The sequence below is a fragment of the Balaenoptera borealis genome (genome assembly GCF_965194805.1).
Source record: "Balaenoptera borealis genome assembly, chromosome: 7".
In the NCBI taxonomy this organism is placed as follows: domain Eukaryota; kingdom Metazoa; phylum Chordata; class Mammalia; order Artiodactyla; family Balaenopteridae; genus Balaenoptera; species Balaenoptera borealis.
Window position 1 is genome coordinate 19,814,200 of NC_138864.1, and position 144,179 is coordinate 19,958,378.

The 144,179-nt window shown below is 39.5% G+C and overlaps 2 protein-coding genes and 1 long non-coding RNA gene across 7 annotated transcripts; 1 reads left to right on the forward strand and 2 right to left on the reverse strand.

Moving 5' to 3' along the window:
- Positions 1–43,829: 43,829 nt before the first annotated feature.
- On the reverse strand, positions 43,830–49,810 carry LOC309632405. The gene is made up of 3 exons (XR_014246893.1): positions 48,701–49,810; positions 45,836–46,429; positions 43,830–45,768 (listed from the first exon to the last, which is right to left on the reverse strand). It is a non-coding gene; the product is annotated as an uncharacterized lncRNA (long non-coding RNA).
- Positions 49,811–64,802: 14,992 nt separating this feature from the next.
- Positions 64,803–112,376, forward strand: SLC26A3 (solute carrier family 26 member 3). Its single transcript, XM_082399932.1, has 18 exons — positions 64,803–81,906; positions 82,411–82,550; positions 83,754–83,864; positions 84,117–84,289; positions 85,663–85,827; positions 87,244–87,396; positions 87,858–87,940; positions 91,954–92,101; positions 92,212–92,508; positions 96,451–96,546; positions 97,541–97,647; positions 98,951–99,020; positions 99,112–99,204; positions 100,543–100,638; positions 103,903–104,136; positions 105,579–105,633; positions 108,282–108,424; positions 108,575–112,376. Exons 1-18 carry the CDS (start codon positions 81,776–81,778, stop codon positions 108,671–108,673), a joined length of 2,394 nt encoding a protein of 797 aa, XP_082256058.1. The 5' UTR covers positions 64,803–81,775; the 3' UTR covers positions 108,674–112,376.
- Positions 112,377–118,030: 5,654 nt separating this feature from the next.
- Positions 118,031–137,028, reverse strand: CBLL1 (Cbl proto-oncogene like 1). Of its 5 annotated transcripts, none has more exons than XM_082399832.1 (6): positions 133,359–137,028; positions 127,356–127,523; positions 124,449–124,546; positions 123,957–124,040; positions 122,817–122,890; positions 118,031–120,225 (listed from the first exon to the last, which is right to left on the reverse strand). In XM_082399832.1, the coding sequence occupies exons 1-6, from the start codon at positions 133,405–133,407 to the stop codon at positions 119,190–119,192; spliced, it is 1,509 nt and encodes a 502-aa protein (XP_082255958.1). In that variant the 5' UTR covers positions 133,408–137,028; the 3' UTR covers positions 118,031–119,189. The 5 variants fall into 5 exon arrangements, with proteins under 5 accessions (XP_082255958.1, XP_082255957.1, XP_082255959.1 ...); XM_082399831.1 differs by having other exon boundaries at positions 124,449–124,549; positions 133,359–137,022; XM_082399833.1 differs by lacking the exon at positions 133,359–137,028 and adding an exon at positions 132,279–132,643 and having other exon boundaries at positions 124,449–124,549.
- Positions 137,029–144,179: the final 7,151 nt, after the last annotated feature.

A 144,179-nucleotide genomic window follows, 5' to 3' on the forward strand; every position in this document is an offset into this window, starting at 1 on the left:
AGCAGTCACATTATATCATCCATAACTATTTAAGAGGTAAGGATTTTTTAACATAAGAATTTAAAAAATAGAACATACCATCAACTATCCAGTCACTGCTCAAATTTCCAATGAAGACTTGTCATATTGAACCATAATGTATCCAAAGTACTTCCTATATGTCAGTGACTGTCCCAAACATTTTACAAACAGTATGCAATTTTATCTTCATACTGACACTGTGGAGGAGCTAATATTATCCTACATTTTACAGCTGAAGGAACTAAGGCTTAGAGATGGCAAGAAATGTGCTCTGGTCACTGCCTTCAGAAGGTGTGCAAGAAAGAATAGCAAGAGAAACAGCCTGCAGAAAGAGAAAGCAGGACTCATCACATTACTGACTTAGACAGGTAAGGGTTTAAAGGAGGGAGAAATCTATGTGTGCTGCAGCAGACAGAAAAAAAAACAGCCTGGTAAACACAAGTCTGAGAATCCATAACACTAACTATTAAGACTTTCCATGCTATGGTATGAATGGGAATTCCAAAGGAAAGTCATTTCAAGATGTAGCTGAGGAATGTTGCCAGACTTGTTTCAGCTCACAGACGACCAAAACCTGTTTGTTTATGTGGCTGAAATATGTGTTACAACCAACAGGTGGCAGCAACGTGCAAATAATATTAAGAGTCACTCAGTATCCTTGAGCTAACCAGTAACAACCCTGCCTTCAATTCTCAATTGCTCAAATACATTATTTCAGCAGGTCTCTCAGTATTTCCACCATTACAAGTATGATCTGAGGAACAGAAAGGAGCCTGTAGGACAGTTTTTTCTCAAATTATGTTTCGTAGACATCCCTTGCCATACATTATCACCACTTCGAAGCCTTGTTAAAATGTTGATTTTGAAGACAGTACAAGAAAAGAGTTTAAAGTATTTCATTAGTAGTTTTTAATATTGATTAATGTTGAAATGATAATAGTTTGGATATACTGGGTTAAATGAAATATATCATTAAATTTAATTTCTCCTGGTTTTGTTTTTTTTTTAAATTCACCCTTTAAAGTACACATTTCCATGAGTTTGTTTTTTTTTTAATTTATTTATTTTTGGCTGTGTTGGGTCTTCGTTTCTGTGCGAGGACTTTCTCTAGTTGCAGCAAGCGGGGGCCACTCTTCATTGCAGTGCGCGGGCCTTTCACTGTCGCGGCCTCTCTTGTTGCGGAGCACAGGCTCCAGACGCGCAGGCTCAGTAGTTGTGGCTCACGGGCCTAGTTGCTCCGCGGCATGTGGGATCTTCCCAGACCAGGGCTCGAACCCGTGTCCCCTGCATTGGCAGGCAGACCCTCAACCACTGCGCCACCAGGGAAGTCCCTGGTTTTGCTTTTTAAAATGTGGCTACTAGAACATTCAAAATTACATATGTGGCTTACATCTGTGTCTCACGTTTATGGCTCCCATTGTATTTCTATTGGACATCTCTATCCCAAAGGCTAGAAATCGAGCATGTGACTCAAGCCTGGCCAATCAGAGCAACATATTCCCATGGCCACACTGATTGGTTCAGAGACTTAGGATGTCACTAGAAAGTGAAACACACTCTAGTTCCCTCTAGATGTCCATCTAAGTGGATACAGGAACTGGAACCATTGCAACTGTCTTGCTCCCATGCCTGGCCCTAGATGGCGCAAACAACAAGGACTTAGGGCCAAGAAAAGGAGAGAAATGACATCTTAGTGATATCTTTTGAGTCCTGGATGAAACCATGCCTGTACTTAGTTCTACCTTTGGACTCCTCAGTTATAGAAGCTCATACATTCTCTTTTTGCCTTAAGCCAGTTTGGGTTGGAATTTCTATCACTTGCAACAGAAAGGTTCCTAATTGTTACACCTTTGTATTTGGCACTGGTAATCTTTGAAAGCAAATTTCAGTAGAAAAGAGGTAGAAATCATAATTCAAGGATTGAAAACTGGATGGTAACTCAATGGGGGCAGAAAATGTAAACATGACATTTTGTGGTAAAAAGAAAGGTCAGGTTCTACCCAAAGGAGGAATGGGTTTTCTGTCCGTTTGGGTGTTTTGGCTTGGGGAGAACAGGAATATTCTCACTGTCTGGTTTCTCTGGCTTTGGGGTGAACAGGAACTGGGAGATTCCTCCCATCACTCTCAGGAGTGCAGCCTTAACATCTGGGCTCTCCTCACCCCACAAGAAGGACCTCCTGAAGTCACCTAAGCAACAGGTGATGAACGCTTGAGGTGGAGAGAAGAAAGGAGACTGAGGAAATAGTAAGAATATAGAACTACAGAGCTAGTGGTTGATAAAAAAGAGAAAGATGACCATGACACCCAGTTTCCTGATTTGGAACACTTGATGCTTTGTGGTAACGCCTTTCACCTATAAGGAAGCACAGAAGAGGGAGCAGATACGATGGAGGGGGGTGGTTTTAGACATCATAATTAGTCCTTTTCTGTGCTCCCCAAGAAAGACAGGAAGTTGGGGTGAGGATGCCCCCGAACCTTTCCCTCCCAGTTGCACTACACTAGTCCCTTCTTGCCCTGCCCAAAGGGCTACTAAAAATCTCTCTGCCTCTGGAGATCTCGAGACAAGAATTAGACTCCAGTCTCCATGAGACAGGAAAACCTTCGCCCTCAGAGGACTCATTAAATGCTCCTAAGAAGGCTCAGCTAATTCTCCACCCATAGGAGCACCAGAGCAGACTGCATGCTTGGCTACCCAGCTAGTGTCCAGCCAGGGATCAAGAAGCGGGTCTTCCCACCTTGTGGGACCTCCAGTCTCTGTGAGTGATTCTCTTGGAGACCCACAGCACTCTGCTTGGGGGTGAGGTGGGGAAGAACCTTCCCAACAGGTAGAAGGATAAACTCTCCAAACAAGACTAAGAACTCTTTTTTTCCTTTGGCCGTGCTGTGTGGCATGTGGGATCTTACTTCCCTGACCAGGAATAGTACCCACACCCCCTGCAGTGAAGCATGGAATCTTAACCACTGGACCTCCAGGGAAGTCCCAAGGCTAAGAACTCCTGATCCTCCTCTCCCACAAATCATCTCCCCTTCCCTGGCCTTTCCTTATTCAAAGGGTGAGTAGTGTAGGGGTGGTGATCCATGGCAATAGGGCTGTTTAGGCTACCTCTGATCACATTTATATAAAATTATATACCTATATCTATAAATATATATTTATGCACTGAAAGATATCTAAAAGGTTATTTACCAAAATGCTAACAGTGATAATACTCCGAGATCACTCTTTTAAAAATATTCCAGTGGAACAAAGGTTTAGATATAATAGTGTAAAAAGTATTAGAAGATATATAGGTGTAATGTATGAAGGTATTCTTATGTCTTGCATGCTTAAAAAACTAAAATCACACAAAAATAGATAGAAAACATAAACCTTTGAAATTTCTATATGGGATAAATGCCATAGGCATCATTGAAAGGCAAATGGAAAGCTAGGAAAAATATCTGCAATGCATATGACAAACTTTTAATACTTGTAATATTCAAAGGACACTTACAAAACAAATTTTAAAAACAGAACATCCCAATAGAAAAATTGGTGAATAATAACAATAACAAAAAAGGCAATTCACAAAATTCAGGATACAAATGGTTAGAAAACACATGAACCTCCTACCAAACTGTAAACCCTATGAAACACACCACCCATTCAAAGTTATTGATTGGGACTTTTTTAGCTCATTTTAAAATTAACTCCCTTAATCCTCAAAATAAGCTAATTGCTTTATGTTATTATTTTTACTATTTATACTTATTATAATTATTTGTCTTAACTGTTATTTTTCCCATTTTATAGACAAGGAAGTAAAGATATAGAGAGGTTGGCTAACTTGCCAGAGGTCACATAGGTAGTAAGCGATGGAGCAGGGATTTGAATCCAGAGAGTCTGGTTCCAGAGTTCATCTCTTAATATCACATTATATGTAAGCATAGATCACCAAGCAACATCTAATAATACTGCCTACCTCTCCATACCTATGTCATTTCATCACTCTCCAGTTCCGTGTCCCCCAGCCACACTGGCCTCCTTTCTGATCCACAAACATGCTAAGATCTTTTCTACTGTGCAATCTCTGCATTGTTGGTCCTTCTGCCTAGAATACTCCTCTTCCCCAGCTCTACCCAGGTTGCTTGCATTATTCATTCATTCATTCTTGTATTCATACATAAAACATTCAAACTTTGTACCAGGCACTGTTCTAGGGACTAGGGTTACAACAGTAAACAAATCAGAAGAAAATCCTGGTTCTTTCTCATGCTATAGAGCTCAGTCTAAATGTTACCTTTTAGAGAAGACTTCCTTAATCACTACTCTAAAGAGGTGCTTTGGATTAAATTGTGAGGGTGGGGTCCCCCACCCATAGGATTAGTGCCCTTATAAGGAGAGATACCAGAGAGCTTTCTCTCTCTCCCCACTGTGTGAAAACACAGAGTGAAGGTGGCCATCCACAAGGCAGGAAGAGAGTTCTCACCAGAACCCAACCATGCTGGAACCTTGATCTTGGATTTTAGTCTGTCGAACTATGAGAAAACAAATTTCCATTGTTTAAGCCACCCAGTCTATGGTATTTTATTATTGGCAGGGTCTACTAAGACAGATTTTGGTACCAAGAGTGGGGTGCTACTGTAATAAATATTTAAATATACAGAAGCAGCTTTGGAACTGGGCAATGGGTAGAGGCTGGAAGAGTTTTGAGGTGTGTGCTAGAAATATAGATGTTAAAGGCAATTTTGGTGAGATCTCAGCTGGAAATGAGGAACATGTTATTGGAAACTGGAGTAAAGGTGATCCTTCTTATAAAGTGGCAAAGAACTTAGCTAAAATGTGTTCTACTGTTTTGTAGAAAGTGAAGTTTGTGAGTGATGAAATGGGATATTTAGCTGAGGAGATTTTTTTTTTCTTTTTGGCAGCACAGCATGCAGGATCTTAGTTCCCCAACCAGGCATTAAACCCTTACCCCCTGCACTGGAATCGTGGAGTCTTAACTACTGGATCACCAGGGAAGTCCCAGCTGAAGAGATTTCTAAGCAAAGTGTTCAAGGAGCAGCTTGGTTTCTCCTGATCACTTACAGTGAAATGCAAAAGGAGAGAGATGAGTTGAAGGAGGATGCTGTGACTCTGCTTAAATGACATTTGTTAAGTAGCGCCCTGGGGAGTCAGATGGTGAGCCCCAATGCAAAATACTGCAAGGGAAAGTGAAATAGAGAAGTTTATTACTCACAGGTCCTGTGGGAGGAACACAGCACACCTTGAGGGGCCTCTCGGGGAGATCAAGGCGGGATGTGTGTAGAGAGACCCTGGGGCTCTTGTCTTTATTAGGGTGGAGGGCTTTGATGTTCTTGAGCTAAGGTCAGATTGGTCAATTCAAACCAAGAGTGAAGTTTTGGTAGGCTTTTCAGGGATCTTATCTAAGGGGGGCACAGGGTAAGGCCTTGGGCTATGGGGGAGAGTGCTTATCACAAGGGCTGTTGGGGGAGCCATATCAGAAACTTACATTTACTTGTTAAGTGGGCTGTTATCTAGGGAGGAGCTAGTGCCAGTTCAAGGCCCCTTCGGGCCATACAAAATGGATGCTGAGTCAGCAATATTATGGAGTAGTTTAGCTAAACTCTGAACAATGGAGCTGTTAACCAAAAAGGAACCAGAACTTAAAGACTTAGAAAATTCTCAGCCTATCCACATGGCAGAAAATGAAAAAGCTCATTCTTAAGAGAATGCTAAGGGTGTGGCTGAACAACCATTTGATAAACTTAGCATGACCTTGAACCATGATCTCATCATCCATCTCAGCAGAAGCTTGAAAAAGAGATGAGAACTTACCAGCAGAAACTGCCAGCTGAGACTAAAGGGAACTAAGCAAAGGGGAGGAGAGAAGGAGGGCTGCAAGCTTGTGTTATCCTTCAAGAAAAGGAAAGAATGAAACCAAAGGTGAATCAGAGATCCTGAAGCTGCCACGCCCACCACAGACCAGGCGGCAAGGTTGCTTTCTCTTACCAGATGGGGAGGCCCTGACAGGAGCTTCAACATGGGAGGTAGGAGGGGCCCCGCTGGGCAGAAGGGACTGGGTGTCCTGCTGAGCCCTGAACGTGATGGTGCCACACCAGTGGGCCTGGACGGCAGAGTACTGAACCAAAGAGGATTGTTCTCAAGCCTTAAGATCTAATGGGATTTGCATAGCTAAGTTTTAGACTTGCTTGGCACCCAACACCCTTTCCTTTTTTACCTATTTCTCTTTTCCTTTTTTTAAAAAGATTTTTTGGATGTGGACCATTTTTAAAGTCTTTATAGAATTTGTTACAATATTTTTTCTGTTTTTTGTTTTGGTTTTTTGGCCGCAAGGCATGTGGGATCTTAACTTCCCGACCAGAGATCAAACCTGCACTCCCTGCATTGGAAGGCGAAGTCTTAACCACTGGACCACCAGGGAGGTCCCTTTCTCCCTTTTTAGAATGGAGTGTCTATCCCATGTCTGTCCCACCATTGTATTTTGGAAGAACATAACTTGTTTGGTTCATATATAGGATGGATCAACAACAGGGTCTTACCGTATAGCACAGGGAACTATATTCAATATCCTGTGACAAACCATAACAGAAAACAATATGAAAAAGAATATATATATGTATAACTGAGTCACTCTGCTGTACAGAATAAATTAACATGACATTGTAAATAAACTGTACTTCAATAACATTTAAAAAATTTTTTTTTAAAACTTGTTTTGGGACTTCCCTGGTGACGCATTTGTTAAGAATCTGCCTGCCAATGCAGGGGACATGGGTTCGAGCCCTGATCCGGGAAAATCCCACATGCTGCAGAGCAACTAATCCTGTGCACCACAGCTACTGAACCTGTGCTCTAGAGCCCATGAGCCACAACTACGGAGCCCACATGCCACAACTCCCGAAGCCCGCCCACCTAGAGCCCATGCTCTGCAACAAGAGAAGCCACCGCAATGAGAAGACCAACACTGCAATGAAGAGTAGGCCCCACTCGCCGCAACTAGAGAAAGCCTGTGTGCAGCAACGAAGACCCAGTGCAGCCAAAAATAAAATAAATTTTAAAAAAATAAATAAAAAGATAACTTGTTTGGTTTTCCACATTCACAGTGGAGAGGAACTTTGCCTGCAAATGAATGTACCTAGAGTCTCACCCATATCTGATTTAGATGATACAAGATGAGACTTCAGACTTCAGACTTCTGAGTTAGTTAAGACTAGGGGAGTGGTTTGGATGGAATGAATGTATTTTGCATGTGAGAAAGACATGAATTTGGGGGGACCAGAGGTGGAATACTATGTATTAAATTGCGTCTCCCCAAAATTATATGCTGAAGTTGAAACCCCAATGTGATGTTGTTTAGAGATGGGCCCTTTTTGTTTTCTGTGGTTTCAGTTACCCACAGTCAACAGTAGTCTGAAAATAGTAAATGAAAAATTCTAAAGGGGAAATCGACAGTAACACAATAATAGTAGGGGACTTTAACACCCCACTTTCACCAATAGACAGATCATCCAAAATGAAAATAAATAAGGAATCACAAGCTTTAAATGATACACTAAGGGGCTTCCCTGGTGGTGCAGTGGTTAAGAATCTGCCTGCCAATGCAGGGAACATGGGTTCAAGCCCTGGCCTGGGATGACCCCACATGCTGCGGAGCAACTAAGCCCGTGTGGCGCAACTACTGAGCCTGTGCTCTAGAGCCCATGAGCCACAACTATTGAAGCGTGCGCACCTAGAGCCCATGCTCCACAACAAGAGAAGCCACCATAATGAGAAGCCCTCACACCACAACAAAGAGTAGCCCCCCCTCACCGCAACTAGAGAAAGCCAGCGTGCAGCAATGAAGACCCAACACAGCCAAAAATAATAAAGAAAATAAATAAATTTTTAAAAAGGATACATTAAACAAGATGGACTTAATGGATATTTATAGGACATTCCATCCAAAAACAACAGAATACACTTTCTTCTCAACTGCTCATGGAACATTCTCCAGGATAGACCATATCTTGGGTCACAAATCAAGCCTTGGTAAAGTTAAGAAAATTGAAATCGTATCAAGTATCTTTTCCGACCACAACACTTTGAGACTAGATCTCAATTACAGGAAAAAACCTGTAAAAACTACAGACAAATGGAGGCTAAACAATACGCTACTCAATAATCAAGAGATCACTGAAGAAATCAAAGAGGAAATTAAAAAATACGTAAAAACATACGACAATGAAAACACGATGACCCAAAACCTATGGGATGCAGCAAAAGCAGTTCTAAAAGGGAAGTTTATAGCAATACAATCCTACCTCAAGAAACAAGAAACATCTCAAATAAACAACCTAACCTTACACCTAAAGTAATCAGAGAAAGAAGAACAAAAAACCCCCAAAGATAGCAGAAGGAAAGAAATCATAAAGATCAGATCATAAATAAATGAAAAAGAAATGAAGGAAACGATAGGAAAGATCAATAAAACTAAAAGCTAGTTCTTTGAGAAGATAAACAAAATTGATAAATCATTAGCCAGACTCATCAAGAAAAAAAGGGAGTTTGCAGGGCAGAAGTTGAGACACAGATGTAGAGAACAAACGTATGGACACCAAGGGTGAAAAACTGTGGTGGGGTGGGGATGGTGGTGTGCTGAATTGGGCGATTGGGATTGACATGTATACAGTAATGTGTATAAAACTGATGACTGATTTAAAACAAAAAGCAAAAAGAAAAAAAGGGAGAAGACTCAAATCAACAGAATTAGAAATGAAAAGGAGAAGTAACAACTGACACTGCGGAAATACAAAGGATCATGAGAGATTACTACAAGCAACTCTATGCCAATAAAATGGACAAGCTGGAAGAAATGGACAAATTCTTAGAAAAGCACAACCTTCCGAGACTGAACCAGGAAAAAATAGAAAATACAAGCAGACCAATCACAAGCACTGAAATTGAAACTGTGATTAAAAATCTTCCAACAAACAAAAGCCCAGGATCAGATGGCTTCACAGGCGAATTCTATCAAACATTTAGAGAAGAGCTAACACCTATCCTTCTCAAACTCTTCCAAAATATAGCAGAGGGAGGAACACACCCAAACTCACTCTACGAGGCCACCAACACCTTGATACCAAAACCAGACAAAGATGTCACAAAGAAAGAAAACTACAGGCCAATATCACTGATGACCATAGATGCAAAAATCCTCAACAAAATACTAGCAAACAGAATCCAACAACACTTTAAAAGGATCATACACCATGATCAAGTGGGATTTATCCCAGGGATGCAAGGATTCTTCAATATATGCAAATCAATCAATGTGATACACCATATTAACAAATTGAAGGAGAAAAACCATATGATCATCTCAATAGATGCAGAAAAAGCTTTCAACAAAATTCAACACCCATTTATGATAAAAGCCCTGCAGAAAGTAGGCATAGAGGGAACTTACCTCAACATAATAAAGGCCATATATGACAAACCCACAGCCAACATCATTCTCAATGGTGAAAAACTGAAACCATTTCCACTAAGATCAGGAACAAGACAAGGTTGCCCACTCTCACCACTATTATTCAACATAGTTTTGGAAGTGTTAGCCACAGCAATCAGAGAAGAACAAGAAATAAAAGGAATCCAAATCGGAAAAGAAGTAAAACAGTCACTGTTTGCAGATGACATGATACTATACATAGAGAAGCCTAAAGACTCTACCAGAAAACTATTAGAGCTAATCAATGCATTTGGTAAAGTAGCAGGATACAAAACTAATGCCCAGAAATCTCTTGTATTCCTATACACTAATGATAAAAAATCTGAAAGAGAAATTAAGGAAACACTCACATTTACCATTGCAACAAAAAGAATAAAATACCTAGAAATAAACCTACCTAAGGAGACAAAAGACCTGTATGCAGAAAACTATAAAACACTAATGAAAGAAATTAAAGATGATACAAACAGGTGGAGAGATATACTATGTTCTTGGATTGGAAGAATCAACATTGTGAAAATGACTAATTGTGAAAATGACTACACTACTAATTGTGAAAATGACTACACTATTGTAAAGCAATCTACAGAGTCAATGCAATCCCTATCAAACTACAAATGGCATTTTTCACAGAGCTAGAACAAAAAATTTCACAATTTGTATGGAAACACAAAAGACCCTGAATAGCCAAAGCAATCTTAAGAAGAAAAATGGAGCTGGAGAAATCAGGCTCCCTGACTTCAGACTATACTACAAAGCTACAGTAATCAAGACAGTATGGTACTGGCACAAAAACAGAAATATAGATCAATGGAACAGGATAGAAAGCCCAGAGATAAACCCATGCACATATGGTCACCTTATCTTTGATAAAGGAGGTAAGAATATACAATGGAGAAAACACAGCCTCTTCAATAAGTGGTGCTGGGAAAACTGGACAGCTACAGGTAAAAGAATGAAATTAGAACACTCCCTAACACCATACACAAAAATAAACTCAAAATGGATTAAAGACCTAAATATAAGGCCAGACACTGTAAAACTCTTAGAGAAAAACATAGGCAGAACACTCCATGATATAAATCACAGCAAGATCCTTTTTGACCCACCTCCTAAAGAAATGGAAATAAAAACAAAAATAAACAAATGGGACCTAATGAAACTTAAAAGCTTTTGCATAGCAAAGGAAACCATAGACAAGATGAAAAGACAACCCTTAGAATGGGAGAAAATATTTGCAAATGAAGCAACTGACAAAGGATTAATCTCCAAAATATACAAGCAGCTCATGCAGCTCAATATCAAAAAAAACCAAACAACCCAATCCATAAATGGGCAGAAGACCTAAATAAACATTTCTCCAAAGAAGATATACAGATTGCCAACAAACACATGAAAGGATGCTCAACATCACTGATCATTAGAGAAATGCAAATCAAAACTACAATGAGGTATCACCTCACACCAGTCAGAATGGCCATCATCAAAAAATCTACAAACAATAAATGGTGGAGAGGGTGTGGAGAAAAGGGAACCCTCTGGCTCTGTTGGTGGGAATGTAAATTGATACAGCCACTATGGAGAACAGTATGGAGGTTCCTCAAAAAACTAAAAATAGAACTACCATACGACCCAGCAATCCCACTACTGGGCATATATCCTGAGAAAACCATAATTCAAAAAGAGTCATGCACCACAATGTTCATTGCAGCTCTATTTACAATAGCCGGGACATGGAAGCAACCTAAGTGTCCATCAACAGATGAATGGATAAAGAAGGTGTGGCACATATATACAATGGAATATTACTCAGCCATAAAAAGAAACGAAACTGAGTTATATGTAGCGAGATGGATGGAGCTAGAGACTGTCATACATAGTGAAGTAAGTCAGAAAGAGAGAAACAAATACCATATGCTAAAACATATATATGGACTCTAAAAAAAAAATGGTTCTGAAAAACCTAAGGGCAGGACAGGAATAAAGACACAGACATAGAGAATGGACTTGAAGACATGGGGAGGGGGAGGGGTAAGCTGGGACGAAGTCAGAGAGTGGCATGGACATATATACATTACCAAATGTAAAATAGATAGCTAGTAACAAGCAGCCACATAGCACAGAGAGATCAGCTCGGTGCTTTGTGTCCACCTAGAGAGGTGGGATAGAGAGGGTGGGAAGGAGACGCAAGAGGGAGGAGATATGGGAATAAATGTATATGTATAGCTGATTCACTTTGTTATACAGCAGAAACTAACACACCATTGTAAAGGAATTATACTCCAAAAAAGATGTTAAATTAAATAAATAAACAAACAAACAAATGGGACCTAATCATACTTACAAGCTTTTGCACAGCAAAGGAAACCATAAAAAAAAAAAAAAAAAAAGACAACCTACGGAGTAGGAGAAAATATCTGCAAATGATAGGACTGACAAGGACTTAATTTCCAAAATATATAAGCAGCTCATACAAGTCAACAACAAAAAAGCAAACAACTCAATTGAAAAATGGGCAGAAGACCTAAATAGATATTTCTCCAAAGAAGAAATACAGATGGCTAATAGGCACATGAAAAGATGTTCAACATTGCTAATTATTAGAGAAATGGAATTTAAACTACAATGAGGTACCACCTCTCACTGGTCAGAATGGCCATCATTAAAAAGCCTACAAATAACAAGTGCTGGAGAGGGTGTAGAGAAAAGGGAACCCTCTTGCACTGTTGGTGGGAATGTGAGTTGGTGCAGCCACAGTGGAAAATAGTATGGAGGTTCCTTAGAAAACTAAAAATAGAGTTACCGTATGATCCAGCAATCCCACTCCTGGGCATATATCCAGACAAAACTATAATTCAAAAAGATACATGCACCCCTGTGTTCATAGCAGCACTATTCACAATAGCCAAGATATGGAAACAGCCTAAAAGTCCATTGACAGATGAATGGATAAAGAAGATGTGGTACATATATGCAATGGAATACTACTCAGCCATAAAAAAAGAACAAAATAATGCCATTTGCAGCAACATGGATGCAACTAGAGATTATCATACTAAGTGAAGTAAGTCACAAAGAGAAGGATAAATACCATATGAGATCACTTACATGTGGAATCTAAAATATGACACAAATGAACCTATCTATGAAACAGTAACAGAATCACAAACATAGAGAACAGACTGGTGGTTGCCAAGGGGAGGGGGTTGGGGAAGGGATGGAGTGGGAGGTTGGTGTTAGCAAATGTAAGTTTTTCTATATAGAATGGATAAATAACAAGGTCCTACTGTATAGCACAGAGAACTATATTCAATATCCTATGATAAACCATAATGAAAAAGAATATTAAAATATATATATATATATATATATGTATAACTGAATCACTTTGCTGTACAGCAGAAATTAACACAATATTGTAAATCACCTATACTTCAATAGGAATATTGATTAAGGAAAAAATAAAGTCTATTTGGTCTGATATAAATATTGCTACCCCAGCTTTCTTTTGATTTCCATTTGCATGGAATACCTCTTTTCATCCCTCACTTTTAGTCTATGTGTGTCTTTAGATCTGAAATGAGTCTCTCATAGGAGGTATATATATGGGTCTTGTTTTTGTATCCATTTAGGCACTCTATGTCTTTATGCTGTATAACTAGACTGGAGCATCTAGTTCGTTTACATTTAAAGTGATTATTGATAAGTGTGTACTTATTGCCATTTTGTTATCCATTACTTTAGATTTTATACAAATGTCACTACAATGGTAACATTTAATAATAATATGGCCTTGGGTTTCTATGGTGAGTAAATAAAAGGAATAGCCATCGAAATAGAAGCCTCAAGTAAAAGTACATTTGAAGACAGTAGCCTCTGTTTTGTTCAGTGGACGGAATAGCAACAATTTTCCTCATTTTATTCAATCAACAAACATTTGTTAAGCACCTCCTTTGAACAGATAGGTACTGGCCATTCATAGCTAAATCAGACAAGTGTCTATATTTCCAAGAATTCACAAACCAGTGTAGAGAAAGAACATAAACAAATAATTACAACACAATGAGCCGGGTGCAATAAAAAGTTTAGTGCCAGGTGCACAGAGGGGCCCCAATTCCAGCCTGGGCTGGGCAGTCAGAGAAGGAGGTCTGAAGAGATGACTGAGGTTAGGCCAGCAGGCATGGTTTCCCCAAGTAGAAAGTTTATGTTTAAATTTTAGGAAGATAATTCTGGAAGCCACAAGGAGGTAGATTTATTTAAAAACACACACATTGTATGGCACTCACCATGACCCACACACTATTCTCAGTGCTTACATGGAGTAATACATTTAATCCTCATAACAACTCTTTGAGGTAAGAACTGTTATCCCCATTTACGCATAGGGAAACAGGCACACAGAGATTATGCAACTTGATTGCGATTGTATGGCTATTAAGGAACAAAATCAAGATTTAGACCCAGACAGTTTGGCTCCAGAGTCCATGCACTTTACCATTATGCTACACTGCCTCAGGGAGAGAGAGACAGAGCAGAAGGGAGACGGGTGGACCAGTTATAAGGCTGATGTAATAGTCCTGCGGAAATGGATATCCTGTATTTCAGATGTGAAAACAACAGAAAAATAGACTGGAACTCACTCCCTGCTTTCTAGCTTGGGGAACTAGGAAAATTATTAAGCTTTTAACTGAGTTTAGGAATGCTGGAGGTATATGTTTCAGATAGGCCAAAAGGAAGAGGATAAGGGAAACAACACTTATAAAACAACATTTATGTCCTAGGCACTCTAAATATTCATTAGACTAGTTAACATGTTTATAACTTTAAGAGGTGGGTATTAAATATGAGGAGGCAGAATTTCAGAGAGGGTAAGTAAAGTCCCACAATATATTGGACATTTATTGGTTTGGGCTGCCTGGAATCCTAAAAGCACCCTGGTTTTCTCTGAGGGAATCACATCCCTCCCATTACATGTAGTCTTCATGGTGGGGGCATAATTCGAGGTACCTGTCTCCCAACAAAAGTTGAAAAACTGTGTCATTCCTCTTTCTGGCTATTGGTATAGTCGAGGGGTAAACACGCTGGCCAGAGCTGGTTTTGGTTGCTTGAAACTAAGAAATCCTAACTGAAACACACAGTAATCGTTAAAGCCAAAATTCAGACCCTGGTCCCTCTAATGCCCATGTAATGGACATCTAATATTTTTCCACTATACCATGCTGCTCCCAAGGTTTCTGCAAGCAGGATATATATACATGGTGATTGTTCACTAAAGGTTCCATATGAGAACAAACCATTAGGTGCTTATTCCAAGTAAACTGGTGAAGCCACCATGGAAAACATATGGCAGTATGGAGGTTCCTCAAAAATTGAAAAACACAACTACCATATGATTCAGCAATTCCACTTCTGGGTATTTACCTAAAGAAAACAAAAATACTAACTCAAAAGTATATGTGCACCCCCATGTTCACTGCAGCATTATTTACAATTGCCGAGATATGGAAACAAAATAAGTGTCCATCGATAGGTAAATGGATTTAAAAATGTGGTATATATACAATGGAATATTATTCAACCGTAAAAAAGAATGAAATCTTGTCATTTGCAACAATATAGATGGGCCTTGAAGGCATTATGCTAAGTGAAATAAGTCAGACAGTGAAGGACAAATACCATATGATCTCACTTATATGAGAAGTATAGTAAAATCAAGCTCATAGATACAAAGAATGATTGGTGGTTGCCAGAGGTGGGGCAGGGGATGGGAGAAATGGGTGAAGTGGGTCAAAAGTACAGAATTCCAGCTATAAAATAAATAGGGGTACTTCCCTGGTGGCACGGTGGTTAAGAATCCTCCTGCCAATACAGGGGACACGGGTTCAATGCCTGGTCCAGGAAGATCCCATATGCCGCGCATCAACTAAGCCCGTGCACCACAACTACTGAGCCTGCGCTCTAGAGCCCACGAGCCGCAACCACTGAAGCCCGTGCGCCTAGAGCCCGTGCTCCGCAACAAGGGAAGCCACCGCGAGGAGAAGCCCATGCACTGCAACGAAGAGTAGCCCCCGCTTGCCACAGCGCAGCAATGAAGACCAAACACAGCCAAAAAATAAATTAAAAAAATTAAAATAAATAGGTCATGGGGATGTAATGTACAGCATGGTGACTACAATTAATAATACTCTATTGCATAGTTGACGGTTGCTAAGAAAGTAGATCTTAAAAGTCCTCATCACAAGACAAAAAAACTTCGTGACCATGTAGGGTGACAGATGTTGACTAGACTTATTGCTGTGATCATTTTGCAATATATACAGATATTGAATCATGTCATACACCTGAAACTAATATAACATTGTATGTCAATTATACCTCAATAAAAATAATAATAATAAAATTAAAAGGTGCTTATTCCAGGGTGACTGAAGAATTTTGTCAGGGAATTAAATAAAATCAGGTTTACTGAGGTATAATTGACATACAACAAAATTCATCCTGTTTAGTGAACAGGTCTATGATTTTAACAACATATACAGTTGTGTAACTCCCATCAAAATCAAGATATAGAATCCCTTTGGCGCCTTTATAATTAATCCCTACTACTCCAACCCCACCCCCAACCCCGGGTAACCACTGATCTTTTTTTAAATCTCTATAGTTTTCCATTTTCCAGAATGCCATGGAAGTGGAATTTTACAGCATGTGGCCTTTTGAGTCTGCAAAATGCATTTGAGAGTTATCCATGCTGCTCCATGATCATTAGTTCACTTATCAGGTAGGTTTTACTGAATGTTAAATTTGTTAAGTTGTCAGACACTTAATAAGTATTTGTTAGGCTCGGCACTGTTCCAGATCCTGGGAGTACAGCAATGACTGCAAGAATCTTAAATCACTGCCTTTAATGAACTGATATCCTAGTGTTTGGTAGGGAAGCAGACAGGCAATAAACGCATAAATAAGACTTTTAAAAGAATTCAATTTCAAGGACTTGTAAGTGTTAAATAGGATATAGGATAGAGTGGCAGAGGTGAGTAGGGGGTGCTGATTTATCTAGAATGAGCTTTTAAGGTCTCTCTAAGAGATGGGACTTGAGATCCGCGTAAAGAGATGGGGGCAGCCATGCAAAGATCTGGGGAAAGAGCAAACAGCAGAAAGAATAGCAAGTGCAAAGGCCCAGAGAGGAACCAAGCTTGGTGTGTTCAAGGGACAAGAAGAAGGCTGATGGGATTGACATGCCGAGGACCAAGGGCTAGTTGGGAGACTCAGGCAGGAGCCCAATCGGGAAGGTTTGGTAGGCCAAGGTTAGAGTATGGGTTTTGTTCTAGTTGTAAGGAGAAACCCTGGGAGAGTTTTAAACCAGAGTGATGTGCCATGACTTACACTTTATAAAGACAGCTCTCACTGGTGCGTTGTGGATGGACTGTGCTGGGTGGGTATGGGTTAACAGTAGAGGAAGGGAGACATGTCTGGAAACTTTCTCAGTGTTTGAGAGACAGTTGGCAGTGACCTAAACCAGGATTGGAACAGTGCAGATGGTGAGAAGTCTTGAAAGTTTCCACTTTTGTGGCCTGGCAGGAAAAAAGAAAAAAAATCTCCAAACCTGTTACATTTTAATATTTATTTTAAAAGCTTTGACCTTAAAAACTCATTGATGCAAATCTGGAGAAATACACAAAAGTTTAAAACATTCTATATAACATAAAATAGGCTGGTGTCTAATCTGTACAGTGCAGGTAAACTAGTCTTGATGATCAAGGTCAATATATGCTAAACAGGGGAAGTTCATTTGATTCACTATGGGCACTGAACAAATTAAGCAGGAGCTCACCTTCTCCATTCCATTTGGTGTTGTGAGCACAGCAGGCAGTGAGCTCACAAGGGCCATAGTTTATAGGCACTCAGATGAACCCCAAATTCAAAGAGCTATATACATGGGTTGGATTTCAAAGTAAAAAAGAGTAGGAAGAGACTCATTGCTGAGGCTGTACCTGGTCAAAGTCCCACCACAGCCACACCTCTGAACCTTCTGGCTGAGAGATGAGAAACATTGTAAAGTTGAGTCAGAAATATGGTGAGCCTCTAACCACCGTAAACTGTAAAAAAAAAAAAAAAAAAAATCATGTTCTCCTATGGCTTTCAGTTTTTATTTCTCTACACCCTCCTTTCCATCAGAACATGCAGGCCCACGAAAAAGGCACTTGGTGCTGTGGTCTGAGATCATCATTTGGGGTCATCATGTTGATCTACAGCTGATCACCACTTTTCCAGCCAAGACCAGCCTCCCTTGTAAACAAAGATCTCAGTTCAGAGGGAATGAAGGAATTTATCTTAATAGAGTGTTCTGTTCCTTTCGCTCTTCAAAGGCTTTGAGGACCTTGTTTGTTTTGAAACAAGTAACTGGCCTCCTCCACCTGCATATTCCTAACTTCCCCAGGGCAGCATGCAGGGTGTCAGACCTGAAGAACAGTGGCAGGCTGGGGTGACCCTCTGTTGTCATTCTGTCCCATCCTTGCCTTGCTTTCTGTGTGCTTGTTTGGTTTTGTTTTTAAACTGAGTTTATATCTGACATGATGGTCCTCTGTTCACCCTCAGACTTTTAGTTAGGGTACAATATACTGCATGTGTTGGACAGGGAGGAGATCCAGAACAGGGTCTGCAGCCTTTCAGAGATGGTGTGTGGGTTATTCATCAGAGAAATGCAAATTAAAGCCACAATGAGATTAACACCTCACACCCATCAGAATGGCTATCAACAAAAAGACCACATATAACAAATGATGGTGATAAATGGAGAAAAGGAAACCCTATGTACTATGTTGTACTATGTTGGTGGGAATGTAAATTGGTACAGCCACTGTGGAAAACAGTATGGAGGTTTCTCAAAAAACTACAAATAGAACTACAATAGGACCCAGCAATTCCACTCCTGGGTATGTATCTGAAGAAAACGAAAACACTAATTTGAAAAGATACACACACCCCAATGTTCATAGCAGTATTATTCACAATTGCCAAGATATGGAAGGAAGCAACCTAAGGGTCCATCAACAGGTGAGTGGATAAGATGATAAATGGATAAATACTATTCAGCCATAAAAAAAAAAAGAATGAAATTTTGCCATTTGCAACAACATGGATGGACTTGAAGGGTATGATGCTAAGTGAAATAAGTCAGACAGAGAAAGACAAACACTGTATGATACCACTTATATGTGGAATCTAAAAAATAAAACAAACTAGTGAATATAACAAAAAAGAAGCAGACTCACCGATATAGAGAACAACCTAGTGGTTACCAGCAGGGAGAGGGAAGGGGGAGGGGCAAGATAGGGGGAGGGGATTAAGAGGTGCAAACTACCATGTAGCTACAAGGATATATTGTATGACACAGGGAATAAAGCCAATATTTTATAATAACTTTAAATGGAGTATAACCTTTAAAGATTGTGACTTACTATGTTATACACCTGAAACATATATAATACTGTACATCAACATACCTCAATAAAAAAACATTTTTATTTAAAAAAAAAAAAAAAGATGGTGTGTCAATGGTGTTACTCAGCCAGGAGGCAGGAAAGAGGAGGACAGAAGTAGAAAATTAAACAGGATTGTCTACACATTCCTCTCCTCCTTCTCCTCATAAGCCTGCTCCAGGGTAGGTGGCTTGGAAAAATCTCTGTGGGGCTTAGGAAACCCCAGAAGAAGATTTTCCAGAGAAGAGAGCACATGTAGGGGAGCATGGGAGCAGCTTCCCTTGCTCTTTCACACAGTTACACGAGTATTCTCTCTCTATCCCCAGCTCCTGTGTCCATGCCATTAAAAACAAGTGACCATGTCTCCTATAGACATGGTCAAACGTGTCCACAGTAAAGACTCCATCCTTCTGAAACATTTTCACACTTTAAGAAGCTTCTTTTGAAAGGCAAACACACTTGCAACTAACACCATAACCATTGCTAATCATCCTTCTAGGTATTAAGCAACATCTAGTTGAGGACAAGAGTGAAATGCAAGAGGTATGTCCAGAGGAAGAAAGCAGAGAGAGAAGAAGAGGTATTATTGATGAAGTGGGATGGTACCAGGGTTTCTGCTGGGTTGCCTGAGTCACATTATTCAAAAACATCTTGTGAGCAACTCTTGATATACATTCATTTGCTCATTAAATAAACATCTTTTTGGCACCTGACAAGATAATGTAGCCTTTTGGCACATAGTAGGTGCTCGATAAATGTTAGTTATAAATGTTATTATTACTATCACTACTAGTAGTAGTACTACTGCTACTATTACTGTTTGTCATGTTAGACAATATACTGGGTTCTAGGGACAGAGGGGAGCAAAGCCTAATCTCCGTCCTCAGGGAACGTACAGTCTAGAAGAAGGGACAAGTGAGTGAGTGCAGGTTGTGACACAGTGTCACTAGTGCTGAGCTGGGGAGGACCACACATCTATGGGAGTCCAGCAGAGAAGCACTGGTGAGGGATGGGACAGGGATGGGTACTGCTTCTGGTGAAAGTTGTAACTGAGAGGGGTCTGGAAGGACAAATAGAAGCTAGCCAGGTATAACAGTCAGAGTCTTAATTGCAAGTAACAGAAAGGGGCTCTGGCCAGAATCTATGGAAATGACATCAATTAGCCACACAGTTTCTGGGAAGGCGATGGAACAAGTTGGAAAAGTGGTACCAATGTGATGTGGATGCTGTTGGTAGTGTGGCATTGCAGATGGCCCCAGGAAACTTCATGCTACTGTCCCCACCCCTGCCATGGCCAAGAAGGCGTCTTCCCTGCTCTGCTTCTTAGTGGCTTTACTTCCAGGGTCCCACATTCCAGATCAGTGCAGCTGATGGGCCAAGGCTGGCTACCTGCCCACTCCTTAGGTACTAGGGTAGCTGGCAAATTGAGTATTGGGTCTTTTCCACTTCTGTAAAGGAAAAAAGGTACTGTTTACCAACAAGACTCATAAGGTGAGGATTGTCCCCACACGGGAAGAGGGTTTACAGGATGTGAGTCAAAACGTGTCAAATGTTTTTTGTACCAGGTGAAGCAGGAAGGAAAGGTCATTGTGGCAGAAGGGTCAACATATGCAAAGGCCTGACCTGGGGGTGAGAGACGGCACAATGAATTTGCAGGGCAATGATACTCCAGTTTGACTGGAGCATGGGCTGGGGGGAGGGAGGTATCTAAAGATAGAACTAAAAGGTAGACAGAGTCTAGATCAAGGGAAAGTCTGTTGTGTTTTGTGTCCTCTAAGGAGTTGGTCTTCACTTTGTGAATGAAGGTATGTTAAGGTTTTAAGTTTGAGGGTGAGGGATAGGGTAGTAGAGGTGGGACGGACACTGGCAGGGAAGATCAGATTTTTGAAGTTTGAGCTGTGTACTCAGGAGGCTTATCAGCGAACATCTTCTTTACAGTGTTAGATCAGGGGTGTTCATTTCCCTTTTGGGTCATCTGGTCAACCACAGCTCTCCATTCTGCCTTTCTGTATCATAAGTTAGATCCACCTATCCCAGATTACAACTGCCACAGAGGTCACTTCTGGGTTATAAATTCTTACATTTAAGCACAGTGTAGACACAAGCAGGTAGAAATTGGCCAGGATTGCAAGAATTGTGTTTAGATCCAGTACAAACTCTCAACTATAGCTAATTTTCCCAATGGTGTAAACAATGTGCTAGACAATGGAGGCAAATCACCAAGATCAGACATCCTTTTGGTCTCCTAACCCATCTGTGATGTCTGCAGATGATATCACAGAGTAAATTGGAGGTGTGGTGACAATCTAATTAATTCAGGGCTGAAGTTCTGATGGAATTTGTAGGCTAGTGTGGAAATTTAGGAGAAGGAAAGAAATTTCCAGGCATCTAGACTGTCTCAGCTCACTGGCTCTCCAACCAGGAGAAACCATGAGAATGTATAATGTCCAGGGGAGGTGATGCTCTGGGTGAGATGCTGGGAGTTGCCGCAGCCACAAATATTGCTGTCTTTGGCAGCAAAGGACAGAAAACCCATTTCTGTCCTTATCGCTGTGGGGGTGGGGAATAAGAAACAGAAATTCAGACTTGGTTCAACTTGCTTTTCCAGTTCACCACCTCTCCCCCGCATTCCCCACAACACCTGCCCATAGAACAAACCATGGCAGCAATCTCTGCAAAATCATCGCCAGGCCCTAGCTCAGGAGAAATTAGAGTTCTGGGCTATGTGATTGATGAACACAGGGCTAAGAACCCAATCCAATGACACCTTTTCACCGAGCCCCCACCCTCGACTAGCAGGTCCTTCACCAATGAGAATGGCTGCATTAGTTAGTATCTGGAATTCATTGTAAGTGTAGATGATAGGATTGTGGTAAGTGAGAATGATTCTTACGTAGTCCTTGACAGCAAAGAATGCCAGAGCTATAGTGAATTTGAACTTAGAAAACCCTGTGATTTGTTTGTGAAGTCTCACAAAAGCTTACAGTGCTACATAGCTACATCTTTTCTGCATGATCTAGAGTTTATGAGTTTTAAAGGAATTTTGAAAACCTAAACCAGGATTTTAAAATAGTGAGGACAGTCTTCCCTGGATGAATGTCATCAGCTCTGACTGAATTATCTGGTTAACTAATGAATCTAGCTAAGATTTCAAACGTATTTGGGGGCATGTAGGGAGTGAATCACTTGGTTTCTTATTAAACCACATTCACTAGATAAATGTTAGGTGTGCATTTAAATGTATCTGTTGAGAAGCACCTTGAAAAAACATACACGCAGGGTGAAAAAGGACATCATAATCACTGTTACTTATTGGCATGGGAAAAGCGGGGCTTATTGAAATTTCAGACCCATTGTCAAACACATTACAGTGACCTTGAGGGAACATGGTTATGGCATATTCACTCAGGCACAGTTTTGTAGACACAGGCACAGCTATGTGAACAAAGCTGTTTCTTTGTTTGTTCCATCAGAGTAAGAGGCATCCTCTCCTCTGGAACATTCTGGCTGAGCTTTGGGGCAATTTAGAAACCAAATCATCTCTGGGTGCTTTTTCTTATTATGCAATTTTTAAAAAATATGTTTATTTTTTATCTTGTACTTTACACTAAGCACTCTAAGTAAGAAGATAATTATAATGATTTCAACATGCAATCCTTAGACTCAACAGATACTCTTTATAATTATACCCAATCAATATCTAGAAATGTAGAAGACAATGTCTAGGAATGACACTAAGCCAATTAATGAATAAAAATAAGCAAAATAACTATATCAACCATAAACCTTGGGGATGGGAACATACACTATCAGTTAAGTCAATTTGCCATTTCCCACCATGTTTTGTTTGGGGTTTTTTTGGAAACACAATTCATGTTGTGGGTATGTGTTTCAATCACATATACATCCACTGCAAGAGTTAAATTAGACCACTGATGCCAACAACTAAAAACTGAGTCTCAACACCAATGTTCATAGCAGCATTATTCACGATAGCCAACCAAATGGTGGAAACAACCCAGTGTCCATCCACGGATGAGTAGACAAACAAAATATGGTCTATTTATACACTGGAATATTATCCAGCCTTAAAAAGGAAATTCTGACACATGGTACAACACGGATGAGCCTTGAAAACCTTATGCTAAATGAAATAAGCCAGTCACAAAAAGACAGATATTATAAGATTCCACTTATATGAGGCATTAGAGAAGGCAAATCCATAGAGACAGAAAGTAGAATGGTGGTTGCCTGGAGCTGGGGGGACAGCAGAATAGGGAGTTATTTTTAATGGGTAGTTTCTGTTTGGGATGATAAAAGAGTTCTGGAGATGGATTGTGATGGCCACACAACAATGTGGATGTATTTAATGCCATTGAATTGCACACTTAAAAATGGTTAAAATGGTAAATCATGTTATGTATATTTTACCACAATTTAAAAAACAAAACAAAACAAAACTGAATATTAGGAGAAGATTCCCAACCCACTGGCCCTTTTTCTGCTGCTCAAGACCACCTGACTTTTTCTTAGTCCAAGGTCTTTATATTTACTCTTCTGTCTTCCTGAAATACTCTTCACCAGCACTTCACATAATTGGTTCCACCTTGACATTTAGATGTCACTCAAGTTTCTCCTTCTCCAGAATCAGGCTCCCTGACTTAGACTATACTACAAAGCTACAGTCATCAAAACAGTATGGTACTGGAACAAAAACAGAAATATAGATCAATGGAACAGGATAGAAAGCCCAGAAATAAACCCATGCTACTATGGTCAGTTAATCTAAGACAAAGGAGGCAACACTATACATTGGAGAAAAGATAGTCTTCTTCAATAAATGGTGCTGTAAAACTGGACAGCTATATGTAAACAAATGAAACTAGAACATTCTTTAACACCATACACAAAAATAAACTCAAAATGTCTTAAAGACCTAAAAGTAAAACCGGATATTATAAAGCTCTTAGAGGAAAACATAGGCATTACACTCTTTGACATAAATCACAGCAATATCTTTTTCGATCTTTCTCCCAGACTAATGAAAAATAAAAAAATAAATAAACAAATGGGACTTAATTAAACTCAAAAGCTTTTGCACAGCAAAGGAAACCACAAACAAAATGAAAAGACAACCCACAGAATGGGAGAAAATATTCGCAAACAATGCAACCAACAAGGGATTAGTCTCCAAAATTTACAAACAGCTCATGCAGCTCAATATCCAAAAAACAAACTACCCAATCCAAAAATGGGCAGAAGACCTAAATAGACATTTCTCCAAAGAAGATATACAGATGGTTAAAAAGCACATGAAAAGATGCTCAACATCACTAATTATTAGAGAAATGCAAATCAAAACTACAATGAGATATCACCTCACACCAGTCAGAATGGCCATCATCAAAAAATCTACAAACAATAAATGCTAGACAGGGTGTGGAGAAAAGGGAACCCTCCTACACTGTTGGTGGGAATGTAAATTGGCACAGCCACTATGGAGAACAGTATGGAGGTTCCTTAAAAAACTAAAAATAGAGCTACCATGTGATCCTGCATTCCCACTCCTGGGCATGTATCTGGAGAAAAACTTGGTTTGAAAGGATACATGCACCCCAGTGTTCATTGCAGCACTGTTTACAATAGCCAAGTCATGGAAACAACCTAAATGTCCATTAACAGATGAATGGATAAAGAAGATGTGGTACATATATACAATGGAACATTACTCAGCCATTAACAAAAATGAAATAATGGCATTTGCAGCACCATGGATGGACCTGGAAATGATCATACTAAGTGAAGTCAGAAAGAGAAAGACAAATATCATATGATATCGTTTATATGCAGAATCTAAAAAAAAATGATACAAATGAACTTATTTACAAAACAGAAACAGACTCACAGACTTAGAGAATGAACTTATGGTTACCAGGGGGGAAGGGTAGGGGGGAGGGATAGATTGGGAGGTTGGGATTGACATATACACACTGCTATATTTAAAACAGATAACCAACAAGGACCTACTGTAAAAAATAATAATAATAATAAAATAAATAATTACATGGGGCTTTTGCAGACTGGTACCTAAGAACTTTATGGGGAATTTTCGTTCATATTAAATAAGAACACTGAGCCTGTAGACTCCAGGAACAAAGAGAGTGTGATGAAGTAAACCCCTTGAGTCACGAAAAAAAAAAAAAAAGCTTCTCCTTCTCCAGTCTGCATCACTTTATCCTGTCATTTGTCTACTTATCTTTCTGTCTCTCCTCCATACAATGTAAACTTCCAAGAAAACTCCATCTGTTTTGTTCCTTAGTACTTAGAGTCTGACCCTAAGTTGGTGCTCCATAAATATTTGTTGAATGACTGAATGACTGAATCAATGACAAAGCATCAGTGTATGTTCTCTGTAAACAGACCTTATTTCAAGTCAAGGGCAAAGACTCAGGGCTGTGCCTCTGTTTTCTAGAGTCTGCATCTTTATACTATCTTTTCTTCCCATCCTCTCCTCCCAATTTTCCAAACTCTAATTGCAGTTTAATATAGTTTGAGTGAGTAATACCAAGGCTCTGGGCACTGACCTCACCCATGTTAAAGTCCATTTGTTCCACACCCACCATACTGCCCTGCCCACGCTGGAGAGGCTAGGTCTTTGGAGGGGCGTAAGTGATTTGAAACATGACAAAGTTAAACATTCCAGTACATGGGGCCTTGTGGGATGATTCTGGAGTGAAATGAAGAAACAGCAAATCTTCCTCCCCTGGTCACATTTTATTACAGTCATTAGCTGGTGCAAGGCTCATTTCTAGCTGTGATGGGCCAAGGAAGCTATCAAGTAGGGAAAACTAGGAGCCATCTGAATTGGTCTCCATTCTAGCCTTTGTTCTCACATGATGATGCCTTTGACAGTGACATGCTTGCATCTCCAGAGCAGTGCATTACCAGCCACTGGGCTTCACTGCCAGAGATGCACCAGAGAGCTGGGGGCTGGCTCTGGACGACCTGGGGGACTCAAAGAGCTCTGAGTTACTGGGAAATATTTTTGTCAAGTGAGCTTAACCCTTCAAGTTTTACTGGCAGAAAGTTCTAATTATCTACAGCAGCTATTAATCTAAATAATCACAATCCCCAAGTACCCTACGTACGATCAAAGACATAGGTCTCATCTGCCATTAGTGAGTGATAAGTGGTAGGTAAAGTGAGTGAGAAATAACATTTCTTATAGTATACCCTTCTCTGACCTAGGGGTTTTACTTGACCTCATTTAATTTACCTGTGATCTTCAGTTAGTTCTTTAACCCAGACTACAAATCATCTCTAGCCAGCCATGATGCAAATACAGGTTCTTTGTCACATGAAGTATTGGGAGAAATATGAAATCAAATGCAATACTCTTTTTTTGAGGCAGTGTTGGGGGGCCCACGCCACGCGGCTTGTGGGATCTTAGTTCCCTGACCAGGGATGAACTCAGGCCCTCGGCAGTGACAGCTTGGAGTCATAACCACTGGACTGCCAGGGAATTCCCTCAAATGCACTACTCTTGAAAAAGCTATCCAGGGAACAGGTTGGAGGAAGGAATAGACAATAACATTCATATATATTTTTTTATTAGAGTAGTAAAAGAATGGTATGTGATGAAAATATGTGTTTTTGGATGATTTTGCCCTGAGGTGTGGGATCACTTAATGAAGTTGCTCACATACACCCCTTCCAATAACTGCCACCTCATCTTTCCTCCTCTTTTTGTTTTCTCCATGAAGCAGGTTGCTGTGACTATTGAAAAAAGTAGGAACTGCCTTGAAGTTTTGCTAAAACAGTTGAAGAGAGAAAAAATGATCTAGTCCACGGAAAATAAAAGCAAGCATTGCCTATACCTCTTCAACTTCTCCAACTGAGACTTCTCTACTTGTCAGCTGCTCTCAGTTTGGGATCTATTTATAATTCCTTCCACTGTTATTCACAAAACATACAACATTCTCTACCCATATCCAAACAACATAGAATCCTATCTAGAGATGAATGCTGCAAACTTAATAAGAGAGACGGAAAATAAAGTGAATCTTAATTACCTTTAAAACAAAACAAAACAAAAAAGATTTGTGCTCACTGGATTTGTTGCTGTGCTGACTGGAACTTTCATAAGTTCAAGGTGGGAATGCAGTATGATACAGCCACTGTTTGGAAAACAGTGTGGTACTTTCTTATAAAGTTAAACAACTACTACCATATGACCCAGCAATCTCACTCCTAAGTAGTTAGCCTAAAGAAAGAACATATGTCCACACACAAAAAATAAAATAGACTGAAATATTGATAGTTGCTTTATTCATCATTGCCAAAAACCAGAAACCACCCAATGACCTGTGTCAACCTTTAAAACAGAAAGGTAAATGGTTTAGCCAACAAAACCCAATTTATTGGGGAGTAGCAGAAGAACTGCAATTCGGGACATGCAAACTAAGGTGAATCATAGGCAAGTCCAGAGAACAAAGGAGAGAAGCATTTCTTTTATAGAGGAAAGGAAGAAGTTGGGAAGAGCTGTTTGAACAAAAGGTCACTGGAGAAGAGCAAGGGTTTGGGGTTGTGGTGGCTTCTCATTGGCTGAGTTGTCACTGGGCAAGAAGAAAATCTTCCTGCTGGGGTATGTAAAGTAAGCTGCCACAATGGTACATGTGTGACAGCTTTCCTTTCAGGGCTTCCTGACTCCATTTTGAATGATATTTTTCTTTATTCGTCTTTACACCTTCAATTGGGGAATGGTACAAAGTACATCCACACTAAGGAATATTACTCAGCAGTAAAAAAGGAGCAATTTACTTATACACACAAACGTGAATAAATCTCAAATGTGTTATGCTAAGTGAAGAAGCCAGATTCAAAAAAGCATTATGCGATGTATGATTTCACTGAAGCAAGAAATATAGGGACAGAGAACAGCCCAGTGGTTGCCAGGAGCTGAGGGTAGAGGAGGGAATAACTACAAAGGGAATTCTTCTGTATGATGAAACCATTCTTAAACTTGACTGTGGTGGTAGCTACACGACTTATGTGTTTATCAAAACTTATAAGAATGTACACTAAAAAATTTATTGTATGTAAATGACATCCCAATTAACCTGACTTAAAAAATAAGTGATACCCCCACCCCGCATCTATGTAAGATAAAGGCAAACCCCATTCTTAGCTCCTGCAGGTAATTTTGGATCTGTGTGATCCATATGACCAAAGGAATACTACGGTTTTCGGTGTTTTTATGAAACAGTGGCTTGGTGGCCAGTCATGTCATTCTGTACAGGCTCATTGCACTCTGCTCACGCTGGCCTCAAGCGATCCTGGACACCACTGCAGCCTCCCCACCACCGCCCCTCTGCACAGGCACTTCACTCAGTTAGGGCTGCTCGCCCCCAACTGCTCCCCCAACTAGCTCCATCTGATGCTGTAGGTCTCTGCTTAAGCATCATCTCCTTAGAGTACCTCTCCTTGATTCCTCAAGCTAGATTGAGTACCCATTGAAAGTCATGATCTTTCACTTTTTTGTTTGTTTGTTTACTGATAAATTTCTTTATCGCCTATACAGATCTCACTCGACTTATGATGAGGTTATGTCCCAATAAACCCATCGTAAGTTGAAACTATCGTAAGTCGAAAATGCATTTAATACACCTCACCTACTACACATAACTTAGCCTAGCCTACCTTAAATGTGCTCGGAACACTTACATTAGCCCACAGTTGGGCGAAATCATCTAACACAAAGCCTATTTTATAATAAAGTGTTGAATCTTTCATGTCATTTATTGAATACTGTACTGAAAGTGAAAAACAGAATGGTTGTCTGGGTACAGAGTGGTTGTATGTATATTGGTTGTTCACCCTCGTGATCACGTGACTGGCTGGGAGCTGCCATTGCCCAGAATCACAAGAGTATCATGTGGCATACCGCTAGCCCAGGAAAAGATCAAAATTCAAAATTCGAAGTATGGTTTCTACTGAATGCACATGACTTTTGCACCATCGTAAAGCCAAAAATTGTCAGTCTAACCATCATAATTCAGGGACCATCTGTTTTCCCTGGAGGTGGAAGCCCTGTGAAAGCAGGCACCATTTTTTGCCTTGTTCACTGTTGTGTTTCCAACACCTCACACAGTTTCTAGCGCAAAGCAGGTGCTATAGACTGAATGTTTATGTCCCCCTAAAATTCATATGTTGAGCCTGATCCCCAATGTGATGGTATTATGAAGTGGGGCCTTTGGGAGGTGTTTAGGTCATGAGTGGAGCCCTCATGAATGGGAATAGCGCCTTTATGAAAGAGACCTCAGAGAGCTCTCTCACCTTTCTAGCCACGTGAAGACACAGAGAGCACACAACCATCTATGAACCAGGAAGAGGGTCTCAGACACCAAATCTGCAGACACACTGATCTTGGGGTTTTCCTGGTGGCGCAGTGGTTAAGAATCCACCTGCCAATGCAGGGGACAAGGGTCAAGCCCTGGTCTGGGAGGATCCCACATGCTGCAGAGCAACTAAGCCCATGCGCCACAACTACTGAGCCTGCGCTCTAGAGCCTGTGCTCCACAACAAGCCACCACAATGAGAAGCCCGCGCACCGCAACAAAGAGTAGCCCCCGCTCACTGCAACTAGAGAAAGCCCGTGCACAGCAACGAAGACCCAACGCACCCAAAAATAAATAAATAAATAAATTTATTTATTTTTTAAAAAGTCACTTGGGTTGCAGGAAAAAAAATTTTTTTTGTTTATTAGCCACCTGGTCTGTGGTAGTTTGTTATAGCAGCCAGAATGGACTAAGTAAGACAATACATGTTCAATAAATGTTTTTTGAACCAAGGAGACCAGAGGCCCTTCCCAGAGCAAGCAAAACAATCAACAGCAGCAGAAATTGAGCCAGTATTATGATTACCTATAAAGCCAACAGCTGTTATTATCTCCTAGTCTCAGAGGCATAAGATATCTGTACCATATTGAATTGCACTGAAACCCAAGCTGTGTAAAACAGTACATTTGTTCCTGTCCACTACATATCTTCTCCATGTTGAAAGACTTCTGGGGTGAGTTCTCCGAAGTCTGGGTGGAACCAAATCATGTCTATTATGCATTGGAACATTATGTTGATGCGCATGTGCTCACAATACCTTTGCCCTGTGCAACACCGCAGCGAGAACTCAAACACCTCTACAATAGGAAAGAATCAGGCTTAATCAATATATGAGGTAAAAACCTTCCCACAGTCAGTAAGTTATTAATTAATAAGTTAAAGCTTTTCCTAACGAAAAAGTGATTTCAAAGGATAATTTCCTACTTAAACCACAGTCCAAGATTCAGATATTGATTTCTTCTCTGGTAATTAGAGGCCAAATGTTTAAATTGTAAGCTTATGTATTAAATAAGTATTTTTCCCCCTTGATCAAAACCTATGTCTGCAGAAACCACCAAACAACATAACTTACTCGGGATTTTCTTCACCATGTGTCATTAATGTTTTGTAGTGGGGTCTTTGAACCTGACATTCCCTCTGCCTGGAACTCTCCTCCCTCATATCCTCATGGTTTACTCCTTCACCTCCCTGGAGACTTGGCTTAAAATTCACCATATCAATAGGTTCATCCTGACCACTCAATATCACATCCGTCACTTTCCCCACCCAACCTCTGCATTCCCCTTTTCTCCATGGTACTTATCCCCATCTGCCATACTGTAAGTGCTACTTATTTTGTGTATTGCATGTGTCTCCTCACTAGAATACAAGCTCAATGAAAGCTCACTAGAATATAAGCTCTTTTATTAAATATTGTATCCTCCCGGGGCCTAGAACAGTGCCTAGCATATAGTAGGTATCACTAAATATATGTTGGATGAACACTAGATAGACTGATGTCATTTATAATATCAACCATTTCCCCCTAGATGATATATATTTATTTTCTCAGTTGCCAGATGGGAGTTCATAGCTCAGGAGCTGCAGAGTCCAAGGGAAAACTAATATTTCATAGGCTTTGTGGTTCCCGAGCTATTGGCACCCACGAGGGCATTTCTCTGAAATTCTCAGCACAAACCAAGCAAGATTCAGGGTGAGGCAACATGATGGAAAGACCAGTGTCCTGGGTTCCAGGACTCACTAAGGCTGTGGTGTCAGGCAAGTGACATGACTCTCTGAGCCTCAATTGTCTCCACTGTGAAGTGAAGACAGTGCTTGCCGGGACCCTTATCAGGCCAAAGTGTGGGTGAAATGAGAATCCTTCCCACTTCCCCATGCCTCCCCGTCTACCTTACCCTCTGGGCCCTGTTCCATTGCAGAAATCTGATAAACTAACCAGAGTCAATGAGTGTTTAGGTTAATGTGCCTGGATATTTTTTTTTTTTATTTTTTAATGAAGACCTTAGGAAGTCTTTGGCCTTAATCTGGAAGAACAATTTTAGATTAAACCAAGAAGAATTTCAAGGAAGAATTTCTGCTGGAGTGTGGAGGTCATTGTTAATCTTAAGGACCAATGTTCCTTTTGGCATGCCCCAAATTAGACTTCAAAATGATCCAGGAAGCAACAGCTGCAGGCCTTGAATTATCTATTCAGACTCTGCAATACAGCAAAATGTCCTGAGCACCTGCTATGTACCTGGGACTCCGTGAACAAGAGGCTTCTCCCTGTTACCCCACCTTAGCTACACACCTGCTTTCTAATAGAATATGTTCCAAGGGTTTCCAATCCAGTGTTCTTTTGCTGCAAAGAAGCAAATCACAGGCCATCGAGGGAGAGGAGCCCTTCCCTGTCCTCAAAAACCCCTCAGTGTCGTCTCTAGGCTGATAGGTGTTCTGTCTCCAATCCTGAGGAATAACGCTGCTGTCCACATACATCTGAAGATCAGTGATTAACATTTACTTACCACCTTCTACATTCCTGTCCTTTCTGTCATGTCAACATTCCCCTTTCCTTCTGGGTGTTTTCTTCCCTCTCTGTTTGAATCTAGGTGGTGGTTGATTTATGCTCGGAGGAGTGAGGTGGTGATGGTAGAAGGAGTGTTTAAAATCACTGTACACTGCTTCACTGTGTGTCTGCTAAAATCTCCTAGAGTCTTCGTGTGGTGCTGGGTTCAGGGCTGGGCTTCTTGCATTCCTGGCCAGTTCAGTCTGTGCTTCATAAGGAATGTACCTGATGTGGGTCTGTGATATGTGTCTTTGCCCTCGATTAATCCTCCAAAGAATAGTTAGAGCCAAATCTTCCAAGACTTTCCCTGAGAGAAAAGTCTAGGGGGAAAAAATGCGATATCTCCTCCCTGGGCCTCTAAGATTTTGTTTATGGGAGAAAAAAAAAATTTTTTTTTTTTTTTAAGCTGTAAACCTCACTCTCTATCCTGACTTTCTGGCTGGCACACACACACAAATGTAATCTTTATATACAGAGCCTCCAAATCCAAGTTCTTTTGTTCACTCAACAAAAATTAATCGAGGTCTTCCTGTGCACGTGCAAATGAGTGAATAAGAGAGAATGAAGGCCAGGGATGGCGGGGGAGGGAGGGGGCCGAGTGGGGAGAGCAGTGGCTGGAGAAGGCAGAGCAGTGTCCGGTGAGGTGGAGCAGGCAGGCTCTCCAGAGCGCTGCACCCCACCCGACCCCCAAGCTACCATCACAACCGACTTCCTCCCAGGGCCTTTAGATGATGGCAAGTGTGATGGGACACAGAGGTGTCCCCCGCCTCCATTTTTTTTTTTTTAAGGCAACGTTGATCTCTTCCCTGCAAATAAAGTTTCCATGCTGACTCATTCATTTGGTGAGAACAAGGAAGGAATACAGGGCATAGAAACATGGGAAATGTGCAAGAGGCATTTTAAAAATTAATTAATTGATTTATTATTTATTTATTTTGTCTGCACCGGGTCTTAGTTGCAGCACGCGGACTTCTTAGTTGCGGCATGCGGGATCTAGTTCCCCAGCCAGGGATTGAACCCGGGCCCCCTGCATAGGGAGCGCGGAGTCTTACCCACTGGACCACCAGGGAAGTCCCACAAGAGGCATTTTGATGCAGAAAGCTGAATCATCAGTTCAATTCCAATTTCACCTCGTTCAAACCCAAAATGCACTGCTGGCCTGGTGCTACAACCTATCACCTGAATTTCCGCCATTCTGCTCCCCCAGGCTCTTTCCACACCTCCAACCTCCAACAAATGTCTTTTTCTTTTATTTCCCCTCTGACTGACTATATCTTTTTTTTTTTTTTTTTGTCACACCAAGCAGCATGTGGGATCTTAACTTCCCAACCAGGGATCGAACCCATGCTCCTGCAGTGGAAGCGCAGAGTCTTAACCACTGGACCGCCAGGGAAGTCCCTATCTTCTCTAAATGTGGTGTCAGGAGTACATGTAGAAGTTGGTGTGCCTCGCTGAGGTCAAAGCCCTAAAGACATGACAATCCTTGACCACCCCCCTCACCTCACCCCCAGATGACCTTGGGATATCAACAGGAAAGAAAGAGAAGCCAATTTTAAGAGAGAGGAGATGCTCCCCCAGCTAAAGGCTTCACTAGGCTGGCTGGGTGACAGAAATGTACAAGTGACTGAGTAACACTCTACAATTTCCCACACCCTAGTTTGGACTTGGCAAGTGTTAATAATCCTCCTCTTTGGAGTTTATCTCCAGAAAATGTCAGGATTCCTCACCCACCTTTGGGCAGCTCAGGCTTCCACATGAAAGGTGGAAGAGGCAGATATTTACTAAAACGGTTAATCAGTAATTCCAAGCTAATTGACATGTGACCTTGACAGCAATTCATGAAGGATAACCTAGCACACAGTAAACACTTAAAAGAGATAGCCATATCCTGATAAAGTCCATGTGATTAACACATTGCTGCAGTTATGACCAATTCAATTTCTCCTGCACCTTGGGAAAAGTGTTCATCCATCCCAGGGTGGGCAAAAGATTTTCTGCATAATTGGCCTGATATGTGGCCTTCACCTTGAGCTAACGATAACAGCAGCAACTAGGTATTAACTGCTAACCGTGAGTCAGAGCCTGGGCTAACAACTTTGTCTCATTTAATCGTCTTGTTTAGCCTCCGCAGTAACCCTATGCGGTAGGTTCTATCACCATCTCTATTTTAGAGATGAGAAAGATGGGGCAAGAAGAAGGTTTAAAACTTGTGCATCAAACTCAGATAGTTTGATGCCAGATCCATGTATTCATCTCCCTTTAAACTACCTAGTGTCATCTACATTTGCTGGCACCAGAGGGGATCTGTCACGGTTTCTTCCAGTCCCCTGGACAGGGAAGTAGAAAGTAAATGGGGGCTTCCCTGGTGGTGCAGTAGTTAAGAATCTGCCTGCCAGTGCAGGGGACACGGGTTCGTGCCCTGGTCCAGGAAGATTCCACGTGCCACGGAGCAACTAAGCCCGTGTGCCACAATTACTGAGCCTGCGCTCTAGAGCCCGCGAGCCACAACTACTGAGCCCGTGAGCCACAACTACTGAGCCCGCGAGCCACAACTACTGAAGCCTGTGCGCCTAGAGCCTGTGCTCTGCAACGAGAAGCCACCACAATGAGAAGCCCGCGCACCGCAATGACGAGTAGCCCCCACTCGCCGCAACTAGAGAAAGCCCATGCACAGCAACAAAGACCCAACACAGTCAAAAATAAATAAAATAAAATAAAATAATTTTTAAAAAAATAAAGTAAATGGGATGCAGACACTGGGAAAACAATGTAGAGGATCCTCAAAAAACTAAAAATAGAAGTACCACGTGATCCTGCAATCCATTCCTGGGCATATATCTGGAGAAAACTATAATTTGAAAAGAGACATACACCCCAATGTTCACAGCAGCACTATTTACAATAGCCAAGACATGGAAACAACCTAAACGTCCATCAACAGATGAATGGATAAAGAAGATGTGGTATATATTATACACAGTGGAATACTACTGAGCCATAAAAAAAATGAAATAATGTCATTTGCAGCAACATGGATGGACCTAGAGGTTATTGTATTAAGTGAAATAAGTCAGAAAGAGATTTTCTCCTTTCTTGCTCATGCCTCGAGTCTGCCAGGTAACACTCAGGAAGGGCAATGAGGGCACAAGAATACTGAGCCTTGACCTCATTAATTTAAGCCCAACTTACCTAGCTTAAGAGTAATTGACAATCTGACCATAAGCCTCTTAATAACTGAAAAATTAAATGCTTATCTCAAGAAACGTCTACATGATGAGTTGGTCCAACTGTTGGGACAAAGGGGCATTTTGATTTTCACTATGGTCACCCTATTGACCAATTAGATTGGATCATTAAGTGCTCACTCGATTAATTGTTTAATGATTTGATCAAGGGTTTGGTTATTGACGTGGGTGTTCAGGTTAACCAAATTACACAGCCTTATCCTTAGGCCAGATGCTAGGAAGCCAGCAGGCACAGACGTATAGGGTGCCAACCAAGTTCCCAGTTTGTTGACCTGGGGACAACTCCAGTTTCTAAGACACCCAAAAGTCCTTCAAATAAAGCCTTTATAGAACTCGTCAATACCTCAAAGACTCCAGAATACTCATTCATGTCTATAACCTTTTTGGTGCACTACATAATTTGTATTTCTTCTCCTATTCAAGCACTAGTACTGTCCAGGGCTCTGACCTTGATCTTCTCTTCTCTACCTGCTCATGCGCTTTCATGAGAAAGCTCATGCGCCTTCTCTACCTGCTCATGCGCTTTTACCTCCAGATCAGTGTCTCTAGACTCCCAATCGATATCTCTAACCATCTCCCTGAAGTCTCTACTTGGCTATCCCTCAGGCGTCTGAAATAGATCCAGAACTAGATTCCTAGACCTTTCCCCACACAATTCCACTAATAGTATTTCTCCACCACACAAGCTAAAATCCTTGGTTCATCCTGAGTCCTCCCTCTCCTACACTCCATATTCAGTAGGTCTCCAGGTTCTCTTAGTTTAAATACCAAGGGGATGTCTTCCAAATATCTCCATTTCTCTATCCCTAATGCTACGGCCTTCATCTATCATCTCTTACAGGATTACTGCCACAGTCTTTTTTTTTTTTTTTTTTTTTGCTGCACTGGGTCTTAGTTGCGGCATGTGGGATCTTCATTGCAGGATCTCTTTAGTTGCGGCACATGGGCTCTTTAGTTGCAGCACGTGAATTCTTAGTTGTGGCATGCATGCAGGATCTATTTCCCTGACCACGGATCGAACCCTGGTCCCCTTCATTGGGAGCACGGAGTCTTATCCACTGAACCACCAGGGAAGTCCCTTGCCACAGTCTTATTATGAGTAACTGGAATAGAGTCCCTTGTGTTTCCTCTCATCATCTCCAAGCTATGTAAGGGCAAGAACTGTGTCTTATTCATCTTTAGATACAGTCACCGGCAGAACTGAGCTGGCCCCACCTCACTCTGGTCCACTATTCATGTTGCTGGAGAACTTCATTTTCCACACATCAGTCATTCCTATATTTCCATTAGTTTCCTATCACTTACAGAAAACGTGAAGCACATTGACATGGCATGCAAAGCCCTTCACAGTCTGCTCACAATTTAATTCTCTCCCTCCTTATTTCCCATCATTCTTCTCCATCTACGTGACACTCCAGCTGAACCCAGATGTTCCCTGAACATGCTGTTGGGATTCGTAGGTGGCTGCCAAATATGACTTAATGGAATATTGATTATTTTGAATTAAAGTTACTTAAGAAATGCCCGATGCAAGAGGGACACTCTGACCCTCCCTTCTGTCTCCCCAAAAGCAGGAGATCAATCTCTCATGTGAAAGGTGCCCTCCCTGCATCTGGAGGTAGACAGACACCCTTATCACCAGAAGTAGGGGGTTCAGGCTAAGGAGACTTATAAAAATGAACCTTGTTACTTCTTTAATTTATTACACCACCTGGATTCTTATCTCCATATAAGATGTTGTTTTGCAAGGATTTATTTACTGGCATCACCATCTATATTAGTTTCCTATGGCTGCTGTAATGAATTATCACAGACTGGATGGCTTAAAACAACAGAAATATACTCTGTCCTGGTTCTTGGGGCCAGAAGTCCAAAGTGAGTATCACTAGGTTAAGATAAGGTGTCAGCAGGGTCACACTCTCTCCAGAGATCCTAGGGGAGAAGTTGTTCCTTGACTCTTTCACCTTCTGGGGGCTGCTGGCACTCCTTGGCTTGTGGCCACATCACTTCAATCTCTGCCTCAACCTTCACATCACCCTCTCCTCTGCCCCCCTCTTATAGGGATACATGTGATGGCATTTAGTGCTCCCCTCACCTGGACAATCCAGACTAATCTCCCCATCACAAGATTCTTAATCATATCTGCAAAGACCCTTTTTCTAAATAATGTAACATTTACAGGTTTAGGAATTTGGGTCTAATATTTTGGGGGCCAACATTCAGGCCACTACACTGTCCCAATAGTCTGGGACTTCAGAATGGGTATGGGATGTGTTTTATTCCTTTTTTATTCCCAGCACTTAGCATTAATAGATATTTAACACACGTTTAATGGATGACTGGGGAAATAAATGGAATTAAACATTCTCATCTTGGCTGTTTATTCATTTGACAAAGCATTTATTTATTATTATGTGCCAGATACTACCATAGGCACAGGAAGTACAGTAACAACACAAAAGAAACATGTCTCTGCCCTCATAGAGCTTACACTCTAGTGGGGGAATCAGGCATTAAAAAAGGGGCAGATATTAAAAATATATATATAATTACAGAGTGTGATCAGGGTCAGGAAAGAAAAGAGCAAGGATCAACAAGAAAGAATAAAGGGATGTAGATCAGCAAGGGCTTCTTCATGGAAGTAACATTGTAAGCTGAGATCGAAGGATGAATAATTGCAAGGTGAAGGGTAGGAGGGACAATTATTCCAGGCAGAGGAAACAATATATGCACAGGTTTTTATATGGTAAAGAGCTTGGTGAGGACTTCCCTGGTGGCGCAGTGGTTAAGAATCCACCTGCCAATGCAGGGGACACGGGTTCGATCCCTGGTCCGGGAAGATCCCACATGCCGTGGAGCAACTAAGTCCGTGCACCACAACTACTGAATCCACATGCCACAACTACTGAAGCCCGCACGCCTAGAGCCCGTGCTCTGCAACAAGAGAAGCCACCACAATGAGAAGCCTACTCACCGCAATGAAGAGTAACCCCTGCTCACCACAACTAGAGAAAGCCCGCATGCAGCAATGAAGACCCAACGCAGTCAAAAATACATTAATTAATTAATTTAAAAAAAAAGAATCTCATTAAAAAAAAAAAAAAAGAGCTTGGTGAATTCAAGAAACACAAAGAAGTCCAGAGAGGTTGGAATGCAATGATCTAGAGGCAAGTGGGGGAAGGTATTGGCAGGGCAAATCATACAGGCTTTGGGACTGGGTTAAAATTTTTCAATTTTACCCTTGAAATAGTAAGAATTGGAGGCCAGTGATGACATGACCATATTTTAGTTTTAGAAGATGTCTCTGCCTGCTGATTTGAAGACTGACTGGAATAGTTGAGAAAGGAAAGGGAAGACCTGTGGAGAGGCCACTGCAGGGGTCCAGTGAGTGCTGCTGCAGGCTTGGACTAAAACGAGAGCAGCTGATATGCAGAGAAGTGCACAGACTGGAGATATATTTGGGAAATAGAATACATAAGCTTCACATGTTAAATCAGAAATGCTTTTTCATTTTTAAGGTTAAGTTCACATGTCCTGCTGGTCTTGTCTGGGCAGAGAAAGTATAAGAGTGAATGGATAATACACCTAAGATCTGTTGGTTTTTGGCAAAGGTTTCAAGACCTTCCAAAGGGGGAAGAAGAGTCTTTTCAACAAATGGTGCTGGGACAACTGGATATCTATAGGCAAGAAAACGAAGTTGGACCCCTACCTTACGTCATATAAAAAGTTTACACAAAATAATCAAAGATCTAAGTGTAACAGCTAAAACCATACACTTTTTTTTTTTTTGGCTGCACCATGAGGCATGCAGGATCTTAGTTCCCAGACCAGGGATCCAACCAACAACCCCTGCAGTAGAAGGGTGGAATCTTAACCACTGGACCTCCAGGGAAGTCCCAAAACTATAAACTCTTAAAAGAAAACTTAGAGGTAGATCTTTATAACCCTGGATTTGGCGATGGATTTTTAGATATGACATTAAAGGCATAAACAACAAAAGAAAAAATAGATAAATTGGACCTCAAAGTTAGAAACTTTAGTGCATTAAAGGATACTATCAGGGGCTTCTCTGGTGGCGCAGTGGTTAAGAATCTGCCTGCCAATGCAGGGGACACAGGTTCGAGCCCTGGTCTGGGAGGATCCCACATGCCGTGGAGCAACAAAGCCCGTGCGCCACAACTGCTGAGCCTGTGCTCTAGAGCCCGCGAGCCACAATTACTGAAGCCTGTGTGCCTACAGCCCGTGCTCTGCAACAAAAGAAGTCACCACAATGAGAAGCCCACGCACAGCAACAAAGAGTAGCCCCCGCTCGCAACTAGAGAAAGCCCACGCACAGCAATGAAGACCCAATACAAAGAAGATGTGGCACATATATACAAGGAATATTACTCAGCCATAAAAAGAAAGGAAATTGAGTTATTTGTAGTGTGGTGGATAGACCTAGAGTCTGTCATACAGAGTGAAGGAAGTCAGAAAGAGAAAAACAAATACCGTATGCTAACACATATATATGGAATCTAAAAAAAAAAAAAGGTTCTGAAAAACCTAGGGGCAGGACAGGAATAATGGTGCAAATGTAGAGAATGGACTTGAGGACACGGGGAGGGGGAAGGGTAAGCTGGGATGAAGTGAGAGAGCGGCATGGACATATATACACTACCAAACGTAAAATAGATAGCTAGTGGAAAGCAGCTGCATAGCACAGGGAGATCAGCTCGGTGCTTTGTGACCACCTAGAGGGGTGGGATAGGGAGGGTGGGACAGAGACGCAAGAGGGAGGAGATATGGGAATAAATGTATACGTATACCTGATTCACTTTGTTATACAGCAGAAACTAACACACCATTGTAAAGCAATTATACTCCAATAAAGATGTTAAAAATAAACAAATATTAAGTGACTGACCAAAAAAAAAAAAAAAGGATACTCTCAGGAGAGTTAAAAGGCAACCTGCAGAATGGGGAAAGACATATATTTGATAACCATCTAGTATCCAAGATATATAAAGAATTCTTACTACTCAACAACAAAATGACAAACAACTCAGTTAAAAATGGACAAAGGACTTAAATAGGTATTTCTCCAAAGAAAATATACAAATGGCCGACAAGAACATGAAAACAGAAGATATTGAACATCATCGGTCATTAGGGAAATGCAAGCCAAAATGACAATGAGCGCTTCATACACACTAGGATAGCTATAACAACAACAACAACAAAAGAAAATAACAAGTGTTGACAAGAATGTGGAGAAATTGCAACACTTGACATTGCTGGTGGGAATGTAAAATGGTGCATCTGCTATAAAAAATTGTTTGGCAGGTCCTCAAAAATTTAAACATAGAATTACCATATAACCCAGCAATTCCACTCCCATAAAATACTCAAAAGAATTGAAAACAGGTATTCAAACAAATACTTGTCAATGAAAATTCACAGCAGCACAATTCACAATTGCCAAAAGGTAGAAACAACCCAAATGTCCATCAACAGATGAAGGGATAAACAAACTATGGTATATCCAAACAATGGAATATTATTCAGCCATAAAAAGGGATGAAATATTGATACATGCTACAACATGGATGAACCTTAAAAACATAATTCTAACTGAAAGAAGCCATACATAAAAGGTCATATATGATTCCAATTATATGAAATATCTAGAATTGGTAAATCCATAGAGACAAAAAAGCAGATTTAGTGGCTGTCAGTGGGGAAAGGGAAGAGACTGCTTAATGGGTATGGGGCCTCATTTGGGGGTGATGAAAATGTTTTGGAACCAGACAGAAGTGATGGTTGCACAACATTGTGAATGTACTAAGTTCCATCGAATTAGTATGCTTTAAAATGATTAGTTTTATGTTATGTGAATTTTACCTCAATTTTTAAAAAGTCCACTGAATAGACTTTTGGGTAGAGTCAGAACAAAGAGATAGTCCTGCCAGTTCCTTACTTCTACATTTTATGAAGAAAATATAAGCTATATTCTCTGGGCATTTAAGATGAGGGTAGAGCCCAGGGAAACACTGTATTTTACATTAGCAAAAGGACCTTTATGAAATGTTTTGCTTTGGAATCCCCAAATTTCTAGTTATACTGAGAAACAATGATGTCATAAAATGACACATGAATAATCTTAGGAAAGAATAAAGGGATTGAATAAAGAGGCTGGTACATATAAGAATTTGTTGACCGTACAAAGGAATGAGAGCATAATATTCCAAACTGGCAAGAGGTGGGGTGGCAGGAGAGGGGTAGTAAGTCTGCTTCTGTTACCAAATATACAGAAGTTTCATTGCTTAAGGGATTGAGGGGGCCACAGGGAAGAGGGATTGCTATAGAGGAGGGTTGGGCATTGAAGATAAATGCTTGTTTGGTTTGTTTTGTTTGTTTGTTTTGGCCATGCCATGTGGCTTGCTGGATCTTAGTTCCCCAATAAGGGATTGAACCCCAGGCCCTTGGCAGTGAAAGTGCAGAGTCCTAACCACTGGACTGCCAGGGGATTCCCTGCTTGTTTATAATTCTATAATTTTCTCAACTGCTCCAAGTCAGGTCTAGTTCAGCAAAATTTTAAGAATAATACTTAGGTTAAATGCTCAGTCTGGTATTTACTGAGTACATAAAGAAAGGACCAATCTAAGACATGATTTCTAATAATCCCTTAATTCATTATTTCTGGTTCAGTCATGACAAAGGGTTAATTGTGCCTTCAGCTATTTATTCTTACTAGTGAAAACTAACATTTACCAAGCACTTACTATACACTCAGGTGCTACACTAAACATTCTCCATATGATATCTTGTTTTACCCTCTGAAGTATCCTTTTATCCTTTCATCAATCATCCTCTCAAATATTGCTTACAAGCTCATTTTATTTGTTTTGTTTGCCTGTTTGTTTTTTAAATTATTATTGAAGTATAGTTGATTTACAATGTGTTAGTTTCAGGTATACAGCAAAGTGATTCAGTTTTATATATATATATTCTTTTTAGATTCTTTTCCATTATAGGTTATTACAAGATATTGAATATAGTTCCCTGTGCTATACAGTAGGTCCTTGTTGGTTACCTATTTTATATATAGAAGTGTGCATATTTTAATCCCAAACTCCTAATTTATCCCTCCCCTGCCTTTCGCCTTTGGTAACCATAAGTTTGTTTTCTATGCAAGCTCATTTTACAGGTGAGGAAAGCGAAGCAGAGGGGATAAGGTCACAGAGCACTGTTTGGATTGGAAGCTGGGCAGTGTGATTGCAGAGCCTTGCCTTCACTAGACAATCTACTCCATACTTTTCAGCAATTTACATTTACTTGGCTACTTTAAAGAACATTAAGATATGTAATAACAATGAGAAATATGAGAAAATCAAAGTATCTTCTCAAAGATTCATTAAAATTCTCCGTTTCAAAATTACAATAGAAAATTATTTAAAATAATCAGTTTATTACCCAAAGCATAAAAGCATGTGAATCTACACTGATATAAATAAACACTTGGATAAATGAGTAAATGGAGGAGAAGGACTAGCTCTTCCTTACAGAAGATTTCAATTAATAATCGTAGGAGAAATGAGGGAAATAGAAAATCATCATTAGAACACCAGAGTAATAAATGCTGCAGGCAAGATCCACAAACTGATACTAAAATCAGTGGATGCAAGTTTAAGAAGAAACAAGATATTTACGTAGTCTCAAATTATCTCTTTCCCAATCCCCCTGCAAAAAATTATAAATTACAAAGGCAAAAATAGTAACTAAATAGTAACTATACAGTGGAGAAACCTGGCAGATACCACCTTAACCTCATGATCAAGTTTAACACCATCAGTAATAAGACATATCTGTTTCATGTACCCCAATATGATACACTAAAAGACATTACTTCTATGGTATTCTCCCCAGTAATGCATAACCTCAATCTAAGAATAATTTCAAACAATACTAGAAAATATCAGACAAACCAAACCGAGGGACATTCTGAATAACTGACTTCAAAAGTCTCAAGGTCATGAAAGACAAAGACTAACTATCACAGATTGAAACGAAGGAGACATGACAACTAACTGAATGCCATCCTGATTGGATCCTGGAACAGTAAAGGACAAGAGTAGAAAAGCTGGTGACATCCAAATAAAGTTTACTGTTCAGTTAATAGTATTGTACTAATGTCAATTTCTTCGTTTGGGTGATCGTACTGTGGTCATGGAAGATGTTAACTTTAGAGGAAGCTGGGGGAAGGTTCTACAGGAACTCCTACACTATTTTTTGCAATTCTTTATAATGCCAATATCATCTTTTTTAAAGTTTAAATCATCATCACCATCATCATCGTCATCATCAGGAGGTCAAATTGAACATTCCAGCAGAATACAAATGGTAAGCCATTGCAAGAATACACTGGATATTCCAGGCCTGGGCCAAGAAAATATTTCTAAGGAACATATTTCCAAACAACCCTCCCTGCCACAGTCACCCCTTGGTCCATTGGCCAATAAACTATAGTCCACCCCAAAATACAACCCCCCACTGCAATCATGACAAAACATCAGCCAAATTCCAGTTGAGGACCATTCTACAAAGTATCTGACCAATACTCCTCAAAACTGTTAAACATTGCCATGCTTAGTTTTTTGTGTCAATTTGGCTGGGCCAAATTAACCCAATTAATTTTAATAATATATTTTATGTAACCTGATTACATTCTCTTTTGGTATGAAGTTTTTAAAATCTAGTGCGTATTTTATACCCAGCAACACTCATCAATTCAGACAAGCCACATTTCCAGTGCTCAGTAGCCTCATGGGACGAGTAGCTCCCATACTGGACAGGACAAGCTAGTTAAATAACACATGAAGTTTGGGGGTGGGCATTCTTAAATGGAGTTTTCTTCTCCTTTTCTTTTCTTTTTTTTTTTAAACCAGGGATTGAACTTGTGCCCCCTGCAGTGGAAGCGCGGGGTCCTAACCAATGGACTGCCAGGGAATTCCCTGGAGTTTTCTTCTTGTATCAAAATACAATGTCTATGTGGTGAAGGTCAACTGGGAGTCAGCATTGGACGTTATTGACCAACATGTCTTTAGACTGGATTCCTCAATGCCCTGGTGGAAGTTGATACTTACAGCCTAGATTTTCTCTTCAAATGGTTATTACTGACACTGCCTTTGGAGCTTCCGTACTTGACCAATTCCTTTTCTAAAGTCTATCCAAGCAGCTATGATGCCAGGCCAAATTTTGAACAAGAGGAGCTTGTCTTTCATGCCATCACAAGTTTCCCACGAATCCAGCTTTCCAACTCTTAACCACATTCTACATCACCTCTTTCCTCCTGAGAAAACTTAGGGTCCTCCTATGTTCTCTCTGTCAAAATCAACTAAGAATCAGAAATTTATCAAAATGCAACTGTAAAGGCTGACAACAACTAGAAGCATTGCATCCGCAGAGAAAATTTGTATCTTCTTTAAAAAGAAGAAATTTAAAACCCTAAGCAAAAAGATTCAAATATCCACTGTGGAATTACAGGTTTTTGGCAGAATCAAGTAGAAAGATCCCTCAGTGTTTCTCTACTTCCATTGCATAGATCAGGGTTCAGTGAACTACAGTCCCAGGGGCTAAATCTGCATGCTGCCCTTTTTGTTCAGCCCACATTTTTAAACAGTTGGGGGGAAAAAATTCAGAGAAGAAGAGTATTTCGTGACAAGTGAAAATAACATGAAATTCAAATGTTAGTACTCATCAATAGTTTTATTGGCACACAGCCATGCTCGTTCATTTGCATACTGTCTATGGCTGCTTTCAGCTTCCACAGCCAAACTGAGCAAACTCTATGGTCCACAAAGCCTAAAATATTTACTATCTGTTCCTTTACAAAAAAGTGTGCTGAGCCCTGGTATAGGTGATTGCCCACATCACCTCCTTATAGGTATATAGTTGTGCGTCTAAAACACTTTTCTTAGAGCTACAAAACAGGTCTGTCACAGAATCATAATTTCATGCCTGTTTTACAGAAGCTTGGGAAATCTGTTATGTGAATAAATTATGTAAAAATCTAAACTGTCCATTAAAGACACCCACAATAACCAGACTGGCTTCACATTATATGCAGAAGGATGTTTCTACATAAGGATTACAGCAGCCTTCATACTTGTCAGCCAAGCTAGAATCAAAGATTATAATAAATGCTGCTGCCTGGGTCTCCCTCCTTTTCTCCTTCCCTCTCTCCCTCTCTTCCTCCTACCTCCTTTCCTTCCTCCATCTTCCTTTTCTTTCCAATCTAGCTTCTCCACAGCTCAAAGAGGAGAAGGAGCACCTCCACCTGATAAAGAGGTCCCCAAAGATAGAGAGATCTTATTTTGCACAGTCTGTAAGAATTGGAAGGAACTGTTAGAAAGTTAAATGCTCGACAAAATGCTTTAACAATCTCTGAGTAATATTTTCTCACAGTATTGACTTAGTTCAACCTAAGCCTGAGCAGAGACTAAATGACTAATTCAAGAACAATATGTGTAGAGTCATCACACGTATGTTCACAGGGTAAGTGTTATACCGGGTGAGTATGTAAATGGGATTGGCAGGCATATGATAAACCTATGCACTAATAATAGAATAATTAACATTTATGGAACACCTACAAAGTTCCATAAATGTGATAAACATATGCACTAATAATAATTATTACCCTCACAACAAATCTATACGGTAGATACTATTGTTTTCTCTGCATAACAAAGAAGTCAAAACTTAGAGATTTTTACCTGCCCAAGGGCACACAACTCGTAGGTAACAGAGCCACGATTCTAAGCTACGTTTGTCCATGTCCTGGGGTAACCTTATTAAGTATATGAATGTGTCCTTTTTTTCCCTCCCACATATGTATTTTCATGTTGTATACTTTTCTCTCAGATGTATACAACCTTTCTCCTAGAGCGCCTAAGGCATATCAAGGACATGAATGAGGTAGGGAGCGGGTGAGAATGTGAGTTGGGATTGTTATAACAGGAAGGCCAAAAAAGAGAGAGAGAGAGAGTTAATATTCAGCTTCCAACATCCAAAATCAGATTTTTAAGTCCTTAGCAAGACAACAGGCTTGAAAGTCAGGCTTTGTCAACACAGAACAGAATTTTTCTAAATTCTCTTACCTCTTCCTTTGCCATATCAAGAAATGCTATTTGGAAGACGTGATCATAGACTTTCACAGAGGAGAGGTGTAGGTAAAACAGAAAAGCCTCCTCTCTCTTCTCTCAATGGCCTGTGGCGAGAAGAGCAGAGTTGTAGTGGCAGGGAGAGATGTGTGTCCCAATCTTCCCTCTCTGTGCCAACGGCCTTGAGAGAAGAGTACTAGTAGATAGGGTGAAGGGAAAGCCCAAATCTGAGGGGTTTCTGCCCTGCTCTCTGCTGAGGGCTCTGGGGAAGAACCGCCTAGGAACCGCCCTGCAGCTGCCTGGAGGCCGCCATGTTGAAGCGAATTCAGGAGGCAGCGCGGTTCGGCAGGGGGAGGGCCCACTCCAGTTCCCCGAAGGGTATCAGTTCCCACGCGAAATATTGGGGTTGGGGGAACAGGGGTGTGTGTGTTACAGACATGAGTTTAGAGACTGGTTGAGGAATTTGCCAAAAGTGTTGGTGTGCAAAGACCCCTCAGGCCCAGTGAAGACCGAGGCAGGGCACAGGTGTTGGCGGTGGAAAGGGCTGCCTAACCAAGCCGAGAGAGAACACCACAGCCCCCCCTTCAGCCGCGGACACTGGTGGAGTACCCGGGGGCTGGGCTGTCACCCTTAGCAGTTGCCAATCCAGGATGTAGCTCTGAGGACCTCACCCTTCTCCACCAGACACTCCATCACACTCCTCCACGCCCAATCCCCCAAAACGCTTAGCACCAACTGGAAGAGGGGGGCCAGAAATCTGACAGACTGAGCACTGTCCCCAGAGAAACAGAATATGTTAAGTCTAAAGAGACTAGTTAGTTAGGCTAAAATAGTTTTGCTGAATGCAAAATAGAATTTTCCCACTAACAAATACCATGGGGGGTTATAAAGGATCTCAAATAGGCTATCATTGTCCACAGTCAAAATCTGAGCATAATGTGAGTAAATTTGTCCAACCTCACAGCCTGTGCTCTAAACCATCACATTTTACTGCTAGCATATGCTAATGGTAAAACTTTGGTCAAAATCTTAGGAAAGTGAAATCTTTTAACATTCTCCAAGCATATTTCTGGGCTGAAATGGGGGCAGAGGGTATATAACATGTTATAATAAATAATAACAATACCGTTCTCATTGAGCGGCTGTGAGAATTGAGGGCTTAGAACAGAGCCTGTCGGGAAGTGCTACATGTTTGCTATCATCATCGTTATTATTTTCTGTGGTAACCATGATGGATATTGCTGGCTGACTCCCTAGCCTCTGTGTGTCCCTTTCTCCCACTGGGTAGCAACCACACAGTTTAATTGGGATTAAACCCAACCCCAGGCATGGGTCCTGATTACTGCATGCATCAGGGTAATCCAATCACACGTGTCAGAGTGATTGGTGTAAGAGTGAGGAGAGATCTTAAATTGGTTCAATCAAAATAAAAGCTGGGGCTTCTATCCGATGTTTTGGGAGGAAAGCTCTCTTCTTTCCTTTGTATAGTACAGTGAGCGAACTTGTGACTTAAAATTGCAGCAGCCAATTTTGTTACTATATTATTTAGGATATATTAGTGTTTCTCAAATTTTTATGGTTTAAGGATACTTTTGCACCCTTAAAAATTATTGAGGACCACAAACAGCTTTTATTGATGTGAGTTATATTTATCAATATATGCTGTATTAGAAATTAAAACTGAGAACTTGAAAACTATTAACTCATTTGAAATCACAATAAAAAGACTTCTTCTTGGGCTTCCCTGGTGGCACAGTGGTTGGGAGTCTGCCTGCCAATGCAGGGGACACGGGTTCGAGCCCTGGTCTGGGACGATCCCACATGCCGCGGAGCAACTAGGCCCGTGAGCCACAACTACTGAGTCTGCGCATCTGGAGCTTGTGCTCCGCAACGGGAGAGGCCGCGACAGTGAGAGGCCCGCGCACCGCGATGAAGAGTGGCCCCCGCTCGCCACAACTGGAGAAAGCCCTCGCACAGAAATGAAGACCCAACACAGCCAAAAATAAATAAATTAATTAATTAATTTAAAAAAAAAAAAAAAAAAAAGACTTCTTCTTTACATTAAAGAAAGTCTTCTTTAATATAAAGAACATAGTTTTAAATGAAACAAAACACTAAAATTTCCAAAAAAGAAATTAGTGAGAAGAATGGCATTGTTTTTGTATTTTTGTTAACCTCCTTAGTATTCAGTTTAATGAAAGACAGCTGGATCCTCATAGCTGATGCATTCAGTCCGTGCTAATAACACACCATCTATCCTCTGGAAAACTCCACTGTATGCTTGGGATAAAGGCAAATAATGTCTAAGCATTTGTATTAGCTTCCTGTTGTTACTGTAACAAAATAAACTTAGCTGCTTAAAACAACACAACTTTTACCTTATATTCCTCAGTCAGAAGTCCAAAAATCAGCTTCACGGGGCTAAAAACATGGTGTCATCAGGGACGGTTCCTTCTTGAGGCTCTAGTGGACACTCCAGTTCCTTGCCCTTGCCAGCTTCTAAAGGCTGCCCACATTCCGTGACCCGTGGCTCTCTCCTCCCATCTTCAACGCCGGCAATGTTGTGTCATCATGGCTTCTCCTCTGACTCTGCTCTCTTATTTCCTTCACTGATTATATTGGTCCCACCTGGATAATGCAAAGTACTCTCCTCTCAATATCCTTAACTTAATCACATTTGCAAATTCCCTTCGCCATATAAAGTAACATATTCACTGGTTCTGAGAATTAGAATGTCAACCTCTTTGGAAGATCATTATTCAGCCTACAACAGCATTATTACAAAAATAGACTTGACCTCAGGGATCCCCTAAAAAGGTCTCAGGGACCCCAGGGGTTCAGGATGGATGCTCTAAATAATAGTGGTATAAACAAAATAGGAGTTTTTCTTTCCCATATTATAGTTAAAGCACAAGCAGTTCCAGACTGTCATGGCAGTTCCGGAATTCCCTGGCGGTCCAGTGGTTAGGACTCGGCACTTTCACTGCCGTGGCTGGGATTCGATCCCTGGTTGGGGAACTAAGATCCCACATGCTGGCGATGCAGCCAAAAAAATAAAACAAAAGAAAACTGTCATGGCATTTCCAGTGTCAGGGATCCAGAATCCTTTTTTTTCTCTTGTTCTGCCTTAATATGTAGGATTCAAGATGGTTTTGTCCTCAAAAGAGTTGCCTTCATCTTTATAATTCAGTGACTCATTACCATGCCCAAAAATCTATCCAATAGGAAGGAGGATAAGGGTGGAAGGAGCCCGCCCCCCAGCCCCCAATTTCTAAAAGCAAGACTCAGAAATCATATACATCCCTTCTGCTCATATCCTGTTGGCCAGACCTGGTCATGTGGTCACACCCAGCTGCAAGGGGGCCTGGAAAGTTAGCCGTAGCTGAGCCATCATGGATCCAGCCAAAAATTCTACTGGAATCGAGTAGTCTCTACCTCAGTTCTCGTGAGGAAAAGCTAACCTGATGATGGAGGACAGCAGAGCCAAGAAATTGCCTTACGTGAAACCTACCTTTGAACTTTTCAATTGCATGGGCTATTACTTTTTTTCTTTATGTCAAAAGCTCTTTGACTTGGGGTTTCTGTTATTTGCAGCCAAGAGCTGTCTGCTTCAGTAACTACATAGTATTTCCCCAACCAAAAAGTGGGAATACAGGATTTTACAAGTTCACGTGTGCTGCAGGGACAATGAGACAGGTGATTTAAAATTGGAGCCATGGCAAAAAAATTGGGGGGTGGGGGATGGGATGGTCACTAGTTTTAATACTAATTCTACTTGTAACAAAGGCTCCTTATTAGCTAAAACTCCAACCATAAAGTTTTTAAAGAAGCCTTGAACACTATGGATTAATGAATCAAACTCTTTTACCTGGATAAGCCGTAGAACTATAATATAAGGTGGCATCATTCAACACAAAACTAAGGATCTTATTGGGGCTGGTACAGAGTCTTCATGGTATCAGGAACCTAGCTTCTTCCATCTTATTCTACTTCTCTAGAGTGGTTGCCTGTATTCACGTGATCCAAATTAACTCACTATCACATCTGAAGTCTCATCAGGAAAAAGGAAAGGAAGAGCATTCGTTGGCCCTCTAAGGAGCATGGATTTTCGTGCAGGAAAATCATCTATCACTAATCCTTTAGATTTTACTGAAAAATACATAAGAACATAGATAAGGGTAATGGCTCACATAATGTCTTTTGAATTTTAAAATACTGTTTTATTCTCAAAGCTATAAATAAAACAAAACATTGAATTACTATAGATACGGGAAAATGTTGAGGCGAAGGCACACTTTAGGCAGTCAAACCACATTGGATGATAAGAGACAAACCATAGCAAACTTATCAGAAAATTGCATTGAAATAGTGAGAGGCTGATTTCTGGTAAATGAACCAGGGATCTTGCAACTGGTACCCATGAAACTCACTACAGATATGGGGGTGTCCAATTCACACTCTTGGATGTCAAACTTTTCCCTTTATAGACACAGAGAAGAAAATGTCTAAAAACTTGAATATGAGAAGATGAGTTTTCTCAAATTAACAGGAAAGAAAGAATAAGAACAAAAATGAACATTTGCAGACAGGAAAGGGTTAACAAAGGGTTCTTAGCCTTCATCCCTGAGCCTGGTCTCATTTAATATCTTAATAGCATGCTCTGGAAGAGGGACCACATAATCAAAACTTCATTTATGACAACATTGTGTTGGAGAGGGAAAAGACAACCCAGTGGGACCAAACACAATTTGGAGACTTTTTTCAAGGCTCTATAAGTGTACAAAGAAGTAGATGACATTTGGGCTTGATAACTCATTTAAATTAAATGTAAGATAATGGAGTGGAAACTTGAAGAATCCCAACATAGAAGTGGAGCCCAGAAAGGAGAATCCCACAGCAAGAGGAAAGAAAAGTAAAGGAACAGAGGTTGGCCTAGGCAGCTACTGGGAGGAAAGAATTTCTATTTTACAAGGTGACCAACCGTCCCAGACACCCACCTAGAAGTTAAGCCTCGCACCTGGTCACCTGGACACCTGGACACTTGGCATTAAGAGCCCAATTTTCAGGGAGATTAAACGTACTTGCTTGCTTGCTTCACCTCTGATGCTGTTTTTGTTGTTTTTGTTGTTGTTGTTGCAAACAGGAGGATTAAATTAATCAACACTAAATAAAAGCCACCTGCACATGGCAACACTGTAGACTCCTTGACCCCTGCGGTTCTGACCTGAAACTGCCGCACATGTGAAGAATCACGTGTAAAAACGGGCTGTAAATAATTGAAGAGGAATTGCACCCTGTAATCAAATCTCTTGAAGGGCATTGAGGAGGATCCAATTTATAATTCCCAGCTGTACCTCTAGTGACTCCTTTCTCTCCTCCCTAATTCCATCCCTGATTCTCCTGGGCTCTGTATTTATCACCCCCACCGGGGCCTCAACTCTCACCCAGCCCAGCTGGCTTTTGCTCCCCTATTCTCTTCTCTGTTTTGTATTCTTCTTGTCACTTAGACTTTTAAATTTTATACTCGCTGGAAGAGGTCTTTCAGGCTTAGATTTATGGCATGTGTAACTGTGCATACATCAAAAGGAAAATGTAAGCAAAAAAAAATCATTAAGATATGTTCCAGGCAGGGGGACTTCTCTGGTGGTCCAGTGGTTAAGACTCTGCACTTCCACTGTAGGGGGCACAGGTTCGATCTCTGGTCAGGGAACTAAGATCCTGCAAGCCGTGTGGCACAGCCAAAAAATAAATTAAAATGTGAAAAAAAAAAAAAGATATGTTCCAGGCAACAACAACTATGTCATCATTGCCACCTTCTGACAGCAACTGTAAGACATTCTGATGTCAGAGTAAAACCCCTGTGACCCGCCACCTTGCTGAAGCATTCCCAGCACTATTGGAGGCCTTTGTGTCCACCTCCATGACCACCTCTCCATCCTTTCCACCCCCAGAGGCAGCCATTCTCCTGGATTTTGTGTTTATAATCCCCTTGTTTTCCCTACAGTTTTACCAAATATGTAACCTACACAATACATTGTTTGGTCTTGTTTTTGATCTGCTTCATTAATGGAGTTATATCATTAAAAAAATGTAAGGTAATGAATTTTTGAGCTAACAGTTATGTCTCTGTGGTTCACAATAGCTTGTCCTCTGATTGGGGTTGCGTTACGTGCTGGGTTAGCTTGGATCAGAAAAGTGCAACAGTAAAATAGATTTTAATGTTACTGGAACAAAAGAGAAAAGCCTACAGGAATCCTGTTTCCTATTTTTAGAAGTAGAGCAATGCAGCAAAGTCAATTATTAATTAGTACTAGTGAATTTTGTCAAGAAAACGCCTCCATTTTCAATAAAGGAAGTCATTTTTCCTTCCCTTTCATACCCAGTTGCCCATGATTTATGTGTTCTTTCCCCCTCTGGTTCTAACATGTTGATTACCTGGTAAAGAACACAGTAAAGTTGGCAGTACTTGCCTATTCAATTGCTTCATAATGAACTCAAAAAACATCCAATCATTATAAATACTAATAATACTAGAAGCAGCAGTTCTTAAACTTACAATGGGTTGCATTATTCAAAACAGTATAATAAATCAGCAGATTGTGAATCAAATCTGATTTTCTCATAGGAACAATGCTGTAAGAGCAGGGTTATGTTTGTAACCAAATGCCTCATGCTATACACTATTTTTTTTGTTTAGAAATGACCACAGTATCGCATGTAGTTAATTCTGAATTATATGCCTATATACTACACAACATACACTTTTTTAATGTGTACATAAATCAATTGCCAATGCAGTCCAATAACCAAAGTATAAGAATTGTACTTATTCACGAAGCCCTATGGAGAATTTTGGCAAGACGAGCAGGGAGGCTCTGAGGGACCAGTTGAGCACGCCTGGAAATGATTGTGCTTGGGACTCAGGAGCAAAGAGCCTCCTGGGAAATGAGCTGTGTCCAGTGAGGTAAGCCTCACACAGTAGAATGGGGAGTGCCCAGTGAGGGGGGCATGAGGAAGGGAGAGAGAACCTGAGGTCATAAATACCTGGTCCCACCAGATGGTATCTCCTTTCACACAAGCGTTGGTTGGTTCTGGGAACCTCCTCCAAGGCTTCTCTGCTTCACTCGTTTTCGCTGGGTCCTCTGTTGGGCGATAGGAATAGCAACGTCTGCCTGTCCCATGAGCACATGCGGAGGAAAAATGGAATGTTTGCATCACGTCCACGAAACCCTTTAAAAATCTTCAAAGGTCAGTGCTATTTAAACAGATACAAAAGGTAAAAGGTTATTATAGTTTCTCTTCTTATCTAAATCTAGTGACAAAACCAAAAATTCCATCTTTACTATCTCTTGATTGGCTTTGCTTGTTGACAAGTAAAATTGGGGTGGTGAAATGCGACTTGCATTTTTATTGTGCATATTTCCATAAAATGTAATATCTTTTTTTTACAATGAACATGTGTAACTTTTGTGCCAAAAGAAATAAAAATAGAAAATGAACATTGGAAGGAGAGTATAGAAACTTGGGCCAAATTAAGAGAAAATTAAAAGAACATGAGGTAGCTATGATAGGGCAAGATCTTTTTTTTCTTCCAGTTTTATTGAGATGTAATTGACATACAGCACTGTGTGAGTTTAAGGTGTACAGCATAATGATGTGACTTACGTACATCATGAAATGATGACCACAGTAAGTTTAGTGAACCTCCATCATCTCGTGTAGATACAACATGAAAGAAATAGAAAAAAATTTTTTTCCTCGTGATGAGAACTATTATGATTTACTCTCTAAAAAACTTTCGTATATAATGGACAGAAGTGTTAATTATATTTATCGTGTCATACATTATGAAAGTTTTTCATACAAATTAAAGTTTGTACCTTTTAAACGCTTTCATCCAATTCACTCTCCTCCCACTCCCACCTCTGGTAATCACAAATCTGACCTCTTTTCCTATGAGTTTGCTTGTTTGTTTTTGAAGCATAATTGACCTACAACACTATGTTAGTTTCTGGTATATAATATAGTAATTTGATATTTATGTACATTTCAAAATGATCACCATGATAAGTCTAGTTGTCATCTGTCACCATACAAAAATATTACATAATTATTGACTAAATTCCCCACATTTCAAACCTGTGATTCATTTATTGTGTAACTGAAAATTTGTACCTCTTAATCTCCCTCACCTGTTTCTCTCCCCACCAATTCTCTCCCTTCCAGCAAACACCTGTTTGTTCTCTGTATCTATGACTGTTTCTGTTTAGCTGTGTTTATTCATTTGTTTTGTTTTTTTAGATTCCACATATAAGTCAAATCATACAGTATTTGTCTTTCTCTGTCTGACTTATTTCATGTTGTTACAATGTCAAGATTTCATTTCTTTAATGGCTGAAGAATATTCCATTGTATATATGTACCACATCTTCTTTATCCATTCATCTACTGATGGCCACTTAGGTTGCTTCCATATCTTGGCTATTGTAAATAATGCTGCAATGAACATAGCGGTGCATATATCTTTTCAAATTAGTGTTTTCATTTTGTTCAGATAAATACCCAGGAATGGAATGCTGGATCGTGTTGTAGTTCTATTTTTAGTTTTTGAGCAATCTCCATAATGCTTTCCCATAGTGGCTGTACCAATTTACATTCTCAGGAAGAGGGCATGAGGGTTCCCTTTTCTCCGTATCCTTGCCAACACTTTTTATTTGTTGTCATTTTGATGATAGCCATTCTGACAGGTGTGAGGTGATATCTCTTTGTGGTTTTGATTTGCATTTCCCTGGTGATCAGTGATGTTGAGCATCATTAATGGTGATGGGAGAGGCTGGGTCAGATCGCTGGCTATGGGGAGCCCAGGGGTCCCAGGGCTAGTGCTGGCCTACTAGTGGGTGGGGCTGGGTCCTGGGCCCTCAGGTGGGCAAAGTCAGGTTCCCGTGTGGCCAGGGAGGCTCGGGGAATCCAAGGTGGCTGGCCTGCTGGTGGGTGGGGCTGTGTCCTCATCCAGCTAGATGCTTGGCCTGGGACTAAAATATTCCCTCCCCTCCAGTATAGGGGTTATTATTCCCATTTTACATATGAGGAAATTAAAGAGTGATTAAGTGGCTTGCCAAGGTCCTCATGGGAAATAAGTGGCGAAGAACCAGGACCAGGGCAGAGGTTGCCTTACGGAGGGGAAAAGATGAAGTTGAGACACTGAAGAGAAAGAAGGGGATTTGGAGACGCTACAACACAGTTAAAAATGAAAGAGAAATCGAGGCTGATTCCAAACCCTCAAGCTAGGTTGATAAGGAGAGTGATGTGGACAACGTTGGGGAAACCAGGAGATGAATTTGTAAGAGAGAATGAAGTCATTTTATTTTTTGTTATCAATAAAACTGTAAGTATTTTCAAAAAACCGGCAAAACAATATGGTGTATATTGAAAAGTACAATCCTCAGGACTTCCCTGGTGGTGCAGTGGTTAAGAATCCGCCTTCCAATGCAGGGGACACTGGTTCGAGCCCTGGTCCGGGAAGATCCCACATGCTGCGGAGCAACTAAGCCCGTGTGCCACAACTACTGAGCCTGCATGCCACAACTACTGAAGCCTCCGCACCTAGAGCCTGTGCTCTGCAACAAGAGAAGCCACCACAATGAGAAGCCCGCGCACCACAACGAAGAGTAAGCCCGAGCCCAGCAACAAAAACCCAACGCAGCCAAAAAATAAAGAAATTTATAAAAAAGAGAAAAAAAGAAAAGTACAATCCTCTTCCTCCTCTTCCCCATCTCATAGCCTCAGAACATAGTGACTATTAGCTGCTTCTTGTGTGTTCTTTCTTGAAAGTTTTTTTTTTCCCACAAATATGACCATACTCTACCAATTCTTATTTACATTGCATTGAATAGTATATTTTTAAGACAGAGCCTTCCAAAGCTGCCTTATTCTTTGTAAAAGCTACATAGTATTATATAGTATTTCACTGTATGGACATACTATGTTTAACAAGTCTTTCCTGATAAGTATTTTGGCTGTATTTATTGGGATTGTTTTGGTAGGGTGTTGTTGCTCCTATTTTTTAAAAATTTATTTTATTGAAGTATAGTTGATTTACAATGTGTTAATTTCTGCTGTACAGCAAAGTAATTCAGTTATACATATATATATATTCTTTTTCATATTCCTTTCCACTGTGGTTTATCACAGGATATTGAATATAGTTCCCTGTGTTATGCAGCAGGACCTTGTTGTTTATCCATTCTCTATATGACGGTTTGCATCTGCTAATCCCAAACTCCCAATCCATCCCTCCCCCACCCTCCCCATTGCTGCTATTATTGTTTACAACTACAAAACATTCCTGCAATGCAAATTCTTGTATGCAATTATTTTTACATATTTATGGACACGTATCTCTAAGCTAAATTCTTAGACTAGAAAAGTTAGGTCCAATAATATGTTTTTAAAATTTTAATAAATATCTTTTAAATGTTGATAAATATTGCCAAATAAATCACATGCACTAATAAACATCTTGTACTCACGGAGCACAGACGGCCCTGATTCTCCACACTCTGATTAGAATGAATATTTTCAAACTTTTTGTCTTGGCAGACTGACACATGAATAATGTGCCTGTATTATAGTTTTAAGTTGCTGCATGAAATTTTAGACATTCTGAGTTTGGGGAGCTGCAGGGTCGCTTAAAGGGAGCATTCATGTAGGCAGCTACAAGTATAGGATCTGCATTTGAATGAGTGGGGAGCATAAATGCTGATTTTGGAATCACAAGCATGGAAAGAATAAAGTTCTCTCCAGACTTGTGGTTGCCAAGGGGGAGAGGGAGTGGGGGAGAGATGGATTGGGATTTTGGGATTAGCAGATGCAAACTGTCATATAGAGAATGGATAAACAACAAGGTCCTGCTGTATAGCACAGGGAATTATTTTCAATATTCTGTGATAAACCATAAAGGAAAAGAATATGAAAAAGAATGTATATATTTGTATAACTGAATCACTTTGCTGTACATCAGAAATTAGCACAACATTGTAAATCAACTATTCTTCAATTTTAAAAAACAGCAAACAACAAAACAAAAAAAGAATAAACGTCTCTCAAAGAGTGACTGTATTGAAGTATAGTTGATGTACAAGATTATATGTTTCAGATGTACAACATACTGATCCACAATTTTTAAAGTTATACTCTATTTATAGTTATTATAAAATATCAGCTATATTCCCTGTGCTGTACAATGTATCCTGGTAGCTTATTTATTTTATACATAGTACCTCTTAATACTCTACCCTTATCTTTTCCCTCCCCCTTCCCTCTTCCTCACTGGTAACCACTAGTTTTTTCTCTATGTCTGCGAGTCTGTTTCTTTATTATTATAACAAAATTAAATTTAAAAAATAATAAAGTATACAGGAAAATGTGCATAGGTTATATGCAAATTCTACACCATTTTATATAAGAGACTTGAGCATCCACAGATTTTAGTATCTGTGGGGGAGGTTGGGGTACTAATCCTCCGTGGATACTGAGGGACAACTGTATATGTGGTTTAACAAAATATAATGGATATTTAGGGTTTATTTAAATAAATAAACAAATAAATAAATGACTATTTGGAAGACCACACACACACACACACACACACACACACACACACACACACACACACAAAGAGTGAAGGCAGAGTTAGAAAAGAAGAGGAACAAAACTAAACCCTGGGGAACCAGAAAGAAGATGACGGAAAGAAGAATTGGCTATAAGGAGACTAATAAGAGACAAGAGAATCAAGAGAATTTAAGATGATAGACAGCAAAGGAGGAGAGTTCCAGGAAGGAAGTGAAAAGTATAACATGTTACATGAAGAACAAGGGAGATGACCAAGTAGGAGCCCTCTGATTTGGCAGAGAAATGAAAATGGATTAATTCAGTCTTATTATTATTCAGATGTTGGGACTCTTGTGGACAACATCCATGTTAGAAACATTGACTGTTTACTAGAAAACCATCACTATGATGAAGCTGGTACAAAACCCAGCCAGCTCTTTAAACTCCCCCAAAGATGAAGTTGGCTCACTTCCAAAATGTTATATAATCTGACAATAAAGTAGAATGTATGACCAGTATGGTCATCCCATCCCAGTATACTCTGCACACTCATTCTTTTCCTGGAGTCCCACCTCTGAAATGAAGACCAGCACTGGGAGGGAGGCAGAGAATGATGAGGACAGAAGGTTGTAATGTTATATTTAAACACATAAAATGCAATCCTCCATTCCAATATTGCTATAAGAAATCTTATACTACTATACATAATAAAACGAGTTGAAATAACAAACAATAAAAGAAATGCGACTTATGCTTGGAATGAGAGTCATGAACTCTAGGTGACTGTTTTCAGGTTTGTACAAAGTGTACTTCCTGCAAATGTCTCAGAATCACCTCCCACTCCCTTTCTCAACCACCCCCCACCCCCCATTTATATCTGAGGATGACTTTGCCTCCTCTAGGTCACTCTAATCCATACTCTTCCGAAGGAGTATATTCTACAGGATGGCTTCTTCTTTCCCTTTGTACTCTTTTCTAAATCTGATTAGTAATTACTAGTTTGTTTACTCTTTTCTCTCTGTTCTAAAATTTGAATTTCCCTCTGGGGTCTGGTCTCATCTTGACTCTAAGAGGGATTAATAGAGGGATTCATATTAAATTAGAAATTATTTTCTATGATGGATTGGAATCCTTTGGGGGTCAGTCTCTATGAAATACAAAAGAATAACTGTCTCATTTCCTAACTCCTCAAGGAAACAGAAAAAGATGATCTAATGGGCCAATTGGACCTTTGGAAAGGCAGCCTGGGTTCTATTAGAAAAATCAGTATGATTTGACATCTAGACATAACGGTAAATCTCAGGGAGGTGAAATTTTGTTGTTCTCTCCATGACCAAGAGATTTGCCTCCTGGTATAATTTCTTCCCACTTTGTCAGTGATGACTGGGGATGCACCTGCATTATGCCAGGGAATTTGTTTTGATTTATTCACGCAAACACTTGATTGGTCAACTTAGAAGAAGAAAAATCAAGTTAATTATTTAATTTAATGAATCAACTTACTGTTATGCACAAATTGATATAACTGACATATCAATGTAGCCACATTATTAAATCTGTGAACTCTGCTCTATAATTTTTCATATTTCTTGGCTTTTGAAAATCTGATGAAAACTGGACCATCTTCCCTGAAAAATTCACACTTGTACACTCACACACACATACACATTTTTGCAGAACTTTAACAGAGTCCCTGAATCCCAACCACAGATCTGGAGGTACCAGACAGGCACTGCTGGTTTCATTTAGCTTGAGTTTGACTCATGAAAATTTTATCCAGAGGCTTTTACCTCTAGTAGAGTTCAGTACAGCTGGAAGGCCATGCCTTCTGGTGTTGTAGAATAGGGTGATACGGGGCTACTAAATATAAAAACAGCCATCTCCAAAGGGTTATGAGTCAGGAGGTATCACACCTGAAACAACCTTGTGCCTAGAAAATTGGTGGTTTCAGAGAACACAAACATCAAATCACTGATTTTTTTTTTTTTTACAAATGCTTATTTTCTTCTTAAGCAAATTTCTTTCACTTTAAATTAGAACTAGAATAAAAAAAGATTTTATCTCAACCCAAATATGTAACTGAGGTCAAATTATGATTTAAGCACAAATCTGAAATTGGTTTTCTATTAAAAGAGAGATAGGTAATTCTAGTCTTTCATATTTATGCTTTATATCAGTATGCTTATTTGTTTAAGCACTCAGCAGCCTTAACTGAGCACTGGCTATGTTCCCAGCACTGTGCTAGATACTAGGGATAGAAAGGCAAATAAATAAAAAACAGCCCATCTTCAGAAAGTGGGAGAATGTTGAAAAACCAAGAGAAGTATTTAATTCAAGGCATCAGGTCAGTTACGAGGATAAAACTTGATGGGAGGGAAAAAGATTGGTTTCCTAAGGTATACGTAAAAATCAATACATTTGTTATATTCAGGCTCAACTGTTACTAATTTTTTAAGAGTACCTCTAAGTTATAATCATATGATGGTCATAAAAATAATTTGCTAACATATACCACCAGAGCTTCACTCTGTAAACTTAGGCAAACCTTTTGAGGAATATTCCTTATTTTGTTTGAGGGAAAAAAAAAATTTGCTTCTTTTTTTTTTTTTAAGAAATAAAACAAATACCCACCTAAAACTGAAAAGATCAATAATACCAACTGTTGGCAAAGGTGAGGAGTAACTGGAATTCTCATACATTTATGATGGAAATTTAAATTGGTCAAATCACTTTTGGAAAACAATTTGGCAGTTTCATATAAAGTTAAATATATTTCTATCCCCTGACTCAGCAATTCGCCTAGATTTTTACCTGATAGAAATTAAAAACATGTGTCCAAAAAAGACTTGTATGAGAAAGTTTATAATTGTCCCAGACGGGAAAAACCCAAATGTTTATCAAAAAAAGAATGTACAAACAAATGCTGGTATATTCATACAATGGAATACTATTGAACAAGAAGAAAGAATGGGTGACCGATACATGTACAACATAGATGAACCTTAAAAATATTACGCAATGAGACAGAAGCTACACACAAAAGAGAAGATACTGTATGTCCCACTTATATGAGGTTCTAGAACAGGCCAAACTAATTGAAGATGATAGAAATCAGAACAGAGGTTGCCTCTGGGTGTTGGCTGGGATTGACAACAGAAGAAAAGGCAGAGAGATGTAACATTGCTGGCTTTGAAGAAGGAAAGAGTTATGAGCCAAGGAATGTGGGTGGTCTCTAGAAGCTGGAATAGGTAAGGAAATAGATTCTCCTCTAGAGCCCCAGAAAGGACCACAGACCAATCAACACCTTGATTTTAGTTCAGTGAGATCTATCTCACACTTCTGACCTATAGAAGTATAAGATAAGTTTGTGCTGTTTAAGCCACTAAGTTTGTGGTAACTTGTTACAGGATCAATCGAAAACTAATACTAATGGGTATATGCATTTGTCAAAACTCATCAAAATATACATTTTAGATCTGTATGTTTCACTGCATGGAAATGATGTCTTGTGATGGATTGAATCACGTCTCCTGAAAAGATATGTTCAAGTCCTAGCTCCCAGTACTTTAGAATGACCAGTATTTGAAAATAGGATTATTGCAGATGTAATTAGTTATGATGAGGTCATAGAAAATAGGATGAGCCCTTAATCCAAAATGACAAGCATCCTTAGAAAAAGAGGAGAAGACCGAGACACACAGTGAGAACACCATGTGATGACAGAGGCAGAGACTGGAGTGAAGCAGCTGCAAGACAAGGAATGCCAAGGATTGCCATCCACCAGAAGTTGGAAGAGGCAAGGGGGGATTCTACCAAGCGTTTCACACAGAACACAGCCCTGCAACACCTTAATTTTGGACTTTTGGCCTCCGAAACTGTGGGAGAATAAATTTCTGTTGTTTTAATTCACCTAGTTTGTGGTACTTTGTTAAGGCGGTGCTGGAAAACTAATACATATTTTAAAAGAAAAAAAGAAAGAAATCTGCAGTAAGAAAGAAAATATTACAGATACAGTTGAAGCCCTCTTCATAGTCCCCGCCCCCCCAGTTAATTTGCTCCCTCTCACCATAGAGGTAACCACTATCCTTAATTTCTTGTTTATCATTCTATTGCTTGTTTTTATACCTTTGCTGTATATCTATGAATCATAAACATTTCACATGTTTTTAAACCTTATATAAACAGAATCATGTTGTAATTTTTCTTTCATAATTTTTTTCACTTGATTTGTGCTTGTCAGATGAGTTCGTGTTGTCACATGCAGCTCTGATACATTAATTTTCATCATTGTACGGAATTCCATTGTATGAACAAAGCATAATTTCTTTATTCACTGTTTTGTAAATGGGCTTTTAGGATATTCTCCCCCACCACCCTTTTTTTTTTTTTATCACTATTACAAACATCGCTGCTATGAACATCTTGGAACACATGTCAACGTTTCTTAAGGATGTATACCTAAGAGTATTATTGCCAAGTCTTAGAAAACGTGTATCTCCAACTTGACAAGACAGTGCCAAGCATCTCTCTGAAGTGATGCCCCAATTTACACTCACACCAATAGTATGAGTTCCCATTGCTCCATATGCTCCTCTGTGACCTTTGGCATTTTCAGGCAAAAGAGATTTACCATGAAGCAAATGAAGCTTAAGGACATTTCATTAGCTTGGGCCCCTTCAAAAGGCCCATAGCTAACTTTGTATTTGTAATTTTGTATTCTTTTTCTTAAAATGAGCCCCACAAATTGCATAAACTTCAGGGTCCACCAAATCTAGTTATAGTTTCATACCTGCTGAGAGGTGTGAAATGGATCTCATTGTGGTTTTAATTTACTTTTCCCTGATTACTAGTGAAATTACTTGGGTAAAAGTGCAGACATGCTTACTTCTATAGAAAACAGTACATTCTATTGGACTCACATAAGTAAATGCTTTTTCTGTATTCAAAGCAAAATTTTCCTAAAAGCCTGTGGTTTTTTTAAAGTAACTCTTTGTCTTGTTTCTCAGCAATTACTTTGTATTTTAGAATCTAGCCATATAGCCAAATTTGGCAAGAGAAGCCCCGTATGAAGAGCATATACACCAGGTTAAACCCTGCTCTCACACCGATCTTTTGGGGAGCCCATGCTGTGGGTCACCTCAAGTAAAGCTCACATTATGAAGTCTTCCTGACAGGCCACCTGGTAAACCTCCTTGGATAGGATAAATATGGATGCACTCCATTACATACTCTGGTTTACCATAAGGAATTTTCCAGCAGGCTATGCTTTATACCAGTGAGATATAGATATTGGTTGTGGGAATTACAAAAATGAGTGAGTTTGCCATAACTTTAATTTTCTGGGTTAGAAACATAAAAACATGAAATGCTATTATTTTAAGAGATATACCTATCCCTACAATAAGGAGTATAACATGTCTGCCAGATCCGGTTTATAAAAATTGAAAAATATTAAATATACTAGAAACTCAAACCCTTGGAAAGCACAAAATAACCAACTAATTCTGGATTTACTTGATATACCTAGTTCAGTAGTATTTTGTTGAAAAAAGTTAACATTGAATGTTCATTAAAATGTACTCAAATATACATTACAGGGTTTTCATAGTTTTTTCTTAAAGCAGTGACATTTTCCCAAATAATTTAAAAGTGATCCTCTTCCTAATGTAATGTAGTTTTCACAAGTAGTGTGTTTATTTGCTATCCTTACTATATTTCCAAATAGAATTAAAATGTTTGAGCATGTCCTTTTCAGAAAGTTACGAAACTAAACAAAAATAATTTTAAATGCTCATTAGAATGTGTCTGAATACTTGTTATGCCCCTTTTTCTAGGATTCAAAACTTGAGTCATTATTCAGAAATGCTTTTTAATTTTAATGATCTTTAAATCTAGAATCAAGTGAAACATATTAAATACTGGGTCCAGTTTTCTTCCATCTTTCAGAGTTTCATGGAATAAGAAACTTACCTAGTACAAACGGAAGATTAAATATTTCCGGGCAATGCAGAGATAGTGAATAGATTATGTATCCGTGGACTTCACATCAGTCCAGCAGAGTCGGAGTTCTGCACATTAGAAATGGAATGGGATCAGCCTAACATTGTTTGGGGTCGGTTTTCTTTTGCTGTATTTTTTTGAATGGGGATGGGGGCCCAAGTGTCCTTATGAAGCTGTGGTCAACAAGAGCTTGTGGGAGAAGCTCCAGCGTTCTGCTGCATTCCTGCATCTGGCAACACAACAGCAAGCACCAGTTTTTAATAGAGTAGCCCTCACATTAAATAAAACCATCATAGACTATATTGTACAGTTATGTTGCTAATTTTCCTTTGATATATAAAATATTTTAAGCTTTTTTTTTCTTGGTCAAAAGTGGTAGCATCTTAATACAAATAAAAACCTTTTTGTGGTTGTAAGACTTAGCTTATAAATCATTCAGATTGAAGTGAAAGTTCACCAGGTCATTGTTAATGACTTAGTCTATTAAGAATATACGTATTTTTGTAAAGTAAAAACACTTGTAGATATTTAATCAGTACTATATGTCGGTTTTGCAGAAATAAAATGCTGCTTATAGATTCTCTTTGAATATTTTTTATTTTTGTGCTCAAATGTGTTTTCTGTTGATTTATGGAATGTTCTGTACAAAGCTGTATGGTTGTACTGTTGGGCTAGATACTTTTGTTTTTTAAGATCTGGACTTAGCCAAGTATATGTGACCATGTTAAAAACAGTATCTTTGTTATTAAAAATGTGATTGCATAAAAAAATAGTCTGATTACTAGTGAAATTACTAATGAAATTACTAGTGAACATCTTTTCAGATATTAGTTGGCACTTCAAGTTTTCTGTAAGTTGACAGTTTGTATTGAGTTTTTGCCTTTTGTCTTATTGACTTGTAGGAGTTCTTTATATACTCTGGACATTAATCCTTTAAGACTTAATTGGAGCAAATATCTAGTTTGGAGCTTGTCTTCACTATTGTTATAAGTGTATTTCACGTTTTAATTTTAATGGAGTAGGATTTATCAATCTTTTTCTTTATGATGAGCACATTTTTTGTGACTTGTTTAAGAAATACTGTTAGCCTAAGGTTATAATGGTATTACTTTGTCTTCTAAAAGTTTAAAAATTTTGCTTTTTACATTGAGATCTTTAGTCAACTTGAAAATTTTTGTGTGTGTATGGTGTGAAATTGGATCTGTTTGATTTGTTCCGTGTGGATCACCAGTTCTCTCAGTACCAGTTATTGAATAGTCCATCCTTTCACAGCTGTAATGCAACATCAATCATATCTCAAATTTCAATATGTTTCTCGGCCTTCTGTTCTGTTCCATTGGTATATTTGTCTCCCATAGCACAAATAGAGCACTGTCATAAGTACTAAAATTTTGTAATAAGGCTTTACATCTGGCAGAGTATGTCTCCCCACTTTTCCTTCTTCAAAATTGTCTTGACTTTCTTGGTTCTTTGTGCTTCCACACAACTATTTCCATACATGTATTATTTATGACAAGTATTTCCAGTCCTATACAAAAAAAAAAACTTTAAGATTTTTGTTGCAGTAGCATTTAATGTAATACATTAATTTGGGGAAAACATCTGCATGACACTGAGTCCTCACATCCATGAAGATATATGGCTTCATATTTTTCTCAGGTTTCCTTTCCATCCCCTAATGATGTTTTGCCGTTTTCTCCATAAAGTTCTTATATGTCTTTAGATTAAATTTTATTCCTAGTGACCTTGTCCCCACGGTGAGCCACAGCCACCCCCCGCCTCTGCAGGACACCCTCCAACACTAGCAGAGGGCAGACAGCAGAAGCAAGAAGAACTACAATTTTGCAGCCTGTGGAAGCAAAAACCACATTCACAGAAAGACAGACAAAATGAAAAGGCAGAGGACTTTGTACTGGATGAATGAAAAAGATAAAACCCCAGAAAAACAACTAAATGAAGTGGAGATAGGCAACCTTCCAGAAAAAGAATTCAGAATAATCATGGTGAAGATGATCAGGGACCTCGGAAAAAGAATGGAGGCAAAGATCGAGAAGATGCAAGAAACGTTTAACAAAGACCTAGAAGAATTAAAGAACAAACAAACACAGATGAACAATACAATAACTGAAATGAAAACTACACTAGAAGGAATCAATAGCAGAATAACTGAGGCAGAAGAACGGATAAGTGACCTGGAAGACAGAATGGTGGAATTCACTGCCACAGAACAGAATAAAGAAAAAAGAATTAAAAGAAATGAAGACAGCCTAAGAGACCTCTGGGACAACATTAAACACAACAACATTCACATTATATGGGTTCCAGAAGGAGAAGAGAGAGAGAAAGGACCCAAGAAAATATTTGAAGAGATTATAGTTGAAAACTTCTCTAACATGGGAAAGGAAATAGCCACCCAAGTGCAGGAAGCGCAGAGAGTACCAGCAGGATAAACCCAGGGAGAAACATGCCAAGACACATAGTAATCAAATTGACAAAAATTAAAGACAAAGAAAATTATTGAAAGCAACAAGGGAAAAACAACAAATAATATAAAAGGGAACTCCCATAAGGTTAACAGCTGATTTCTCAGCAGAAACTCTACAAGCCAGAAGGGAGTGGCATGATATATTTAAAGTGATGAAAGGGAAGAACCCATAGCCAAGATTACTCTACCCAGCAAGGATCTCATTCAGATTCGACAGAGAAATCAAGAGCTTTACAGACAAGCAAAAGCTAAGAGAATTCAGCATCACTAAACCAGCTCTACAACAAATGCTAAAGGAACTTCTATAAGTGGGAAACACAAGAGAAGAAAAGGACCTACAAAATCAAACCCAAAACAATTAAGAAAATGGTCATAGGAACATACATATCAATAATTACCTTAAATGTGAATGTATTAAATGCTCCAACCAAAAGACACAAGCTTGCTGAATGTATACAAAAACAAGACCCATATATATGCTGTCTACAAGAGACACACTTCAGACCTAGGGACACATACAGACTGAAAGTGAGGGGATGGAAATAGATATTCCAGGCAAATGGAAATCAAAAGAAAGCTGGAGTAGCAATACTCATATCAGATAAAATAGACTTTAAAATAGAGAATGTTACAAGAGACAAGGAAGGACACTACATAATGATCAAGGGATCAATCCAAGAAGATATAACAATTATAAATATATATGCACCCAACATAGGAGCACCTCAATACATAAGGCAACTGCTAACAGCTATAAAAGAGGAAATCAACAGTAACACAATAATAGTGGGGGACTTTAACACCTCACTTACACCAATGGACAGATCATCCAGAGAGAAAATGCACAAGGAAACGCAAGCTTTCAATGACACAATAGACCAGATAAATTCAATTGATATTTATAGGACATTCCATCCAAAAACAGCAGATTACACTTTCTTCTCAAGTGCACATGGAACATTCTCCAGGATAGATCACATCTTGGGTCACAAATCAAGCCTCAGTAAATTTAAGAAAATTGAAATCATACAAGAATCTTTTCTGACCACAGCACTATGAGATTAGGAATCAATTACAGGGGAAAAAAACATAAAAAACACAAACATATGGAGGCTAAACAATATACTACTAAATAACCAAGAGATTACTGAAGAAATCAAAGAGGAAATCAAAAAATACCTAGAGACAAATTACAACGAAAACATGATGATCCAAACCTATGGGATGCAGCAAAAGCAGTTCTAAGAGGGAAGTTTATAACAATACAAGCCTATGTCAAGAAACAAGAAAAATCTCAAATAAACCATCTAACCTTACACTTAAAGGAACTAAAGCAAGAAGAACAAAGAAAACCCAAAGTTAGCAGAAGGAAAGAAATCATAAAGACCAGAGCAGAAATAAATGAAATACAAACAAAGAAAACAATAGCAAAGATCAATAAAAATAAAAGCTGGTTCTTTGAGAAGATAAACAAAATTGATAAACCATTAGCCAGACTCATCAAGAAAAAGAGGGAGAGGACTCAAATCAATAAAATTAGAAATGAAAAAGGAGAAGTTATAACAGACACCACAGAAATACAAAGCATCCTAAGAGACTACTACAAGCAACTCTATGCCAATAAAATGGACAACCTGGAAGAAATGGACAAATTCTTAGAAAGGTATAACCTTCCAACACTGAACCAGGAAGAAATAGAAAATATGAACAGACCAATCACAAGTAATGAAATTGAAAATGTGATTAAAAATCTTCCAACAAACAAAAGTCCAGGACCAGATGGCTTCACAGGTGAATTCTATCAAACATTTAGAGAAGAGCTAACACCCATCCTTCTCAAACTCTTCCAAAAAATTGCAGGGGAAGGAACACTCCCAAACTCATTCTATGAGGCCACCATCACCCTGATACCAAAACCAGACAAAGATACTACAAAAAAAGGAAATTACAGACCAATATCACTGATGAATATAGATGCAAAAATCCTCAACAAAATACTAGCAAACAAAATCCAACAACACATTAAAAGAATCATACACCATGATCAAGTGGGATTTATCCCAGGGATGCAAGGATTCTTCAATATATGCAAATCAATCAATGTGATACACCATATTAAGAAATTGAAGAATAAAATCCATATGATCATCTCAACAGATGCAGAAAAAGCTTTTGACAAAATTCAACACCCATTTATTTATTTAATTAATTAATTTATTTTTTAACATCTTTATTGGAGTATAATTGCTTTACAATGGTGTGTTAGTTTCTGCTTTATAACAAAATGAATCAGTTATACATATACATATGTTCCCATATCTCTTCCCTCTTGCATCTCCCTCCCTCCCACCCTCCCTATCCCACCCCTCTAGGTCAACACCCATTTATGATAAAAATTCTCCAGAAAGTGGGCATACAGGGAACCTACCTCAACATAATAAAGGCCATATAGGACAAACCCACAGCAAACATCATTCTCAATGGTGAAAAACTGAAAGCATTTCCTCTAAGATCAGGAACAAGACGAGGGTGCCCACCCTCACCACTATTATTCAACATAGTTTTGGAAGTCCTATCCATGGCAATCAGAGAAGAAAAAGAAATAAAAGGAATCCAAATCAGAAAAGAAGAAGTAAAACTGTCACTGTTTGCAGATGACATGATACTATACATAGAGAATCCTAAAGATGCCACCAGAAAACTACTAGAGCTAGTCAATGAACTTGGTAAAGTTGCAGGACACAAAGTTAATACACAGAAATCTCTTGCATTCCTATACACTAACAATGAAGGATCAGAAAGAAAAATTAAGGAAACAATCCCATTCACCATTGCAACAAACAGAATAAAATACCTAGGAATAAACCTACCTAAGGAGGTAAAAGACCTGTATGCAGAAAACTATAAGACACTGATGAAGAAATCAAAGATGACACAAGCAGATAGAGAGATATACCATGTTCTTGGATTGGAAGAATCAATATTGTGAAAATGACTATACTACCCAAAGCAATCTACATATTCAATGTAATCCCTATCAAATTACCAATGGCATTTTTTACAGAACGAGAACAAACAATTTTTTAATTTGTATGGAGACACAAAAGACCCTGAATAGCCAAAGCAGTCTTGCGGGTAAAAAATGGAGCTGGAGGAATCAGACTCCCTGACTTCCGACTATACTACAAAGCTACAGTAATCAAGACAATATGATACTGGCACAAAAACAGAAACATAGATCAATGGAACAAGACAGAAAGCCCAGAGATAAACCCACGCACCTATGGTCAACTAATCTATGACAAAGGAGGCAAGGATATACAATGGGGAAAAGACAGTCTCTTCAATAAGTGGTGCTCGGAAAACTGGACAGCTACATGTGAAAGAATGAAATTAGAACACTTCCAAACACCATACACAAAAATAAACTCAAAATGGATTAAAGACCTAAATGTAAGACCAGACACTATAAAACTCTTAGAGGAAAACATAGGAAGAACATTCTTTGACATAAATCACAGCAAGATCTTTTTTGATCCACCTCCTAGAGTAATGGAAATAAAAACAAAAATAAACAAATGGGACCCAATGAAACTTAAAAGCTTTTGCAAAGCAAAGGAAACTACAAAGAAGACAAAAAGACGACACTCAGAATGGGAGAAAATATTTGCAAACAAATCAACAGACAAAGGATTAATCTTCAAAATATATAAACAGCTCATGCAGCTCAATATTAAAAATACAAACAACCCAATCCAAAAATGGCCAGAAGACCTAAATAGACATTTCTCCAAAGAAGACATACAGATGGCCAAGAAGCACATGAAAAGCTGCTCAACATCACTAATTATTAGAGAAATGCAAATCAAAACTACAATGAGGTATCACCTCACACCAGTTAGAATGGGCATCATCAGAAAATCTACAAACAACAAATGCTGGAGAGGGTGTGGAGAAAAGGGAACCCTCTTGCACTGTTGGTGGGAATGTAAATGGATACAGCCACTATGGAGAACAGTATGGAGGTTCCTTAAAAAACTAAAAATAGAATTACCATATGACCCAGCAATCCCACTACTGGACATATACCCAGAGCAAACCATAATTCAAAAAGATACATGCATCCCAATGTTCATTGCAGCACTATTTACAATAGCCAGGTCATAGAAGCAGCCTAAATGCCCATCGACAGACGAATGGATAAAGAAGATGTGGTACATATATACAATGGAATATTACTCAGCCATAAAAAGGAACGAAATTGGGTCATCTGTAGAGACGTGGATGGATCTAGAGACTGTCATACAGAGTGAAGTAAGTCAGAAAGAGAAAAACAAATATCGTACATTAACGCATGTATGTGGAACCTAGAAAAATGGTACAGATGAACTGGATTGCAGGGCAGAAATTGAGACACAGATGTAGAGAACAAATGTATGGACACCAAGGGGGGAAAGTGGCAGGGTGGTGGTGGTGGTGGGATGAATTGGGAGATTGGGATTGACATATATACACTAATATGTATAAAACGGATAACTAGTAAGAACCTGCTGTATAAAAAATAAATAAAATAAAATTCAAAAAAACAATTTATTCCTACTTATCTCTGTATCTTTTGTTGCTATTACCAATGGTATCTTTCTATTACATTTTTAAATTTGGTTATTGTTAGTATATAGGAATGCTTTTGATTTGTCTTTGTTCAGCTTGTATCCATAAACCTTTCAAAACTCTCTTATTTGTTCTAAAATAAATAATTTTTCATCTGATCAATGGTTCTGAAATTCTATCTTTATATGCAACGTTTTCCAGTTCTCTCAACAACAAACCTAAAAACACAATTTGATCAATGCACAGTAGGTCTGAATAAATGCTGTACTTTTCTTTATTGAGGTATAATTGATGTACAATATTATATGTTTCAGGTGTACAACTTAGTAATTCACAATTTTTAAAGGCTGTATTCCACATATAGCTATAAAATATTGGCTATATTCCCTGTATTGTAAAATATATGTATTGTACAATATATTGTAGCTTATTTATTTCATATATAGTAGTTTGTACACTGTACATTTTTCTTTTAAAAAGCAGTATTATGTACTTTAAATGATGACACAACTAATTCAGTTACACAGTTAGTACATGTTTGAGCCAAATTTAAAAATACAGGTTAGATTAATTTAGAATAAACTCTAGTGACTTGTCCTAATTCTTTTGGAATTTTGTTGTACCAAATATAATTCACTCATTTAACCGTCATTCAACCAGTTCTGTGGTAGATTCATTCTAGGTACTGGGGACAGAGTAGTGAATAAGACAGTCAAGGTCACTGCCTGTATGGAGCTTTTATTCGAACGAGGGGGCCAAACATTAAACAAGTACTTGCAAAAATAATTGTTTATTTTTTAATTATGATGATACTTTAGGAGAGTACAGGAGGCTATGAGAGAAATACCACAAGAGGAATTCACTTAGATTTGGGAGTCAAAGTGCTTCTCTCTGAGGAAGTGATATTGAACAGCCAGACAGAAAGGGAGGGAAGAGAGCATTAAAGCAGAGGAAACTACGCCTGGAAGGGGCGGGCAAATTCAGGGCTCTAAAGACGCCACTATGGTTGGAAGGAAGAAAACAATAGGCAAAGCAGAGCCAGATGAGGTTGGAGAGTTGGGCAAGAGGTTATCATGCAAGACTTTGGAGGTCTTTTATCCTAAGTACCATCATTAGTTCCCTGAAGAGTCCCAGCATGAAAAGATCACTCTAACTATTGGGCGGTAAAGAGACTGGGAGGGCTAAGAGAGGAAGCGAGAAGTGCAGCAAGAGGCTCTTGCGGGAGATGGTGGTGACTTAGGCTAGGGAGGCAAAAGTGCGATGAAAATTTGCGATATATTTTGGAGGTAGATTCAGCAGGACTTGGTGATGAAGCATTGGCTGGGGGTGGGGCGATTGTTTGTAAGAGACAGTGGCAAAATGACTCTCAGATTTCTGACATGACTTGGGTGGTGGGGTTCTTTACTAGAATGGGGAAAATTAGAGATGAAGCAGATTTGGGAGGAAAGGTCAAGAGTTCAGATCCGGACGTGTCAAGTTTGAGAGGCCTGTGGGGCCTCTAAGCAGAGATATTGGGTACACAGTTAAATATGTGGATCTGGAGGGCTGGACTTAGAAATCTGAAAGTCCCTGGGAGCCACGGGACTCTTAGAGTAAGAAGATAAAGAGAGAGAATAAGATAGGCTGGGACCTGGAACCCGTATCTACCAGAGTGCTTGCATTTGCACCCAGACAAACGTCTCCTCCAGCAACAGAATACAAACTATAAGGGACTAAAAATAACTGCATGCACACGCAGATGGGGCAAATTATGAACAGTAAGATACAAAAAGGCCACAAGCCAACTGCCACTTCTGAGGTGCCGGGAATAAAAGCAGGGTACTGCGCATGATCCCTGCACACAGCACCCCAAAGGGGATGGGCAGACCACCCAAGCCACCCCTCCGGTCCGACCCAGACTCACCAACTCACCCCTATCCTCGTCCCATTTAAGGAGCCAGCCCGTCCTCCTCAGGGAGTGAGCAAAGGAACCTGTTACTTGTTTTTGCTCCCACATGCTGCTGCAGCAGGGGCCCCAGTAAAGCCTTGCCTGAATTTCTCCTCTGGCCTCATCAGTTTCTATTGAATAAAGAGTCCAAGGACTGAAGCTGGTAGCAAGAAGAGAAGGGAGTCCAGGACAGAGGGGAATGCCTTAAAAAAGAAAGAGTTGGATAGAGGAGGAGTTGGCAAAGAAGCATGAGGTGAAAATGGGGAGAGCTGTGATTTTAAAAAATTAACATTTTAAAAAGAGAGGTTTTCCAGGACGAGTAGTCAGCACAGTCAAACGCTGAGAGGTTAAGTAAGATGAGGATTCAAAATACTCATTGGAGTTAACAACGTAGGGTTTGCTGCCCTTAGCAGGAGCGGTGGTCAGGGCAGAAATTAGAGGGAAAACAGAGGCCTGTGGCCTGGAGTTAGGAGAGCTTCCTAAGAAGGGCCTTTATCACACCATGAGTTAGCCTGTGCACTGCTCTTTTGCATCTCATGAGCGTTCTTTGGAGTGATCCAGCCAAGAAGTAACACCTCTCAACTCCCATCTAAACTAGTAGGTAAAATGTCAGGAAGATAACCCTTGCTGAAATTTTTTTTTTTTTACTTCTGTATACACATAGGCTGTGCAAATCTCTGCAGACCAATGAAATCCACACACACACATACAAGTGCAATGAGAGGTATAATCTCACAAGGAACTTGAGGAAGCTGTTGCCATCATCCCATCTGCTGATCAGAGTCTCAAAGGTCAAGACCACACTGGAGTCTTTCCATTGTTGTAAAAGTTAATGAAAGTTAATTATTAAAGCTGACAGAAAGGTGATTTCCCCACTACCTTACATAACCTATATATAGACATCTCTATACATATGGATGCGTGCAGACCTAAGTGGATGGACACTGCCTCTTAGAACTGGGCTATTTTCCACCATCGCTGAAGGACCTCAATGAGTGTGTATCAGGTAGGAAACAAATATATGATCGTTTTACTCAAACTGGTTTTCTCTTGCAAATGTTATGTTTTTTGATCAAAGCCTATTCAAAAGTTAGGGTTGCATTCTTGAGTTTATTCCATGAGCAGGAAATTTTGAATGATACCACTAACAGTAGGCTAAAAATGTTAGTCTGGAGCCCTAGCAATGTGATGTAAATACCTGAGTAGATTTTGACATGACCAAGTAAATGTTTGTATGCACTGTTAGGGCTTAAATAGCCTTTTCGTTGATAGCAGGGTTTTTTTGCATTCATTATTCACATATTCCTTTAATTCTGCACTCAAACCTGACTTTATTAGTAGACCATCTGTTCTGAAGTTTGGCAAATAAAGCAAGATTTTAGGAAAGGTTTTTTTCCAGGAGATAGAATGATCTGTTAGAAGGTATTGAGAAAAGACTTTTGGTCCAAAAGTGAGGGATTTAACTGCCAGACACTCCAGAAAGTCCAAGAAGGGAAAGCGGGGCAGGGTGGCCGGGAGAGAAAAGGGAAGAGAAACAAGTAGGACAGACAGTAAAAAAGAAAGAGAAAAAAGTTGTCACTGGAAAGTAGCAGAATGTCACATGCCATGAGTAATATCATACCAGCAGGAGTACTTTTCCTATGGATTACCAGTCCTAACAGGAAAATTTATTTCATTCTTTAAAGTGTCAGAAGAAGATTACAGGGAATTCCCTGGCAGTCCAGTGGTTAGGACTCTGTTCTTCCACTGCAAGGGACACGGGTTTGATCCCTGGTAGGGGAACTAAGATCCCAGATGCCATGCAGTGCGGCCAAAAAAAAAAAAGATTACACAATATTCTTTAAACGTGAGTGTGAAAAACAACTTATTAAATCTTTGGATTAGATAGTTCTCTTTTCCAAAGAAAATGTGTCATTCAGAGAAACAGTGTAGTGAAAGTTGGCCACATAAAGATCATTCGTACTAAGAAATGAGGAAGCAACTATTTGATTTCAGACAAAAGTATTAAATAGTTTACAGTGGGTTAACACACACCTTGCCTCCTCCACCTGGATAAATGAATGAATAGGTATATAAATAAATGAACAAATGTCTCAATAGCTACTAAATAGCTTATACTTCACTAAGGAACAAAACAGTTCACAAAATGAGAATGGATGTTTTTTAATTACTAGAATAAATGAGTAATAGCTTGGTCCAGCTTCTCTCCATGATGGAGGTCCTTGGTTCTCCAAACAAGGAGAAAAGAGCCTTCCTCTAGCCTCTGTTTCACTTTGTTGAGTAACAAAGGGGAGAATAAACCAGTTCACTTCAGTGAGATTGAACTCCAGGCTATCCAGGCTCACATTTTGTGTATGTGATGTTGAGAGCAGGAGCCTGGCGGGAGGGGCTCTTCTGCACAAGGGCAAGAGCACTGTAGGTACCTCGTCTGGAGTTCTGTTCTCTTGTCTTGTCTCTCTTGGGGATCACGGCTCATGGGCATCCCCACATCAAAATGCAGAGAAGAGTGTGGATTGGAGAGAATCATTTACAAGACCTGACTTCTTGTCCTGGCCCTGTCACTTGCTAGCTGTGAGACTTGGGAAGTCTTATATCTTTTCTGACCTCAATTTCCTGGTCTGTAAATTGGTGATAATAACGCCTACCTTCTCTGCCTACTTCACAGGATAACACTCAAGAGAGAAAAGTGAAAGTGCTTAGAAAGATGCAAAGCCTTAGAGAAAGTCAAGGGATTCTCTTTATTCTTTTGAGAGCCTTGTGGGTCTGAGATTCCTTCCTATGGCACACCTTAACATTTCTCTAGCAGTTCAGCCTTTTGGCCAACAAAATCTTCTGTTTCAGTATTTGGCTGCTAGCCTTTGAACATGATGTGTTCATCCCCCACTGCTTTCTCATCATCTCTTTCAAACTTACCTGTTCTTTAAGGTCTAACTCAAGACCCACAGTCCCTTGATGAAATCTTTCTCAACGCCAACCCACACTCACATCCCTTCTGCTTACAATTTGTTATCTGTACCAATCGTTTTGGGCACTCCTTCTATGCAAGTAAACTGGAATTTAGGACTACATAGTTTCTATATCTTTTGCTTATAGTTCAGTTTATTTCAACAAACCTTTCTGAGTAATTACTATGGTACAGGTACTATGCAAAAGGGAAAAAATGATTAAGATTTAGACCTTGTCCTTGAGGAACTGAGTCTTATTGGAAAGAGAAACTTATCAACAAATAATGACAATACAGTACACTATGGGAGAGAAATACACACCACGTGTGTACAATAAGGAAATGATTAACTCTTTTTAGGGGATGCCATGAAGGCTTTACAGCATTGTCTTATCTTATACAGTTACGTTAGGAACAGGGTTCCTAACAAACAATAGGACGATAAATGCTTGTTGAAGGAACAAAGGAACAAATCAATGGTCAGGGACAGCTGAGTATTTTTAAGGATGAATTGGAATTTACCAGGTGTTGGAGGAGAACACAGATAAAGAAAACAATGCATGTAAAGGAATGGGGGGAGGGGGTGTTAAATATCATGGTTTGTTAAAAAACTGCTGTAATTATGAAGGAGGAGTGAAGAGTCTTGAGGTAGGCCAGAGCCAAGATATGCGGGGCCTTGTATACCATGCTAAGAAGCTTAGATAGGAGATGCTTTAACATCATGTTAAAATAAATGGGTGGGAATGGAAAAGCTCGAATTCTGGAGAAGTCCAGAATAAACACAAAATTATAGAAAAGATGGTGGCACTAGCATTTTCAGACAGGTTCCAGCTGACTGTCATGTAAGGTCTACTCAGTTATTAAACTCCATCCTGAAACTATTATCTGTGCAATTAAAGCTAAGAAGTCTCTCCTTACATACCTCACTTTCAGTCTGGACAACAGTCCTACCAGGGAGGTAATGACATCCCCTTTCACCATGAGAAAAACTAAGGCTTGGAGCACTTGCCCATAGCAACACAGTGAAGCAATAGCAAAGCAAGGATGTGAAGGCAGGTCTACTTAGCTGCCCAATTCCCAATCTTTTCTGTTGCACTTCCCAACTCAGTTAGGTTTGACTGAGTTTTTCAGCAGATGGTCAAGAATGATAATTGCCAATAAAAAGAATTGTCGATAATAACTATAGTGCCTGAACTAAGATTAAGATAAAACTGAGTTAAGTTCCTAGAAGATAAGACCACTATAAATCTGTGTCACATACACAGATTTCTTGAATAAGCAATACAAAATACCTGTTATGTTCTTGCCCACTATGGACACTGAACTAGAGCTGTGTGAATTATCCATATTATTGTGGCAAAAAAAAAAAAAAAAAAAAATCTTTGGGACTCTTTGGAGATACTGCCCCACACCCTCAGGATTCTAATTCCAGTCCCACCACCTTTAATTGCCTTCTATGTCAGCGCATCCCCTCTTCAGGGGAAGACTCTGACTTCAAAAGCAATCTGGAAGGGTTTGTGAGATGCTCATAGCTTTCCAAGGATCATGACTGAAGGGTGGAAGGAAAACAGGAGTGCTTTTTATGTTCTAAATGATACTGGACACATTTATTTCTCCCAAAGAGCTACCAGGTTCAACTTCACATCTATACCATAGCTTAATTAATTACCTTACTGTGTTTCCAAAGTGGCTGAAGCACACAAGAACCACAACATTTAACTAGAAAGTATAGCCTGCCCCGCCTCTGACTCTTCTGACCTTTCTTCATCAGGATCAGCCTCCGCCAAGAGCTCTCTTCACCCGCATCCTTCCCACTCATCCCCAGCCCAGTGACTCCTAACCACCACTCTGTCCCTCTATGATTTTGATGCCGTTATCTCCCCGCTTCCATTCAGCTTGACATCATCCAGAATGTGGATCTACGTGCACTTGATTTCTGGTTTCTTTTTGGCTGCGGAGTGGGGTCCCTCTGAAGGTGCTCCCCAGAGCCGTTATTCTGCTTGTTCTCCCATCTCTCCCCCAGATGTAGCTATCAAGACACGGCTGTTTTTCCCATTGTCCAAGGACCAATTCATGAAATAGGCCTGGCTTACCTCTGGTTTTCCACCGACTGGCACAGGGGTATTTTGAGATCTGACAGAGGGGTGGAGTCACTGAGAGCCAACCTTGTGCAAGGGTGGTAGAGGTTATCTACCGTGACTGGGGAGGGGCTGGGAAATATTCCGCACACCTGCTTCCCTCCTGGTTTCAAGTTACCACCAATTAAAGAAAAATACTAGCATTGCTTATGAGCATCTTGGTTCAAATTAGTTTCCCACGGAAGGGGCAGACCCCTGAAAGACTAGAACACTGAATGGATAAATGCCCAGACATGCAAAGGTCATGGCCATCGACACTTCACAGGGGAGTGGGGCAGGCAGAATGGAGGTGCCCAGGTAGCTGGAAGCCAGGTAGTGACACTCAGTGCTGCACTGCAGGTTGCAGATGGGTGGAGCTTAGGGGGGTTGGGGGTTGGGTAATGCACATGACTATCCCTAATTCCTAGAAATATCAAAATGTTATTAATAAATCAGAATAGTTAAAATGGAAAAAACTGAACTTCAGAAATTAATCCCAGGACTAAATTTCTGCTCAGAAAAAAAAAAAAAATAGTAGAGAAAGACAAACGTGTATGACTAAGTCACAGGACCAAGATATGTAGGTATACGTATGTATGTGCATATGTCTATGTATGTAATTTATATGTAATAAAGGCCAAAAAAATTAAAAAGAACACATCATAGGAAAGGAAGCAAGACTGGAAATGTACACAAACAAGGCTTAAAGTTCAAAAATTATTAGGAGGAAAAGTGCCTGAGAATGAATTTCAATCCCCCAAAAGCCACTGACACCCTAAGAAACCCAGAGAAAAATTTGAGGCATGAAGATAAAACAGAACATGAAAAGGTGTACATTAATAAGGGTGTAATATTTGAAATTGGAATTGATTCTAGGAACCAAGAAAAAGTTTTCCAAGAATTTCTGGGGAAAAGGTAACATGTTCAGGTTTGTTTTTTTTTTTAAGTTAAGAAAAATCACTTTTGAATTCCTAACTAAAGTAGGTCATTCTCAAGAATCCCAGAAATGATGAACTGGAGAATGACATTAATTTATGAGTATCTGGAGCTTTTCTCAGCAGAGGCACCATTGGGGTGGTCGATTTAGTGGCTCAGATGGTTGGTTACATGTGGAATATTTTTTTTTATAAGCTTTTTTTTTTGCTGCGCCACATGGCACGTGGGATCTTAAGTTCTCTCTGCTTTGGAAGCATGGAGTCTTAACCACTAGGCCGCCAGGGAAGTCCCTGGTTACATGTGGAATATGAGGCAGTAGCTTTTGGGAGCAGTGATGGTAGCTAGGGGAAAACCACAAGATTTGAATTGTGGCCCTCAAGCTCTCTCGCTCTAAATTCTGGGAAGATTTCTTAAGCCACCCTGACGCCGGCCCTCGAGCACTCCCCTTGTAGTCAGCGCTTGGGCATGAGGTGGTGGCATTTCCCAGGCTGTGGCAGGATGGCCAGAGCTCAGGCCTTTGACCCACTAAAGAGCCAGGGCATGGTCATCCTCAGGGAAGGAAACTTCAGAGAAATGTAGTTATATCTGCCATCATTGTCACTGGCCAAAAAAATTAGACTGCGACTTAGCAGAGAGAAAATGTACAGCAGCAAAAGGAAGAAAAGAAAGCACTTTCAGGATCTTTCTTAAGGAAGAGAACTAATGAGTTTCCGTGAACAACTTGATGAAAATATGAGTAAAGTAACAAAATAGCAGCACCTTTTTTTTTTCTGTCCACGGCAGCATCTGCCAGAAATAGAATGCACAGTACCCGAGTCATCTTCATCCTAAATTGGCTACATTGGGGAATTCCCTGTCGGTCCAGTGGTTAGGACTCCATGCTTCCACTGATATGGGGGCCAGGGTTCAATCCCTGGCCGGGGAAATAAGATCCCGCAAGCTGCTCAGCACGGCCTAATAATAATAATAATGTTGGCTAGGTTGCATACCTCAAGGATTAAAGCTCTTCTTGAAGACAGCCTTTGCAAGAGACCTAAGGTGTCAAGAGTCACTAACGTGGGATAGATCTTGTGTAAACGTCCCAACCATATGGCTGGTAGTTGGCAAACAAGGACAAAAATCCGCGCTATGCACAGCAATGAGTAAGCCAACCCCCCCCTTCACGTACAAGTTCTTTTGATAATGGAAAGTACTATATAGTTAGTGGGATATAACACCTGGAACTGAGTGTGGAGAGGTGGGAGAGGGAATAGAAATGAGAAGCAAGGAGGACAAGCAGCTTGGGGTTGGAGGAGGCTCAGAAAGAATAGCAAAGGCGGTCTCACAGTCATAACAAAGTTCACGGGGTCTCAAATGCTGGAGGTCAAGCCAGAGGCTGGGGCAGAAACACCACACTGTGGTCAGAGAAGGTCAATAGAAAGGACGTTGGAGGAAGCTAGGGAATGGGGTGGGGAAAGAAATGGGTGTCAAAGAGAGATCAGGTGGGGTCAGAAATTGAGGCCAGCATCTGATTCCTGGTTATAACTTGAGCTCTGCAAACATGCTAAAAATCCCTTGAGCTTTGGAAAAGCACCATGTAACCAGGTACAATCTAGTTTGAGATAATTCAATTAATAACTATGATACAGAACCAAGATTAGAGGGCAAAATGCTAACAGTTAGTCGGAAGGTTCTTCAATTCTGTTCACACTGGACAAAAGAGAAGCTGCATGTTGTAGAAGAAACAGCAAAGTCTGAAAACAGAAGTCGCATTTTTGACAGTGTACTAGCTGTATGACCTGAGGAAAAGATTCTTAGATTTTTATGGAGATTTTATGTGCTATTTATTATCTTCTCATTTGTAAGAAGATGACAAGAATAATAATAGTAATTGCCTCAAAGAATTGTGAGGGCTAAATAGATAATGTGCATAAAAAAACTTTTGCAAAACTGATCTTTTAACTGTAATAAAAAGGATTGAGATAAGAACCAACAAATTAACAACTTTGTGCAGAAAATGCAAATAGTTAGAATAAGAACTACCATTTAGTGAATGCTTGTAGTGTGCTAGATGCTTTGAAGCAATGCTAGATGCTGTGAAAACATTCTCATTTAATTTTCACCATCCCTTTGAAATGAGTATTATTATTCCAAGTACACAAGTGAAGCTCAAAAAGGTTAAGTAAATTGAGTAGTTTCCTCAACTACAAATGATAAAACTCTGTTTAATTCCCAGAAATAATAAGAAAATACCTTAAATGGGCAATATCCTTGAATTTCACAAATTAAAAACATTTTATAATATATTACAAAAATTCTGATGGGTCAAATGGAACAGGCTTGACTAGAGTTAGGGGCAATGAATACACTTTAAATCTAATCTGTCCCAGTACCCCCAGTGCCATAACTTTGGAAACATTGCTGAAAAAAAATTTTTTTAAATAAATTCCTTTCTTGAGATCTCGCTTTACAAGTCAAAAATGCACTCACTGGTTAGTAAACTGAGTCAATTTCTATTGCTTTTTGGCAATCTTTTAAAAAGAAATCAATCAAAGCCCTTGCTTACTTACCCAACGGAGCTGTGTCCAGCTCCTTGCAGTAAAAAGCGATTATCACAGTCGCAAAACACAATCTAGGTCCCTTAATCCAGCCTCTTTTGATCTCAAAAGGTGGTAACATTCAGTTCAGAGCTCACTCATCTGTAAATTGCATCACATTATCTCCGAGTTATTTAAGAAGCAAGCTCTGTTTGGTTTCAGGCATTTTTAACCTGCTAAAGGCAAGAAGGGTTTGCCACATAGTTCCAAAGGTCTTCCACTTACCACAACGGTCAGAGAAAGCAGAATGATCGAACCCATCGGGAATCAGTACGTCGTGGCCAGGCCAGTGTATTCCGCAAATGCTTTTGGGGAAGAACATAAGAAGAAACACAGACATCATAAGACACTTCTGGATCATCTCAAAAAGTGGTTCCGGTAAGATATTTTTTTAAGGTACTGGCATTAGGAGTAAATGAAGCACTTTCTCTGAAATTTTTAAGCTTCCAAGCTCTTCTTTCTAGCCCACAGTCTCCAAAGTCTTTTTATCTTTGGTTTCCAAACCTCCTACTTCCTGCCAGGGCTAGAAAAGTAGTCTCTGAAATGAACACCAATCTCAGCTCTCAACACAATCTCTCCATATCAGAGGACTGATAGATGAGGACAGAGGAAAATTCTCCATCAGAGTGTTGTAAAGTCAAGCTGAGGATGACAAATAATTTCTATTGTGGCTAAAGAAAAGCAACATTTTTCTTAAAAAAAAAAATCCTTTGGTGGTGGTCAATCCTTTGGGGGCAGTTGATATGGGTAGGGAGGTGAATGTTAGTGGGAAAGTTAGTGAAATGATAATGTATTATTATCTTTACCAATTTTCCATTTACAATAGGTACTAAACTTAAAATTGGATATTAATAACTGAACGGTGGCTTTCAATGTTTTCAGCTGTTCTGCACAAAAGGCCAAGAGAATTGCCCTCTCTTTGTTCCCCATAGCATCTTGGTTGCCAGCGTATCGCATAAAGGAATGGCTCCTCAGTGACATTGTTTCTGGAATCAGCACAGGGCTGGTGGCTGTACTGCAAGGTAACTTTTTTTTTTTTTTTGAGATATAACTCATGTATCATAAAATTCACCCTTTTAATGTGCACAATTCAGTGCTTTTTGTGTATTCACGAGGTTGTGCAACTATCACCACTAACTAATTGCAATACATTTTCACTACAACCATCCCCCAAAATCTCTTGCAATCACTTCCCATCCCCACTCCGTCCATCCCTCGGCAACAACTTTCTGTCTCAATGGATTTACCTATTCTGAGCATCTCATGCAGAGTCACAGAATATGTCGTCTTTTGTGTCTGGTTTCTTTCACTTAGCATAATGTTTGCAAGTTTCATCCATGATGTACGGGTACTTCATTCCTTTTTATGGATGAATAATATTCTACTATATAGATATACCACATTTTGTTTGTCCATTCATGAGTTGATGGACATTTGGGTTGTTTCCATGCTGTGGCTTTTATGAATAATACTATTATGAACACTTGTACACAAGTTTTTGTGTGGACATGTTTCATTTCTCTTGGGTATATACCTAGGAGTATAATTGCTGTGTCATATAATAACCCACTAGCAATGGTGAGGGTTCAAATTTCTCCACATCCTTGTGAACCCTTGTTCTTGTCTGCCTTTGTTATTTTAGCTATCCTAGTGAGCATGAAATGGACTCTCTTTGTGGTTTTGATTTGCATTCTCCCAACGACTAATGATGCTGAGCATCTTTTCATGTCCTTACTGACCTTTTGTACCTCTTTGGAGAAATGTCTGTGTAAATCTTTTGCACATTTTAAAATTAGGTTATGTGTCTTTTTATTGTTGAATTGCAAAAGTTAATTATATAATTCTGGATAATAGACCCTTATCCAAGATACAATGTGCAAATAATTTCTCCCTTTCTGTAGGTTGTCATTTCACTTTTTTGATAGTATCCTTTGAAGCACACATTTTTACATTTTGATGGGGCCCTGTTTATCTGTTTTAAATTTGGTTGCTTATGCTATAGGTGTCATGTCTGAGAAACCCATGCCTGATCCAAGGTCACAAAGGTTTACACCTAAGTTTTCTTCTGAGAGTTTTATAGCTTTAGCTCTTACATTTACATCGTTGATACATTTGAGTTAATAAAATAATTTTTAAGTTACGATCTTAAATACTTGAAGAACCTAATGAAAACTTCTATGATCCCTTTGCATGAAATAAGGACACTGATGCTTGTGTATTCACAGGTTTAGCATTTGCCCTGCTGGTCAACATCCCCCCAAGCTATGGGTTGTATGCAGCCTTTTTCCCAGTCATAATCTACTTTTTCTTGGGCACTTCTAGACACATATCAGTGGGTAAGTGAACTACTGGGCTAATTAATGCTCACATTGCTTTTCTTTATGAATGCCATTAGCCACGCATTGTATCAATTCCAAATTGTGCAGAATCCAGGAGAGGAGTCATAGTTTCTTGTAAGAATTAGGACTGGGGCTTGGGGAAGTAGACCAGAACTCCAGACAGCAGTCTTTTTATATGCTACATTATGGCTGAAAGACAACTGTGCTATAGGGAGACATAATGACTACAACTCGCCCTCTCTTTATTAGGTCCATTTCCAGTTCTTAGTATGATGGTGGGAGCAGTAGTTGTGAGATTAACCCCAATAGCCGATACAGCTGGTCCGACAGTCACTAATAGCTCAGTGGCTAATGATTCAACACTAGATGATCATAAGGTGATGGTGGCTGCAACGGTCACAATTCTTTCTGGAATCATCCAGGTGAGTACTCTGTCACAGAACCTACCCTTCCCAATTTATGTGTCCTGACTGGTATACATCTTTGTGGTTTTTCTCCTTCCTGCCACCCCTCTCGACTCTTCCCGTTAGTTTACATGCCTCCTTCAGTGGCCCATTGGAAATAATTTAAGAAGAGTCACTCACCACAACCAGAAGTGAAAGGGCAGATCTACTTTGCAAAGATGATTGAACGTGGGTCTAGAGAGAAGGAAAAACGAGAGTGGGGAGGCACATGTGGTGACAAGTGAAATGCTGAATTCAATAATATACCTGGGAATTTATATACTCACTAAACAGAACTCTATGCAGTAGAGAAACTGGAAGCTTGGGAACTTTTTTCTTTCTAATTCCTCATTGACTATAGTCTATTTGGAAGGGATGGGTGCTTAGCGCTTTGAATTGTCCGTGTCAAAGATTTGGAGAAAGCTGAAAAGGATTATGGAGGGGTTTAAAGCCTCACTCCCAAGCCACACCCCTGTCACCATGCCTGGATTATGAAAATGCCCCTATCCTCAAGATGTTAGATAGTGAAAATGTCAGACTCCTCAAGACGTTGCCTAAGTTTACGGCTAATGATATTAGTAGTTAAGACCATTCCTTAAAGAAAAAGAAAAAAAGAGTCAATTCAAACCAAGACATAAGTGGTGGGTCTTCTTGACCAACAATGGGGTCAATTCAACAATGGGGTCCGAGTGCATCTCTGATCCTAGTGCCTTTGCAAACTCACAGCTCAGTTTGCATTCCGGGGACAGGAGTGGAGAGGTAGGCCAAGCATCTATCCATTTACTTTCTTGCAAAATCCTGATGCTTTGGGGGAATGAACCACTTTTGCCCTCATTTAAAATCAAGCACTTTTGATGTCATGAGCAGTTACGTATTTCCTAACAAAAGTCAAGCAACTTGTTTGAGGGAACCTGAATGGATGCTCACCCGTGCATGCGACAGCAGTTGTAAAGGGTAACTGAAAATTCCCTGGGAAAATTTATGAGGGCTGATGCTAGATAAGATTCTGCTATGAAAGGTTTATGGGTGAGTCTCCTAAAGATACCACGCCTTCAAAAGAGGGAAGAGAAGAAACCTGTTAGTTCTTGGGGGTATACTGGACTGATGTGATATGTGAACACCATGTAACATTCCACCTTGGGGTGGGGGGGGTGGTGTTGGGATGGGGGAGGGAAGCAGAGGGTGGTACCTTGCATGGGAGGTTTTCCAGGAGGCAACAACACTTGCTTCTTCAAGACACAGGAGTGGAGGCTGAACCTCCACATGTTGAATCATTACAGTAGCTGATCCTTCAGTCTGCCGAGGTGTTCTCTGAATCTACACTAACAAAGGCTCTGGCTCTCTCTTTGCAGTTGCTCATGGGGGTTCTGCAGCTGGGCTTCGTGGTGATTTATCTGTCCGAATCCTTAATCAGTGGCTTCACCACAGCTGCCGCTGTCCACGTTTTGGTTTCCCAGCTCAAATTTATTCTTCAGCTGACAGTCCCAGCACACACTGATCCCTTTTCAATTTTCAAAGTAAGTATTCCTTATGCTTAAAAAATATGGAAATACACAAAATTCACTATCATGTTTCCAGGAGAACTTTCCTTTCGTGCCTTTGCTTCAGGACTTACCTATAACTTCCAAGAAATCAATGGGCTGTGAAATGTATTCACATTAAGAAAAGGTGGCAAGGAGAACAACACTGAAAATCTACCACAGCGACCATATACCACATCAGCTGATGTGAATAACAAATTAACTACCACTTCTCTTAGATCTGAACCTTCAGTATTTTTAAAAAGAAAAAACATCGATGCCCATTATTAAAAGTTTGTCCCAAGTTTTAAAATCTTTCTCAAAATCTTATTTTGAAAGAAATGTGCTGATTGAGTGGAAGTGCTTCCCTATTTCTAAAAAGCAGGTCTTGTTCTCTTAGAATTGAAGTTCTTCTGACTCTTATGCATCCCTGTTTATAAAACAAAAGGAAATTGGCCAATATGTAAATAGAACAGTGGTTCTTTCTTCTCTCCTCCAAAGGATGTTCTGTAGAACGGAGAGTGTTCTTAGTGCCTCTGAATTTCTGTATTTTTGTCCTCATTCTTTTTTTCTTTCTGAGGCTAGCTACAGGTTTGTCTCTTTTATCTTTTCAAAAATCCAGCTTTTAGTTCCATCGATCTTTTCTACTGTCTTTTTAGTCTGTGTTTCATTTCTTTCCACTCTGATCTTTGTTATTTCCTTCCTTTTACTGACTTTGGGTTTGTTAGTGCTTCTGTCAAGACAGTCTTTGGGAATCAGAGACAAACTCCCTCCAAATTGGAACCAGCGCTCTCTCACTCCCATCCAGAGCTATTCCAGAAGTGGAGCCTTTTGGGAACCATTTGGGATCCAGTTTGGACCTGCTTGAGCTGTCTGGATCCCACAGATATGGCACCCAACTGGCTTCGAGAATTGCACGGCTAGCCAGGAAACTAGTTTCCAAAAGTGACAGAGAGAGTCAACGAAGAAATATGAGGGGTCTGAACATTAAAAAAAAAAAAAAAAAAAGCCAGGAATTAAGGGGATACATGCTAAGAAAAACTACCAGAGGTCAAAGGTAATTCCCTGGACAGAGCAGTAGTGCTGATTGTGATGTAAAAAAGATGGCAACGAGACCAAAGAGCAGAAGAGACGAGTTATAAAAATGTGAAAAACATCCAAGAAAATTCAACACTAGACGAAGAGCATCCCTAAACCAGTGTGGTGACAATGCTGTGCTGACTTACCCTTCTCACATCTCCATGCTAGTCTCTACAATTACTCATGGCTAACATGAGCGGAACAGGGAATTGCTATCAATCTGTCAGTTGTTTCACGTCTATGTTTATTTTTATCTATTTGGAATTAATTAAGTGTTATATCCAAATTACACATTAATGTAGCACTTGGGTGTTTTTTACTTTTATACTTTAGGTACTAATTTCCATATTCTCACAAATAGAGAAGACTAATATTGCAGACCTTGTGACATCCTTGATTATCCTGTTGGTGGTATTTGTGGTTAAAGAAATAAATCAGCGCTACAAAGCCAAACTTCCAGTGCCCATTCCAATTGAACTCATCATGGTAACTGATCGTCTTAAGAGTTTCTTTCATAATTCGTTAGTCTTGTGTTTTTATGTCTAAAGCCCTTCACCGTCTGTAGATCAGGAGGTTTTAGTGGGACCGGCGACCTCTCTGCAGTTTCTGGGTATCATATTTAGTATGGTTTTCTCTTTATTCAGAATTTAATAACTTGCTTTGATGATTTGGGGTTTATTCTTTCCATGTAAGACAAGGATGGGGCAGAGAGCAGACCTCTGAGAATCCTAGTGAGAGACCCATTGGAATGGAGCTGTGGTTCTCAGCTTTGGTGGTACATTAGAATTGCCTCGGGACTTTTTAAAAAGTAGCCAAACCTGAGCTTGAGATTCTTATCTAATAAGTCAAGGGGTGGCTTTTGGCAGTGGTATTTTTTTTTCAAAGTAAGACTCTTAGTTACATCTCCCATTTCTAACTTGCAACTTTTCTAATTTGCAACTTTGCAGACTGTGATCGCAACAGGTGTGTCCTATGGCTTTGACTTCAAAAACAGGTTTCACGTGGCCGTGGTTGGGGAGATGAAAAGTGGGTAAGTGTCTCTCTTATTATGGCATCTCCAAGCACTAATTAGAGAGTAAGCAGTAGTGACGAACGACTCCAAGCTGAAATGCATGAACCCAGCTCAGAACCCTCCCTGTATCTGGCATCCATCATGCATCCAGGAGGAGGGCTCACTACTCTCCTTCTAGGAGGGAGTCACAAAGGACATAGGGTCTGCAGTTCTTAACATCAGAAAATTTCTCTGTGTGGAAGAACTCACAAACCAGAAGAGAAGGGGCTCACACGCAAGAAAAGTGAGATAATGAAAGTAGAAAAATAAGCAAAGTAAACTTGCTCCTCCCCTTAAAAGGAACCGAGGGAAACCAGATTTCCTTGGCCATAAATTACTATAAACAATATGTAGTGTTTTGTTTGAGGTTACTGGAGCCAAGTTCTGACAGTTCAAAGGAGACACTGAAGGAATACCTGCCACACGCTGCTTGAGCAATCCAGATGGGCACACTCTGTCCTTTCTGAAGATCAAGCTCAAGACAAGCCCAGAGCAGCTCTTAGCGCTGCAGAAGGATGGGAGGCACAGCTTGTACAAGGAATTTGAAAACGTATTCCATTGCATTTATTGGATTGAGGAGGGAGATCCAGTTTTGTGCTCTTTCCTCTCTCTGCCCTCTGGCCATAGCATCAATTTCTTCCAACTTGCTTACCAAGGAAAGGTGGTATTCCTGTAAAAAAAAAAAAACAACCCTCCCTCCCTCCCCATGCTTAGGAGTACTTGAGAATTATTCCAGGAATCAGCATTTATATGCATTGCATTGTTGACTTAAAACTAACTAAATTCTATTAAAAGCAAATATATAGGGCTTCCCTGGTGGCGCAGTGGTTGAGAGTCTGCCTGCTAATGCAGGGGACGCGGGTTCGAGCCCTGGTCTGGGAGGATCCCACATGCCACAGAGCAGCTAGGCCCGTGAGCCACAACTACTGAGCCTGCGCGTCTGGAGCCTGTGCTCCGCAACAAGCGAGGCTGCAATAGTGAGAGGCCCGCGCACTGCGATGAAGAGTGGCCCCCGCTTGCCACAGCTAGAGAAAGCCCTCGCACAGAAACAAAGACGCAACACAGCCATAAAAATAAATAAATAAATAAATAAATAATTTTTTAAAAAAGCAAATATATATTTTTAAACAAAAAATATTTTTATCATCAGATAAAATTGTTACACTTGTAATATTTGGATCACAAATATCACTTTTAATTTAAATGGTAGAAATTAGGCTGAAGCTGAAAGACTATTTCTAGGGTTTCTCTCCACTCTGCAACTTTCAAGTGATTATGCTTTATTTAAACATCTTGGGAGACACAAACTAGATAGATAAGTAGATACAAAATTAAAGAGGATCTTGCCAGAAAGGTTTTGAAATAAAAGGTAAGAACACTGAGTTACAATCTTAGAGACATTACTTAGTAAATATATTTTAAATGTCAGTGGACCTCCCTCCATAGTGTGTGTGGGTGGGGAAAGGGGTAACTCACATTTATAGGTCATTACACTCTACAGAGAGGCAGTGTAGCCCAGTAAGCAAACTCATGCTTTCCAGAGGCAGAGTGCCTAGGATTTACTTCAGACTCACTTCCTGATCTTGGGCAAATAAACTCTGTGCCTTAATGTCTTTGGCTGTAAAAATGGGGCTAAAGATAGCATAGGTTATTACATAGGGTTCTTGTAAGGATTAAGTGAGTTAATATGTGTGATGTCCTGAAGTGCCTGGCCTACTGTAAGTGTTCAAACTGCATTACTGCTGTTCCTAATTTAGCACCTAAATTAGGTACTAGGCACTTTACACGCTTTTTTTTAAAATTAATTAATTAATTAATTTTATTTTTGGCTGTGTTGGGTCTTTGTTGCTGCGCCTGGGCTTTCTCTAGTTGCGGCGAACGGGTGCTACTCTGCGGTACGCGGGCTTCTCATTGCAGTGGCTTCTCTTGTTGCGGAGCACGGGCTCTAGGCACGCAGGCTCAGTAGTTGTGGCTCGTGGGCTCTAGAGCGTGGGCTTCAGGAGTTGTGGCGCACGGGCTTAGCTGCTCCGCGGCGTGTGGGATCTTCCCGGACCAGGGCGTGAACCCGTGTCCCCTGCACTGGTAGGCAGATTCTTAACCACTGTGCCACCAGGGAAGCCCCTACATGCTTTTTACAGGCCCATTTTTTCTGAGTGATAATCGAGTGAGCATTTTAAATTTCTGATGATTGCAAATAGAAGATAACTGGAAGGTAACGATTGCTAATTATTGCCAATCTGTTATTAATGAATATGACACCTTGAAGTGACTTTGTGAAGCCACATACACTGAATGCAAATAACTTGGCTGAAGGAAAGAGATCATTGAAATAGTAAAGGAAACACAAAAGATATATTCAGATTCCAGAGGGACCCTGTAATAGTAGCTTACAGGTACTTTGTACTTCACAGTGTGTCAACAGTAGTCACATTAATTATTTTATTTGACCCTCCCACAAAAATTATGAAGAAAAGAGAACAAGTGTTATTATCATCACTTTACAAACGAGGAACCAGGATAAGTAGCAGAGCCAGGAAATGAATCAAGTTTTCAGACTGTAAATCTCCATCACACCACTCTGCCTATGGTGATTAGTGGCTAGAACAAAAGAATAATAGCAGGCTTCTGGTTATTTTGGTATAAAATGCAAATTATAATTGTACCACTGGTTTTAGATTATATATAATGTTCCAAGCTAACTTTCTGATTTATGAAAGCTGCAGAATATGAAATAATAGTACTTCTTCAAAATTAGAGCTAAAAATTTATTAACATTCACAAAACATGAATAGCAATTTAAAAAGAGTTGAATGGACCCAATTAACTTACCTCCAATAAGTTTTAGGTCAGAAACAGATGTTTATAGGAGCTGAGCATTTTAATAAATTGATGTTGAGTTTGGGATATTTGGACTTTATAATACAATTAGTAAATATTATTTAACTGCTCTAAGTTCATGAGGCACAGGCACAGGAGTATCCTGTGACTTGAATGTTTCCCTGACACTATCTCACTTTAAATGGAAACCCGCCCTCCATCAGGGCCACAGTTGGCTCTAGAAGTTCTGTGGAGTGCGGGGCAGGGTCTAATGCCCATCTGTTTGCTAAGGGTTTTCCATGAAAGGTTATCATTATCAATGAAGGGAAGAATTTCTTGCTTTCCTTCTCTCAGAATTGTGTTTGCTCAAAGAGCCTTCACCCATGGATAGCTATTGGAGGCATAGTGGGTGATACTTTGCAACCCAATGTAACAATACAAGTGGGATCTGAGACATTTTGCACAAAGCTTATATTGATCTAAGTGTACACTATAGTGTGGCTATGCTAGCAAAATCATATCAGATTTATCACTATCACTGGACTAGATTTACACTCATATCAAATACAGGCAGCATTGCTTTTCAACAGTAAGGTAACAGATTCCAAGGTTTTCAGTGGTGCTAGATTCTTGCTAGTCATACTCCAAAGGCACAACTCAGCCTAGATTGCATTCATTCATTCGTTGACTTGCCCAACAATTACTGACCACCTGATATATGCTGTGAAGGACCATTGTTGGTCCTGGTCATAGAATAATGAACCAGTTACAGCCCCTGCTCTGGGTCTGGATGGAGAGTTGGGGGAGAGAGGGGCAGGGATGGAAACAGGAGGCATCAAGAACTGGGGAAGCATAGAGAATCTTGCCTAACTCTGACCTTGGGGGTGAGAAGAGACTTTCTGGAGGGAAGGATAGGGACGAGGGGAATGGTTCAGGGAGAGGCAACAGCAAATTAGAAGCTTTCAAGGTGAGAGATGATGGGTGATGAGAAACAAAGAAAGCTTGGTATAGCTGGAGTATAAATTCTGGGAAAATGGTAGTAATTAATCAAGATGTGGAGGAGGGGTAATTGGGACCTCGCTAAGGAATTTGGACTTTTCCTGAGAACAAATGAATACCGTTGAAGGTTTATAAGCAGGTTGGTGACATTCTGACTTGCTTAATTTCAATTTCAGGTTTCAGGCCCCTATCACACCTAATGTGCAGACTTTCCAAGATACCATCGGAGACTGCTTTGGCATTGCCATTGTTGGCTTTGCAGTGGCCTTCTCTGTGGCCAGCGTCTATTCCCTCAAATACGATTATCCCATTGATGGCAATCAGGTAAATATAAACCGACGCCGGGTCTAATTAGGCAACTTTATATACTATTCTGCATGCATAATATCAATGGTGCCGCGTCTAAAGAAGATTCTTCCTTGTTCTCCCATCAGGAGTTAATCGCCTTGGGAGTGGGTAACATATTCGGTGGATCGTTCAGAGGATTTGCAGCAAGTACAGCCCTCTCCAGATCAGGGGTCCAGGAGAGTACAGGAGGCAAAACCCAGGTATTGGAGGATGTTTGCTGTGAGGGTCATCCTTGCATGAGTCACTGGGGATGCGGAGCCCGGGGGGAAGTTGAGTCTGTGATGAGAATGCTCTCATCTTCACAGATCGCTGGCCTTCTCTCTGCTGTCATCGTGCTGATTGTCATCCTAGCCATTGGATTTCTTCTGGAGCCTCTGCAAAAGGTAGCACTCCTCTCTCGGACTGCCATCTCTCTCCTTTGGGTGATGAATCAAGGACCCTGGTTCTTAAACTGAGGAAGCACAAACTAAACTAGGGAAAATGAGTATCTGCAAACTCTCAGGTACTCTTCTTAGCCAATACTCTGTGGGCCAAAACTATTTCTTTTTCTCCTGGCACTGTCTTATGAATGTTAGGAATGCAAATATCCAACAACTCTACCCTTGCAACTCATACTCTACCTTATCAACTCTCCTCTTCAACCGCTATGTTTGTAGCCCCAGATATAATTAATGTTTACATAGGAAGGCATCCTAGCACTGCAGCTTCGATATGGATTGACTAAAGTGAAGATTTTCTTAAAGGTTGAGGTCATCAGGGCCTCTACTGAATTCAGAGAATGGTGCTATCAGCCACACAACCTGCTCTTAGGAATACGCCCTGCAGCTCCCAGAGTTTGGTTTGACTCCAAGACCAAAGCTGTCAGATTGCTGGATGGGAGCAAACAGCTAGACTTTGACCTTGTACCTTCACCTCATGCTCCTCTGTCCATCTCTCCTGAACTGTAATTTTTGAGGGTGTACTTTAATGCTTTGTCCACCGTGGCAGCATCCAGGTTACAAAAATAACAGCGGGCCCTAGAAAATACAGGATCTGTAGGAAACCAGATGATGGTCAATACCTTGTTCTTTGTGGTGTTAATTTGACTTTGAGGCAGTACAGGGGGCACTGGCTCTAATCCTGTAGATGTACTTCTAAGCGGCTCGGCTGCTTATTATCTGTGTGTTTTGGGCAGATTACTTAACCTCTCTGAACCTCAAGTTGCCCATTTGTAAAATAGGGAAGGAAACAGTCCCCACCTCACAGAGTTGTTGCAAAAATTGAATGAAATAATGCACGTGAAATATTTAGCCCAGGGTGTGGCACATGATAAACACTTAATAAATGATAGCCTTTTTTTGGTTAATTTTATTTATTTTTGTCTGCTTTGGGTCTTCGTTGCTGTGCAGGGGCTTTCTCTAGTTGTGGTGAGCAGGGGCTATTCTTCGTTGTGGTGTGTGGGCTTCTCCTTGCATGGGCTTCTTCTTGTGGTGGCTCCTCTTGTTGTGGAGCACAGGATCTAGGCACGTGGGCTTCAGTAGTTGCAGCATACGGGCTCATTTAGTTGTGGCTCGCAGGCTCTAGAGCACAGGCTCTGTAGTTGTGGCGCACAGGCCTAGTTGCTCCGCAGCATGTGGGATCTTCCCGGACCAGCGATTGTACCCGTGTTCCCCTCATTGGCAGGCGGATTCCTATCCACTGCGCCCCAGGGAAGTCCCAATGCTAGCCTTTATTGTAAAGATTATTATTGTTGTTGTTATTCTTATTCTACAAACATTCTATTATACCTCTGACTACAAAGGACATAGAGATAGGACACAGCCCACCAAAGTCTGTTGGTTGTTATCTAGGCCTTTTTCCTTGTTGGTTGGTAGCTGGAACATGAGTTTTGTCCAAGGTTTCTGGAGTCCCAGTGCAGTTATCCCGAATGTGGCCAAGCAGAGCACAGTACTCTTTGCTAAAATTATGCGTTCTTCCTATGCTAACCTACTGATTTCCAGAGGAATGGCATAAAATGGGTCAAAAAGTCACCACCAAAGAAATAATGTGTATAAGAATGTATATCTCAATAAAAATAAATGCACACACAGCTCCCCAACATAGAGAATTCTGCCCTGTGTGCTTCCTCCCATGTGTATCCCTGGGCTCTACCTCACCCACTTCAATTGGGAGAAACTAAAAAAACAATTGCCATTTAAAATCCTATCTCTTTCGTGAATAAACCACACCAACGACACTGTCCAGGATGATAATCAAAGGCCCTACTTTGTAAAGGAACCATGTGACAATTCCTTCTTAGACCATTGTGTCTGTAATGTTTTTGTTTCATCTGAATAACTGGTCTGCTTCTTTTTATCACATAAGGACAAATAACCCTTCATGATAGCTAAGAATGAACATTCCTTGAGCGCTTACTAAGCATCAGCAGAGTTCTAAGCATTTTGTTTACAATTAATCCTTTATATCAATTACAGTATGGATACCTGGTTCCTGGTAAAATGATTCCCCTTTTCCTGTCTATGGCTTCTCAGGGCTCTGTAATCTTTATTTTTCTTTAAAGGGCTCTATTGTGTATGTATTTCACTGTAAATTGTTTCAATGTTTTTTTAATTTTTAAAAAAATTTAAATTGAAGTATAGTTAACTTATAACGTTGTATTAGTTTCAAGTGTACAGCAAAGTGATTCGGTTATACATATATATATTGTTTACCCATTTTCAAGTTGTTTTTCCATGGAATACTGACCAGGTGGTAAATAATGCCTAATGAAAAGAAAAAATATGTCTCTTCTGCAGGTGGTACTTGACATGTTTTATAGTAAAGTCCCCCAAAGCAGCAGGCTTATTGCACAAAGTACTGTGAACCTTTCACACAGCTACCATGGTGGGGGGGCAGGGCATCTGCAGAGCTACACTACAATATCAAAACCAATACATTCACATCAGTACAGTACTGTTAACCGGATTACAGACTTTATCCAGTTTCCCCCATTTTTTAACTGGTGTGCATTTGTGTGTAATTTCCTTTTTAAAGTCACTTAAGACAATATTTAGTCTTCTAAACAACAACCTCTATTCTCACAGTGAGTAAATGAGCTAGTCAGGCATTAAATTATAAACATAACTTGTGAAAATAAAAAATGTCTAGATCAGTTAAACTATATTTGAGATAGGAAAACACAAACTGTGTTTGGTTTTTCTTTGTACATTTCTTTTATGGTGTGAAAGTAGTCAGTATACAAATTCCATAGTCCATTCAGAATCGAGCAGCTGAATTGGGGGCAGGGGTTGGGGGCCTGTTCCTACCATTGTGTTAAAACCCAAATAAGGAAGACAGCGTGCCATTCAGCATTTTTCACCTTAATTATCATAATTCCTGCAAGACAAATTATCTCATTTTGGCATGCCACGAAACAAAAACTTGAGCTTAGCTGACCACCCAGACCCTTCTTTTGACTCTACCGTTCAGCGGTATCACCATCAGGCCTCTTAAAGGAGGCCGTGTTACTGCCTCTTCCACTCATTAGTTCACCCACTCATTCACTGAATAATTATGAAGCCCCTCCCACGTGCATTTACCACAGTAGGTTCTGGGGATCTAGCAGGGAACAAGACAGATAAGGTTCACACTGTCCCAGAGAGTCGGCCTCAAATCTTTGCGAACCTCTCTGTGATCTTCGGATTCCTCTTACTAAATGACATGATTACTGATCATCATCCAAGGTTTGAATTCTGATTCCAAGACCCCAAGCTCCCCAAGTTTCTTTTTTTTTTTTTAAAGATTTTTTTGATGTGAACCATTTTTAAAGTCTTTATTGAATTCGTTACAATATTGCTTATGTTTTACGTTTCGGATTTTTGGCCGTGAGGCATGATCTTATCTCCCCGACCAGGGATGGAACCCGCACCCCCTGCATTGGAAGGCAAAGTCTTAACCACCTGACCACCAGGGAAGTCTCCCCAAGTTTTTTTTTGAAACAAAGAGCAACCCCCTCTCCCTACCTACAGTAAATAGACATACACTAGACCACCTCTGCTTGGGAAGAATTTCTTTTGGTCATAGGTCTTCAGATCTGCCTTTCTCTGACCCAAGGTACAGGCGAGTAAATGCTATCAGATCATCTATGGCATGTCCCTGTCACTGTGGTGGGGACAAAATCATGGCTGGGGACAGCTCACAGTCCCGGGGCTGGTGTATCGTGCATGGCATTGCACACCAGAAAAGGGTGTATCCTTTGATAGGCCTTGAGGCCATTGAAAGGACTCACTTATTTACAACCTTCACCTTTGCTTCTATATGGTTATTGGATTATCTCAAAGTACATCTGCTCTTTATGTTTTTCACAGTCTGTCCTGGCAGCTTTAGCGCTTGGAAACTTGAAAGGAATGCTGATGCAGTTCACAGAAATACGAAGATTGTGGCGAAAGGATAAGTATGACTGTGTAAGTAGAGGCGATGGTATTTGAAAGAGAGGAATCAGAATGACATTTTAATGCTGATGTAAAATGCATATTTATATTGTAAACAAAGTGAAATTTTGTTTCTATCTATCTGTTCAAATAACCTGAGTTTGTTTTATTTGCTATCTTGAAACTACATACTCTAATGATTATTCTCTGGGATTTTAATGTAAAAGGATGAGCTACTTACAAGCAGGAAATGGTCCATGAAACACAAGGAGAGAACTTCTTAGATCTGTTCTAAAAATTCTTGCAGTCACCTCTAACACCACAGAAACTCTCTGAATCGTAGGGTATGCATTGCTTCTGTTCTTCATTACATCATATGTTAGTTTCCAGAGAATCTGTGAAGAAAAATTCTGAACATTCCTTTTGGAAACATTCTATAAAGGCTCCCCTCGCTCTCAACATGCCTTGCTATGAGAAGCCCATGTCCCTAATTATATCAGGGTCAAAGTCTGTGGTGTAAAAAGGCTTGTTAACATAGCCTATGGTACTTAACAAGCATAAAGTAATAAACCACACTTGGTTTAGTTTCACTGCTGATAGATCAGTGTTAGGGGTTTTAACACTTTTTTGGCATGCTAGGAGTCTGGTAGAGACAGTAGCCTTTACTTAAATCAGCAGGCCAAAAGTAAGAGATTAGTCCAGGCTCTACCAATTAATTTGCTGATTTTGACAAAGAGCAGCTGGTTCTGGAATTTTCGCTGTGACAGATTCGATCATTTCCTTAACTGGCTCAGGGATGGGATTAGAAATGGATACACTCTCTTGGGATTTTTGAAAAGATTTGCTCGTGTTCCTGCAGCTCAGAACCTGAGCCAGCAGAAATGACCTCAAGGCAGGTCCCTTCTGCTGTGCACTCCCAACTTCTGCTTTGGGCCCTAGAAGTTCATGCTTTCTTATAGCTCTGGACCTAGGACACCGTACTTAAATGAGAGTAAACTGTAGCGTATGTGTTGCCTTCTTTCGACAGCTAATTTGGGTCATGACCTTCATCTTTGCCGTTGTCCTGGGCCTCGGTTTAGGCCTGGCTGCTAGTGTGGCGTTTCAGCTCCTGACTATCGTCTTCAGGACCCAGTTGTAAGTGCTCATTGTGGTCTGCATCCTTGCAGGCTTTGACCTGCCCAGGTCGGAGGAGAAAAGAACCTGTCACTTGTTAAGGGAAAAGCAGTTTAGCTGATAGGTATGCAAATCTATCAAGATTGGCTAAGTCTGGGATTTCCCTGGTGGTCCAGTGGTTAAGACTCCACGTTTCCACTGCAGGGGGCGAGGGTTTATCCCTGGTGGGGACTAAGATCCCACATGCTGTGCGGTGTAGCCAAAAAAAAAAAAAAAAAAAAAGAAAAGAAGATGGGCCAATCTGTTCTGCCTCACCCCAAGGCCTGAAGGTGCAAGAATGGCCCAGCCTTAGAGCATCAGCCAGATCCCGCCAGTTTCTGGTCTGCTCCCTGCTTTGACACCAATTCAAAGAAGTCATAAATCTCTGAGTCTGTTTGCCCAGCTGTAAACTGGTGGTAATTCTATTCTGAGCAGGTTTACTGTCTTTGTCTCAGACTTGTTAAACATGGGCAAGTGTTTCTGAGAAGATTCTGAGATTCTCCATGTCTGGGGGAGTGTTGTTGTTCCTCTGGATGGGTTGTTAGATTGGACTCCCACCTGAAAATCAAGGAGCTGGATTAGAGAACTTCTCAAAGGCCCCTCTCATCCCAAAATGCCACAAAAGCTACTTAGAATTCTTGATTTTTAACAGAATTCCAAACAGAATTCCAGTCCAAACATCTTTGGATTCTTAAATCTCTGCCATGTAATGTCACCACCGTGTGGTCACTCAGCCTATGTTGGATTACATGGCATGACAGAGAAATAAGGCTTGTTGTGATCTAAGGTGTTCTAGAACAGAAGGTGTTATCATAGTTAAGGTTGATCCTGGACTGATGGAACACATTTACATTGAAATGTTCCTGCACTTTTTTATTCACTTATATTTTCATTCATTTCTTGGGGACCCATCAAACACAGAGACAAACTGAGTGGTCATAGGCAAATCATAATACTTCTCCATGTCCTTATCTATACAACAAGGTGACTGTATCTGCCTTATTTCACCCACTAACTGATATTCAGAATCAAAATGGCAAAGCATATGGAAGTGCTTTGTAAACTGGATGTGGTAAATGGGAGGAGAGGCACAGTTCCAGGAGCTGTGGGAGGGTCAGTCAAAGAAGGTGTTTGCCCTCCAGGGCATGATGGCGTGAGGATTCCCCAACCTTTAAAATTTGGAAAAGTGAGCCTGCTTTGGGATGCTGGGAAAACATCGACGTTAGCCTCATAGGCCTAACATATATGCATGAATGATTCACTTGGTGTTGATTTTTCCCTACAGTCCCAAATGCAGCACGCTGGCTAATGTTGGAAGGAGCAACATCTATAAGAATAGAAAAGATTACTCTGAAGTAAGGAAAATTCATTTTTTTCTTTGATTTGCTAAATGATATTAATATAAATCTAATGGGCACCATCTAATATGACTTCTCTGCCTTACAGATGTATGAACCAGACGGCGTGAAGATTTTCAGATGTCCATCTCCTATTTACTTTGCAAACATTAGTTTCTTTAAGCAGAAACTTATCGATGCTGTAAGGTTTGGGGTTATTAATTTTTTTTTAATTCCACTGAATATCTAGGAAAGAAATGCTTGTTCTGTAACAGGAGTGTCATTCATTTCACATATGTTGAGGCTGGGTTGTGTTTGTGTTTTTGTATCCTATGTCCCAGGGCAGGGGGAACTACATTATAAGGGGTCCATTAATATGTTGGGAAATGAGACTCTTTGTATAAGGTCCAATATAGAGACCCTTTTTATTAAATTCTGCTATAAAGTAAAAAGATTTACCACAAGATTTTGGGCCACTGGTTTTTAATAGATGGTCTCCTACAGATTTTCTTTGGGAATCAACTTCAGAAACAACACGAATCCTTAATATTTGACTGCATCATTGAAGAGATTCAGGATAGCAAATGAATACTTATAAGTGAAATGAATAAATATAATATAAATGAATATTTAACACTAAATAACAACTAGTGTCCCTGGTGGACTGGAGAGAAGCTGACAAAGAAGCAGACTTTAAGGTTAAGAAACAAAAGCTCAGCACTCACTCTTTCACATGGCTTCTGGTCCACCCTGTACCTTGCATAGAGCTTCTGCCTTAAACCCTAACGATTTTTACTCATTTGTTATGCATCAAATATCTTTCTACCCAACAATTTTTTTTTTTTTTTTACAAAAATGGGATCATACTGTCTATCTGGCTTTAGATACTATCCTTTTCACTCATCTTTCCATCTCATTACATTTTTTTGTCAATGATTTTTTTTAATTACATAATTTGATACTCCTTACTTATTACTCTGGAGCTAAATATTACCACAATAAGAACACATTTGTTTTGAAAAGGGGAAAAATGAACGTTACCCTCAGATCTAATACTAAAAGTATAAAATAAGATATATAATAGTAGATATTATAAAATATAATCATATAAATTTTAATAGGATAAAAAGTATCTAGAAGCAGGATACTAATTAGATGCCACTCATATTCAACAAATAGAAAAAATAAAATAAAATAAAATTCCCTAAGGGTTGTGTGGGCCAAAACCAAAAACAAAAACTTGAAATAGAATTTAGACCCATTAATGGATACTTTAGGGATAAAACCTGGATGGTACAGAGGTTTTTTGAATGTTAACTGCATACAGGCTGAGCACACCATAGGTCTGATACAATGCTCTCAATGATGATGTTTGGACCACTTTTAAATTTTACTTCGAATATCTGCTTTATGTGCCCCAGTCCCTCAACCCATCCCACTTAATTATGCTATATAAGTAGAATTATGCTATTAACTAGAATTATGCTATATAAGTAGCAGAATATTCAGCATTCTTGTAACACAGCAATGGGCTTTTCAGGTTGGCTTTAGTCCACTTCGAATTCTTCACAAGCGCAACAAAGCTTTGAAGAAAATCCGAAAACTGCAGAAGAAAGGCCTGTTGCAAGTGACACAGGTAAGCTTCTTGCCCACATTTCTGCGTATTATAGCTAAAAGCTTAGTAAAATGTAGTTCAAGAGGTTGGTTCCATTCCTTTAAATGAAATGCCGGGTAAACAAGGTACTTTGTGTGTCAATTAGTGTCATGTTTTTGAGGGTCTCCTTAAAATTGTATTCTCCTAAGAAATTTTTTATTCTCCAAATAAAACAGTTTACAATCCCATCACTTGACCCAACTTTGAATCTATGCTTCAGAAATTCACTACTTATCCTTGACATACAGTGTTTTGTTTTGTTTTGTTTAACATCTTTATTGGAGTATATTTGCTTTACAATGGTGTGTAAGTTGTTGCTTTATAACAAAGTGAATCAGCTATACGTATACATATATCCCCATATCCTCTTCCCTCTTGCATCTCCCTCCCACCCTCCCTATCCCTCCCCACCCCGCCTAGGTGGACACAAAGCAGCAAGCTGATCTCCCTGTGCTATAGGGCTGCTTCCCACTAGCTATCTATTTTACACTTGGTAGTGTATATATGTCCATGCCACTCTCTCACTTATTCCCAGCTTACCCTTCCCCCTCCCCGTGTCCTCAAGTCCATTCTCTACGTCTGCATCTTTATTCCTGTCCTGCCCCTAGGTTCTTTAGAACTTTTTTTTTTTTTTAGATTCCATATATATGTGTTAGCATACGGTATTTGTTTTTCTCTTTCTGACTTACTTCACTTTGTATGACAGTCTCTAGGTCCATCCACCTCACTACATATAACTCAATTTTGTTTCTTTTTATGGCTGAATAATATTCCATTGTATATATGTGTCACATCTTCTTTATCCATTCATCTGTCGATGGACACTTAGGTTGCTTCCATGTCCTGGCTATTGTAAATAGAGCTGCAATGAACATTGCGGTACATGACTCTTTTTGAATTATGGTTTTCTCAGGGTATATGCCCAGTAGTGGGATTGCTGGGTCGTATGGTAGGTCAATTTTTAGTTTTTTAAGGAACCTCCATACTGTTCTCCATAGTGGCTGTATCAATTTACATTCTCACCAACAGTGCAAGAGGGTTCCCTTTTCTCCACACCCTCTCCACCATTTATTGTTTGTAGATTTTTTGATGATGGCCATTCTGACCAGTGTGAGGTGATACCTCATTGTAGTTTTGATTTGCATTTCTCTAATGATTAGTGATGTTGAGCATCCTTTCATGTGTTTGTTGGCAATCTGTATATCTTCTTTGGAGAAATGTCTATTTAGGTCTTCTGCCCATTTTTGGATTGGGTTGTTTGTTTTTTTGATACTGAGCTGCATGAGCTGCTTGTATATTTTGGAGATTAATCCCTTGTCAGTTGCTTCATTTGCAAATATTTTCTCCCATTCTGAGGGTTGTCTTTTCGTCTTGTTTATGGTTTCCTTTGCTGTGTAAAAGCTTTTAAGTTTCATTAGGTCCCATTTGTTTATTTTTGTTTTTATTTCCATTTCTTTAGGAGGTGGGTCAAAAAGGATCTTGCTGTGATTTATGTCACAGGGTGTTCTGCCTATGTTTTCCTCTAAGAGTTTTAGAGTGTCTGGCCTTACATTTAAGTCTTTAATCCATTTTGAGTTTGTTTTTGTGTATGGTGTTAGGGAGTGTTCTAATTTCATTCCTTTACACGTAGCTGTCCAGTTTTCCCAGCACCATTTATTGAAGAGGCTGTCTTTTCTCCATTGTATGTTCTTGCCTCCTTTATCAAAGATAAGGTGACTATATGTGCATGGGTTTATCTCTGGGCTTTCTATCTTGTTCCATTGATCTATATTTCTGTTTTGTGCCAGTACGATACTGTCTTTTTTTTTTTTTTTTTTTTAATTTTTGGCTGCGTTGGGTCTTCGTTGCTGCGCGCGGGCTTTTCTCCAGTTGTGGCGAGCAGGGGCTACTCTTCATTGCGGTGTGTGGGCTTCTCATTGTGGTGGCTTCTCTTGTTGCAGAGCACAGGCTCGAGGCACGCAGGCTTCAGTAGTTGCAGCACGTGGGCTTAGTTGCCCTGTGGCATGTGGGATCTTCCCGGACCAGGGCTCGAACCATGTACCCTGCATTGGTAGGCAGATTCTTAACCACTGCGCTACCAGGGAAGCCCAGTACTATACTGTCTTGATTACTGTAGCTTTGTAGTGTAGTCTGAAGTCAGGGAGCCTGATTCCTCCAGCTCCAGCTCTTTCTCATGATTGCTTTGGCTATTTGGGGTCTTTTGTGTTTCCATACAAATTGTGAAATTTTTTGTTCTAGTTCTGTGAAAAATGCCATTGGTAGTTTGATGGGGATTGCATTGAATCTGTAGATTGCTTTGGGTAGCATAGTTATTTTCACAGTGTTGATTCTTCCAATCCAAGAACATGGTATATCTCTCCATCTGTTTGTGTTATCGTTAATTTCTTTCATCAGTATCTTATAGTTTTCTGCATACAGGTCTTTTGTCTCCTTAGGTAGGTTTATTCCTAGGTATTTTATTCTTTTTGTTGCAGTGGTAAATGGGAGTGTTTCCTTAATTTCTCTTTCAGATTTTTCATCATTAGTGTATAGGAATGCAAGAGATTTCTGGGCATTAATTTTGTATCCTGCTACTTCATCAAATTCATTGATTAGCTCTAGTAGTTTTCTGGTAGCATCTTTAGGATTCTCTATGTATAGTATCATGTAACCTGCAAACAGTGACAGTTTTACTTCTTTTCCAATTTGGATTCCTTTTATTTCTTTTTCTTCTCTGACTGCTGTGGCTAAAACTTCCAAAACTATGTTGAATAAGCATGGTGAGAGTGGGCAACCTTGTCTTGTTCCTGATCTTAGTGGAAATGGTTTCAGTTTTTCACCATTGAGAACGATGTTGGCTGTGGGTTTGTCATATATGGCCTTTATTATGTTGAGGTAAGTTCCCTCTATGCCTACTTTCTGGAGGGTTTTTATTATAAATTGGTGTTGAATTTTGTCGAAAGCTTTTTCTGCATCTATTGAGATGATCATATGGTTTTTCTCCTTCAATTTGTTAATATGGTGTATCACATTGATTGATTTGCATATATTGAAGAATCCTTGCATTCCTGGGATAAACCCCACTTGATCACGGTGTATGATCTTTTTAATGTGCTGTTGGATTCTGTTTGCTAGTATTTTGTTGAGTATTTTTGCATCTATGTTCATCAGCGATATTGGCCTGTAGTTTTCTTTTTTTGTGACGTCTTTGCCTACAGTGTTTTACTTGGTCACAGTTCTTATGCATATTAGTATCCTCTCTTGCAGAAAGGATATATATGTACTGTTGATGGCTTTAAAGATTCTGACGAAGAGCTGGACAATGATAATATAGAAGAACTGGATCAGCCCATCAATACCACAGACCTGCCCTTCCAGATAGACTGGAACGCTGATCTTCCTGTCAACATCATGGTCCCTAAAATCAACCTCCACAGCCTCATTCTTGACTTTTCAGCAGTGTCATTTCTTGACATTTCTTCAATGAGGGGTCTCAAAACGGTAATTTCTTTTTTCTGAATGGAAACAGCTAATCAGTCACTAAAGGTAAAAAAGGTGTATTTGTGGAAGGATGCTCCTTTAGATAACACATGCTTAAGTAGAAGTAAATTTTAATCTTAGAATATTTCATGGAGGGAGTGTTCAGAGAACTCTTTAAAAGTGCATTTCCCATGAGACTGCATATAATTTCTAATGTATGCTTATAGACAACACTGCTCATAATCCTATTAAATTCCAATTCTGCAGTGCCTTCAAATCCTTGCGGGTGTTGTATCTAAATTGTCCTGAAATAGAGAAGGTCTTGGGGAAAAGTGGAATAGTGGGCCTTTTGTTTTTATCCTCATCTGTCATAAGCCAGTGAGATTTCACTTGACTATATAACAATGTGTGGGTTTTTTTAAGTAGATGTGCAAAAGAATAAATGTCACATGTGATTTTAAAACAGAACTTGTAACAATCAGGTTGAAGGCTGTTTGCACAGTTTCGTCAGCATTTCTAAAATAATGAGTTTCTAACAGAAATGCAGAAACAGATATCAAGAGAATTTAAGAATTCCAAGTCCCCCTCTTTTGCTTGTTTTTTTTTTTTTTAAATAGATATCTGCCTACATAAAAACTGACCTAAGATCTATTAAGTATAGGTGAACTGGATATAAAATTCAAAAATAGGATCAAATTTATTTCCTTCAAACTTATCTTTAAAAGAAAATCTAAACACCACATAACTTTTGAGACTGCTTGCCTTTTCTTTTTCTTTGCTTCTGTCTGTTTATTTTAGCTTTGGAGAAAATACACATAAAGTTTATGTTTTGATCTTGGCAGTATAGCACAAGGGACGGGGACTCTGCCTTAGGTTTCCTTGGTTTCCTTAAGGTCCTAATTCTTACTTCAGCCCAGTAGAGGCTCTAAAAGTGTTTACTGATGATAATAGTGATATTAATGATCGCTAAATTGATCAACAGTACAAGCTACTTTTCTTAACCTTATATGACCTTTCTCATATCACTACTGGCCTTTGTTCTTAGCCTAGAGACCAGGAAAACGGATAAAGATTCATTGGTGCTAGATACCTCCAGGCACTGTGGACAGGAATAATGAACAATGTGTGTGGGTCATGGGGTTTTTTAACTTTTATATAGATAGAAAGTTCTAAGTCAAGATCATCCCATAGAAGAAACTTTTAAAATTAAATCAGAGTTCATCTTGTGAGTCAAGGCAGAACATTTTCCCATCATCCTTCCTTAGAGTTCTTTCCTTCGGATTTCTTTCTTTCTGTCATAGAGCCTTGTTATTAACTTTAGTATCTCTATACTACTGTCTCTTTTCAAAATGTAAAAGGCTCTGAAAGCAACATATCACCCTAAGACACAATTATGATAGTTTTCTTTATGATTCTGACAAGTGAAACTGTTCCCTAAGGAAGATCTACTTTCTTTTTAACAGATCTTGCAAGAATTTATCAGGATTCAGGTAGATGTGTATATTGTTGGAACTGATGGTAAGTTGTTTTGTTTTTATATTCTGACAATTTCTTCACTGCTAACTCTCAATCTAGACAGCTTCTCCAAAGAACAGGCACTTTTTATGATCACCAAGAAGGAAATCTAATTTGTAGATTTCCAATAGAAATCTCTAGGGAAACAGCATCTTTATATTTGAGTTGTGTCAATATGTAATTAACTTTACAGTTTGAATCCTAGTTTAACAGGCAGCAAAGGAGTGAATATGTAACCACTGTTTACCCTAAACTTCCTAGAAAAGTAGGCTTGTTTTCTCTTTTCCTCACCTCCCTTGATTCATCGGCCCATAATTACCTGGTTTCTGCTTCACCTCACTGATGAGGTTGCCCTTGCCAAGGTCATCAATGATGTCCAGGTTGTCAAGATCAACCACCCCCATCCCAGCCTCATTCTCTTGGAGCTTACTTTAGCATTGACCCTTTCTTTAGCCTCTGTCTCCCTGACTTCTGCAAGACCATTCTTCTGAGTCCTCTCCCACCACTCTCAGAGCTTCACAGTGTCTGACATTGGTTCCTCTCCACGCCACAGTCTTGCCCAAGGTTCAAACCTAAACCCTATAGTTCTAATTCTATCAACTCTTTCTAAGTCAATCTCTTAGCATGTTTATGACTGCAAGTATGTCTACAGGTTAATGAATCTGCTAACTACACCTTCAGCCCAGACCTTTCTTCTGAGCTGCAGACCCACGTATTCAACCATCTGGATGTCCTCCAAGTACCTAAGATACATGTATTCAAAACTAAATATATTACCTTCCCTCCCCAAACTACTCCTTCTCCTTTTCTATCTTGATCACTGCATCACCACATACCCACCCAGTTGCCCAAAGTAGAAATCTTGGAGCTGTCTTTAGTTTCTCCTCCCCATCCCTCTATATTCAGTGAGTCACCATAAATATTCCCTACTGAATCAGTCTCTTCCTCTCCATTTCTACAGCCTTAATCCAGATCCTTATCATTTCTCATCTAAGTCCTCTGCAAGAACTAATCAGTGTCTTTGTCCATGCCTAGAATATTCTCCCATCCCATTTTCTGACTCATCCCATTAATCTTTCTCATGAAACTTATAGTCTAGTGGGAAAGCCTGATAATAAACAAAAAGATATTTTAGGTAATGATAAGCACTGTGAAGAAAAGAGCAGGGTTAAGAGACATAGAGCCACAGGGGTAGTGCTATATTAGACAGGTGATCAAGGATGTCCAGTAATGCAACATTTGAGTAGCGACTGGAATGAAGTGAGGGAGTCAAACTTGACAGTATCTTGGGGGAAAGCATTTTAGGGAGGGGGAGGACAAGTGAAATTGAGGGAGGCGTGAAATTGGCATCTTTAATTTTTTGCTCTCTACTGGCTCCTATCCATAAAATCTACAGATATACTCTAGTTTCAAGGCTTCCTTATAATTAAAAATATTCTCTTAATCTCAGTAACCCTTTAACCTCTTAAAACAATTTTATTCTTTCTCCATCATCCCAGGTTTTTTAAGATTGTCCTTTCCTGCTGCCTCTGCTGCCTGGCATCCCTCTTGGTCCTTAACTAAGATCATCACCTTCCCTCTCACTGCACACCACCACCCACCTGCATCCTGGGTTCTGGCAACCACAATGCCCTCCTCTCTCCCTCTCCCTCAGACACTGCTAGGTCTTGTCGATGTTGAAAGTTTGCCTCTGAACAGACTTTCCCACCTCCACCCTTTCATACCTTCTCTTCATCCTTCTTTCTCCAGATCCTAGGCATTCTTTTAAACAGTATCTGCTTCATCAAGTTTTCCCAGAATCCTGCCAAGAGGAAACAACCTTTACCCTTCTTTCTCTGAATTTCCATAGCACATGATCTGTGCCTCTCTTATTCATTCTTCAAAAATGTGAGGACCTACCTTGTGCTAGGCATTATTTAAGACCCCAAAAAAAATTAAAGAAAAAAATCAGATTGCTTCCTGCCTTTATGATTCTACAACCATCTCCCTTTCATTAAGATAGTATATAAGTTCTCTACCTTCACTCCAGGACAAGATTCATGTCTAACTTAGCTTTTGATCCTTCATATTACCCAGCCAGAGCTTTGCATATAGTAGACATGATGTAATATTTGGTTATCTGTGCAAACAATGCTGGTTAGTGCCTACAAGAACAGAATTCCTCAAAGATGACTGGAGAGGTAATGTACGGTGCCAAGGAAGATGTTTTCTGATAGCACCCAGCAGCTTTGGGAGAAGGGACTAAAGTAAGTAACTAGTAAATCCAGAACCATGGCACTGGTCCATGAGTATATGTTCTATTTTGGCAGAATCTCAGCTTTTAGTAATAAGCTACATTTGATGCTCCAGTCATTAACGAGGGAGATTAACTCACAAGGCTCCTGCCTAAAAGTTTTTCTCATTTGAACCTTTTCCTTCTTTCTTTTTACATGAACACATTATATGTGTAATTTTCTTAGAAAGGTGTCCTTTAGTTCCAGAAGACATTGTACTAATGGTACACTGGTATCGTACCATTGCAACCCCTAAACACTTAACCAAACATCAGTGAAATGCACATTTGCAAATGGAAGTTCAAATCCCCGACCTCAAGGAGAAACCCATAGCCAAACAATCACTTCTTCCTGTTATTCTTTCTTTCCTCTCTTCAGATGACTTCATTGAGAAGCTTGCACGGTGTGAATTTTTTGATGATGAAGTCAAGGACTCAATATTCTTCTTAACAATCCATGATGCTGTTTTGCATATTTTGATGAAGAAAGATTACAGTACTTCGAAGTTTAATCCCAGTCAGGTACCAGCTTTTTGGCGACTTTCACATTTGTATAACCAACCATCTGTGCTTCTTAAATTTCCCTTTATTTTTCAACATTAAAAAAATATATTCCTAAAAAAAATATATATATATATATTCCTAATCCATAATTCCATCCTGGTTTTTCAGGAAAAAGAAGCAAAACTTGATTTCACCATAAACACAAATGGAGGATTACGTAATCGGGAATGTCAGGTAAGATTCCTCAGCAGGTTTACCTGTATCTAGACATTAGGACAAAAAACTTTTTAAAATAGTGAGGCCTCTTCCAGCACACTGCAGGAAGTCCAGCACCTGTTTGAGCCTCTGTGCCTCATCCCTACAAAACTGAAGCGATAACAAAAAAAAAAGAAAGAAAGAAAACTGAAGCAACGTCAATCTCATAGGGACTTTGGGGGGAAATAAACTCAGATCAGTACAAAAAAAGGATGGAAAATAGTGATACTCGATCTCTTAGCACAATACTGAGCATAGAGAGAGAGAACGTTTTATGTTTTCAAAGTACTTACAACAAAGATCTTATTCTGGTCTTGTCAATCCATGAGGCAGGGAAGGAATTACTGTTTCCATCTACAGATGAATTCATGACGGAGCTGAGAAGCTAATGTACACCTCCTGACCCCCAGATGCATGGGAAGCCCCTAGACAGTGCCTAGCCCAGCACTGAAAGTTAGGTTCCTTTACTTGCTTACTTGAAAGAGTTGCCAAATCATCATTTAACTGGATAGTGCCATTTCATTCTAGAATATTCATTTCTAGAATATTCACTACTATAAGGGACTGTCTCTAGTTTGGGAAAAGCAGAACTACAAATCAAAATGGGTGTCTGCTGTAAGGCAAGTATATGGTAGGTGCATTACATTCATGATCTCAATCTTTACAACAATATGCAAAGAAGATATCTTCATTTCACAAATGAGGAAATTAGAAGGGCTCAGAGAGCTTAACTAATTTGCTTAAGGTCACACACCAAAGTGACAACAACAGGATTTGAAGCAAGATCTGTCTGATGTCAAGATCTATGTTCTGCACATTATGTTATACTGGCTGTATCCTTTGGTGAAAAACTAATGGATGTGAGGGTCCTGGGAAAGAATCTAATGATTGTCTTCAAGTACAGGAAGTGGCTGGTGGTATTTCTCTTATTTGAAGAAAGGTCTAAGAAGAATAGCAAAAAGGAATTTAAATTAGAAATGAAGCAATAAGATAAGCCTGGATGATTATTAAGAGTTTTATCAAACAGAAAAAGGTTAGATGAAAAAGCCATTCCAGAAAATTAGACCTGGCGGGGGAGAGGAGAGCCATGATTCTGTTTCCCAGGGCTGTTTTCCAGAAAACCCCACATCTAGCACCTTGCCTGAGGCCCCCATAAACAGAGCCTTACCAGAAACCCTCTGCCCAGTTGTTGGATTCAGAATTGTCACCAAGTTTTAAAGGATCAAGTATAGGAACAGAATTTAAATCTGATGTCCAATCAAAGCTTTAGAACCAACTGTCAAACAGAATGTAGTCAATACCATCCTGTACCTGTTTCCCTATATTTTAAAAAAAGAAACATTTAACACGAGCTCTTTGCATTACTTAGAGGAAGATAAATCAGCAGTCGTGGTTAGGCCACCAGTGGTGATTCGTGTAAAAGCTGAGTGTCCCTGACCAGCACACATAGCCCCTTGGAGTCTGTATGGTCCCTGTAACAAATGTGAAGAAATATATTACTACAACACATTATATTGTTATTTTGGTTAAGTTAAATTAGGCCTTTGAAAGTACACCTCTATTACAACATGGCATCACATGGTTCTACGTTAACCAAGTAGTCGTGAAAGGTATTTGATCATTAAAACTGAAGACAAAAAACTTGTTGGTGACTCTGGTAAGTTCTAGCTCCCAATTTAATCAGATTGACCACATTTACTCTTTTTAAATACAAGATATGATTATTAAGAGGGATAGAACTTAACAAGTCTTTTAAAGCAAGAACTTTCTGTCTTCTTCCAGGTACCCACTGAAACAAAATTCTAATCAAAATATAATTCAGAGGGATCCTCATCTGACTGTCACATAAAGAACAACTTTATACCCAGAAAGTTATTGATAAGTTCATACATTGTATGAAGAATATTTTTGTTTGAAAGAAATTATGTTTCAAACTTTGGAACGAGATTGTTCTAGCATGGTATATTTTTCACATATCTAGTAGGCAATTATGTAAATACTCTTAATTTTATACCTTGTAGATTTATCAAAGGAAAATTATTTTGTTTGTACGTATTTTTATAGCACTGACAGATTTCCATCCAAGTCACTACCTTTGCGCATATTTTGCAGTGCATTTGCACCACTGCTTTGAATCTTGTAATTTGTATAGTTCATACTAATACATATCCATTTAAAAAAATCAATTGTATAGTGGGTGTGTCTTGCTTTGTTAAATTTCTTGTTAGCTTTCTGAAACATGCTTGCTGTGGGTCCTCTTTATAGTGATCTGACTGGAAACCTGCTACATGAGAATCTTCTAAACCCCCTGCAATGAGACTTCTTTGCCCAGATTTTATGATTACTATAGCTTTTTAAAGCACTCAACCTCCTATCCAGATTTAGATACAATCCTTCTAATGCCCTATCTGTAACTATAACTAGTTTTTGACTCTTTCTTCACTGCTGGTCATTATTTGTAACTCACAGGGTAACAGCTCTAGAGCTCAATTCAGCTGGAGAATGAGATTCAGCATGTTTCTCTTTTTTGCTGGAACTGTTCTTGGTGCAAATTTGTATTTATTTTATGTAATAGAAATTAAACATCATCACCAACAGAAAAAGATTCAGTGGCCTCTGTTCAACATCAAACCACTTTGTCAATGGGAAAAGTTGCCTCAATTGTTTTAGATCTCACCTCTGAATGTTTATTGTCAAAGTACCCTTCTATCCTTTGTTAATGTCTTTACTGAGAGGGCTTGTCTACTGGACTTAAAACCAATTACAGAAAAATAAAACAAAAGGCTTATTTGCATAGCTACTCTTAATTAAAAACTAGAATGTCAGCACTCTTTATAGCAACGTATCAAACTTTTTGAGTCATGGACACCTTAGAGAGCCTCCTGTACCCTATGGACTTTGGGAAAAAAATACACATACACATATACCTTTGTATATGATGCCCTATGAATCTCAGGTTAAGAGTTCTTCCTTTACAGAGGGCAGGGAGTAGAAATTGAAAGCATGAGCCTATTTAGTTGGTCATTTGGCTTGGGGATGGGGCAAAAGCCTTACATAGAATTGTCACTTATGTCTGCATCTTCCCAAGCAAAGGTGCCCTCTACCCTCTTCTTGCCAACCAAAATGTCATAGAGCAGGAAGAAGCACTCCAATTACCGTGCCCCCATCACAATCCATTCAACCTTAACATCTTGAGTGAGGTTCACTTATCCTCATTCTTAAATGTTTTTTTTCTGAGGCCTCTAAGGTGGATATGCTTTGGGTAAGGGGTATGCATGGGGCTGGGCCTCTATTTGCCTGCCTCAGAGCAAATATCAGAAATTGACCAGGGCAAAGACTCTGATCCCTGATTTAGGAAGAGGCCAAGAGATTGCGTTGGAAGATAAAAATAAAACTTATGGGACTTCCTGGTGGCGCAGTGGTTAAGAACCTGTGTCTGCAGGGGACACAGGTTCGAGCCCTGGTCTGGGAAGATCCCACATGCCGCGGAGCAACTGGGCCCGTGAGCCACAATTACTGAGCCTGAGCGTCTGGAGCCTGTGCTCCGCAACAAGAAAGGCCACGACAGTGAGAGGCCCGCGCACCGCGATGAAGAGTGGCCCCCGCTTGCCACAACTAGAGAAAGCCCTCACACAGAAACGAAGACCCAACACAGCAATAAATAAATAAATAAATAAATAAATAAATAAATAAATAAATAAATAAATAAATAAAAGAGCGTTCTCTGTTCTGCACTCCCCAAAAGTGGAAAAAAAAACAAAAAAGAATCCGCCTGCCAATGCAGGGGACATGGGTTCAAGCCCTGCTCCGGGAAGATCCCACATGCCACGGATCAACTAAGCCTGTGCGCCACAACTACTGAGGCTGCGCTCTAGAGCCCGCGAGCCACAATTACTGAGCCCGTGTGCCACAACTACTGAAGCCAGCGTGCCCAGAGTCCATGCTCCACAGCAAGAGAAGCCACCGCGATGAGAAGCCCGCACACCGCAAAGAAGAGTGGCCCCCGCTCACTGTAACTGGAGAAAGCCCGCGTGCAGCAACGAAGACCCAACGCAGCCAAAAATAAATAAATAAATTCATATAAAAAAAAAAAAAAACCTTACAAAAAATAAAACTTACACAAATCAGAGCGAGACTGAAGGGGAGAAGATATCCAGTGATGAACTGGGAGACAGAACCACTTGTGAAGAAACATACATTATTGAAATTAAGACAGGTTGGAACTCATACATACATGTTGAGTAGTTTATCTTCAAAATCATTTTCTAATGCTAATTTATGCATTTGATACATATTCTTGTTTAAACACAGTAACTTACCAGTTAGAAATGTAAATGAAATGTCTTAAATGCAAGCTGGACCATACACTGCATAAACAAGAGCAGAGAGAGGAATATTTCATATTTGTCTGCCATCTTCATCTGGACAACTACATGTTAAAACTGATCTACTGATCTTCTCCCCCTAATCTGTTCTACTAGCACCTTTCCACCTCAGTTAATGCCAACTCCAGCCTTCCAGCTGCTCAGGCTGAAAATTTTGTTAGGAAATTCTATTGACTCTACCTTTTAAATATGTCTAGTATCAACTCATTTAACTCTCAAAATAGCCCCCCTAAGATAGGTACTATGTTTATCCTCATTTTTTAGAAAAGCAAAATAAATCAAGGCTCAAAGAGGGTAAGTAATTAGTCTAAGTTATATATACTTGCTAGTTCTATAGGTAGTAGAACCAGAATTCAGTCTAGATGGTCTGACTCCAGAGCCCAGGCTCTTAATCATTAGGAAATACTACCTCTTCAAAGAAATAAAAACCTATCTAAAAACTGATCTAGCACAAGGCAGGACTAAACTCAGGAACAATATAGGTGCATTCTGCAGATTTGTTCCAAAGTCACTTATTTAGCATTGCACAATTAAATATACCCAGAAAAGCTATTAGGAAATATATTATTAATTTCAGAATCAAATAAATTATTTCTCTCATTATGGTTGTATATCTGTATACTTTTGTAATACATTTTTTAGTGTTTTTCCCCACCCTGGCCACTATACTTTGAAAAAGAACATAATAAAATCTTTTGAGGAAAATTCAGGGGTTAATATCAAGAACAATTCCTGGGTAAGTTAGAAATGTAAGCTCCTAATTAGCAGGGATCATATCTAGTTGGTTCATCATTATATACCCATGTCCATCATACATAAGTGCTTAATTTACATACATAAATTTTTATTATATGTATATATATCTCCATCCTTCCACAAGTCACCCACTTCTTTTTTAAAATATTTATTTATTATTTATTTATTTATGCAGGCATGCATGCATGCCACACTGGGTTTTAGTTGTGGCACCCAGGATCTTCGTTGCAGCATGCAGGCTACTTAGTCACAGCGTGTGGGCTTTAGTTGCGGCATGCGGACTCTTAGTTGTGGCACGCGAACTCTTAGTTGCGGCATGCATGTGGGTTCTAGTTCTCCAACCGGGGATCGAACCTGGGCCCCCTGCATTGGGAGCGTGGAGTCTTACCCACTGGACCACCAGGAAAGTCCCTCACCCACTTCTTGATACTTATGTCACCACCATCATCTCTTGTGAAAATGATTAAAACAGCCTTCTGACTGGCCTTCCAATCTCTGCTTCCCTCATCTGTTCTCAACACACAGCCAGAATAATCCTTTTAAAAGAACCAGATCATTCCACTCCTTTGCTCAGAACCCCACAATGGTTTTCCATGTCGGAGTAAGGTCAAAATCTTTACAATGGCCTAGGAAGCCTGTGATCTCCCCATTCCCGCTGTCATTACCTCTCTGACCTCCTCTTACTACTCACTCATTCCATTCCAATCTCCTTGCTATTTCTCAAATACGCCAGGTGCAACCCCCTCTTTAAGGCCTTCACAGACTGTGTCCTCTGCTTGGAAAGTTCTTCCCCACATAATATACGTGGCTAACTGTCACCTACTTCAAATCTTTGCTCAAGTGTCATCTTTTCAATGAATTCTACCCAGACTGCTCTATTTAAAACTGCAAACCTACCAACACCCCATTATCCTTACTTTCCCTTTATTCTCTAGGATTTTATCACACTTCTAACATGTTACATAATTTAACGAAATTTATGGTCATGTCTCTAAAGACTTGTGCATCCAAAGTGATTAGAATGGTGCCTAGCCAGATATCATATTGCTTATATGCAGAATCTAAAAAAAATTAATACAAATGAACTTATTTACATAACAGAAACAGACCCACAGAGAACGAACTTTTGGTTACCAGGGAGGAAGGGTGGGGGGAAGGACAGATTGGGAGTTTGGGACTGACACGTACACACTGCTATATTTAAAATAGATAACCAACAAGGACCTACTGTATAGCACAGGGAACTCCGCTCAACATTCTGTAATAACCTAAATGGGAAAAGAATTTGAAAATGAATAGATATATGTATAACTGAATCACTTTGCTGTACATCCGAAACTAACACAACATTGTTAATCAACGATACTCCAATATAAAATAAAAAAATTTTTTAAATGGCATCTAGCATATAAATGTTTATATTTCACATGGTAGGTGCTCAGTACCTATTTGAGTATAGGCCATGAAATACTACATTTACCATGGATTAGGGTGCTTAACCAGAGGATGGAGCCTATTACTTAGTTGTCAGCTCTGCAACTAAAACAATTCACACACCAAAGTTATAACATGAGTTATCTCTGGAAGGGAAATGTTAATTGTGGTAGTGGTCAAGGGGATCTTTATTTGTAATATGACATATTTCTCCCAAAAGACTTACTGCTTGTATAATTGAAATGAGTGCAAATTTTAAAACAAAAAAATTAAAGATTTTGAAAGTAACACATAGGAAGAAAACTAAAGGGAGGAAGATTTTTCAATCTGAAGGAAGACAAAGGGAGAACAATTTTAAATGTAGATTAATAGGAAATGGGCTTAAATACAACATGAAAGTTGGTGCTAACAACTACTTGGAATAGCAATGAGACATTCTCAGGACATAGATTAACATTTCAAAATGGTAGATTTTTAAAAAGACATGGTTCCACCCAAGTGTTAGAGCTAAACCCATGACCCACCATTGTTCATTTAAATCCTGTGATTCTGTAATGCCTAAAAATTCAAATTCTAAGGGAGATGAGAAAATTAAAGTTTGATACTAAAATGTTGCTTTAAAAATTCTGCCTTAATACTTTTTCCCTCAAAGATGGAAAACTGAAGGGGCATGAATCAAAACAAAAAATGTTTGAAAATTCAAATGTTTTTATTAGTATCATTACCAAGTATTTTAACTGGCTTACCTCTCTTTCCCCTTTAATCCTAGTATATCCAATATTGCTTTATTAGACTGTGCATATATTGTAGTAAGTAAAGTCTGCTTGGTCTAGGCCACAATTGAACAGATTACACTTACAAAAACCAGTGAAGAAAAATAAATCCACTTCAGTCAGAATATAGTATGATTATGTCAAACCTCAGCTAACATCAATATACGAATTTGATGGCTGATCTAATAGTCAGAAAAGTTTATTTTTGTTTCAGGTACTTGTGAGATTTTTCCACGTACTTGTAACGCTTTTTCAAGAATGTTACGATATGTCTATACAGTTTTTCCAAAAAGATGTATGAAAGATACTCTTCCAGTATGTTAGTAAGAACAAAGCGTAAAGCAGCTCTGTATACTTCATACAGTAAAGTCACCTATTTTGAGTTTAAAAATATGGTCAAATTATCCTTTGCATTTATATTTCAGTGGTAGTATTTATACGATAAATTGAGCAAGTGGTTTTTACAGGGCAAGATGGATATTAAGTAGTTTCTTAGTCTTTGCAACTGATATTTCCCCAAAATACTACAGAATACTCTGAACAATCATACCACTTCAGAAATATTAACGTTCAACTTGCTGGTTTTAATCTCCAAAAACGTGAATCTATTTTACTGTAAAAGCTGTATCAACATGAAAAACTCTGCATTCTCCCAAATGTGTCATCATTAGGTAAAAATTCATCTAGGCAAAATAGTATTTATGCTTTCATTTTATTGTTTTTAAGAATTAAACTGCCACCTCAGTAGTCTTAAGAGCAATATAATGAAATATACATACATTTAATTTAGACTTATGTCCATCATAGCTTCAAAGGCTTCCCTGAAATAAGGCTGGGATTCACATCTTTTTCCTTAAGGAAAGAAACACTAACAGTAATTTTGTTATCCTTCTACCCACCCACCCTCATTCAAACAATAACTGGATGAATTCAAGTCTAACACAATTTTAAAAAATTGTCTGCTACAACACATTTCATGTGATCTGCCTTCCTGCATAACACATATTTCTTAACCTAACCAAAAAGAAATCATTTTTTAAAAGCCTACAAGAATTCTCTTAACATGTGGAATTTTATCATGATATTAATTTTTTTGTCCAATACATAGGCTAAGTGGTTTCATGCCACATTCAATTCTAGTGAATTTCATTAAAACAGGTGAGCTCTTCATAAATAGTTGAGAAGCTTTAAAGTGAATTCGGCTATTTCCTATTACATGAAACCAAAAAATGGTCCTGGATTTTCAACAAGAGTATTTTAACAGCTCCTAAATAGGGCCATGAAAAGGAATCAAGTTTGCACAGTCCAAGTACCTACAGTAATATGATAGACGCACTCACCACCATTTCATACTATTTCACTCCCATGCTTCTAATAACAATTTCTCACTAGAAATATTGCATTAACAACTGGACTCTCAAATTGCTAGGTGTGAAAAATCACGTACTTTCACTTAAAAAAAAAGTGTATTAGTTATTTTCAGCTGGTCAAGGTTGAAAGGGCCATTTATATTATTTCTAACTTCAGCTCTAAGTTCATAGATGACTTTGCATCTGATTATCCAAGATGAGAAATTGTTTTGCCTGTTCCTGACAGAATTAAATGGTAAATTAGCAATCAGTTCACCCTTTGTCAAAAAGAAATGTTCTAAATTTATACACTACAAACTATTTAATAAATGGCATCTGCATACTACACATTTCATGTTTATATGTTATGCACCATTTTAGGGGGGAGGAAGTACTTCACAGGGGTTTATTCAAAGGATATATAGTAATATCCTAAGAGTGTTGATTTATACATATGAGTTCTGTATAAACTGTAAGTGGTCATCTCAGCTGGACTGTAAGAAGCCCCTATAATGCAAAAGCTGACTCCGAAGACACCTTATAAAGCACTGAAATTCACAATTTAGATTACTTTTCTTTTCTCCAATACAAAATCATCTGGTAGTCTTCACTGTTGACTCCAAGCTAAAACTTTCCAAGTTTTAGATGCTTAACCAATAAAAGAAACAGGAAATCATTAATAGTTTTTAAATGTCAAGTCAGAGAAAAAACCTTATCACACAGTAATGAAACCTGAGCAACACAAGTATGTGATTACAAGAATGTCCTTCATTAATACAGTATTCAAATTCCTCCATGGCATTCAAATTATAGTTTAAAACCCAATAAACAAGAACCCACTTAAGCACGGGATCAAATTCTACCATGAAATGAGGAATTACATAAAGCCTATTCAGCCCTAAATATTTAGTTTAAGACAATGAGTAGAGAGGAATACACTTCATCTAAAGCACACCATTTAAACAGTTCTATAAAATAACGTTACTTAAGATTAATCAGTGTGGTGCATCATGTGATTCCAACCATTCAGTAAAAAGCATTAACGGGTACCAGCATCCCCAACAGCTTGGAGCCTACAGAGTTGATTACTTTGGCCGTAACTTTCCAAGTAACGAACACTGCCTTTCAATATTACAAACATAAATATTTCTTAGTACTGGAATTCCAATGTATTTTGGTGTTCCTGAGGCTGCCTACAAATGAAAAGGCATCCAAGTGAAGTGCATTATACACCTAATATACCTCAAAATTTCAGTGCCTAACATGTGAAATCATTTCCTACCATTTAACAGTCTGCCTTACAGTAAATTCTAGTAGATTTTTACTTTTAGGATTTTATTATAACTTTGGGAAATTAGTGGTAAAACATATGGTTTAAAAAACAGTATGTGGCTGCACTTAAATTCACATAAAAATAGCATTTTTACAACCATATTGAAATTTAATCCTTTTACACAGGTTAACAAAATGTATCACAAGAAAAACTAAACATTGGGTTTAACAAAAGCAATACTTTTGAAAGTGGAACGACGAAAAAATTTTTTCAAATTTTTTACAAATGGTCACCTCTGGGTCAATTTACCACACTAGGGGAAGAAAGTTGTTAAAATATAGTTGTGCTCAACTGAGCCACTTATCTGCACTACAGTATAGTACTTGAAATCACTCCTAAGGTCAAGATTTAAAACCATTTTAAGAGACAAGACCCTAAGTGTTTTACAGCCACCTCAGTAAGAGGCGCTTTCCCTTCCCCAACAGTCAAAGCTTAATTAAAAGATTGACTATACATAAGTTTGTTTCCTCATCATATCTTCAGTTCAAAATACTATTATCATTGGTAATACGGTCTATATCTTGTCTGATCTGGATGATGTGGTCCAGGAAGTGGGGTTTGAGAAGGCGGACCCTGCATTCGTGGAGGAGGAGGCGGCCCTCTCGGTGCAGGCCATATACCAGGACTCATTCCCCCTGGCTGTGTAAATGGAGGGCTCAGAGTTCCTTGATCTTCAGTGAACTGGGGTAAAGAGTTAGGATTATAATGGTGAGGAGGGGGTGCAGTTACAGGTGGACCACCATGTTGAGGGGGGGGAGGTCCTGGAGGAGGATGATTCATATAAGGTGGCATCTGGGCAATAATATGTCCAGGGGGAGGGGTAATTGGTGGTGGAGCAGAGGTCATTGGTGGAGGTGGAGCTTGGCTATACACCAGGTGAGGAGTACCTGCGGCCTGGGGAGGATGTGGCATTGGATGGCTTATTGGTGGTGGAGGAGGTGGGGGTGGTGCGTAATGTTGCTGTGGAGGCATAATATGATGAGGGTGCGAGACCACTGGTTGACCCTGATATTCAGGATGATGGTGAGCAGGTGCTGGGGCAGGAGGTGGTGGTTCTCTAGCACCTGAATTTGAGTCATCCTGAATAGGGACAGTTATTAAATTGCTGTGTTTTCTTGTTGAAATACGAAAGGTTTCCTGACTGACCGAGCGAGGTGGAGGTGGAGCCATGGACAATTCTGCTGGAGGAGCACGAATATCCTCATGTGGCTGATTATAGTGCTCGTGGGGCACATGTTGCAAAGGAGGTGGTGGCATCATGATGTGCTGCTTTGGCGGAATATGGCTCATATGGTGCTTGTCTGGCGGCATTATAAAACGATCGGGGATTTCAGCTGGTGGTGGGGCAATAGGAGGATGAACATTTTCAAGTGAAGCACGGGTAACAGGTTTTCCAGCTCTCATATGGCGGTGGTTGATATGAGCCTGTAAGTCTCTCTGGGACAAGTATGTTCTCTTGCACCCTTGAACAATGCTACACATGAAGAGAGAACCTCGTGTACACTGCTCAATTCGCTGCACAGGATCACTACAGCTAAATTAGAAGGGGAAAAAAGTTTGATTTACTAAAAACAGACTGTAAAAATAATGCACTTAATTTCAAAGATATGACTAGTTTTAAATTTTGTTATGGAAAATACTACAAAAGTTCACAATTACAAGTTATAGTTACTGCAAGTGAACCTTTAATCTTTTCCACTTTGTGGTCTGTTCGCTATTAAGCATCAGCATTTCTTTCAACATCAGAATGCTTAAGAAAAAAATTCAAAGTGTTTATCAAACAGAGTATGTTTTAAGAAAAGACCTTTTCTTCCCAAGACCTAGAATTTATCTGATTTTCTCAAACAATTCTATGCTTTGCATCCATTTGCAAAGAAAAATCCAGGAAGGGCAAACCAAAGCATCTGTCACAATCATGGAATTCAAACTTGTACCGTATTTATTGAGTATTATTTTCTGCGCAAATAATACTAAGTGGAAGACACCAAGTGGAAGAACTGTAAGAACTACAAAAATAAATAGGATCATCCTAATCATCAAGGTTCTTAACATTAAACAACATAAACAAATTAAATTTAAACCCTGAACACCAAGAGTCCCTTCAAGAAGGGGTCTTTCTGAACTGTCAGACAAATTTACTACTATAAAGTATTACACACTCCTGCTTCTCTAAATTATAACCACTAAATTTAACTCAATATTTTCTTAATGAGTCAGGGTCAAATTGTAACTACTCTTCATTCACTATTTTTAATCCACTCTTGCCTTTAGAGTCTTCCTGAAATAGCAGAAACAGGACTGAGCTAGGAATTGGAACTGGGATCTACTACTGGCTCTGAGATCTCAGTGAAGTCATTTAAACTTTGTTTCTTTATCTGTAAAATGGGGTTCAAACATCTAACCTAACTCACAATGTTTTTATATCCACTTCACCCTACTTAAAGGAGTATCTATAACATCAACGAAACAGTGGAAATGACAGGACTTAATGACTAGTTAAGCACTATACATGTATAAGCTGTTATCATTAAATACGTGTGTCAGGTCATATGACACTATATTACATGGCTCTATATTCTTGATTTTGAGTGCTGTCTGTTTTTCCTTCCTCACTGAAGGCTGGTACTCCTTCTTGATACTAGGAGGCGTCCCTTTAGTGGCCATTTGGCACACTTCTTACTTTTGGCTTCTAACTTGCTGTAAGCTCTGAAATATCACCACAGTAACGGGATGTGAGGCACTTCTTTTGGGTGATGCTTAAGCATTAGTATATAGTATTTACATTAATTTGGATTGCCATTTCTTCACTTTCTAACCTGGGTCTGTTAATCCAGATAGGCTTATGCTCTGATATACCTAAGGGCCAACCAGTGAGATGCTTACTGGAGTTACACTGAATACCCTGAAAACTAAATTCCCTTTTAAATATTAACATTAGAACACTTACATAAAAGAGAAAACCTTTTGATGTCCTCTACATGGTGTTTTACAACATCCAAAATCCCTTATCCCAATGAGGCAATCAAATTTACTATATAGTGGATGTACACCGTGTTGGAAAATCAGGCATTACAGAAAATAAGGCAAACAGTGAATATGCATTTTTAATTTCCTAACTCTTCTGAATTATAATTCTAGGAAGGAAATACTCTTTAAACTCACACTATAAATTTTATAATCTGTGACTTTAAAGGGCTAATAAATATATGCCAAGAGAATTAGTTGGCACTGGTTTGTCAATGAATCATCCATTCTCTCTCAGTGATGCCAATCTTCCTACACCATAAAAGAAAATTATCCCTTACAATTGTCCATAGCTTTGCTATCAACTAATACTACAACCCTTGGGATAGGTTCTGACATAGGTTATAAGGAACCTAGGAAGCCTACAGTTGTTCCAAAGAAGTTTCTCTCAAAGCTTTCCTCAAACCTTCTATCAGGTGTTCTAAATTGATATAAAAATTCATAGTTTATTCTGGATCCTTCAAGACCATCCCCAAATAGATCACTATCAACCAACACCTCTAGATTGTCATAACTTGTCTGAGTCTATCTTAGAACATGATGGTGTTTTAAGATATACTCAAGACATAATAATCAGATTTGAAGGTAATAAATAAGAGCTTATACTTACATAGTACTTGCTATATGCTACTATATATGTATTAACTCATTTACTTCTAATAATAACCCAGGGAGGTAAGTACTATTATTAGCTCCATTTTACAGATGAAGAAATCACCTATGTCACACAGCTAATAAATAAGAAAATAGAGATTTGAATCCAGGAATTCTAATTCGAGAGTCTTTGCTCTCAATCACTACGTGATACTAGCTCTCTAGCGTCCCATTAAAACAAGAAAATAACTATTTTTGGTTTATAACGCCAACTTTGTGATGGCAAATATACTCGTTATTTTGGCCAATTTGAATTGATTGATAATAGCTAATTAGCCCTATCTTAAGGAGAAGGCTAAGGCCAACTCTAGGCTCACAGAGAAACATGAGCCATGTCTACACATTTGATATCCTGCCACCGGTCTACAGCACACCCTGACCTTTAACCTAGATTATAAATCATTATATCACAAACTTTATTATTTAAAAATTTAATGATGATCTTACCCTGGACACATCTTATCTCCCTTTTTTTCGTGTAAAATAGCACAGTCATAGCAAAAAACATGCTTGCATGGAATCTGTGAACAGAGACATGTTACAGTTAAGCATACTAGAACAAATTAAAATACTTCCATAAAAAAAAAAAAACAGTAAGCACAGTGACCTAGACATAAAAGGCACTTGAGAACTGTTTTGTCAAAATGAACATTTATTAAGTACCAATTACATAAAAGCAACAGTTAACCCTTTTTCAGTCACAAAGTTCTTTGTGAGAATGTGATGAAAACTTTGGCCCTTTCCTCAAAAAACATATACATGCATATTTGCTTACACGTTCATGGTCCCTACAGGTTAAAAGCTCCTGAAGAATACTGCATAATGTTTAATCTAATCCTGTATCTCCTGGAAGTATTCCAAGGCAGGAAAAGAACAAATATCTTCTAATGTAATATAAGTAGCCTTCTTCCCTGGTAGTCTTAAGTTAATGAACTTACAAATATTTAAAAATAAATCAGAAGGACACAGTAAAATGATGTTACACCACTTTAAAACTCAGAGGCCATTACCATTATTTAGCTGTGTTACGTAGCAAAGCAACAGTGCATAATCCACACCCTCCACCATCACAGATATATCACTGAATTCAAATTTTTTTCCAACAAAAATGTTAAACTTTTTACATGCCAAAATTACTATTAAATTACAGTTAGGGCTGGTTTTTTTTTTAACGTTTAGTTAGAATTCAATTCTCAGAAATCATAAATAATCTTTATTAATTCAGTTTTATATTAAAAATTATAGCCTTCAGAAATGAATAACTGATTTCATTCTGTTAACAAGGGAAAAAAACCCATTTTTCCCTAATAAACTAGAATTAATGTAAACAGGTATCAAACAGTCCAAGGAAATTATTTAGTTTTCAGCATTAGTTTCCGTAATTAATATTTACAAGCAATTAAAGAATTTGTCAAGATAATTCTATTAAATGCATATTATTCCCAAATTTCCCCTAGCTATTTTATACTTATTTAAAATGTTATAAACTTAATCACTAAACAGCAATAAATCTATCTACTTAAATTTCAGAATCCTACCTCTACACAAATATTTAATTTACAAAATCAGAATTTAATTTATACTTACCATTCGCCCATAGATTTTAATAGGCAATCCACATTTGTCACAGAAATGAACTGGTGTATCATCCTTTTCACCTAAGATGTTTATCTGTTGAAATGATATAATTAAATTTTCCTTAAGCATTTCTAAAACTTATGTCCATAATTTACACAATGAATTGGTTAGTATTTTATAAAAGTTATTAAAACAATTAGAAATAAAGGTTTCTTGGTATAATACCCACATATGCCACATTAGTTGGGCCACCATCAGTCTTGGGGGTTTATTCCCTTAAACAGTGTTAATGGTTATTGATTTTACTTGACTTTACTAAAAATTACTTCAGATTATCTTTCAAAACAGTGAAATAGGGCATTAATAAACAAATGATTTGTGAGTACTGAAAGATATAACTATAATAAAAGTTCATACCATTCTTTATGTAGTCTGAATTGTTCTAATAAAGTATTTAAAATATTTTATTGTTCTAATAAAATTTTTTATTTTTAGTTATACCTGAAAGTCCCAAAAAAGGTGTCCAGGAAATCTTCGTTGATTTCCAAACAGTTCGCCCCCTTTACAGTCATACCGTTCTTCTTCATTATAATCAAATCCTTCTGAGAGAAGAAAGTGTTACCTATTAACTTTTCACATCTCAATTTCATTTTGGAAGTACATGTACATGGTCAAACAGACCTATTCACTGACACCTTTCAAAGCTCTTCTAAGAACAAGATAATCAAGTCTAGTTTAAAGCACCATCTAGAAATGATCTTGGTAATCATGTAGTCTAACTCTCATGACTGAGAATATTGCAGTACTGGAGATCATAATAACTCAACCCAGAGAAGATCAGTGGCAGAGCTAGGAAAAGATCTCAGATCTCTTCACTCCCATTCAAGTGCTCTTATTAATTCACCAAACTATTTCTAGTATAAAACTACTAATTATCATCATCATGATTATTACACAAATAAAAGATACTTATCACCACTTATTCTGATCTATCTATAAAAGTGGTATTATGCTGTAAGAAACTGATATTATTGCTAAAGGATTAATGAAAACATAAAGAATTCTGCAGACTTCCTTCTTACGACTTAGTAAATTAGGTATCCTCTTCTTCAGCTTTAAACTGAGCCTGATTTTAGAAACATCCAACATATTCATACTTCATCCTTTCCATTGAAACCTCTCCCTGGTTAATCACGCAAACAGTAGAATTTATATCGTATCTACTTACAAGTATCCTCCCCTACACTGCATATATCAATATCAATAAACTTAAAACAATATGAAGATCAAATGGGCTCAATTTCAATTTCTCTGGCCTAATTAAAAAGTTGATGGTAATCCTCTCATCTCATACAAAAGGAAAGAAAACCAGCAAACAGTCTTATGGGGATTCTAGATAGAATCCAATTACCTAAAGTAAAGCTGAGAAGACAAATCTATCCCTCCAAGGTGCCAGGCTTCTCACGACTCTTTTGGCCCTAGAACTGGTAAACAGAGTAGCCAAAGCACAGAAGTTTTAACTTTACCCACATGGCTACATTACAGCATCTGCATACAGACACACGGACACAAACAGAGATAGACACACACGCAAAGATGCAAGAATTTTTTGAACCTGATACAGACATACATACCAGTGTACTGCTATCTAATCATCTCCAACACAAATGTAGAGTTCTTATAAGTTACATCTGAGTGACCCTAGGTTCTTATATGGTCCATTTATACCTTATAAAAGCTGCTGTCATCTAAAACTCAAAATAAGGAAAGTTAACTTTTCTACTTATTAAAACTCAAAAAATTATTGAGCAGAACAACAGCCAAGAAAGTTAGGAGCACATTATCATTTTTCAGAGTACTTCAACTTGTACTCCCATCATGAAGCTATATATATATATTTGTATAGATAACATACCAGCTGCTGCTGCTCTATCAATAACCTAGTGTACCCCCGCTTTGGCCTTTTTGGTTTTTAAATACTTTTTTAAAACTACACAGTAATGTATAAATAAATTCTTGTGTAACAGTAAAACAATGCAAAAAAGCTAAAATCCCCTTTCTATCCTTTTCTTCTCAGTTATCTCTTCATTCTCTTCCACTTCAAGCCCATACCCCCTTTTTGTTTTAATACCCAAATACATATCTATAAAAGTTCCAAAGCAGGGGTCAGCAAACTTTTTCTGCTTAAAGGCCAGTTAAGTAAATATTTTAGGCTCTGTAGGCCATACCTGAAATTACTCAACTATGCCAATATAGTGTGAAAAGCAGCCATGGGCATGGATGTGTCCCAATAAAAAACAGGACTGGATTTGGCCAATAGGCCATAGTTTGCAGACCCTGTACTAAAGGGTAAGATGGGAAAACTGTTTTATACTCATGAAATGGGGAAGGCCTTTCTAACGATGACAAAAAACCCAGAAGTCACACTAGAAAAGACTGGATATCTGACTACATAGAATTGTCAAGCTTTTCTACAATAAAAATTTTACATATAAAACTCAAAAGACAAATGGAGAATATATACAATATATGACAATTGTATTAATTTACAAAGAAAGAACTCATAAAAATCAAGAGAAAGACAATCAAACAGAAAAAAAAATGGGAAAAGGAAATGAACAGGTAGATCCTAGGCAAAAGAAATGACCAGTACTATGAAAAGATATACAACCCCACTCATAATTAAAGAAATGTGTATCAGAACAAAAATTTGTAAAGGTTAATAGTACCAATATTGGTGGGGGAGTATAAAGTGATGTACTGTTTTTACAGGGCCATTTGGCGACATCTGTCAAATTTTAAAATGTACAAATTCTAAAATCCACCAAGTTCTAAGATGCCCAAATTCATGCAAAGTTTAAATTCTATAAAATATACATACTAAGGTACATATACAAGGATATTTACTACAAAATTGTTTTTAACAGCAAAAAATTATTAAAATTGTTAAATAAATTATGGTATATCCGTAAGTGAAATACCTAAACCTACTTTCTTAAATGAGATACAACTGTATGTACTGAGAAGGCAAAATCTCACATGCATCTTGCATGAAAAAAGAGCAGTTATAAAGTAACTATGAAAAAGCCATACCAGGGATTATTTGGGAAGAGAATAATTATGGGGGGAGAGGGACAATTTTACTTTTAATATTATGTTTTCTGCAATATTGTTTAGATTTTTTTTAAACAATAGGCAGTGTTACTTTCAACAAGAAAATAAACCAAAAATATTTATAAAGGGAGAGAAAAGTAAAATATGCCAAAATGAGAAGTCAAAGACTGAAGAAGGAAGAGAGTATAAAAGATAAAAAAAGAGGTGACTCAAGGTAAATAAAATCACATGGCTTATTTGGTGGAATCAGATATAAAAGAAAGACTTTTGGACCTATTAGTTTAAACAAATTACCTTCATCACCAGCTGGAGCCTTTGCAGGCATCCTGTTTATAGTCCTTGGAGTTCGAGGTGAAGCTTTGGCTTTGTTCCCTTGTTTGGAGATGAGCTTTATAGGAATTCGTCTTCGAACATCAAGACCACCCAATGATCCAGAACTATTAGTGCCTTGTAACTCATTGTCTATGTTAGAAAAAAAGTTGTAATTTCTTTTAGTTTTTTTTTTGAAGATTATTCTGCCACAGGTATTAAAGCAACATACCCCACATTATCAAGGGTTGAATATCTGGTTTCTGATTTTAAATACTATGCTATATAAGTTCAAGTACTAATTTTCTCTATTTTGGACAAACCCTTAAAGCAATGCTTTTTGAGATATGGAACCTTTAAAGAGCTGACAAAAGTTACAGAACCTCTCCCTAAAAAAATGGACAAAAAAATTTTCCATTTTTCCAGAGGGATTTACAGAAACGTAAAACCCTTCATGAGCCTAAGATAAGAACCTCTGTCTTGGAATTATAAGAGATTTTTTTAAAAAAGAAAAAGAAAAGTAAAGGAAGAAGAACAAAAAGAAAGAAAACCATCACTATCTCCATCAAGTATGCAAAGTAGGCACTCAGTAAATTTAGTAATCTGCATCGATATCAGGACAATCAATAATACTGGAAACACAAAACTAACACTGACAATGGTAAAATTAAATAAGTGTAAAATTGTTTTTCTAAAAAGCATTCAGGAATATTGTAAAAATTATTGCACCATTTAGTAGTAAAAACACGCACTAATGTACTTGTGCTATAACATTTCTAGATGTACACATGTGACTGTGTTACTCTTGGTCACCATTGTAATGGAAAATTATAGTTTAGGAGGATGCAAGTTTTCTGTACTTGGCCTAAATAACTGAAACTTTCTACGTCCCTGTCTGTTATTAGCTTATGAATTAAATTCACTCATATCCCATGAGTAATAGGAGCATTATTTCATAAACTGACTCTATTTGAAGATTAAAAGCCACCTTTTCTTCAAGTCCATGACAAGGTATTACAATCCAGAAAATATTTACCTTTACCTACTAAAGACAGAAAGGGAAATGCCCTAAAATAGGAAATGCAAATAATTTTTTAAAATAGTAATGTTTTAAACATGACACTTAGTGAACAAGGCTGTGTAATTGCCACTGCATTAGACAGTACAATCCAGAGTGATAGCCAAACCGTCCACATTAAATTCAGTAAAGCCAAATTTGGAAGTAGTATCCTAATTAGTACTAATGATCTCCAAGGGTACTAGAATTACAGACACATGTTGAACTCACATCGATTTGCACCCTTTCTGAAGGACAGAACAAAATTCAAAATCGGTCCTTAATTATTAATTTAACTATCTTTCAGTCTACTTTCTATTATTACTTTCATAATAGCTAACCCTCAAAAATAAAATTCATGGAAAAGGGATTTTAACTTTAACATGGATAACTTTAACATGGATAGTTAAAGTCAAGTTAGGATAAATCCAACTTGATCAACTCTCAACACTTCACAAAATGTATTAACAATTTGAATAACGTATTTCATCTGCTCTCACTCTAGTTGCTTATTTATGTAAAAATACCTACAAGCAATGTAATAGCAAAAAGACAGATAAGACAGAATTTTTTTTTGTTTTTTTTTTTTGCTCAATAGGTATTCCTAATTTTCCAATGAACTAAAAAAAGCAAGTTGTTGTAGACAGTTCAGTGCTGTCCTTCAGACAGTAAAAGGACTCTTAACGGTTTCAACTCGATGAATGATCAAAATACCAACACTTCATTACTACAAGTCCTTTTCACACCACCCTGGACACCTGTGGTCACTACTGTGGCTTGTTTAGCCTATTACGGCTTTCCAGAGCCTGCTGCCCTCTAACACCTTGCAGCCTGCCTCAGACTGCAAGTTCATAAGCAAAGTACAGCGGTTAATAGTGACATCACTCTGGGTTTGTCTTAGGGTTTTGGGGGTTTTATTAAGAATCAGAACATACAGCATAATTTCCTTTTGAATAAGACAACTACAAACATAAAGCCCTAACAACAAAAGTCTTTGGATATTACACAAAGTGAGAATTAAGGATAGAACTGGCCATATAAAGTGAAATCCACTTTAAAAAGGCATAACACTTTTATATTATACAGGTTTTTAAAAGATTTGTGTAGAATTTTATCTTGAATTAAAGGAATCAAGAAATATTTTTACAAAATTTAGGTTATAGTTACAACTAAGTGCTAATTCTTAGAATAGCCAAAGAATGAATCAAGTGATAAGTAGGAGTTTCCTGGGGTAATTTTTCCAGCAAAATTCTATTGTAAAAACACCACACGATAGCCTTTATTTTATGACTGACTTTTTTAACAAGATTACAAAACCAGTCATTTTTGCATAACATTAGAGGGTTTCATCATTTCCCCAAGGGCTTCTATTAATCCTTTGATATTAGAAACATTCTTTTGAGATGCCTATCCTGTCATAATGTCTTCAATTCACTGGCTAACTGGCATTTCCTCACTTGCCAATGATTTTATTTGTGATTCAAATAATTACCGAATTCACATTTACGAATTTCATGAAAATCGGAATCTTTTGTAATCACAATCAATGTACAGCATTTTATACCATTTCCTGATATGAAACACTAAGAACACTGCCGTATAATGAAATTAACTAAAAGAATAAAAAAGAAGCTGGTGTTAAGCAGGAATATCTGAGCAGGAACTAATTTTTTAAGTGGTCAGTTCATTAGTGAATATTTTCATGTTCAGATGACTTTTACTTACTTAGGCAAACTTTTAACTTAGAGAACTAGGATAATAAATATGGAGATACACACACACCCACATTACAATTTCCTAACATAACATTCTCTAAACTGTGGAAGCTGCTTGACTCCCAGAATTCCAGTAAGAGGCTCAAATGAAAAACATTTGCTAACGTGGCATGTTTGCTACCCTAACACCAAAATCCCAGGGTTTCGATTCTATAAAATTTCCAAACACTAGAGTTCCTTAGAGCTTGGTTCTAGGCCCTCTTCTCTTCTGCCTTAAGTGATTTGTGGTACTAAGTCCCAAACAAACTTCCCTCTGATCTCCACTTGACATCTCCCCTTGTATGTCTCAACACACATCTCTTACTTAAGCCCAAAATCTTGTTCCCAAATTCCAATTTCTCACCTCTGCTCCTCAAAAAAAAGTGTTTTTCCCCCAAGTCTTCCAGTAATGGACACCACTCAAACTAGAACCCTAGGCACCTTTCCTTCCTCTCACATGCTTCCAAACCAATCCACCAGTGCCTGTTTGAGTTCTATCACCTGAAATTTCACTGAATTTGCCCACTCCCTTTTTCACTAAACCAGCCACCTTCACTAAGCCAAGCCTCCCTTCTGATCTATTGCAATCACCTCCTAAATTTTCTATTTTCTATTATTCTTGCCTTCTCTTACACCATTCTCCATAAAATAACCTATTATGTTTTTAAAAAGAGATTACGTTCCTCCTCTACTTCTGTTCAATGGCTTCATATTGCACTTAACATAACATTCAAATCTTTACCATGGACTTCAAAGTCTTGCACGACCCGACTCCTGCTTTCCTTTCCAATCCCATCTTCCGGTTCTTTCCCTCTAGTTAACTAGGTGCAGCTGACTGGTCTTCTCTAAATCTTCCTCCCTCAGAGTCTTTGTACTTGCTCTAAATGCTTTCCTCGTGATTTATTCCACGCCGGATTCTTCTCATCCATCAGATCTCAGCTTACAAATGTTACTTTTCCAGAAAGACCTTCCCTGACCACCCTCTCTGAAGCTTCCTCCTAATAGTCTTTACCAGAGCACCCGTTTACCCTCTTCAAAGCACTCATCATAATCTGTAAACATTTAAGTATTTTTAAAAACTTGTTTATTGTCTTTCCCAATAGAACGTAACCTCCAAGTAGAGAGGGACTCAGTCCGTCTTGTTTACCATTCCATCTCCAAGCCTAGAAGAGTATGTATATATATCTATGTGTGTGTATACATACACACATAACGTATTTATATATAGGAGTATACATATATATATGAAATTAAGTAGACAGTTGATGACTGAGGAATCCTAAACAATACTTAATACTGGAAAAAGCCTTTTCCCCCCTACTTGTAATATGGCTGATATAACTGAACGGAGCAGTATCTAACTCCAAATGCACTCATTCAATATCCAAAAACCACAAGGAAGCAAAAGCCAAAAAACACATAACAAAGAGTGAAGCCATTCTTACTTGGAGAAAGGAATGAGACTATCTTGATTTTAAGCTCAAGATTGATGGTTAAGAACCACAGCCGAAGCGCGGGGCATGCTTTGGGCTTAAGCAGAAAAGCTGCTCTCGGTATGATTCCGAAAACCGTATCTGACTCCCTTCTCCCACCTCTAGTCCATGAAAGACCGGAGAGACAAAAACGACAGGCGGTGACCACCGCAGCACCCGCCCAAAGCTGACTGAGACAGCAGGAAGTCTCCAACCCACTCTCGCGCATCGACTCCGAGCGTAATGAGGCTTCCCCGACTCCGAGATTGGAATCTACCCGCCAGTCCCCATAACGTAGGGCAGAGCACCCAAAATGAAGAAAAAAGGAGCCGGCGCTCTCTCCTCCCCGCAAAGCCCGCGCCGCCCGCCGTCCTGGCTCAGAGACCGGCAGAAGCAGAGAAGGAACGGCTGTTGCCGGCACCGAGGCTGTAGGTACCACACCGGAGGGTAGGCCAGGAAGTAGCAGGCCCTGGTCGGACACGCGGAGGGGTCTATGAGATTTCTTTCTCGCCGCCACACCCCAATGCTGTAGGGCGAGCGTAAACCCTCTATGCTCGCTGGGCGACCAGTCCCAGGCCGGCCAGGGGGCATGGAACCAGGACCCCCACTGCCTCCGCCTCCTTACCAGTGTGATCCATGATTCGGCTCGCAGGGCACAGTGGGAGCGGAAGTCAACCGCGCCGGAGTCGCAGGGAGCGCGTGCGCGATACCTTCCGGAGCCTGGGAGGCGGAAGTGCGACCAGGTTGCCCGGGTTGGGGCCTCCAAAGGCTTCCTTGTCTCGCGTCCGCTAGCCGACTCCGGTGAGGGAGTCAGGCATAATTCGAGCAGAGAGAAAAAGAACGAATACGCGGAGAGCTTCAATGTGGAGGCTGCTAAGGCTTCCTCTTATGTGCTTCCAAAGGAAGTAGCCTTTAACTGTGGAGAGGAGACCGACGGGAACGGGGGAGGGGGAAAGCCGGTAGTATCCGTAGGACTAAGCTCGCAGCAGGTAAGGCGGCTGCCGGCCCCGCGGAGCATTGCCTTCTGGGACTTGTAGTGCGCTGGGACCCTGGAGCCTGCCAGGCACACTGCGCAGGCTCGGCCGTTGGGCTGGCCCCACCTCGGCGGGCGGAGTAACGGTTTGGAATCCCCCAGAGTCCGCGAGCTACGGTCCCCGCCCCCCCGGTCCAGGAAAAGTGTAAACACGCGCGCTCTAGAAGGCGTCCTCCAGCGGGAGGTTGCCCGGGGGATGGTTGAGCTGTATGAGACTCCCAGCTAGAGAGAAAGGCTCTGTGCATATGGTCTCCTTTTTGCTTTGTCGTGACAAGCTGCATAGACCCAGGCAGAGCTGACGGGTATCTACCCTCGTTCCCATCTCTAAAGTTGCTAACAGTTGAAGCCCATTTCTAACGCTTGATTAGCGCTCATTTTCTAGGGCAAGCTCTAGAAAAGCTCTTGTGGCGCTAGAAGCCCTCCCCCACCAAACACGTGCGCACACACACACACACACACACACACACACACACAACACCCCTCCTAAGGACTGGACGCGGGGCCAGGTGGAGGATGGATGCAGCGTAGCCGCGTCTTGTTAGGAGACAGCGGGGACTCCAGTGCAGAGCGGAGCTGAGCATGGGGAGAGCACGTTAGGGCTGGCCGCGAGGGAGCGGTGAAAAGAGTAAAGGCCTACAATGAGGAAGAGACAGTTACCGCCACGGGCAGTACCTAGTTCCAGTTCTTGGTCCCAGGGGTTGGTGGTTGCTGCCGCTTGCATCGTCCTCAGCCGAAACAAAAGGCAAATGCCAAAGAGTGATTCCTGAGGACCTTCAGGGCGGTCTCTACCTCGCGAGCCTGGCGCATCTGTGTCCACTCCCTTCGCCAGCCCTTCACACTTGATGCTCCCGAATGAGTAGGAAGGAGCACAATTAGTGGAAAACACAAGCTGGGGAGTCAAGGGATTTGGGTTCTATTCTTGTCGTCCCTCGGTGACGACATCATTACCTTGTGTTATGCACGCTTTCAGTGCCAGAGTTCCTGGATCAATCAGAGATTATTGTATTGACCTCTTAGAGAAGTGGTTTCATGGTGCTGAATTTCGAATAAAGTATGTGTAGCGATGTGCTCTATCTGTATAGTTAAACAGTAAGAGCTTTGAATAATAATATGATGAATAATCCTATAAGTGTTCTGTGTTATCTGCTGAATGTTTTACTGGGATCTTTTTAAAGACTTTCCCACTATATCTGCAGCTTTATAAACAGGTTTTTAGGTGCATTCACAACTAAGGAGAATTGTGAATCAACATTACTCCTGCTTTTGTTAAAATGTTAAGTTTCTCTATTACTAAGTGATTTTCAAGATGCTTTCAATTGCTGGGCATTTTTTGTTTTCTTTTGCAGGTTGGGGGAAGCTTAACCTTTCTCCCATTCCTCCCTATTTCTCTAAATACAGTGCTGATATGATCAGGCATTTTTCACCAATTTGGGGTATAAAAGAAGGTAGTTTTCACCTAAGAAGTGCTCTTTTTATTTTTTCCTATCCTCATATTTACCCTATCAGCCATACTTCAGATGATGCAAATCCAGGTTCAGAATAATAATATTAGTGTCTGCTGATGTTAATATTTAAAGAATTAGAATAAAAAAAGAGCCTGCAAACTGTGTTTTACATAATATGTAAGTCAGAAGTTGTGTCAGCATTTTGTGGTGCATCAAGTTATGAAAATTTACTGAAAGGAAACTCACTTACTTTAGATTTCTTGTTGATAAAATATTAGATAAACATTTGTTGAATTATTTGATTTGACCTCTGCTGCTTTTATGCATTGCTTTAAGCACCTGTGCTCCATATTCACTTTCCCCTTAACTGTAGTTGCCTCACTGTACCAGTGCAGTAGCAGAATGACATATTAATTTCTTCACCTAAATTGATAAGTGAAACTGTATATAGACTTATATTTTATTACTGCCCTCTGGTATCCATCGTTGGTAACCTGTGTACTGTAATCAGTCACAATTTCTTTATTGAAAGTCAACATTTATACTTATTTTATAGCTTGGTACTGTCCTAAGGTTTATAAAAATGAAACGTCATCATAGTGGACTATCGGAAGCACCAAGGTGCATATCATATTTTCATCTTACTGATAGACATCTGCTAGCCTATGAATTATAAGCTAACGCTCTTCAAGGTGTTTGATGACCTAGCATTTACATAGCACTGTTTACCTATAAAAAACAGAGGATGGGTATCAGAGAGCTTGTATGAGACTCCTAAATACCAGACCAGGGCAATAACCTTCATCTCCTTAATGCTTTTTTTTTTTTTTTGGCTGCACCGTGCAGCATGTGGGATCTTAGTTCCCCGACCAGGGATCAAACCCGAGCCCCTGCAGTGGAAGCACCGAGTCTTAACCACTGGACTGCCAGGGAAGTCCCTCCTTAATACTCCTTTAGTTGTTATCACCCTGTAGTGCCTGAGACTGCAGAAGGCAAGAACTGTATAAATAATGGTCCCTACATCCTGGACCATACAGGCTAGCATTTATAGAAATAATTAAAACACGGAATTACAGTCTAAGTGTTTCACGAGAATGCAGTGCTACCTACATTCAGAGCAAATTATGAGCAGTAGAGCTGAGGGCAGTTAGGTAGGCTTTACGGAGGGATTTAAAGTGACCCTTGATGAACAGGATAGCATTTGAAGATGAGAGCGATGAAAGAGGCACATCAAACAAGAAGGAGCAAGGGCACGGGTGTGAGAACTGTCATAGCTCTGAGCAGGACAGTGGTCAGCTTCACTTGGTACTGTTGATCCATGTTTGGGAGCACTGAAAAATAAAACAAGGTATGATTGTAGAGAACCTTGGAAAGTAAGCGTTCAGAGTAACAGTGAAGAAAGAGCATATAAACAAAACCTAGCATGATGTATTTATATAAACAACACAATCCAGCAAGATAGATTCAAAAACAATGAGCAGATCTTAAATTTGGGTAGGAGGGAATCAATACTGTTACACTTAAGAATTGACCAAGAAGCCAGAGACCTCCTGTGATGGCCAAAATGCCAGCAATTGTGAGTGAACTGTCAATAAGAGAACTGATCAGGACGGTGTCCACTATACATGAACAAGTTTGATAAGTAGAAATGGATGGGAAACATAGTAGACTATAGTGGTTAGATATATGGACTTCGGCATTAAAAACTGTGGGTTCCAAGCCCAGCACAGTTGTGAGACTTCAGGCAGATTACCTAATCTTGTGGCTGACTTCCTTCATTTGTAAAATGGGGGTAATAATAGTACCTACCTTTAGGGTCGTTGTGAGAATTAAATGTTATTTTCTAGCTAAAGCACTTAGTACCTACTGGCACAGAGTAAGCCCTCATTAAATGGTAGTTATTATTACCAGGGTAGTTACTATATTCATTGCTTCTTAAGTTAATAGTAAAGATTAAATGAGATAACAGCATAGCAGCTGGCCCATTATTAAATGAGTGTTAAATGTTAGCTACAATTTCATTATTACCTATAAATATGGGTTGGAGATTTGACGATAGGGTCAATGAGGCAATTTTGGACCTCTTAGCATACTGATGTACACACAAAACAAGCCTGATGTTTAGCCAAGACTCTTGACTTCTGGTTATTGGAGTCAGTTGTGTGATCGGCCTTCAAGCTTGATTAGTACTCCAGCCTCACACAATCCCAGCTTCCTCCTCTCCCTACCAGCTCTTGAAACAGCACCAGCATATTACCACAGCTAAACCTTATCAAGTATAGCAGCCAGCTTTCCAAACACTGTCAAAAACCGGGCAAGAGACAGATTCAGGGAATAAGAAGGAAGACTATAAGGACTGAAATTTGCTGATTAAAGGCATTTTCCCACTCTGTCCTTTGAGGCCTGGCGACATATTTACCCATTTGGATAGGAACCTTTGATCTAGAGAGGCCCTGCAGCCTGCCTTCTCTTCTGAGAAGGACTGTTTAGCCGTGGGTATCCTTCAGCTGGATAAGCCTGCTCCTCCCTGCAGCTCCTCTGCTAAGAGATCATTGTTTTGTTCTTTTCTCTCCACATTTCTGAAAGAATGCTTGGCAGTTTTAAACTGCTGTGAGCAAGCAGACTGTCATACTGTTTCCTAGACTTGACCGTATCCCCAGCTGCCACTCCATGCCAGCTGGAAGGGGCTTTCAGGCCTCCCTGGTGTACTAGGTTTGTAAATAGGCCTTGTTACTGCTAAAGAAATGTCTGTCACTATCAGAAATATATTTTACATCATAGCCCAGTACATAAACACAAACACATAACTATGTGTCGTGAAACTGTACTCACCCTTACTGTATGCAATGCTTTCTGCTATTTCTATTCGATTCTGTCCCTTTAAAACAAAAAAACTGGTAGGGCTTCCCTGGTGGCACAGTGGTTAAGAATCCGCCTGCCAATGCAGGGGGACACGGGTTCGAGCCCTGGTCCGGGATCCCACATGCCGCGGAGCAACTAAGCCCGTGCGCCACAACTACTGAGCCTGTGCTCTAGAACCCGCGAGCCACAACTACTGAGCCCACGCGCCTAGAGCCCATGCTCTGCAACAAAAGAAGCCACCACAATGAGAAGCCTGCGCACGGCAACGAAGAGTAGCCCCCGCTTGCCGCAACTAGAGAAAGCCCATGTGCAGCAACGAAGACCCAACACAGCCAAAAATAAATAAATAAAATAAATAAATTTATTTTTTTTAAAAAATGGTAGTTTTGACTCACTGAAATGTTGAAGTGCACTGATGGCATGGAATTTAAGTTTGAAAACTACTTTCTATCTCCCATGCTGTTTTGAAGAGCTTATACTATTCTAGAAATGTCCAAGAGGAAGGGTAAATCTTTGCACCTGGAAGCATTAATCCTTGTGTGTCTGTGTAGAGGGGTGATGAGGAAGTAGATATCCAAGATCACAGAATGCCAGGAAAGGGACTTCCCTGGTGGTCCAGTGGTTAAGACTCCGAGCTTCCAATGCAGGGGGCACAGATTCAACCCCTGGTCGGGGAACTAAGATCCCGCATGACGCACAGTGCGGCCAAAAAAAAGAAAAAAGAATGCCAGGAAATTCAAGAACGAGGGCTACGTGGTGTTTCTTTCCAGTATTTGGTAATAGCTACCCCCTCAGAACTGGATCTCCAAATGAACGAGAAGTTTCTTGAAAGTAGATTTAAAACCCACCTGTCCCTCAGTTGAGAAAAATACTAGGCATGGATTTGCAGTTCTTACTCCCACCTGGAAACCTACCTACCCATCAAGGCACCTGCTCATATGCCGCTTTCCCCATCAAGCCTTCTCTGACTCAAGCTCGCAGGAGGTAATATATGTAGCAGAGAAAGAGCATGAGCTTTGGAATCAGGCAGAACTAGGTTCAAATCTCAACTCTCCCTCTGTTATACTGGATGATTACTCAAGCTCAGTTTCTATATCAGTAAAATGGGAATAATAATAACATTCCTTGCAGAGTTGGTCTGAAGATCAGGAGATAACGTCTGTGAAGGCTCTTTATCCCTTGCCAAATAACAGGCCTTCAATAAATGTGCATTTCCTTCATTCCTCTTGGTAATTACTGCCCCTTCAGAACTATGTTTAAGACATCACTCTCTACTTCATATTGTAGCAACATGCTTATTTTATCCGCCCTACAAGACAAGCTCCTAGAGAATAGTATCCATTAGTAATTCATATTTGTATAATACACAGTATTTAGCAGAAGGTACTCACAAAAATATCTGTTGACTTATTGAAGAATGTCATCAGAGTTAATATGACCCTGTCAAAAAAAAAAACATTTAAAACTTTTGAACACAAATGCACGTGGCGGGACTTCCCTGGCAGTCCAGTGGTTAAGACTCGGCACTTCCACTGCAGGGGGCGTGGGTCTCATCCTGGTTGGGGAACTAAGAGCCTACATGCCGTGTGGCGCTGTGCAAAAAAATAAAAAACAACTGGATGTGTCTAACAACTGGATAAAAGCTTACAATAAAAAATAACTGCAATAGGAGGGCACTGGCTACTAGAATTGTAAAGAATTAGTGACAATTGATTACACCAGTATTCATAGTTCATTCAATAAAATGAGCAAAGAACATCTAATGCCAGAAGACAACAGCCCATATCTGTCAGCATGAAGAAACTCAAGCAGCACAGCAAGCCTGAGCTTTTCTTGAGTGAGGAAAAAATCTCTGTGTGTAGGTGTGTGCTTGTTTAAACATATACACATATACCACAATGAAATCCAGCCAGTTAGGAGAGAAATTAAAATTTAAACTAAGAAAGTGAGTTACTGTGGTAAATTTATTCAACAAGTATTTATCAGTGCCAGACACTCTTCTAGTTGCTTTGAATCTATCAATGAACAAAGCAAATAGCCCAGCTTGGCAGTGTGAAACTTACATTCTAGAGAAATATAGCTGGTTTAAATATGTAACTTTACAAATACTAAGCAACTATGGAAATTATGGTTACAGAATAAAATGTGAATGTTATAAACAAAATAAAAACAATGTAACTAAAAAATTGTGAAGAGAAAGGTGACAGGAAGCACATGAGTACTAATTTTTCATGAACTGCCTACCTTTACTGTCTAAAATTGAAAAGCGGTTAAAAGTATTACAAGTAACAACTTCTGAGAGGTTTTCATAATTTCTCTTCTTAACCTAGAAAGAGCCTTTAGAAAGTAATGCCCACATGTTAAAGAAAAAAATTTTCTACTTCATTTTCTTTTGTTGTATCAAATTCAAATAAAATTAGAATATTTTAATTAAAAATATCATCTATTGTAGAGCAGTCAGGGTCTAACCAGAAACTACGTCAAGTATTTTCAAAGAGGGAATTTAGTGCAGGGACTTGTTATACAGGGAATGGAAGAACTAGGAAGCCATGTATGGCAATGAGGTGACACAGTGGTTAGTGTAAGAGCCAGAAACCACTGAAGCCTGAGGCTGAAGGGACAAAGGGAGAAAGCAGTGTTACCTGAAACACAGGGGCCAGAAAAAAACACAACTGCTGTGAAGACTGTACCCCTGGCTCCTCCCTTTCTAGTGGTCTCCAGTCTCCAATTAATTGACCCCAGCTGGATGTCAGCTGGCACAGGAGCCAGGGAAATGCAGGGATCAACACCCCCCCCGCCCCGCCCCCGCAGTGCTGATAGAACAGAGGCAGGGCAAGGAATGCCCAGGCACACAGGCCTTGCATTGAATGTAGAGTACTGTATTGTCTTTATAAAAGTATTGCTACCGACCTATTAAGTATTGCCCAGATAGCTGGGCAAGCTGTTCACCTGGTGTTAATAATGATTATTTCTGTATAGACTGATTTGAGTGACTCTTAAATTTTTATCCTTGTAATTTTTTTTGCATTGTTGGAGAATTGTTTAGTTGGATTTTTAAAAATTTGTCATCCATATAGTCTGATGAGCTGAACGATTAATGAACATAAGTTTAAAACTATGGTAAATTTAGGCAGATTTCTAGAATTATGAACACACAGTGTTCTTCAGTATTATCACATATCACAATATGTTAACTACTGCACTTGATAAGCTTTCTGATTCCACTCAACTAGGAAGTTTAAATTAAATCTGAGGTCCATTTATTATGCACTGTATGTTTGTAACAGCATTTCCCCTATTGGTAAATATTTCTGTATAAATTCTAAGAGGTAATAAAGTCACAATGCCATTATCACACCTGAGTCTCTTCAAAAAGTCAAAGTCATGGGGAAAAAAGGGTAGGAAGACTTTTCTAGATTTGTAAGACTAAAGAGCTATAGCAACTAAATGTAATACTTGCAGCATCATTGGATCCAAACTCAGGGGGAAACAGCTATAAAAGATATTGAGGGGAACTTCCCTGGTGGTCCAGTGGTTAAGAGTCCATGCTACCAATACAGGGGGCCCAGGTTCGATCCCGGGTTGGGGAACTAGATCCCACATGTCACAACTAAAGATCCCGCATGGCGCAACTAAAGATCCCGCATGCCGCAAGGAAGATCCCACACGTGGCAACAAAGATCCCACATGCTGCAACTAAGACCCAGAACAGCCAAGTAAATGATAAATAAATAAAATATTTTTTAAAAGATATTGAGGAAATTTTAATATGGATTGGCTTCAAGATGATACAAGGGAATTATTTTCTTAAGTGTAATAATGGTATTTTGGTTAGGAGTTGCATGCTGAGGTAGTTGGGGGTAGAATATGCTGTCAGCAAGATATTTTAAACAGAAAATATATAGCTAATAGGCATATAGACATATAGATAAGGCAGATGAGACGATTAATGAATCTAGGTGTGGTATACTATTGTCTCCTTTCAACTTTTCTCGTGTTTGAAATACTACATAATAAAAAGTTGGATAAAAGTTTTAGAAAGACTCATTTGCAATAAAAATAAATGTACACAAAAAAAATTAAATATCTGCTGCTATGGACTGAATGTTTGCATGTCTCAAAATTCATATGTTGGAGCCCTAAACCCCAATGTGATGGGGCCTTTGGAAGGTAATTAGGATTAGATGAGGTCATGAGGGTGGGACCCTCATGATGGGATTAGTGCCCTTATCAAAAGAGACAGCAGAGGGGCTTCCCTGGTGGCGCAGTGGTTAAGAATCTGCCTGCCAATGCAGGGGACACGGGTTCGAGCCCTGGTCTGGGAAGATCCCACATGCCACAGAGCAACTAGGCCCATGAGCCACAGCTACTGAGGCTGCGCGTCTGGAGCCTGTGCTCCGCAACAAGAGAGGCCGCGACAGTGAGAGGCCCGCGCACCGTGATGAAGAGTGGCCCCCACTCGCCGCAACTAGAGAAAGCCCTCGCACAGAAACGAAGACCCAACACAGCCAAAAATTAAAATTAATTAATTAATTAATTAAAAAAGAGACAGCAGAGAACTTGTTCTTTCTCTTTTCACATGCATACACCAAGGAAAGACCATGTGAGCACACTGCAAGAAGGCAACCAGGAAGAGAGCACTCACCAGAACCCAACCATGCTGGCACCCTGATCTCAGAGTTTCAGCTTCCAGAACTGCAAGGAAATAAATTTCTGTTGTTTACGCCACCCCATCTATGGTATTTTGCTATGGTGGCCCAAGATGACTAATACAGAGTTTGGTACCAAGAAGTGGGGTGTTGCTGTAACAAATACCTAAATATGTGGAAGTGGCTTTGGAAGTGGGTAATTGGAAGAGGCTGAGAGAGTTTTGAGGTGCATACTAGACATATAGACATTAAGAGAAATGAAGAACGTTATTGCAGGAACATGTTTACTGGAGGAAAGGCAGTCCTTATTATAAAGTGGTAAAGAACTTGGCTGCACTGTGTTTTAGTGTTTTGTGGAAGGTAGAACTTGCAAGTGACAAAATGGATATTTAGCTAAGGAGATTTCTAAGCAAACTGTTGAAGGGGCAGCTTGGTTCTTCCTGACTGCATATACTAAAATGCAAAAGGAGAGAGATGAATTGAAGAAGGAATTGTTAAGCAAAAAGGAGCCAGAACTTGAAGATTTGGAAAATCTTCAGCCTAGCCATACTGCAAAAAATGAAAAAGCTTGTTCTGAAGAGAACACTAAGGCTATGGCTGAACAACCATTTGATAAAGAGATTTACGGACTTAGTCCATTTCAGCAGAAGCCAGGCAGAGAGATGGGATTATACAGCAGAAACACTGCCAGTTTGAACTAAAGGGGTTAGAGAAGGTGGGAAGGAATGAAGGAAGGCTGTCGGGCTTCTTGGATTTCAAAGGATGGGAGCATAGAGCTATGTGGCTGAGAATATATGTGCTATCCTTCAAGGAAAGAGAAGAAGGACCTCTAAGGTGACTTCGGAGGTCATCAAGGCTGCTGCTCCCACCACAGGTCCAGAGCACACAGGCAAGGCTGAGCAAGGGGGCAAGGCTGCCTCCACCTTGGTTTCAAAGGGCAGGACTGCTGCTCAGCAGAGCTGCATGGACAGGGCCCTCACAGAGAGCTATGTGGGCAGGGCTGCCCCGCTGAGCTGTGGGCCTGACACTGCCACCTCACTGAGCATGGAGGGCAGAGCATCAAACCAAAGAAGGTGGTTCTCCAGCCTTAAGATCTAATGGAATTTGCCTTGTGGAGTTTTAGACCTACTTGGAACCTGTCACCCGTTCCTTCTTAACTGTTTCTCCCTTTTGGAATGGGAATGTCTATCCTATACCTGTCCCGCAATTTATTTTGGAAGCACTTGTTTGGTTTTACAGCTGGAGAGGAATTTTGCCTCGGGATGAATCCTACCTAGTTTCACCTATATATGATTTAGATGATACTTAGATGAGACTCTGGACTATAGACCAGACCTGATGCTGAAATGAGTTGAGAAGTGCACTGAACTTCTCATTGAGAGGCTAGAGAGCGATATAATCTTACTTCATCAGGAAAAAAAGACTCCAGGTGGTAGGGTAGAGTCTGAGCTTTCTATTTGGATGTTGGGGGAGGGAAAGTGTCAGTGTTTACCCTACTTTAACTATCCCATTTATTGTGAATATTTGTTTATCTCTTGTAACAAAAGGCAATAAAAATGATGGCCTGGTCCACCTGTGTTCTTGCCTAGGGCACCAGAGGAGTTCAGAATGAATCCTGTCTGCCCAGTGTCCAGTGCAGAACATTTCTTTGGCCTCTTCATATTGCCCCAGGGGACAGCTGAGCTGCTTCCTTGGAACCTGTCACTAGGTGTCTTCTTCAGTCATCTCCCAGGTGCTAAATCACACCATCAACATCCGCTCACCTCCCCGTATGTTAACACGTGGACTCTGGAATTTATTTCCTGAGCAGCCTTGGGCAATTCACTTAAGCTTTCTTTGTCTCAGTTTCCATATTCTGCAAAATGGGGACAGCTGTTTCCACCTTTTAGTTTTGTTTTCGAGGTTAAATTAGCCAATGAATTTAAATAGATTAGCATCACATCTAATACCATGCCTGACAAATAATAAGCACGTAATGAATGTTAGCCATCTTCATCTTCATCGCCACCTTTGCCAGGTAGATAAAAATCTGAGACTCAAAGCTCTTTCAGACATGATGTCCACTAGGTGGCACTAGCCACAGGTAAATAAAATCTCCCACATATATATACTGTCTTCATCAAAAGTTTGGAAGTCCTACGAAGAGCCAGAAATAAAACTGTCATGGTAATAAGGCAATGTGTATATACACATATAAACATATTGTGGCCCCAAAACCAAGCAGTTGATCCATAATAATTACTAAAGCAGTTGTCCAAAATAGTTACAAGTCAAACATGTTCTGGTTTTTGATTCTCAGACTCCGGGAGATTCTGACACAGGGGATTAGCAGAGGAACAGAGAAACCTTCCTATTCTGTATCCTGGAGTGCTGGTGTGTTACTTGGTCAGTTTGGCTAACACCTGGGGCTTTTATTTTGCAGAAATCTGTTTCTCCAGCTTTTGTTAGGCTGAGTAGGGTGTGATTTGGAGAAAGACCCTGCTGTAGGCCGGATATTTTTGTGTGCTGAGGGGAGGAAACTTTTGTAGGGAACAGAC

Excerpts from the sequence above, each read along its gene's own strand:
- SLC26A3 (XM_082399932.1), top strand. The coding sequence starts at position 81,776 with ATGATCGAACCCATCGGGAATCAGTACGTCGTGGCCAGGCCAGTGTAT. Across the intron at positions 85,828-87,243 it reads ATCCCTTTTCAATTTTCAAA|GTACTAATTTCCATATTCTC; the intron begins GTAAGTATTCCT and ends TTTATACTTTAG. Across the intron at positions 108,425-108,574 it reads CGAAGTTTAATCCCAGTCAG|GAAAAAGAAGCAAAACTTGA; the intron begins GTACCAGCTTTT and ends CTGGTTTTTCAG.
- CBLL1 (XM_082399829.1), bottom strand. The coding sequence starts at position 131,882 with ATGCGCGAGAGTGGGTTGGAGACTTCCTGCTGTCTCAGTCAGCTTTGG. Across the intron at positions 124,041-124,448 it reads ACCTTTTTTGGGACTTTCAG|ATAAACATCTTAGGTGAAAA; the intron begins GTATAACTAAAA and ends TCATTTCAACAG. Across the intron at positions 122,891-123,956 it reads TTAAAATCTATGGGCGAATG|ATTCCATGCAAGCATGTTTT; the intron begins GTAAGTATAAAT and ends CTCTGTTCACAG.